This window comes from Myotis myotis, unplaced genomic scaffold (genome assembly GCF_014108235.1).
Source record: "Myotis myotis isolate mMyoMyo1 unplaced genomic scaffold, mMyoMyo1.p scaffold_m19_p_11, whole genome shotgun sequence".
In the NCBI taxonomy this organism is placed as follows: Eukaryota; Metazoa; Chordata; class Mammalia; order Chiroptera; family Vespertilionidae; genus Myotis; species Myotis myotis.
This window is the reverse complement of record NW_023416315.1, coordinates 7,458,721-7,582,352: the sequence shown is the minus strand read 5'-3', so window position 1 is coordinate 7,582,352 and position 123,632 is coordinate 7,458,721. Positions and strand designations below refer to the sequence as shown.

Here is a 123,632-nt window from a genome sequence, read left to right as displayed (position 1 = left end):
AGGGGTAGGTAGGAACAAATCATACAACATATAAAAACTAGAGGCCCGGTGCACGAAATTAATGCATGGGTAGGGTCCCTATGCCTGGCCTATGATCAGGGCTGATAGGGGCCTTCTGGCTGCCGTCCAGGGCTTTTTTAATTCCACACTTCCCCCTGGTGGTCAATAGGCATCATAGCGAGCAATCGAACTCTGGGTCTCCTGGTGGAACTCCCGAGGGGACAATTTGCACATTAGGCTTTTATATAGAGAGATATGTAAAGTCACTACAGTTAAAACACTGTGTACTGGTGTAATAGAATTGAAGACCAGATTAATGGAATGCAATAAGAGATATAAAAATGCCCTAACCTGTTTGGCTCAGTGGATAGAGCATCAGTCTGCAGACTCAAGGGTCCCAGGTTTAATTCCGGTCAAGGGCATGTATCTTGGTTGTGGGCACATCCCCAGTGGGGAGTGTGCAGGAGGCAGCTGATTGATGTTTCTCTCTCATCAATGTTTCTAACTCTATCCCTCTCCCTTCCTCTCTGTAAAAAATCAATAAAATATATTTTAAAAAAAGAGAGATATAAAAACAACCCCAGTGTATTAAAGAAATTTTGGTAATCCATATGACAGAATATTATGAATACATTTTTAAAAATAAAGAAACCTTTGCCCTAGCTGGTTTGGCTCAGTGGATAGAGCGTCGACCCTCGGACTGAATGGTGCCAGGTTCGATTCTGGTCAAGGGCACATACCTGGCCCAGTCCGAGGCATGTGTGAGAGGCAACCAATCGATGTCTCTCTCTCACATTGATGTTTTTCTCTGTCTCTTCCTCTTCCTTCTACTCCCTCTAAAAATCAATGGAAAAGTATCCTTGGGTGAGGAATAACAAAAATAAATAAATAAAAATAAAGAGACTTAATGTACTAATATGAACTGATTTTTCAATGTATATCATCCAGTACAAAAAAAAAGAAAAGTAAAGAAAAACAAGGTAGAAAACAGTGTATGGGTTATGTGTTTAAAAAGAAAAGAATATGCCAAAACCAGTTTGGCTCGGTGGATAGAGCGTCGGCCTGCGGACTGAGGGGTCCCAGGTTCGATTCCGGTCAAGGGCATGTACCTGGGTTGCGGGCACATCCCCAGTGGGAGATGTGCAGGAGGCGGCTGATCGATGTTTCTCTCTCATCGATGTTTCCAACTATCTCTCTTCCTTCCTCTCTGTAAAAAATCAATAAAATATATTTTTTTAAAAAAAAGAATTAACTTTAAAAAAAAAAGAAAAGAATATGCCCTGGCTGGTGTGGCTCAGTTGGTTGTAGCATCATCTGGTACTGAAAGGTCAAGCGGGTTCAATTCCTGGTCACAGCACATACCTAGGTTTCAGGTTCATCTGCTTGGGACAATGTTTCTCTCTCACATGGATGTTTCTCCCTCTCTCTCCCTTCCTCTCTCTGAAAAGCTATGCTGCCATCATGGCCCTTGATCCTGAGGTTAGGGAGCTGTGGTGGGGTTTCTGGAAATATCCATTCCAACCATGCCCACCATCCTTTTTCAGGGAAGATGCCTGCAGGGTAAGCTCAAGGTTCTACTGGGCCAGTTGTGACGCCAGAGCTCCCTCCCTCACCCCGGCCTCCAATGAGCCTCCAGCTTATCCCTGGACCACATGGTGCTGGAACTAGTCTGTTCAGACACCTAATAATCCCCTAAAGCTTGGGTGCTTCCATCTCCCCAGGGCGTGGACCAAGTCAGAAGCTCCAGGCCTGTTGGCGATGGCTCACAGGGCACCCTGGCTCTCAGGATACCAGCTTTCATCAAGGTTTCTCATCCTCTTTCGTAATGGCTCTTGGTCAGTAAACTGGTTAAATTTTTATCAATCACTTGAGGGGTCAAATCTAGAGTAGTGGCTCCCATGTCGGAGGGGACATTTTTAAATTATCTGGAAAACTATATGGTTGTCACAACTGGGAGCAGGGAGAGGGGTTCTATTGGCATCTGGTGAGTAGAGGTCAGGGTGCTGCCAAGCATCCTACATTTCACAGGACAGCGCCCCTCACCTCTCCCCCACCCCCACAAAGAATTATCCAGCCCAAGGCTGGGAAACCCTGTCTAGAGGGTTTCAGTAGCATAAGCACCCTTGGGAAACTTGAGTCCCAACTCTAATCCAGCAGGATCTGGAGTGGGCCCGGGAACCTGCATTTTCAAACAGTCCAGTTAATTCTAGTATAGGTGGACCATATTCTGATTCCTGGAACTGTGCCAGCCTGGTAGCCATCAGGAGCACTTATTAAAAGTCTGGGATAGCCCTAACCGGTTTGGCTCAGTGGTTAGAGCATCAGCCTGCGGACTCAAGGGCCCCAGGTTTGATTCCCGTCGAGGGCATGTGCCTTGGTTGTGGGCACATCCCCAGTAGGGAGTGTGCAGGAAGCAGCTGATCAATGTTTCTCTCTCATTGATGTTTCTAGCTCTCTGTCCCTCTCCTTTCCTCTCTGTTAAAAAAAAAAAATCAATAAAATATATATATTTTTAAAAAGTCTGGGATTCTTGCTCCATCCCTGGAGATTCTGTTGTAATGGACCTGGTCCGGCATTCTATGGGTTTGTTTGTTCTGAGTGATTCTTATGCAGATTTGTTAATACGCAGTGTGGACTGTTAGCGTAAACTGTGGTCACGTGCCCTCACTTTTCTGATGGTGGTTGTCAACTGACTTTCTTCCTGGAAACTCCGAGGTTTATAAACAAAGGTCACTTCCAGGTGATTATGAGAAGCAACCATAACCGCCCCCATGGATTTCACACACACACCCCCTCACATTCCCATTGTTATGAATGAACGATTCTCTTTCTGTTCAAAGCAACTCCCGTTCATCAAGGGCCTTGCTTCAGGGGCTTCATCAAGGCGGGTGATGCTGTGGCATGCAGTCATCTGTATGTGCCTCCCCTCTCACTGAGAATCCGGGCTGCTGGGTGTCCCTAGGACAGGTTGGAACTCGTCACATCTATCAGGATGCTGAGGAGGGAAAGGTCAGAGGGGATGGGTGGGAAGCCTGGCATCACGGCATCAAGTTGGAAAGGCACCTTAGCTCTTTGCCCTTTGTTTTCCCCAAGCAGTGGCTGGCACCTGGTAGGCATCAGTTGTGGTTGTTGTTGTTACATACCCTTGAAGGAAATTTCATCCAGGCTGTGGAATCATCCTCAGAACTGTCCCTGCTCCCGCTAACAGGTCATTAAAGCCCCAGAACCTGTAAAATCATGCTCCTCTGGGTGGCCAGGTATAAACTGGTCTCTGGAGGTTCCCATCCTGCGTTCAGGTGCTGCCCCCTGCTGGCCATCTGTGTGTCCTACCTCACAACCTGTCTTCTCCAGAGTCCACCATCCAGAGCAGGCTGGATTCATCCTCCTCTCCCACTGCCAACACGCTGGCCAGCTTAGCTACTAAGTAGACCTTTAGTCTGCCCACTCGTCCTTACCACCGCTCACCTGGGGCCCTGTCACCAGGCTCCTGCCCATTACGCACCCTGTAGAGATTATCCCAGAAATCAAATTGGGTCATATCCCTCCCTGTTTTTCTTTTGTGGCTTTGCATTGCCCTTTGGGTCCACCCAAGGTCCTCGGCCATGGTCAGGCCCTCAGCGGTCTGGTCCCTCCTCTATGCCCTCCCCACCCTAAATTTCTTGTGCTGGCTCTCACTGGTCTTGAAGTGCTAGTTCCTTCGCTTGCTGTTTCCCTGCCCCATGCAGGACGTGCTCACCCAGGCCAGGTGCAGAGCAGGCAGATTTGGGCCCTCAGGTATTTGGGAATGAGGCAGGCTACACTCCAGAAAGGTTGAGAACCTGCTTTATTGCACAGTCCAAGAATTGTTCACTCTGCAATCAGGGGCACAGATGAATGGTGGTCAAAGTTCCACTTGAGCAAGGCTTCCACTTTCTCCTCCTGCCAGGCCTGATCCTGGCAGAATCCAGACCAGCTGCACTTTCCTTCAGGTCTCAGGAAAATGTAGTTCTGTGTCCACATCCCAGAGCTGCAGCTCCAAGCCACTTTGAGCCCTCTTTCCTGTCCCCAACCTCACCCCCACCCTCTGAGGACATGGAAATCAGTTGGGCAGGGAAAGGGTGGCCAGCAAACTTGGCCTCAGCCAGGACTCTGCCACTGAACAGTGATTTCCCACCACTCCTGAGTCACTAGATACAGATGAGGTTTTCTGTACAACCCACACACAATCCCCCCACCCCAGGAGAGCCACAGGGGTCAGAACAGGAAGGGAGTTTGAAAGGGGCCTGTCGGATATCAAGGGGAGGCCCAGCCTGAGCTCTGAGCAACAGGCCAAGCCCAGACCAAGAAATCCAGGGAGACACCGCACACCCTCCCGCAGGTCCAAAAACAATGCCCACTATGTGGGAGGAAGGCCAATCTAATAAATAGTCAATAAATACATGAAATTGGCTTCTTCCTCCAGGGAGGCCATGCGGCAGAGAGGAGACCCTGATTAGCTGAGACTGGGGCAGATGTCTGGGATCTCAACCTCAGCTCTCCTGGGAGTGAGGGCATGGGCTGCGGGTCCCAGGATCTCATTGGTCTGCTACCTGCTCAGCCAGTCAGGGCCGATGCCCTCCATCCCTCACCATCCCAGCCAACCTCAGAAGCCCTCCGTGCTGCCCAAACCTTGCCTACACCTGTCTCTCTTCATCCTCCGCAGCTCAGGTGACCTAGGGGCTGCTGTGAGGGGCTCTGAAATCTGCCCTCACTGCAGCCGAATGAGTGGAGTCCAAACTGGGGGCAGGAGCTGCCTCGTTTCTGAGCCTCTGGGAGGGAGGGGTGCTTGTCCGCAGAGTGGGGGGCAGGTACAGGAGGAGAGTGGAACAAGGTATTCCGAGGAGGGACACTTTCTGAGCAGGCCACTTTACGTGACTTTACAACCATAAAGAATGCTAAACATACAAGTTTCAATCTGGACCCAAATTACCATGGTGTTTTGGGTGTGAATGATTTTCCATTACTTCAACACAGAGGGATCATGACACAGCTGTGGGGGTGGAACAAAGGGGTCTTCAGGGACAGTTGAGCCAAGGTTATCCGGAGAGCTGGGGTACCTGAAAAGCACATCACATGAGAGGGTCACCTCCTCGCTGTGGACACCCTCTCTCTACCACCCCCTCCTTGCCTCTGCCCCAGTCACTCAGCTTATCTCAGCTTCCTCTGTCCAGTTACTGCCTCGACGCTCCTGGGCCCCAGGCCGTCCTCTCTCAGGACAGGCTCTGCATCCCCGGCCCTGCCCTCTGAGCCCTCCGAGGAAGCACCTCGAGGACCTGGTTTGCTCTCCATCTGGTGCCCAGCACAGTGCCAGGCAGGCGGACAGTAGGTGCTCACCACTTTTTTTTGTCTAATAAATGAACATCTGAATCCAAACGTAAACGCTTAAAACGGTCCTGCCTGTTCTCTTCCTCCACCCCAGGTGCCCCCTACCCACTGCCCTGGCCCAGTACCTGGGCTGAAGCAGCAGCGGTCACTCCCACAGGAAGCGCACATACCAGATGGTCTCATTCTTCAGCTGTGGCCCAAACAGAGGGTTCAGCTGGGCCAGGATGGCGATGAGCCAGCTGCCAGGGACAGCACATTGAGGGTGAGCTGGGACACAGCAGGAACCTCCCAGATATGTCTCCTGCGAGGCTTGTGGTCACATGACCCACCCAAACACCAGCTGCAGGGTCTGTAAGGGGCCCACAGAGCCACCCACACTCCAGCTGGCAGGTCGGCTGGGTCTGGGGTTCGTGGGTTTTGGTTTAGGTTAGGTTTGATTTGATGTTCTGTAGATTTATTAGGTCTCTGAGTTGAGGCTGGACTCTGGGGTGAGGGAAGAGGTAAGACAGCCTCCTGGGCTCATCGGGAGTGATTCTAGCTGTGCCCCAATACATCCCTGGTGCGGGCCACTCCAGTCTGCACCTGGGAGCGGGACAGGGTTGTTCTGATGGGAGGCATGTCAGAATCACCCCCTTTCAGGAACAAGATGAAGGAACTACCCCAATATGAGGAAGCGGGGACCAGAATGCCCCACTCCCAGGCCCGATGAGGATACGACAGGGTCTGTCTCTCAGGCCAGAGCTTTCCAGCGACCACAGGCTGCACAGATGGGGTCGGGGGTGTCAGGCCCTATCATCATGACATCGTCTGCCCACAGAAGCAGGCCCCAAAGACCCTGGAGGTGCGTGACTTCGCATGCCTAAAATGCTGGTGCCAATGGGGCTCGGTCTGGTTTTGTAGGAAGGATCCAGCTCTTCCACCTCTGAATCCCCACGGCAGCCAATCACCTGCCTGCTGCCCAGGACACTGTCAGAAATGGCTACCCGCTTATCATTGGCGTTACCCCAAGTTTATGTTTTGTAAATATAATTCCTAGGCATGGCATTTGCTTAAGTTGCCCCACCTTTCTGCCCATGTGCATCTGATCTGCAGCCCAGGTTACCTTCCCTTATGCTGATGTGGTGTTTGCAAATACCCACACGCTGCCTATGTTCGGTCTCCCACCTTCCCAGTCACTATCCTCTGTCCTGGACTCTGAGCCTTCAAATCTCAGCCCCTCACAGGCCCTCCCTGGGAGAGATGGGGACATCTGTCCAGCCCTAAAAGACCAAGAAACAGCACAGAGAAAGGGCCTCAGAGATGCTCTGTCCAGGGAGAATTCTGGAAAACCATATGCCTCATGTATTTAAACTAACATCTGAAAGTCGTCATTATTTTTTTTAACAGGTTTTATTTTTTTTGTTAATAGGAAGTAGAAATATTAAACATTATATAAAGTGAAATTAGAATTGACTAATAGGAATAACTAGCTCATGATCTCATCAGACAAAACAGGTTTTAACTATGTAACAGGCACCAAGTCTGAAATCAATCAAGCAAAATTTTTTAAATGTGGGTATTAACCTATGCATTTGAAAAATTTGGCAATCCTAAGAAATATCCTAGTTACTTTGAAAAGAATCAGCTACCTTTTAAAGAATCAGCATTTTATCATGCTACTGTCCTACCTTGAACACCCAACTACACCAGTCTTAACCCAAAAAATAGTGTATGAGACCCGGGAAGATGGGAAGCCACAGAGGCCTCACTGGGCTTGACTGATAATGAGACAGGCCTCCCTAACACCAGAACGTGGACTTACTCCTCGGTTTGGCAGCCAGGATGATTTAAACACGAAGCAAGGAAACACAAAGGGACTGGAGGGGTGGGAGGGGCTATCATGAACAGCAGTTTTAGAAAGAGACCATCTAGGCCAGTGATGGCGAACCTGTGACACACGTGTCAGAGGTGACACGCGAACTCATTTTTTTGGCTGATTTTTCTTTGTTAAATGGCATTGAAATATATAAAATAAATATCAAAAATATAAATCTTTGTTTTACTATGGTTGCAAAGATCAAAAAATTTCTATATGTGACACGGCACCAGAGTTAAGTTAGGGTTTTTCAAAATGCTGACATGCCGAGCTCAAAAGGTTCACCATCACTGGTCTAGGCGCTGAGGACCTGGAAATTGATTCCCTTGAACTGTCCAGGTTCTCAAGTCCCTCTGATGCTCTTCGATGTACCCAGGGCCCCCTTCCAGGTTTGGAGACTGCATCTGGGGGCTCTAAGTGGCTGTATCACAACCCCCCAGGGACGTGCATTATAAGTTCGGGTTCCCAAGCGCAGACCTTGAGCGCTGTGATTGGGTGGGTCTCGGGTGCAGCCCTCAGAGCCGCATTTCACAGCCTCTCCAGGTGGTTCTGATGCCAAGTTGGGCATGAAAAGCACTGAGCTGGCCCAGCTCATTTCACACCTGAGAAAGCCGCAGCCCGTGGACACCACAAAGCTTGTCCGGGTGACCATTTAGACCCAGAACTGGAGTTCATGACTTCTAGCTTATTGCTCTCTGCCATTCCAAACCGCCTCCTTTCCTGTGTTTGACAGAGGGGAGGGGAGGAGGAGGGGAGGAGAAAGGCACTGGCTGATTTTGAGCTGGGAGAGAGGTACTTACAAGAGGTAACAGCAGACAGCAGTGGCTACCAGCATGGTGATGATCACTCTGCAATGGGAGAGGATGTCAGGTCAGGGCCAGGGATGGAGCCAGCGCCCTCAGAAGCCTGGCCAGGGCCAGGGAAAGAGCTCCTGGTGTCAGCCCCTTTCCCATTGGTCTTCCCCCTGTCACCTGCACACCGGAGGCTGAGTTCTTTTCAGATGGAAAATAAAAATGCTAAGTGTCACCTCATGGGGAGGCTGGCCTTGACCATATCAGAATCACCTTATGATTCCTTCCCTTCATCTCCCTTCTCTGTCACCCAATATGTCCCCATCTTAATGCAGCCATGTTGGGACTAGGCACTCACAGAGCTGCATTTGCAGCAACCCACTGTGGAGGAGTCTCTGGAATTCAAAATTCACTGGGCAAGGGGAAGGAAAACGTAAGACTAGAAGACAGGACAAGAAGCAAGGGAGCTGTGCACCATCTCCGAGGCAGACTGAGTGGCTACAAGAGCACAGGGGTGGCTGCGCTGTGTCCACTCAGACCACTGGAGACAGAAGCTCACAGGGCAGCAGGGGAGGCTTCTGTTAGAAGAAAGAACTCACCACGGTTTGCCCGAGAGGTGAGACACTAAGAAGCTGTGGTCCTCAGCCCTGCAGATCTTGAAAAACAGAGGCAACACCCGTGTCCAAAACTCCAGCCAGAGCTGAACTGAATCCAAACCAGACCCTATGACCTCTGACCGAAAGCACTTGAACTCTGCACCAGAGAAATTAGCACTGGATCCATTCTTTTAACATTACCAAGCACAGTCCTGTGCTGGGCCCTGGGGTCTACAGTGGCCAAGACGCCCACCTGGAGCATGAAGGATCTTGTCATCCAGGGGAGACAGTACCTTGTAACTGACAACAACATGAAGCAGAAACCGGCGAATGGTGTAACAGGCACAGAAATCTGCTCTGGGACCGCCACAGGCCAATGATACCGACCAAAACAGTCAATACATAATACCACTGCTGCATCGTTAGGAGTTTACACGGGTTATTTGGTGTGATCCTCACAGCAGCCTTAAAAGGCAGCCATCGCCCTGGGCGGGTGGCTTCACTGGTTGGAGCGTCCTCCCATACACCTCACGGTTGCCGGCTGGATTCCGGTCAGGGCACGTACCTAAGTTGCGGGTTCAATCCCCCATAGGGGCGGTAGGGGAGGCAATCAATCGATGTTTCTCTCTCGCATCATCATCATCATCATCTCTCTCTCTCTCTGTCTATGGAAATATGTCCTCGGGTAAGGATTTTTTTTTTAAAAAAGGCCTTCGCCCTAACTGGTTTGGCTCAGCGGATAGAGCATCGTCCTGCGGACTGAAGGGTCCCAGGTTCGATTCCGGTCAAGGGCATGTACCTTGGTTGCGGGCACATCCCCAGTGGGGAGTTTGCAGGAGGCAGCTTGATCGATGTTTCTCTCTCATCGATGTTTCTAACTCTCTATCCCTCTCCCTTCCTCTCTGTAAAAAATCAATAATATATATATATATATATATATATTTTTTTTTTTTTTTAAAAAGGCCATCATCATCATCATCATCATCCCCATTTTGCCTATGAAGAAAGGGAGGCTTGAGCGGTGACATTCCAAGGTCACAGCCAGTACGGTGTGAACAGTGGCGAGCCACAGCGGGACTGGCCAGAGGGGTGACCCTCGAGCATCTCCCGCGACAGTCGGCTCTCCGCCCTTCCCCGACCCTCTCCGCCCTCCCCCGGCTGCACGGGGCCGAGCGCAGACCCGGGAGGAGCGGGCGGGGGTCCCGGACCGCGGCGGGCGCACTCGCCCCTGGAGGGTCCGCGGGGAGGCTGGGCCCGCGCGTCCCTTACCCGCGGTTGGGTCCTTTGGGCACGAACCAGGGCCCGGCGATGCCGATGAGGCCCCAGAACGTGGTGAAGACGATGACCGGGAGGGCGAAGGAGTGGGCCGTCATGGCGGGGCGCGGGACGCCCGGACAGGGGTGCGGGGTCAGCGGCAGACGCTCCGGCGCGCGCGGGTCCTGGCCGCTGAGTGGGCGCCCGCGCATGCGCACCAGGCCCCGGCCGCCCGGGGAGCGCCCGGCAGCCCCACCTGCGCAGGCGCGCGCGCATCCTTGGGGAGAGGGTCCGGGCTATGGGCTGAGGGCGGGCTTTCTGTGCAGCCCGATCTACTTAGCTTCGATCAGCTTATTCAGTTCCCTAATTCTAAAAGAATTCATAGGGCACAGGCCTGTGTCGAAATGTTTTATTCAGGATAAAACACTGAGAATCAATCGTGGTTTTATAGACCTCATTTGCACATATTTGAAGGAGGACATTCCTGGGCCGTCATCCACCCCCCCCCCCCCCCCCCCCCCCCCCCGGACACACACACCTGAGTCCTTGGCTGGCAGACACCTGGATGCGGGAATTGGCCAATCTTCGCACTGTCCTGCCCACACTGAGCACGCCTGGGCTTGGGAGAGAAGCAAGAGTCCGGTAGTCTATGCTCCCCAATGTACCCCGCGGACAGGGCGGGGGGGGGGGGGGGCAAGGCTAAGAGTACAGGGCCTTTCTCGCTTCCATCCTACCAATTCACCCCCACAGTGCCTGGCCTAGGGCAGATTCCCGAACTGCACACAGAAACTTGTGTGAGTGGGCTCCATCTTGGCCGTGTAACACACTGCCCAAGGTCCTGCCCCAAGGGCAGGAAGAGACATTTCCACGGGTTCAAGGCAGAAAGTGAGAGCAGAATTCCTGGCACAAAGGCTAAGTGCTAAGGGTGGGGAGACAGGAAGGGAGAGTCAGAATCCTGGGAACCAGGGGTCAGCCATCTAGTGAGCCTTTCAGATACTAGTGTTGCAGGGGCTCTCAACACCTTTACGGAGGGGGGAGTGGGCAGACTGCTGGCTGAGGGTCAGACCACTTCAACTTGCAACAGAGCAGGGACCCCAGCTGGGGCCGGCAGCAAGGCCAGCAAGGAGCCTGAACAAGCAAGGCAGGGGCAAAGAAACCCTGCCCCTGCCCCCGCAGCGGTTAGGTAGGCAGGAGCGGACACACCATCTCCAGCCAGAGAAGCAGCCGAGGAGCCTGCTGAAGGAAGCTGCCCCGGAAGGAAAGTATTTTACTTTGGGGAAGAAGGGCAGATGGGCAAGAGCACGCAGGAAACTCACAGTGCGGGGGCCCTTCTGTGCCTGGAGTGGGCACACAAGTTCCGGAGGGACCTTACAGCCAGGCCCTGAGCCCCAGGCCTGGGGGTCTGAGCAAGCAGGTCTGGGTACATATTTCACAAGCACCCCAAGGAGTCCCAGGCTGAATCCCCAAAACAACGTTGGGAAGAATGGACTAGACCAGTGGTCAGCAAACTCATTAGTCAACAGAGCCAAATATCAACAGTACAACGACTGAAATTTCTTTTGAGAGCCAAATTTTTTAAACTCAAACTATATAGGTAGGTACATTGTTATTAACTTAATTAGGGTACTCCTAAGGCTTAGGAAGAGCCGCACTCAAGGGGCCAAAGAGCCACATGTGGCTCACGAGCTGCAGTTTGCCGACCACGGGACGAGACCATCATGCCGATGCCACATCTTAGGAGCACCTCTTCCCACAGTAAAGACATGGGTGACGGGACAGAGGATGACAACAAAGGCTGAAAGCAGCTGAGTCCCCTCTGTGCAGTCTGAGGGCTGTCTTGCAGGTAGGTGGATGCACTGTCATGTGCCAGTTCTGTGTCATGCTGGGAACCAGCAGGCACATGGACTCTCTGCTATTTAATGGAGGGGGAAACTGAGGCACAGCAAAGAGGAATGATTAATCATGGTTGAACAACTGCCTGTAGTAGAGCAGGGACCGGATCCCAGCCTCCTGAGGGCAACTCGGTCCAGTTTGCTGCTTAGGAAGGCACTCCAGAATGATGCAGGTCAAACACAAGGGCCGCAACTGTGGGACTGGATGGGACGCATGGGCTTGGCCCGCTCCAGGGAGATGCTTCTCTCGACTGGCCTGGAGGCGCAGAAGAAGCTCTCTGGCGCGCTCTGTGCAAAGGGCTTTGCTTGTCTCACCCTAAAGGACAGTCCTAGGAGGAGGTAGAGAGATTCTCTGATGAGTTTCCCATTTTGAAATCAGACTGTACCTGCTTGTTATAGAGCCAGGGTGATACCCCAGAGCCAGGCCAGCTGGTCATCCTCTGCCCCTCACCCAGTGTCTTCCCCAGGCCCCCAAGGCTGTGGACAGCCCCACTGGAATGCTCCCCAACGTTCCAGGGGGCTGGGGTGCTCCTTTAAGTTCCTACCCCCAGTAGTCTCTCCCACTTCAGAAAAATCCTCTTGCCACCAGCATATGGGGTGAAATCTTTCGCAATGGGATTATTTCCTGAAGCACCTTAAACATGAACTTGAGATAAGAGCCTCGGCATATGTCAGTGCTGCCCCTGCTCCATTTAGAGGTGAACAAGCTGTGCACCCCCGATGGCCCTGCCTCTCTGGCATGTGGGTGTAACTACCTTGTCACTGCCCACTTCCTGTGCTTAGAGTCCCTACCAAAGGCAGATTCCAGGGCACAGAGCCTGTCAGCATGACCACAAGGGGCAGGGTAGCGGTCTCCCAGGCAATCCTAAGATTCCTGCGCCTGCAGAGCCTGTATCAGGACAGCACAGGGGCCTCCTGACTGGCGTGGGGGTACAGGAGCCTGTCAGGAGGGTCCATGAGGCAGTCGTCAGGATCTCCACCCGTTCCCACAGGATGGATGGGCGGCTTCTGGGTCACGGCCTCCTCCACATGGCGCACTCCCATCTTCTCCGTCCTGGGCACCGCCGCTCAAGTGGGAGGAAAGAGAAGGCACCATCAGACTTGGGGAAAACACAGTACATGAGGATCCCCTTCCCACTGCCAACTGCACCCCAAGGTATATCCAGTGGAAAAATACGGTGGCAGCACAGACCGGAGACATGACTAGGGCTGCAAGCTGATCTATGCCCACGCTGGGACACAGGACCTCCCCTAGGGGCTGTTTGTCCCTTGAAGTCTGAAGATAGTTGGTTGCTACAACCAGGAGGGCACTACGGGTATCCAGTGGGTATGTAACAGGTAAAGGCGAAGGATGCTGCTGAAGACCCACAACCCACAGGACGGGCCCTCACAAAGATCTATTTGGCCTCAAATGTCAACAGTGCTGAGGCTGAGAAAGCCCGCTGGGAAGGCTTTATCATATAACATCTAGTAGGGTTCGCTATTTGCTTCAGATGTGCAAATCCCTGTGTCCCCAGGAGAACCACCTGCAGAAGGGCACAGCTGGGAGCATCTCTGTTTCCTCCCCCACAGGGGGGGGACATGACAACAAATGCTGGGATGAAGGACTCCCCTCCACCCAGCTACAGGTCAGGGCCACCCTACTTCCTACGGAGCCTCTGTCAACCCTGAGACCCAGTCCACTGCTGCCGACTACAGATGCAGAGGTGAGAAATGAGAGCAGAAGCCCTGGCTGGTGTTTCTCAGTGCTTAGAGCATCAGCCCATGCACAAAAGGGTCACGGGTTCAATTCCCGGTCAAGGGCATGTACGGGGTTCCAAGTTTGATCCAGCCAGGCGTGTGTGTGAGGAAACCAATGAATGTGCCTCTCTCACATTGATGTTTCTCACTCTTTCTATCCCCATCCCTCCCTTCCATTCTTTCTAAAATATCAGTGGGAAAAATATCCTCAGGTGAGAATTAACATACACTGAGAGAGACAGAGAGAGAGAGAGAGAGAGAAAGAGAGAGAGGGGGAGGGAGGGAGGGAGGGAGGAAGGGAGGGAGGGAGGAAGAAAGGAAGGAAGGAAGGAAGGAAGGAAGGAAGGAAGGAAGGAAGGAAGGAAGGAAGGAAGCAGGAGGCCAGTTGTAAGAGCCATCAAGAGACCAATCACAGCTCTTTCTCTGTTAAATAAACCATGAGGAGCCTAGGGAACCTCTGTAACTATCATGTTTACTCTGGTTTTCAGTGACCACCTGCAAAGAAAACAATTTCTTGCTTCGGACTTCCAGTAAGCTGCCTCCCATATAATGTAACATCCCCCTCAAGCCTTGTCCCTGGACCGGCCTCCAGGCCAGTAGGCAGTGCCCTCAGGACTGCCCCCCTGCCTGGACCACCCTCCCCACCTTCTTCACCAGCACCTTCTCCGCAACCTCTGACCTGCACTGACCTCCTCTCCAACCTTCCAACTCTGCATAGCCCATTCAGAATGTGATGTTGCTGCCCCAACTGGTCCAGCCATCTGGTTATTCCAAATAGTTGGCACTGCTTGCTGGTCACTGTTCTAAGCACTTGACATGTATTAATTCACTTTACTGATGAAAAACAAAGCACAGAGTGATTAACGTGCCCAAAGTCACACACTAGTTAGCGGGCCGGAAGTTCGTGCTCTCAGCACTGTATCTGTGCTTACAGTGAGTGCCGGTTGCCTCTCTAGCTGGATCATAAGCGCCTGGAGGGCAGGGGTCAGATCCCAGGCAGCCACTGGTTAGTGAATGGTGGGGCACACTACAGAAGCTCACCAATACCTCAGGCCAAGCCCCTTGTGATGGCTGATTTTATCAGATGCTCCTGCTCACACGGGACTGGGAAGATGAGATTCCCTTCCACCGTGTTTCCCCATCCCGGAACTCTACCATGTAGACTTACTTGCATCGGAATGGGGTGGCACCGGGGCACAGGCGTCGACGTGGCTGAAGCGCCGGCCCGAGGAGGTTAGGTACCAGTGCTGGATGGCGGGCTGCGGGTCATACTGGGTGACTGCCACACCATTCACTGCTGTCATCATGAGCATGTTGATCACCTCATTGGAGAGCTTGGTCCTCTCTTCGGTCCTGATCCGGTTCATGGCACTGAATCCACGCTCACAGCAGGAGGTGGAGACGGGCACACAGACCACCGCTGCCACCAGCCTGCTCAGCAAGGGGAAGCGGCAGGGCTGGGCCAGGGCGCTCTTACACAGCATGGAGAGCGGCAGGTTCCTGGCCGTGGCTTTCAGGCCCAGCCACTCCTCCAGGAGGGCTTGCTCGCTGTACCCTGGGGGCATTGAGAGCTCAAAGTACCTGGCAAGGGCAAGGATATCATCATTCCCAAAACTGGCCAGTTCAGTGCCACTTGGCCAGGTCATGGTGTCAAACACCTCCATGTTTTTGAGTTGTGGGGGACGGTGTGTGTCAAACCTCTGCTGGAGGTACTCAGTCCCCGTCAGGATCACTCTCTCCCTGTCTGCCTGGAAACGCTGCTCTGCCATCTCCATTCTGTCTAAGGAAATGCCATGCAGCTGCCCATCCTGGAAGCTGGCATTGAACTCTTCCTCTCTGGGCCCTGCCTGGTGACGGAGGGTCTCCAGAGCGACATAGGCCCGTCCCAGCGTGGAGTTCACCTCCGTAATCAACACCACTTCTTTCCGGCACACCTCCGACAACGGCCTGTAAATGCTCAGGAAGTCCAGCAGGAAGTGGCAGAACTTGATGAAATGGAAGTTCTTCATGAGCTTCAGCATGCCTTTGGCCCTGTGCCCAATCTGGCCCCCGGCCTCTGCCACACTCTGGAGGTGCCGAGCCAGGGCAGGCCAGCTCAAGATGAGCACGGTCAGTGTGCGCCTCCTACTGGCCACCCACTTGACTGCATTCAAGTCCTTGAGGCGGGTGATTTCCTGCTCCAGTGCCGCAGCGCCTTGCTGCAGCTCTGCCAGCCTTTTGTTCGAGGACTGGTAAAACTTGAAGACAGTTCGGATGTGCCGGTCACACTTCTTCACCAGATCAATGCCCCCACAGGCATCCACCACAGCCAGGGGCAGCCGGTGGGCCACACAATGGACAGGCAGCAGCTGGGGGATGACCTCCTGGAACTTTCCCACAAGGCCTCCTCTGTGGCCCAGCATGGTTGAGCCATCGGTTCCCAGACCCACGACCCAACCAGGCTTCCGGAAGGGGATGTCCAGCTCATCCAGTGCAGAGACAATGGTCTCGAAGTACCCATCCACTGTCTCACTGTAGAGCGGGGCCAGCGTGATGTAAGACTCTTTCACCTCCGTCCCCTTCAAGTAGCGGATGTAAATGCCCACACAGGCCTGGTCTGAGGAGGTGGTGGAGCTGTCCAACAGCACGCTCACGCAGGGGGAGTTCCGGACGTCCTCGAGGATCTCCTGCTTCAGAGTCTCAGAGATGTATTTGATGAACTGGGTGCACGCAGTGCGGTTCCGGTACTTGCTCAAAATCGTGGTCCCTGTGCTTTGGAGGAGCTGCAGGACCTTCTCAAAGTCATTCAGTGGCCTCGAGTGGTAGGCGATGGAGTAGGCCGCACTGAAGAAGTGCTCCATGTTGGCCATCAGGTCACTGGAGATCTCTGGGACTAGGGCAGCCTGAGGGGTGTCCTCCTTGATTTTAACAGTGTTGACGCAGAGCTTGTGTGCTTTGCTGACTTCATGGTATTTTAAAGTCTCCACTTTAAATGGCCCCGTGTAACCTTGGACTAACCGCGATGACCTGTCGTGGAGATTCGGTTTTTCTTTGCAAGCTGAGCAGAAGAGCTTGGTCTCTTCTGAGTCAATGACTAACCATGGGAACTGCCCAAACCACGACCTCTGAATGGAGCGGGGTCTGTAAGTCCTCTTGATTTTCCTAGGCCCATCTGCTTCCACGTCACAAAGGCTGGACCTGCAGTAGGAGGCACACGTCTCCACGGGAGGAGCTAGAAGCAACGCAGATTCCACAGCCGAGGCCTGCGTGTCTGCCTCTCCGGCAGCCACCATCTTCTTTTTCCCTTGGGAGCAAATCAAACTGCTTGATTTTGCTGCCCAGATCTCTGCAGTCTCCCATCAGCTAAGACCCCCAATGTAATACGTATCCTGATGCAAAGCAGAAAGGATGAATGTGGTCCACCTTTCTAGAGAGCATCACTGACTTCCCCATTATTATCTATGGAAGTCAAGAATTGTTTGCTAATCCCTGTGGGCTCTTTAGCCAGCTTCCCCCTCTCTATCCACACAGTGACCCAGGATCATGTGACATCAGCTACTAATAAGCTTAGTTGACCACCTTGGCCATAGATGCTACTGGATAAACAGGTGGCTTTAATCCTCTTCTGAGGCATCACAAAGAAATGAGGTTAAACATCCATAAGCCCTTATGAGCCTTTGAAAGAAGGGAGGCACAGAAGTATAAATAGGAGCACTAGCCAACAAGTTACTGCTGGAGATATGCAAAAAACTAACTCCCACAGGCCAGCAGTGCTAAAAACCAGAGGAGGAGAGAGAGAGAGAGGCTCACAGGCCTGTGGGCACATCGCTGATCAGAACCAGCACCTCCCACACCCCTCCTCCCATCAGCTCAACCACAGGTCCCTTTAGCACTTCTGCTCATCAGAGTTCCTTATTATTTCCATACTGTCCTGGTTTCCCAGTTTTCTACGCTCTGAGGTCAGGGTTAATTTCATATTCATCTCTGTCTACCCAGAGTCTGATATAGGGCCTGGTGCACAATAGGCTCAAGTTAAGTATGGCTGAACTAACTCTGTGTGACTTGCCACAGCTACCTGGGCCCTTGGGCGTGCCCTCCAGAACTCAGTAGATCGATACTCACCTGGAAAACGACCTTTCCCCCACTTCGTCCCCTTTGGATCCTTAGTCCAGGGTGCAGCTCTATGTTCCAGTTTTGATATCAAGTCTGGTTTGGTAGCCACAGGCCCTATTGCAAGGACAAAGAGTCATACTGATGTCACTGCTATGGACCATCAAGTCAAGTAGCCCGTGTGAAGCTATTTATGGTTCCTGAAATATTCAGGGATGCCTCTGGCTCTATCTCTTAATCGTCTATTCAGCCAGGGGCATGATGGATGCCCATTCATCTAGGGTGCCAATTTATTCTTAAAACCCAAGAGGTACCCAGAGTAGGGTGTATCCATTAGCCAGGATAAATAGCTTCCTTAGATCCATGGGCCACAGGCCAGCCAAATGCATCTAGAGTGGAAAGCATGAAAATAGGAAGAACCATGGGGGCTAAAGTAAAAAGAGAGAAGACAAGGATGATAAAGAAAGCCAGCCGAGAAGTGGAAGAGTGCCACCAACTACTGTCCCGTGCACTTGAAAGGCCCCTTAAAAATGTCCACCACCTGCCATGAAACCCGAAATCTGACTAGAAGAGGTTCATGTCTTTGGGTTAAGTACTGCCCTTTATTTAAAATGTGAATATCCCTCAAGGGTATACAAAGAACTCACTTTCTTGATTTAAAATAAAATCCATTAGTGTCCACTTAGATGGTTCTGTACGTGTCTATGTGAATGTGTGTATACACTTTCTTTGGAAGGACATACAGACAACTGATGACTGTGGGGCTACTGGGGAGGAGCAAAAGACGAGGTCACGGGGAGATTACTTTCACTAATCAACTTTTAGGTGATTGAATGTATGTATAAAGATCAAAATCAGAAAATAGAGCATGGATATAATACTACTATCTAATCCACAGTCCACAACTACGTTTCTTCAATTGTCTCGAAATGTCCTGTGTAGCTATCTATATGTCTATCTTTCCCAGGCCAGCAACTAATCCAGGATCATAAGCTACACTTAGTTGGCATGTATCTTGGGTCCCATTTGTCAGCCCTTCTTTGTCTTTAGTTATCAAGGCATTATTTTCTTTTTCTTTTTTCTTTTCACTGTGGTAAAATATATGTAACATAAAATTGACCATTTTAACTATTTTAAGTGTTCAGTGCAGAGATATTAAATGTATTCATAATGTTGTACAACCATCATCACCATCCATCTCCAGAACTCTTCATCTTATAAAACTGAAACTCTATACCACTAAATAATAACATCCCTATCTCCCAAACCAAGAACCCCGTACCCATCATTCTACTTTCTGTCTCTATGATTTTCACTACTCTAAGTACCTCAGCTACAGGTAATCAAGCAATATCCATCTTTTTGAGACTACCTTATTTCAACTAGCATAATGGTAATGTCCTTAGGGTTCAGCCACATTGTAGCAGACTACAGAATTTCCTTCCTTTTTAAGGCTAAAATAATATTCCACTGTATGGATAGACCACATTATGCTTATCTGTTCATCCGCTGACGGGAACTTAGGTTGCTTACATGTTTTAGCTATTGTGAATAACAGTGTTATGAACGTTGTTGCACAAATATTATCTTCAACAACCTGTTTTCAATCCCAAGTAGAAATGTTGTATCATGTGGTAATTCTATTTTTAATTGTTTTAGGAACTCCCCACTGTTTTCCACAATGACTGTACCACTTTACATCCCCACCAACAGTGCACAAGGGTTCTAATTTCTCCACATCCTCACCAACACTTGCGGTTGTTGTTTTTTTGGCTAGTAGCTATCCTGGTGGGTGTGAGGTGGTATCTCAATACAGTAGTTTTTATTTGCATTTCCCTAGTGATCAGTGATGTGGAGCATTTTTCATGTGCTTATTGGCCATTTGTATAACTTCTTTGGAGAAATGTCTATTCAAGTCCTGTGTTCATTTTTTTAAAATTAGGTTATTTGGCTTTTTGTTGCTGAGTTTTAAGAGCTATCTATATATTCTGGATATTAATTCCTTATGAGATGTATGACTTGCAAATATTTCCTCCCACTCTGAGTTACCTTTTTACTCTGTTGACAGTATCTCTCAATGCACAAAAATTTTAAATTTCATGAAGTCCAATTTGTCTACTTTTTCTTTTGTTACTTGTGCTTTGCCATCATATCCAAGAAATTACTGCCAAATACAATGTCATGAAGCATTTGTCCTGTGTTTTCTTCTGAGAGTTTCTTATGTCATACATTTAGGCCTTTGATACATTTTGACTTAATTTTTATATGGTTTAGATAAGGATTGAATTTCATTCTTTTGCATGTGGATGTCCATTTTTCCCAGGACCAACTGCTGAAAAGACTTTCCTTTCCCCATTGAATGATCTTGGCACCCTTGTCAAAAATCATCTGACCATATACATGAGGTTCTATTTCTTGGTTCTCTGTTCTATTCCATTGGTCTATCGTCTGTCTTTATGTCAGTACCACACCACGTTGAGTACTGTAGCTTTGTGGTAAGTTCTAAATTCAGGAAGCGTGAGTCCCTCAGCATTGTTCTACCATGTGGTCTGTCCTGGAAAATGTTCCACGTGTACGTAAGGATGTGTTTGCTGTTGTTGGGTAGAGTGCTCTGTATATATCTGTTAGACTAGCTGATTTATTGTGTTACATCCTCTATTTCCTAATTTATCTCTGTCTGGTTGTTCCATCCATTATTGTGAGAGGGGCACTAAAGTCTCCAACAATTACTGTAGAACTTTCTATTTCTTTCTTCAATTCTGTATTTTGTTTCATATATTTTGATAGTCTGTCATTAGGTACATAACAGTTTCTAATTGTTATATCTTCTTGCTGTGTTAAACTTTTTATTAACATATAATGTTATTCTTTGTCTTTGGCAATCTTTTTTAATTTAAAGTCTATATTGTCTGGTATTAGTAGAGCCATGCCTGCCTTTTTTTGATTACTATTTGTATGGAATTATCTTTATCCATCAGCTAACTTTCAATCTATTTGTGTCTTTGGATATAACGTGAATCTCTTATAGATGGCATATAGTTGGAATATGCATTTTCATCCATTCTACCAATCTCTGTCTTTTGATTGGAGAATTTGATCCACTTTTACTTTTAAAGTAATTACTGATAAGGAAGAACTTGCTTCTGTCATTTTGCTATTTGTTTTCTCTATGCCTTATAGTTATTTTGTCCCTTATTTCCAGGATTACCGTCTTCTTTTGTGTTGACTCTTTGTAGTAAAATGTTTAAATTCCTTTCCCATTTCCTTTTGTGTATATTTTATAACTATTTTCTTTTTGATTACTATGGGGGTTCCATTTAACATCCTAAAGTTGTAACATTCTAATTTGAATTTATACCAGCTTAACTTCAATAGCACACAAAAATGCTGTTCCTTTACAGCTTCGTCTCCTTTACCCCTATTGACTACTGATGTCACAAAATTACATCTATGTACACTGTATGCCCAAAACATAAACTAATGGTGATTTTTAAAGCATCAATTGCTGCTGGAATTCCTAAGTTATGCTCAGCAGCCTGTTCTGTAAGGCTTCTGTTATTATGTGCTAATAAAAAAAAAAAAGAAGTAAAAGCTTTATAACATGAAAAGTTGTCTTTCTGCTTTGATGCATGAGAACCTTGGGTGCTTGACAGAAAAAGACGAACAGGAAGCAGATGGAGGAGATAATATTCGGGGAAGGTAAGAAACACTAGGACCTGCATCATTCTCGTGCCTAGTCTAGCGGCACCTGGGCCACTTGGCCACCAACCCTTGCTGGCCCCTGGAAAGATAAGGCAGCCTGGCACAGACGAAGTGGAGGACACAATACACAATACTCTTTGTTGCCTCCATACCTTTGCTCACGCTGTCCCCTCCCGCTGTCATGTCTAGATGCCCTTCCACCTCCCTGTCCAGCTAGTTTTCAACTCAGTTAAAACAATTCATACTCGGTGAAGACTTTGCTGATCTCTCCCTCTGTTGCCCAGGAAAATTAAGTCACTCTCTTTGGCAGCCCTGGACACTTTTCCTGAACCTTTTTTTTTTTTAATCCTCACCCGAGGATATTTTTCCATTGATTTTTTGAGAGAGTGGAATGGAGAGGGAAAGACAGAGAGAAATACCGATGTGAGAGAAACGCATTGATTGGCTGCCTCCTTCCCACACCTGACCACAGGGCCGGGGCCAGGGAGAAGCCTGCAACCGAGGTACGTGCCCTTGACCGTGCCCTTCGGTCCGCAGGCCGACACTCTATTCACTGAGCCGAACCGGCCAGGGCATGAACCTCTTATGGAGCTTGTGTTATTTTAGTTTCTTATTAAAGTATCTGCCTCTCCCCAAAACCCGCCAGCCTCTCGAAAGCAGAGACCTTGCTCAGACCTTGGAAGCAGAACGAGTTCAGGTGCGGCAGACACATAGTGGGTACTCAATAAATGTCTGGTGGAGGACGGGTGATAGCTGGGTGCGGAGGTGATAAAGTACAGTATATCCCAAAGCAAGGCGAGATCTGAGGTGCGGAAGATAGACTCATTCTCTGCCTGTAAACACGGAAAGGGCAGAAATGGGAAGATGACCACAGCCACAGTGCCCTTGTGGGTTTCTCACATCAGATGATGGTGATGAACAAAGGTCTACATGAATCTTTACCCAGGGAGGCCAGCAGCTCATAATTCATCCGCATCACGTCTCTGTACAGCTCCTTCTGCGGCTGGTCTAGCACGCCCCACTCCTCCCGCGTGAAATACACGGCCACCTCCTCAAACACCACCGGGAGCTCCTGCAACAAAGAGCAGCCGTCACGCGGTGCGCCTCTTGCATCAGACACTGGCATGACACTTTCGGGTGCCTCTCAGGGCCTGCATTTCCTAGGAAGCTCGCCAAGAGGCCAGGTGTGCTCTGAGGAACTAATTTATCCTTCGACCTAAGCAAATTCATGAGGCCTGGAATTAGTGAATAAGAACCAAATAAGCCTCAGTGGGATCCCAGGGTCTCCTGGGAGGAAATATGAACACGCTGGAAGAATAGGGGTCTTGGTAGAGCCTTATGGCTGCACCCTGTCTCCTCCAGTCCTGAGGGGTGTCCTTACTCAGCCGTGACTACTAAGGTGACCTCTGCCTCTAGGAGCACCTGCTGGAATTTCCCACAGGGGTGGAAAGGAAGGAGTAAAAAGCAACTAAAGATGCGACTATGCTTACACAGGCTTTATTGCTATAGGAATTCAGATTATAAGAGGTTTGGCCTGTCTATTAGCTTCTAATCTAAAAACTAGAAGGAACATGAATGTGAAGAGAAATAAGTCTTGACACTTTTTTGGATTCTGGAAAAATTCGAGCTTACGAACTTTAGCTGCGCCCTTCCGATGTTAGATAAGAGGAACGTCTGAGCTGTGCTCCTTGGTATACTAGAGGGGGTGCTCAAACAGATTTGTAGCAAAATCCTATTTATAGGGAACAGTGAAAAATGGGGAGGGTTCTAGTTACTCAAAGATTCCAGTTTACAGTTTTCTCACAGGCCGACCTTCCAAAGAATTAGAAAATTACAAAATAAACCGAGAATTTGAGTCTTCTAGGACCCACGAGCGCTGCAGAGAGTGGGAGGAAAACACTGCGCTGGCGGCAAGGCCTGGGGGGAGGTCAACACCATGAGAGCCCTCGGACTCTGGACACGTCACTCCCAATGGTGCGTCCAACCAGGCTGCTCCCCCAGCCTCAGAGCAGCACTGAAATCACTACACGAAAGAACGTGTGTGAAGAGCCGTGGCAGTGTTTACAAGTGCTCCATGATTCCGCAGTCCAAGTTGAAAAGGAAATGTGAATTTGATGATTTACTAGTAAGCATGCTGCAGTTGTTCTGTGGTTGTTTTGGATTCTGGATAAAGATTACTATTCTGAGTCTAGGTGCTTCCCTGCTATCAGAAGTTAGAATGTTCTGTCCCACTAATTATGTTTTGTCATCTGCAGAAAGGAGATGATAATAATAGGGCTGTTGTCTTAAATAAATGAGAGTTCGTGGAGAGCACTTAAAACAATGCCTAAGACATGACAAGCATCTTAGCTCATGGTAACATTAGTAGCAGGTAAGCTCATATAATTTCTTCATCATCATCACACAATGTATGTTGTTCTCAGTATGGAATCCTCCCCTGGAGATGCAGCAACCATTATGAACATATTACCTGGCTGCAGGATTCAGCAGAGTCATTGCGCACAATGTTAGTGTTTGAGGAGCTGCTGACGTCACTGGCGGTTTCTTTATGCCTCACATGGGAAATGCAGTCTACATACAATGCAGGAAGTGCTCCATTCCCCGCAGGCTCCTTCCGTTCAGCTCGAGAGCTGGGCAGGAGCTGGGCCGTATCACCATAGGCTCCCAGAGGCACCGGGGGCTGCAGAATGGGATATTCTGGGCTGGCATCTCGGATGTTCCGGAAACGGGCTGCCCAGATGGGGTCCTGTGTTGCCAAAGCACTGATGCAGAACAGGTGAGCTTTGCTCTTGGCATGATATTTGAGAGTCTCCACCTTGAACGGTCCTGTGTAGCCTTCTATCAGTCGGGACCGTCTGTCTTTGGCGGAGGGGTGTTCTCGGCAAGCGGAGCAAAAGAGAGCCGTCTTCTCCTCATTCATGACCAGCCACGGGAACTGTGCAAACCAGGACTTCTGGATGGACCGGGGTTTCAAGGGCTTTTTGCATTTTCCTGCACAGCCTTCCTTGATGGTGCCACTTTCTGCTCTGAAATGGGAAAGACAGGCTTTCGTCTGAGGGGGGAGGTCCGGTCCAGCTTCTCTGGCTGGCCCATGCATGTCCACTTCCTCCAAGTAGCCCATCTTGTTTTTTCCTTTAGATAAAAGAGACAAAGGGAATTGCCTTCAAGTCCTAGAGTCAGAGCCACTGCCAATCATAGACACATCAACTACGAAAGCTGAAGATCACACACACCAAAGTGACAGCCTCTCCCCGCATTCTCTTCCTTCAGTCCCCCAGCTCCCAGGCCCACCTTACTGCCTCCAGGAGGAAATCAGGTGGGTTTAAGCAGACGTTTTTTGGTGTGTGTGTGTGTGTGTGTGTGTGTGTGTTTTTTAATTTAAAGGATAGACACATCTGGCCAAAAGGAGATTGGTGCAATTTGATCTCTGCAACCCGAGACAGTGGCACAATCTTCAGGACTTCAAATTTATTTATAGATAAGAAACTGAACTAATAGAACATAGGGTCAAAAAAGAGATTTGAAGCCAAATATAGCTGTATCTCAGACACAGTGCGGGTTCGGTTCCAGACCACCACAAGAAAGTGAATATCGCAATAAAGTGAGTCACAGAAATTTTTTTATTTCCTAGTGCATATAAAAGTTATGTTTATACTATACTGTAATCTATTAAATGTGCAATAGCATTATGTCTAAAAAATGTATGTACCTTAATTAAAGAATACTTTATTGCTTAAAAAAAGCCAATCATCGCCCAGCCGGCTTGGCTCAGTGGTTGAGCACTGACCTATGAACCGGCAGGTCACAGTTCGATTCCCGGTCAGGGCACATGCCCAGTTTGCGGGCTTGATCCCCAGTGTGGGGCGTGCATGAGGCAGCCGATCAATGATTCTCTCTCATCATTGATATTTCTCTCTCTCCCTCTCCCTTCTTCTCTGAAATAAATAAAAATAAAAATAAATAAAAAGCCAACCATCACCTGAGCCTGTTGGAAAAATGGCGCTAATAGATTTGCTTAATGCAGGACTGCTATAAGCCTTCAATTTATTTAAAAAAAGAAAAAAAAGCAGCATCTGTGAAGTGCAAGAGAGCAAGGTTTGCCTGTGCTGCGACTCCATACTCAGCAGGAGTCCCCTCCACAGTATTCTCTGACAGACAGGCATCAAGACAGCTTTGGTCCCAGAGTTTCCTTAAGCTGCTATCCATCTTTCTATAACTTCCACCTTGGGGGGCTGCTTCAGCCCCTCGAGAGAAACAAAGTCCATTCCTCTGTTACACCACAACCCTTCAAAGAGGTGGAAACCCTCATAACCTCACTAAGATTTTCCTTCTTCAAGTTTCTCTATTTGCTCCTTAGTTGAAATGCAGCTTAGACAACTCAAACTCCTCTGGAGACGTTTTTTTTTATGCATCGATGTAAGTTCTGATGCCCAGGGCCAAGAGCTTAAGAGACCAGCCTATAGAACTGCGCTAACCCAGGAGTACAAAACTCCGAATAAGAGTCAAGCATGGAAGAACAAAACGAATAGTATCAAGAAGTCTAGGGCTTGCCCTGACCGGTGTTGCTCAGTAGTTAGAGCGCCAGCCCAAGCACAAAGGGTCTTGCGTTCAGTTCCAGGTCAGGGGCACACACCTCGGTAGCAGGTTCAATCCCTGGCTTGGGTCGGGGCACACGCAGGAGGCAACCAAGTGATGTGTCTCTCTCACATCAATGTTTCTCTCTCTCCCCCTCCCACCCTCCCTTCCACTCTCTCTAAAAGTCAATAGAAAAAATATCCTCAAGTGAGGATTTAAAAAAAAAAAAAAAGAAGCCTAGGGCTCCTGTGGTCCGTCTGAGAAAGACCATGAGGGAGAGCAAACTTCTGTGACTCAATTCACAGAGGAACTTGTTCCCACCCCCTTTTCCTCCCTCAGGAGGGGCTGGGTTAACTCAGTCTCTTACACAGTAACAGGTTACCATATGGCCCGGCTCTGCTTGAACCAAGCCAATCCCTGGACAGGACAGGTTTATCCAAGGAGGGAAACATAGCTAAATCCTTAGAACTTAGTAAATGACTATTCATCCATCCATCCATCCATCCATCCATTATTCAGTGATTATCTATTGTGCAACTACCATGTGCCAGGCATTGTTCTTGGCACTGGGAATACAGTAGTAAAGAAGAGCAAGTCGCCCTAGCCGGTTTGGCTCAGTGGATAGAGCGTCGGCCTGCGGACTGAAGGGTCCCAGATTCGATTCCGGTCAAGGGCATGTACCTTGGTTGTGGGCACATCCCCAGTAGGGGGTGTGCAGGAGGCAGCTGATCGATGTTTCTCTCTCATCAATGTTTCTAACTCTCTATCCCTCTCCCTTCCTATCTGTAAAAAATCAATAAAACATATTTAAAAAAAAAAAATAAGAAGAGCAAGTCATGCCTTCATGGCATTTATGCCAGGGGACATGTGCATATTTTAGTTATGGTGAAGATGGGGTGGGGGTGGGGGAACATTCATGGGTAAGTTGGTAGAGAACAGGGAGAAGCAGAGGATGAGACGGGAGTCCTCTCTCCAGCTAAGCCCCTGACCCCGGTGCAGGTCCACACTCACCTGGGTAGTGGCTCAGGAGATGCCTCTGGCCCTGGACATTGCCTTGCCATGGTTCGGACCCTTGCTCAAACTCACAGAACAGCTCTGGGTTGGCAATAGTTGGTCCTGAGTCAGGAAGAGAGAGAGAGAAGCATGAGATCTTGGATCTAGATCACAACACTAAGGAAAGATCCGTCTGTGACATCCTCTCAGCATTGTAGGATAATTGGTTAAGGAGGCAAATATAAATCTCAATATTTTAGCATAATGGTTTAGAAATGCCGGTATCCATGAGGCCCCTAAAAGAAAGGGACCAGTGAAAGCAATGAGGGGCACAGCAAGGTATGAAAACTATTGGTTCAGAACAGAGGCTCAAACTCAAAGGCTGAGAAGGAGCAGAGCGATAACACAACTGAGAAAACTGTGGCCAACCGTGTACTGGGACAGCTGCTACTCCACTCCGGGAGGAGGCCACCAGGCGGGCGCAGGGCCGGCACTGCCTGATGATCCCATTTTTCAAGAGAAGCCAGAAATCCATAGTTTTATGTGAAAACTCACAATGGTTAAATACTGATAACTTATATAGTATTTTTTTAAGAAGCCAAACAAAAGTGTTGAAAGCAAAAAAATAAAATAATCTGCCGAAACCGGTTTGGCTCAGTGGATAGAGCGTCGGTTTGCGGACTGGGGGGTCCAGGTTCGATTCCAGTCAAGGGCATGTACCTGGGTTGCGTGCACATCCCCAGTGGGAGATGTGCAGGAGGCAGCTGATCAGTGTGTTTCTCTCTCATCGATGTTTCTAACTCTCTATCTCTCTCCCTTCCTCTCTGTAAAAAATCAATAGAATATATTAAAAATAAATAAATAAATAAATAAATAAATAAATAAATAAATAAAAATAAAATAAAATAATCTGCAAGCCTAATCTGGCCCATGAGCTACTACTTTGCCACTTCTGGTTTAGAAGAATTAGTGGTTTTCAAGTGTTTTAGCACAGGAAGAAGACCCAACCCAGCAACAATCCCCTACTCACAGAGAGCGAAGACTGTCATTCTCATAACTCTTAGACACAGACCAAGATGAAAAGAAGAAAGGACAGGCATGACAGATGGCCATCAAACTGAAATCAGAAAATAGTATCTATGCAAGCACACACCTGAAATACAACTGCCGCTGTCCATGGTACACAGAGTCTGCCCATAGAAGCAGAGAAAGGACATTCAGAAAATAGAAAGATAACACATGGGCACAAAATTTTAAGTTGTTTTATCTTATTCAACCTCTATGACAATCCTATGAAGAGGGAAGTCAAGGCTGAAAAAGGCCACACCAGTGTCATATGGTAGAGCTGGGACTGAGAACAGATTTCCACACTCCAGGTCTGACACGCTTTCTACCTCGTGTCCTGTGGGCAACAGAATTCACCTTGCAGTCCAACATAACACAGGTAGGAATTCCCATCTGGCAACTTGGGATATCCTGAGGCATCATGGCGTAGCCCAATTTTCCCCAATTCTCTTGGCCAATTTAAAGAAAGGGTAGTGAGTGATCATGACCAGGTAGAAAAGGTAAGTTAGGTAAGTGAGAAAAGGGACTGAGCAGATATAAACAGTAAAAAGATGCCTGGAAAAAAATGGTAGGATTCCATAAAATTCTCAAGTATGTCACAGTCGGATGCACTTGGGAATGCCAATCCAGACTCACTCAGGTGGGGGGAAGTGAAACCACACCCTGGGGTGCCACCAGCCTGTCAGAACCACAGATCTCCTTCTGCTGCTGACTCAGCAGCATCCATTCCTCCTGAAGCAAGTACAAATGATGTCATCAAATGTCACAGGAGCCTGAAAGGAAAAATTATACCAGCTAAGGACCAACTTCATCCTTAGATCAGTCTTTCATACCTGTGTTCATGATTACCTAAGGTCATCTCCTACTCTGGGAGTGTAACAGATTGAAGGAGGGGGCACTGTCAATCAACATACAAGACTACATCCCATGTCTCACCACCTGGTTTCAAATCACAATGTCAGTGAGGCTCAGTCCTCTAGGAAAGGCAATGCACTGAAACAAAAGAACCATAAAGAAGGCTGAATCGGGAATTCCATAATCCCTTCCCTGCCTGTTCTTCAAGGGCTTCCCACGGGAACCATTAGTTCTCAGCCTCAGCAACAACTCAGGGCATTCTATTTAAAAGTTTATTTATTTTTACTTATTGATTTGAGAGAGATGAGGAAGAGGAAGAGAGAGAGAGAGAGAGAGAGAGAGAGAGAGAGAGAGAGAGAGATCAATTTTGTTGTTCCAATTATTTATGCATTCATTGGTTGATTCTTATATGTACCCTGACCGGGAATTGAACCCACAACCTTAGCGTATCCGGATGATGCTCTAACCAACTGAGCTACCAGGGCCTCAGGGCACATTCTTTTGCAAAATCTTGAACAATGTAAGCTTCCCTGAGGAAGATGTACCTGAACCTAGAACTAGTTGAAAGTCAAGCAGAATTATGTCTGAATGAAGTTGATGATCAAGACAGGAAAAGCTTTGGAGCTGAGAACCACATCCCATCAGCTTATAAAGCAGCTCTGACCCACCAAGAAAAGGCGACAGGGAGTGCAGGCAATGATTTGGGGAATATAAAAGAGCAATAACTGCCCAGCCGGTGTTGCTCAGTGGTTGAGTGTTGACCTATGAACCAGGAGGTCATGGTGTGATTCCCAATCAGGGCGCATGCCCAGTTTGCGGGCTCGATCCCCAGTGGGGGCATGCCAGAGGCAGCTGATCAATGTTCCTCTCTCATCATTGATGTTTCTCTCGCTCTCTCTGAAATCAATAAAAATATTTTTAAAATTTTAAATAAAAGAAAGAGCAATAACTAGCTGATGTAAGAAAATGGAATCCTCACCCAGCAGTGGACAAAATGAGAAACAACTCAAATTATACCACTAATTCCTCAAAAGACTCAGGTTGAGGCAGCACTTCGAACCTCTGGCCTGGGAACAAAGGCAGTGAGGCCACAATTATAAGAATTTTAGGGAAATCTGTTTGCCAACAAATGCCTATTGAGAGTCCCCAACAAGACGCAGTAAGATGACAGAAGCTGACAAAGACCTCCCCTCCTACTACATGCTCAGAGCTTCTAGGTAGAATTTTGTTTTTCCACTGTGGAGTGGTGTTAACTAACAACTGGACTTCCAAAATTCTAAGGATAAACTCTAACAGGGCAGACAGAGACCAAAACAGGTTGGGGTAGGAGGTGAGGGGACAGGAGAGGAACTGAGGAAATGGAGGTGAGACATGGAGAAGAAAAATTTACCCCCCCCCAAAATATATATATATATATATTAATAAAAGAGAAAGATGCAAATTAACCATCACTCCACCACACCCACAAGCCATGCCCACAAGCCAATCAGGAGCCAGTATGCAAATTAACCCAACTAAGATGGCGGCGGCCACAGAGCTGGAGCAAGCAGAAGGCTTGCGTTGCCCCCAGTGATGGAGGAAGCCAGGCTTCCCACCTGCCCTGGCCGGCCCTGGGCTCCGCTCAAGGCTACAAAGTTTCAATTATAGAAGATAAATAAATCCCAGATACCTGCTTCCAGCCCACCAAAAGAAAAAAGAAAAAAAAAAAGGAGAGGCTGGGAGCTTGGGCCGCCGGAGGACGTGGCCAGCTTGAAAAACGGCCCTCAGCCCCTCACCCAGGCTGGCCACACCCCATGGGGTGAGGGTCCCCAGTGGGGGTCTTGACCAGCCTGTAAACAGCCATCAGCCCCTCACCCAGGCTGGCCAAGCACCCCAGTGGGGACCCCCACCCTGAAGGGGGTGTGATCAGCTGCATACAGCCATCATCTCCTCATCCAGGCTGGCCAGGTACCCAAGCAGGAACCCCACCCTGATCCGGGACACCCTTCAGGGCAAACCAGCCGGCCCCCACCCGTGCACCAGGCCTCTATCCTATATAGTAAAAGGGTAATATGCAAACTGACCCTAACAGCAGAAGGTCTGGGAATGACTGATCACTATGACACACACTGACCACCAGGGGGCAGATGCTCAATGCAGGAGCCGCCCTCTGGTGGTCAGGGCACTCTCACATGGGAGGAGCTCTGCTCAGCCACAAGCCAGGCTGATGGCTGCCAGTATAGCGGTGGTGGTGGGAGCCTCTCCCGCCTCCTCAGCAACGCTAAGGATGTCCGACTGCAGCTTAGGCCTGCTCCCCGCTGGCAAGTGGACATCCCCCGAGGGCTCCCGGGCTGCCAGAGGGATGTCTGACTGCCAGCTTAGGCCCGTTCCCCCGAGGAGGGCTCTAGTATATATATATCATTAATAGCCTCAGAGAGCTAAGATATCGCAGCCATCAGTTATAAAAGAAATAGTCAGAAAAGGAAGTAGTCAGATAAATTTGCTCTATTTATCCTTTTAAATTTTATACCATGAACATTTATCACCCAGTCAAAGAAATAAAAAAATAAAATTATCAACAAAAAATAATTTCCCACCCCCAAAGAAAAAGAGCATTTTGGGAAATAGCTTCCTTGGTCTAAGTCCTTCCATTGAGGTGACTCTGAGGGGGACATATTCATTTCCATTTATAACAAGTTCTAATAGGTTTGTTTAAAATTGCCTTGTAACTTTATACTCAAATTTCAAGCCCATGAAATACCTATTTTAACTTCAAAAGTAGAAGCATCTTGAGAAAAACAATACAGATAACTCTTATCAGTCACTATTGGATTGTATATTTAAAAAATAATTTGAGTATTTTTCTTACGAGTCAATACATGTTCACTGCAGAAAGTTTAAAAATAAGCAGAAAACGTGTTTTAAGGCCACCCACAATCATCTTGGAGCTCTAGCAATCCTGTCAAACCCACAGAACTCTAACTTCAAGCATTTTCCCCCACCTTTCCGCCCAAAGCCTGAAGCAAGCGCATGGAATTATGATTTTGAGCAATGCTCAGACTCTCCATTCAGTAGCTAGAAGCTGGAAACAGAAGTCGGCAAGAAATATGCCAGATGCTTTCTTTTTCTTTCAGCCCCTCCTTGGGAACGGAGCTGGGCAGGTGCGAGCCCCGACCCTGCCTCTGGGGGAGCCCACCCCTTGGCTCCCACTGGCGTTTCATCCCAGGCTGGGCCTCTTGGAAACGACGCACGTCTCCATCATGACACTGAGCGGGTCGCCCCCGCCCCCCGTCCCCCGCCCTCCCACATCCACCGAGCGGCCCTGGGCGGGGTGGTTTGGCCGGAGGACCAGGGGCTCGAGCCGCGGTGTCCGCAGATCCCGGCGCAATGCGCCCGGAGGCAGCCGCCAGTGGCGTCAGAAGAGGCGGCGGGCGAGCAGGCGAGTCCTCCCCTGCAAGGCTGGCTCACCGGCGGGGACTCCGCCCGGGACTCACGGGAGGGGCGGGGCGGCTCTCGGGCCCTTCCAGGCCTACCTTCCCCGACTCCCTGGGTTCCATGGCCCTGCTTTCGGCGGCCCGTGCGGACCCCGCCACCGCCTCCTGGCGCCTCCTGCCCCGCGGCCACCCAGGGCACAGGGCCCTCCGAGGACGGGGGCGCTCTCCCACGGCTGGGGGGCGGCAGCGCCCCGGGACCCTAGCGGCTCGTAGATGGGGCCACAGTCGTGCTGAGGGAACCACTTTACGGCAGCTGCTTAGTCCAAGGCGGCGGGGCTCCCGGGATGCGGGGTCCTGATTGGACGCCGAGGAGCTCGCTCTCTGCCCTTCCCGCCTTCCTCCTGCAGATTGGTTACCAGGTAACGTCTCCAAGACGCTCTCTCAAATCCTGCCGTCAGGGCAGGGCACTCGGATTGGGCCATGACAGTTCCTGTTCTTTCACCTGTTTCCCTCGCACTTGTAGGGCCAATGTCAACCTTGAAGGTCCCAGACTTTAGTCAAGGAGGGCAATGCTTTTTCTGACATTCATTCAAAAAACATCGCTGGTTGCTTACCAGGCACTGTGCAAGGTTTGGGAATACATACTTGAATAAAACAAAACTCACAGTCTACTAGGGAAACAGACTACAAACATAATTACAAAATAAAGAGACAAGTGCAATGAAAAAGGCAAGCTGAAGGCCCTGGCAAAGCCCTTTGTCACCTTAGAGCAGTGATGGAGAACCTTTTGAGCTCCGCGTGTCAAAATTTTGAAAAACCCTAACTTAACTCTGGTGCCGTGTCACATATAGAAATATTCATAATTTTTTTTTTATATTTGCAACAATAGTAAAAAAAAATTTATATTTTTCATATTTATTTTATATATTTAAATGCCATTTAACAAAGAAAAATCAACCAAAAATATGTATAAAATGAACAAAAACAGAAAAACAATGTACATTTAGGAAAAGTAATAATAAAAACAATGATAATCAAATGGTATAAAAACTAGAAATTAGTGACTTTTTTGGTGCTGAAGTTTGTCTACTAATTCTTCGATTGCAGGTTCATACTTGGTGCACTTCAAGGCCAAGCAAGCGCCACTAACTTCATCTGTTAACCGGTTTCTTTTGTTCGTTTTAATATTATTTAATGCTGAGAACAAAGTCTCACAAAAATATGTTGATGAAAAAATTGTTAGCAAAGCCAGCGCTAGATTTTTTATGTCGCTAAAAGTGTCAGGTACTCTGTTCCAAGCACTCAAAATTTCTTGTTTGTAGTTGCACTCTTCTTCATTATTCAAACGATTTCGTTCCAGATTTTCAAGTTTCGATCTTAAGTCGACAAACACATGAGTCCAAATGCTACCTTGAAAATCTGCAAGTTGCATCTCTAAATCGTCAATTTGCATCCATTGGAAATCCTTTAATTCCAAAGTACAGTAAACAACGACATCCGGATACTTAATTATTTTAATGGTCTGTTCTAGGCTTCTAAATTGGTCGAATCTTTCACTGAACTGTTGAAATAACGAGTTTACTATATTCTGGTACATAAGTATGGACTCCATTCCACTCGTTGTAGTGGCCTTCTCGAAATACTTTTTTTTTTTTAAATATATTTTATTGATTTTTTTACAGAGAGGAAGGGAGAGAGATAGAGAGTTAGAAACATCGATGAGAGAAACATTGATCAGCTGCCTCCTGCACATCCCCCACTGGGGATGTGCCCGCAACCCAGGCACATGCCCTTGACCGGAATCAAACCTGGGACCTTTCAGTCCGCAGGCCGACGCTCTATCCACTGAGCCAAACCGGTTTCGGCTCGAAATACTTTTTTATCCGAGGAAAATACTTATAAGTTTCAGTTTCAATATCTCGCTTGAAAATTTTAAGTTTACTTTCAAAAGATTTGATGTATCCAAACACAACGTCAATACTTTTGCCAAAACCTTGTTATTTTAAGTTCAGTTCATTCATATGAACAGAGAGATCTGTAAAAAACATCAAATTGCTGACCCACTTATGATCATTGATCTGAGGAAAGTTTGCCAGGTCCTTATTCTCAATAAATACCGTAATTTCTTCAAAGCACTCCACAAATCGCTCAAGTACTTTACCTTGACTCAGCTATCTCACATTATTGAACATCAGTAGTCCACTGTAGGTTGAATCAACTTCCTGTAAAAGTGCAGAAAATTCTCGCTTGTGAAGGGGTCGAGAAGCTATAAAATTCACAATTTTTGTTACAACTGACATTAAATCATTCAATTCTGAGAATCCTGATTTGGCACACAACACCTCCTGATGGATAATGCAATGAAAAGGTACAAGTGGATGTCTAATAGCTTCCATAAACAATTTCAGGAATCCCACATTTTTCCCCACCATATTTGGTGCCCCATCTGTCGTGACTGACACAATTTTAGAGATATTAATGTTTAGGTCACTGAATGTTTTTATAACAACCTTACATATTTCGTTTCCTGATGTACTTTTTGGCACTGATTCTAACTCTATCAACTCTTCTCTCATTGTGAGACCATCAGAATATCTAGCAATAATGGCCAACCGAGCATTTGATGTGACATCAGTAGTTTCATCAAGAGAAATCAAAAAATATTTACAGCTATTTAAGTCTTTTTTTAATTGATGTTGTACATTTTTGTTAAGATCTATTATTCTGTCTTTGATAGTATTTCAACTGAGTGGTAACTCAGAAATTCTTTTAATAATATCATCTTTATTTTTCATATCGTGAAATAGAGCTGGTGCACATCTTAGAAATGTTTCCTTAATAAATTCTCCGTCACTGAGGGCTTTTCCATGCTGAGCTATGGAGTGAGCAATACAGTAACTTGCTGATGTTAAATTTGTAGAGCATCTTACAAATTTAATGATGGAATTTGATTGACTTTTATAGAGGTGTAGCTGCCTAGAACTGTATTCCTTCCTTTCATCGATACTTTTTTTCAAGAGCTGACAATGATTAGTTTCAAAATGTCTCTTTACATTCCACGTTCTGCTTACTACCATTTCATTACACAGTATGCACAATGATCTGTTGTTTCTGTTGACAATCCTGTACATCTCGGTCCATATGTCTTGAAAGGGTCGGCTACTGCTACTTCCACTTCCTTTATCATTCAGTCTTGCTTTTTTTTATTTTTTTGATTCTCCTTCACAAGGCTGCACATATTTCAGTTTCTTATTAATTTTGACTGCTTTTTAATCAATGATTCATATAGAAAAGCAATATTTTTCTATACTACCAACAACCCTCTTAGTATTAAAATGTGACCATGTACTGGGACACTTATAAAAGCAGTTATGTAAGCTTATAAAATCATAGGATGATATTCATTCTCCATTTCATCAGTGAGACGAGAGTTGGTAAAGGACAATGTGCCCATTGGATTTGGGGTTTAAAATGAACATAAATGAATAATCACAGAAGACTGATCTTTTCCTAGAATTTATACTTCTTTCTCTCTCCATAATCCTTCTGCCCATCATGATTAAAAATCTGAAGATCATGCAAGTTTTATTGTTCTGTCCTCAAATAATTTTGAATTTGTTTCACTTTCACATTTCTTACTCCTTATATTAAAAAATTAATATAAAAGTTGTTCCTCTACAGCAGCGTTTCTTAACCTGTGGGTCGTGACCCCTTTGGTGGTTGAACGACCCTTTCACAGGGGTCGCCTAACACCATCCTGCATATCAGATATTTACATTATGATTCATAACAGTAGCAACATTACAGTTATGAAGTAGCAACAAAAATAATTTTATGGTTGGGTCACAACATGAGGAACTGTATTTAGGGCTAGAAGGTTGAGAACCGCTGCTCTACAGTATTAAATGGGCCAGCCTGTATGTTTAGAGATGGAAAATTTCTGGAAATTCCCTTGCTTACTTTCACTCCCAATGTCTCCCACAATGTAGCTTCTTTGCTTATAGCATATTTTAAATGATATAATTTTTAAACAGTTAAGCAATGCAATAGTTATGAACAAATTATGTAATCTTAGTTGGGAACCCTAGGATGCAAAGCGATACAGAGTTTTTTAAAACTGTTACTGGGTCTCCTGCACAATGAATTAAACAACTGGGGTTCGCTGTAGATACAGAGTTCTAAAATGCCCTACCCTTAGTTTTTTTTTAAATGTTCAATTACATTTTAATTTTAGCAATTCCAATTGTGAAAAATATCAAGTCAGATGGAAGAAAATGGTAACATATTCTACATACAGGGAATAATATAGTTTCTCACAGTTCTGAGCCAACGCCAAGAATTTTGTAATATAGAAATGATAGCAACATCTTGAAAATTTTCTACAGTATTTTTATTAGCATCAAAACAGTTCTACTGAATCATAGAAATTAAACTTGGTCACAGGAAGCTTACTCTTTTTCTCAGCTTTACTTAGATTAGAATGCAGGTTCTTAAATGTCAAGGCCAACAGTGGACCATATCAACTGCTAAGGTTGTTTAAACTAAGGGAGGTGCAACTATAATGATAAACTTTACAGCCAGTTACTGTAGTGATCTCATATTCTATTTGAAGCAGGCACCTATCTTTAGTTTACTTCCAAACTGCCCTGGATAAGACTTGATAAATCGGTTAGTCTTTCCATTATGCACTTTAAATTGGCATAGGGTGAGATTCAATGCTTGTTAAAAAATTGAAGTAGTACAACAGCAAGGAAATTAAAAACTCTAGTGACAACTGCTCCCATATATTTTGTGCTGACCTCAGTACTAAACCCAGAAACAAGATGGACTGAAAATAATGTTGTTGCTGTTTTTTCTTTCCTTCTTTTTAATGTTGTTGTCTTAATAGCAGGATTAGAATAAGCATTTTATATGGGTCCCTGTAAACTTCCTTTTTGTCAAGGATATTCTGCTTCAGGCCTTACGTCGCTTCCGAATTCCTATAGACAATATTTAAGTAGGAAGAAAAACAAAAGCATAGAACGAAGCAAAAGAGAAATACTGGGCAAGCATTTAAATACTGAATACACAGACAGAACAGCACCAATATGTCATCCAATATTTAAGAAGAAAGGCTAGAGAGACCCTAGGCCAGCGAATCCAAGGAAAGGAAGTGAAGGAATGAACGGAAAGCACGTTAAAAAGGAAGTAAAGTTGAGGAACGATGTGGGGAGGGGCGGAGAATTGAAGGAGGAAGAAGAGAAGGAATCGGAGGAGGAAGCAGGTGGCTAGGGGGGACAGGTGTGCCCGGAGGTCACTGCAGGCCCCGCCCCCGGCCCCGCCCCTCCCCTGCGGCCCCGCCCCTCCCCGCCGGCGGCGGCTGCGTCGGCTGACGGCCCGGAAGAGCGGAGGCTGCTGAGCGCGGCGCGGCGGCGGCCGGGGGGCGGGGCGGAGCTGCGGGAGCCTCGGCCTCTCCAGGCCCCCGGCGCGGCCTCATGCGGCGCCCCGGCTGACCCCCGAAATCCACGGATCGCCGGCCGCCCGGGGACCGCCGGTCACCCGGCCGCCGCCCGTGGCGGTTGAAGTCGTGGTCGTGCGCGCCCGCGGCGGCTGCCCATGGAGAAGGCCGGGCGGGGCTGCGATGGCGCCCCGCGGGGGCCCGTTCTGCACATCGTGGTGGTCGGCTTTCACCACAAGAAGGGCTGCCAGGTGAGGAGGGCCCCGCTCGCCCCCGACCCGCCCGCGGCCGCCCGGGCGTCCTCCCGCCGGCTGCGCCCCTCCCCTCCGCCCCTTCCTCCCGCCGGCAGCGCCCTCGGTCCTTCTGGCCTCTGCGATCGTCTCCTCTCTGCAGACCCCCTCTCGCCCCACCTGCCGCCGGCCCCACGCTCCCTCTCTCTCCCGCCCCTGGACATGCATTGCGTCGAGCAGCGGAGGCGCTGTGTGTTGGGGCGTTGGGGTGGGTAGGTGTTCAGGCTCTTTGGTGGAGCGGGAGGAAGGAAGGGAAGGTCCGCCCCCCCCCCCCCCCCCCCCCCCCCCCGTCCATCTCTGTCTCCGTGGACTTTCTCGGTGCCCACCCAGGGCGGGAGCCCGCAGGAGGAGTCAGCACCCGGGCCGCGTGTGGACGGGTGGAGCTCGGCGGGCTGCCGCACGGGTGCCGCGGGTCGGTGGCAGCACCTGCCGCGGTGACACCGTCCACTTCCTTTGTTTATCTTGGGAGCCCGGGACGCGGGCGGCCGGGGAGGTGGGCTGACCCCGCCCCGCCTTCCCATTGGGCCTCGGTTTTGCTATTTGATCTCGTCCAGCTCCTGCCTTTAGGTGCGCGGCTGACCGCCCCAGCTCAAGCGCGAGGGAAGACGGGTGTTTACCGAGCGAAGCCATGTGCAAATACAAAGTCATTTTTAAGCTGCTTCACTGAATGGTAAAGGGAACAATGGCACCTGTGCATTGAAGGCGAGGGGACAAAATAGGAACAGGGTTAGAGAATGAGCCCACACACTGGAAGGCAGTGATGTCACAGCGTGCTAGCGAACGGGAAATTGAAATGTTTAAAATATCGAAAATGCTCATTGCTGCCACTAAGTAATGGAGCATTTTCCTTCTTGTATGTCACAGGAATATAACATTTTAGAAGATGTCTATGGGCAGAATTTAAGTTCGTTAGGATGATAACAGAAAAAAAATGATGGAGGAAGTGAGAAGATGGTTGTGTTTGTGTTGTAAAGACTGCTTGCTATTCCTTATCTGTTCCTCGGGTGGAAATGGCATTGGAAGAGACCACAGAGGAGTGGTGTTATTCGGTGCCATATCTGAAACATTCCAAGCAGCCGTAGATTATAAGGTTTTAAAATGTGACCCTATATTTACAGGTGAGAGAACAGATATTTGAGTTTGCATCATGGCGTGCAAGCAAAGTGTTCATCACCATTAGATCTTTAAAGTTCACAGCTTTCATCTTGTCCCTGTATAACTTCCTTTGGATATGGGTGCAGTAACTGAAGCTTGCAGGCAGTAAAATGATCTCGCAGAGATCGCACTGCTGGACAGCCCAGGAGTCAGACTTACAATCGCTCTGGCACGTCCTGTGTTCATTCTGCAGAACCATGTGGCGTTTAGGTGTCTTTCCAGGTAAAGTAAGAAGTGGCAGCCCCACTTCAGAACCAAACAGTTTTAAAGACAAAAAAGAAGGAACTATTGGTAGGAGATACAATGAGATCTTTTCATTTTTGCTGTCATCTAAAGTCGAGATTAGTTACTATGTTGTATATCTGTTTTATGGGCAAAAGGAATATACTTTTTATTTCCAGAGAGGAAAAATTACTTTATTTTTAATATATTTTTATTGATTTCTGAGAGGAAGGGAGAGGGAGAGAGAGAAATCATTGATCGGCTATCTCCTGTTCAACCCACTGGGGGGATCGAGCCCACATCCTAGGCATGTGCCCTGACCTGGAATCATCCTGGTTCATAGGTTGCCGCTCAACCACTGATCCACACTGGCTGGGCTTACTTTACTTTAGAAAACAAAATGTAGTGCTGCTTCTGCTTGGAGATTAAAGACAACTGTACAACAGATTGTGAGATGAAAGAGGCCCTTTGGGCTGCAGTAGCACCCTGGCGTTTCCCTGGATGTGTCTGGTTTGGGGTTTCAGCACTGAGTTTTAGAATGGTGACTGGTTCTGTAAAATGAACACTATGCTGGGAGTCAGGGCGTCCTGGCCTCATAGCTCCCCGACCTCCAGCAAATCCAAATTGCTGATTTTTTTCTGTACCTTATTTCTTCCTGAGAAGTTTAGACCTGGCGGGAATCCTTAGAGATCATCTACTCCATCCCTCTTAAATTTACACATGAGTAAACTGAAACCCAGAAAGGTTAGTTGACTTAAGCGTACTTGCAGCTAATTTGGTGCTATCAGGAAAACCAGAGCTGGACAATAGTTAAAGCGGTAAAACCAGATTTTATTCAGAAAAGCTGTTGCCGGAGGGAAAAAGAGATCTCAGTACAGAACTAGGCTCGATTCTGAATATAACAGGGAAAAGTGGGAGTTTATAGGCAAGGAGCAGAGTGGGGGTCGATGAATGGGAATTGACTACATCAGCGGTGAAGGGGGGGTCTCTGGCTAAACCAAACAGGATTCTTGCTAAAATCAGACAGTGCAGAGACAAAATCAGTATGTCAGGTGTTTCAGAGCGTCTAAGTGTGTAAGATTTCCCTCGGGATGTACTCACCGACTACCTTCTTCATTTTAAGACGCTCCTTCCAGGTGAGGGGCACTGAGTGCGCGGTCATGGACCTGTGACTCTGACCTCAGATCCGGTTAGATAGCGGAGGGCCTTCCCATGTTCCAGATGCCGCAGGTCATGCTCATCACCAGTTCTTTCCGTGCACTGAGATTATTCATAGCGAAAATTCCCAAACTGGGTGTCATTTCCCGTTTTTAGATCCAAGGGAACCAAAGTAAAACCTTTGTGTAAAGAAATGGCTTGCAGCAGTCTGCAGGGCTAATTAAGCGCGATAACTTTCCATTAAATCTCCGTAGGCCCTTCTGTTAAAAAGCTGCTCCAGAGCGACTGCCATGATGCAGGAGTGAGGTCCGCTCACGTGGACCACAAGGTGAAGCTCTCTTCCAGTATAGCTGTGCTGAGGACCCCCAAGCGAGGCATGTAGACAGATGTCCCGTCATCTTATCTCCAATTTTTTCACCTTTGAGGCCTTCAGATATATTTTAATGAAATATATTTTAATGAAAAATTCCTCCATTTAAATTAAAATGAACATCTAATAACTTTTATCACTTGGCCATTTTTTTTTTCACGTTTATTGGGATAATTTGTGGGAGTGAATTCTTTCATAGATAATATTAATTTCTAGTGATGATAATTCTAGTTGATGGCTATACTTCACATTTAGAACACTTTTTTAAGTAAGTGAAAGTACTACCCAGACATCTAAAATAGTTTTGAGATATTTATCTATTCCAATTCTTTTTCTGAAATTTTTAAAAAACTTAGTATTTAGCAAAGGACCCTTCTTCCTTAAAAACTCATCTGAAATTAGTCTTTGACACAATATTATTTATGGCTCCTCCTCTGTATAGTTTGCTTGTTATACATTATGTGTTCCAGAGTTTTATTTGTCCTTTATTTGCTTTTGGGCACTAAATAATATAAACTATTTGTCAGATTAGTGTATTTTTTAGCAAAATAATATAATCGAATGTATATCAATTAAACCTTTTGGTTCTTTCATAGTTTGGAACTTTTTTAAAAGCACCCAAATTAATAGGGAATAGCTATTTTCCAAAGTGATGTCTGAAAAGTTGGAATTATTACTTGATTTTTGACCGCTGTTCTGATTTTGTTCTGTTGATGGTTTTGTATACATGGCTAGACGTTTTAATTCTTGAATAAACTGGTTTTATCAGATTGTACTTTTTCAAAAAGTAGAATTATGAAAATACTAGAACTCATGTTTACACTATTTCCAACGGTGAGTAAAGCAAGTAGAATGAGGGAGAGAACAATATGTTTTCCTGTTGCTCTGAGTGGTCCCATCCTGGGAACATCTCCTTGGGTAACAGGATGTTGTGTTGCAAATTCAGGGATGGGTTGTGGAGATTCGGGGCGTGTGTGTGTGTGTGTGTGTGTGTGTGTGTGTGTGTGTGTGATGTTAGGGTGATATTGGCAAGCTCTGACCAATTCAGGTTTTGGTGACAGATGGCTGGCTGACGTATGGAGTTTTGGCACCTGCTGCTGATGGAATCCTGTGGTGACAATGATGAAACACTAAGGCGTATCCTTCGTGATTCTTGTTGGAATAAGTAGGCCTTTGGAACAGGAAGAACAAACTTTGGAGAGTTAGAGGTTAGGGAAGAATAAGTCCAGAGATGGTTTCGCTACTCAGAGAACTTGTGAAACAATACTGCCTCGCCCCCCTCCTCCCCAGCACTTTTATTTCTTGAACTTTAATATTTTGGCAGAGGTTTCTTCCTGATGTTCACCATCCTTTCCATCTGCTGCGATGATGAACACGCCTGGCTTTGGAGGGCTGCGGTATTAACATGTAGAGAGTGGAATAGTTGTCATTTAGGCCTCGGCATCGCAGCTAAGCAGCGTGGGTGTCAACCTGAATAATGGAAATTTAGAAATAGCCGGAGGATGCTTTTGTCCTCTTATAATCCTCCCCAGTAGCTGGAAAGCGCCTACATTTCTTTCTTTGGCTTAAGTCTTCATCTCCAGTGAGATGCTTATGCATCACGGATAACTCTTTCATATTATTGTGACTCAGACCCTTTGCTGATCTCAGCCTTTGCTAGAAGATAAGGGAGGGCTGCAGAAGGCTGGTCTAGGGATGGGCACCACAAGAGGGAGACAGAGATGGACAGGGAAGAGAGTGGGGAGGATCTTTGATTCCTTCCTCCTGTTCTACCAAAGAACCTAAACATCTATTGACCCCAACACACCGATACAGCTCCTCTGCTGTTATAAAAATTGATATTTTTAAAAAAATTTCAAGTCATATTCCAGTTGTTTTTAAAAAGTAACATTTCTTATCGTAAGTAATATATATTCACTGTAAATAGAAAAGTGAGAAAATATAGAGAAGAAAGAAAGAAAACTAGCACTTAAAGTCCTGGAGAAATCTGCTCTTCACAGCTTGGTGAATATCCTTCCCACTTTGTTGGGGTTTGCTTCTGAGAGCACCTTGTCAAAGCGGGGCAGTGGGCAAGGAGGGGCTGAGGGCAGAAGCAGCGACAGGAGAGTGTCCAGGCGGGGCTGCTCTGGCTCTAGCAATGGAATGGGCTGTCACTCACTGGAGAGTCAGAGAACGGGGGGCCTGGGACAGGCTCAGGGGCTTAACCTGGGACAAGCTGTCACTGCCCATTGCTCCCCTGTTTGCCAGTCTCGTGGGGCCCCTTAGAGTTTAGGAGATACACACCTGTGGGGAAAAAGAGGGGAGGGGTAAAGGGTGGGCATGCTCCCAGGAGGGAGAGCACACTCCAGTTATTTTTTATGAATAGGCATAATTTTTTCCAAAAAATATACTATACGATAATGAAGTGTTATGATTTGCCTTTTTATGTAACAATATACCATTAATATCTTTTCCTATTAAGAAATACTGAATTACAACATTATAATATTTTTGTTTTTAAATATATTTTTATTGATTTTTTTATTTTTATTTTTTTGGAGAGAGAGGAAGGGAGAGAGAAACATCAAGAGAAACATTGTTTGCCTTCCTCCTGCACGCCCCCTACAGGGGATCGAATCCAGCCTGCAACCTGGGCATGTGCCCTAACTGGGAATTGAACTAGTGACCCCAACTGAGCCACACTGGCCAGGCTGAATTATAACATTTTAAAATAGCTAACGAGTATTTTGTTCTGCCCTCCTCTCCAAAAGTCTCATTGAAATAACAAAAATAATTAGAAGCTCAGAGAAAATGCTAATAAGCCTGGGGATGCCAGCACCTGGGGGCACATATTAAAAACTTTGTTCTTGCCCTGGCTGGTTTGGCTCAGGGGATAGAGCGTCAACCTGTGGACTGAAGGGTCCCAGGTTTGATTCCGGTCGAGAACTCATGCCTGGGTTTCTGGCTTAGTCCCCAGTGGGAGACGTGTAGGAGGCAGCCGATTAATGAATCTCTTTCATCGTTGATGTTTCTATCTCCCTCTCCCTCTCCCTTCCTCTCTCTGAAATCAATACAAATATATATTTAAAAAAACTTGGTTCTTTCTGTGAGACACAGTGTTGAAGAGACTTCATTGAACTTTCATTGGTCAATTCTCAATCTTAAAAAATAATAATAAATCTGAAATGTTGCTTAATGCCTCCTCACACCCCACCAGCCCGCCATCAAAACCATAAACTTGAGCCCTAACCGGTTTGGCTCAGTGGATAGAGCGTCGGCCTGCAGACTGAAGGGTCCCAGGTTCGATTCCGGTCAAGGGCGTGTACCTTGGTTGCGGGCACAACCCTGGTGGGGTGTGTGCAGGAGGCAGCTGATCGATGTATCTTTCTCATCGATGTTTCTAACTATCCCTCTCCCTTCCTCTCTGTAAAAAATCAATAAAATATAATTTAAAAACAAACAAACAAAAAACCATAAACTTGAAGGTCTAAGTATTGGGAACAAGGGAGCCAATGGATGCGAAGCAAACCTAGATCTTGGCTCACTTCTCAGGCTCCTTTGTTGGACGTCCTCCTCCACTCTGTTCCATAGGATGTTGGGTTTCCTCAGGGCTCCATGGCGGCAGTTACCACCTGTCTGATGGCAGCTCCCAGATGTACATCTCAGCCCACTCACTGCCACCACCACCCTCCTGTGCACATTAAGATGCGGCAGCCTGTTAAATCAGAAAGGGAGAGGCGTGCAAGTCCTTCTTTTACTCCTTGTTTCTTCCTTCCCTCCCCCTCCCCCTTCCCCTCTATCTCATAGGTCTGCTGATGATGTCACATGACGTCAGCAAGTGTGGCTTACCCTTACTCCTGTTTTTCAGCGTCTAAAGGCATTTCTGCCTTTCAAGATAAAATTCTCCCTTTGATCAACAACCTTTGGCTAACAACTTTCCTCTCCATTTCAGGTGGAATTCTCTTACCCGCCCCTGATTCCAGGAGATGGACACGACAGCCCCACCATACCTGAGGAATGGAAGTACCTGCCCTTCTTGGCCTTACCAGATGGCGCACACAACTACCAGGAAGGTACGTGAACAGGCGGTGGGGCAGTTGGTGTCATTTTTTTAATTTGACAAGACGTCTTAGATGCTAAGTACTTTGTAAATGAAATGCCTTTGGCCCTAGCCAGTTGGGCTCCGTGGATAGAGCATCGACCCACAGACTGAAGGGTCTCGGATTCCATTCCAGTCAAGGGCACGTACCTCCGCTGCAGGCTTGATCCCTGGTCTGCCCCAGTCACCCCTGTCAGGACACATTTGGGAGGCAACCAATCAGTGTGTCTATGTGTCTCTCTCACATTGATGTTTCTCTCTCTCTCCCCTCCCTTCCACTCTCTCTAAAAAGCAATGAAAAATATCCTTAGGCGAGGATTAACAAACAAATAAATACATGAATGAATGAGAGGACAGTTGATTGTGCTTAATTATAAAATGTTTAAAATCTGGTTGGAGCTGACTCCTCATGCTCTAAAGCATGGTTCTCAACCTGTGGGTCGCGACCCCTTTGGGGGTCGAACAACCCTTTCACAGGGGTCACCTAAGACCATCGGAAAACACATATGTAATGACATATTGTTTTTGTGATTAATCACTGTGCTTTAATTATGTTCAATTTGTAACAATGAAAATACATCCTGCATATCAGATATTTACATGACGATTCATAACAGTAGCAAAATTACAGATATGAAGTAGCAACGGAAATAATTTTATGGTTGGGGGTCACCACAATATGAGGAACTGTATTAAAGGGTCGCGGCATTGGGAAGGCTGAGAACCACTGCTCTAAAGGATCCAGAGGATCTCCAGCTGAGCGCCAGGCTTGCATTGTAACGGTTGGTGAACCTTGGCTTCTCTTGCCAGGAACCTGGCCAAAGTAAGTGATTAGCCAGATTAGGACGTTCACTGCTGGTAGCACTTCCTGCATTTATACTTCACACTCCTCTCAGGCAAACGTAAGGCCTCACCTGCACCAGCAGACTGACTGGGGCTCTGCCTGCAAACTTACAAGGTCGTGCCCCAGTGCCCACCCGGAAACATCCGGCACTGCGTCTCCACCCCGGGGCCACTGTCATCCCAGCGCCCTGCCTGAGAGCCGGCCTGTACGTGCAGACCAGCAGCACCCCATAGAGCACGGCTGTGAGGTCAGCACTGCTTCCTGCCGCCCGTAAGGAGTGCGTTGGCAGGCTCCGTGAAGAACGACATTTTATCATGTACGAGAGGCTCTACCAAAAGACTAGGTTGAACTTGGTTGGGTTACCTGTTTAATTTTTGGTAAAATGGAGCAAATGTTACTATGCAGGTTAATAAACTTTAAATATCGAATTTTAACCTTGCAGATGTTTTTATCCCAATTTTTTGACTTATGAACACTTTTAAACATACAGAAAAGTTGAAAGACTAGTATAGTGAATATTCCACAGTGTTCTTTGTATTTGTGTTTGTGTACAGTTTTGCCTGTACTATTTGAAAGTCGGTTGTAAATATCATGACACCTTAGCTCTTATTACTTCAGCATGCATTTCCAAGAATAAGGTCATTCCCAGGATAATCAATATCAGTATCACAGCCAAGAGATGTGTCAGTAAGTCCATAATGCCACCTAATACCCGGGCTGTGTTCAGATTTCCCCAGTCGTCCAGGAGTTTCTGGCCAAGAATCATGCATTGCTTTTAGTCTCTCAGTTCTCTATTTTGTTTTAATCTGGAAGAATCCTGTATAGATCAAGTATTTTCTGAGATAAGTGATCGTCGTCCCAGTGAGACCTGTTCTGATTCAGCCTGCTGTGCTCTGGTGATGGGTGTGTACCGTAAGGCCGTGAGAGGGGTTCTCACAGCCAGTGGTAGTGGTGCTGGGAGGAAGTGCGCACGGGTTCCTGTTTGTAATGACTGCATTTTAACAACTTCAGTGTCATTATTCACTCATAAGGGTAATCACTTTAGTATCTACTTTTTTCTGTGTATCTCTTAGATACTGTGTTTTTTCACTTGCCACCCAGAAATGGAAATGGAGCCACCGTATATGGTATCTCTTGCTATCGGCAGATTGAAGCCAAGGTACGACAGTTATAGTGAACAACAAAAAGAACCTTGAAAATTCTTTCTTAGCTATTGCCCACCTAAAATGTAAAATTTGGGGACATGCATACGTGGGACCTGTGATATTGTTTTTAAATTTTTATAAGCGGTTTGTAGCTGTTTGCCCAATAGTAACAATTTATTCACATAAATGTCTTTGTGAGTTGATATGGGTGATTATAGTTATATTTGTATCGTGTAATATTTTGCACATTGTTTTCAGATAGTGATACCAAACTTAGTCATTTGTCTGCAAAATACTGTATTTAAATTTCATAATGTCCTTGAACTTCCTATTTCTAGTGTTTGGTGTATAACTTAGAGAAATGGAGTGGTAATGGGTGTCTTTTGTTTTTTGTTTTTTTTAAGCAGCATTTTAGAAGTAGTAGAAAGTACTTAGAGTAGCTCCAAACTACTTGCCCGTTATCTTAATTATCTATGGCTAAGATTGTGATCATTCTTAAACTACTTGCCAGCTTAATAGCTCTAATTAATAAATTCACATGCATCACAGTGGGCAGCTTCCCCTTTTATGGTTTGCTTCTGAGCAGCCTGGGGTTTTGCGGGAGGGGATTCTGTATGGTAGCTTTGTGCATTTGATTTCTTCACAGACTGTTACCCTTACACGCTTTTCTATGAGATGAATTGAGCTACTGTCCTTTCTTGGGAGCCCGTTCCTTTACTCCCTCTACTCCCCTACAGTTTCATCAGCAGTTCCCATGCTCTGCGTAACCTTGAGGTGGCAATTCATACTGCCTGTCTCCCTCCCCCGGGTCTGACCCACTCCCGAGTATATTGGGGCTGCCCTTTCCTCCAAGTTTTTCTAGCCTCTTCTGATGACCAGACAGATAAGCCAGATATCAGAGGGGCCCAGAGCCTAAGAAAAGGACTTGAATTCCCTTTGAAGGAATGGGATCTGATGAATGAATCCAAGCAAGGTAGAGAGGGAGAAACAGATTGAGGGAAGGCTCCACTCCTGGCTTCATGCGACCACTAGTCCTCAGCCAGTGGAAGGCAGGGAAGCTCCTTGGTCCTCAGGACAGATCCCGGGAGCTGCCAGGCAGTGAATAGGGAGGGAAGTCATTCTCACTTCCCTCACAGCCTCGCCTGCGGCTGATCTCAACAGGTTGTTTTCTGCGAGCGGAGAGCAGGAGAGAGCTCGCAGGGTCATCCTCGGGATCCTGGAGGCATGTGTCCCCGGCTCAGAGCTGGCTGCAATACCCCCCTCCAGAACAGACTCCCGGTGCCGAGGACAGCCACCTTCACGAAGCTGTTTTGTCGTCTCTTAAACTATCTCCTCACCAGAAACAGTGGCTTCGAAAGGGCAGCCCATTTTACAACCAGAACAAGGATGGTTGATTTGCATTGAGTGTGGCAACTTGTACATAAAGTATTCTCCATCAGACTGTAAATTCCGTCATAAATACAGACTGTCTCTCACTGTTCCCTTCGCCTGCCGTATTCCAGCATGTAGTGCCCTGGCCGACGAACACTTATTCATCCAATGAACATTTTCTGAGATTCTCAGTAAATGCTTTTTGAATGTAATTAACCAAATGCAAGAAATGTTTTTTCTATCTACTTGCTATTTTTATGTTGAAGAATGGTTATTTTTAAGTATTTCTAATAATGACTATTTGTAATAGGCGTTGAAAGTCCGGCATGCAGATGTCACCAGAGAGACCGTGCAGAAAAGCGTCTGTGTTCTAAGCAAGCTGGTAAGAGACCAGATCGCTCCCTGTTAACGTGTTTGTTAAACTCTCATGACAGAGTCCCACTCGAGGATCAGCACTGTTAGTCTAAGGACAGCTCCAGACAATATATTCAGATTCTCCAGTGGCTCAATATTTAGGCTCTCGCGGCTCCTCTTTCTCTTTGCCCTTCAGCAGTTTCATGCTCATGTGCCCTCCGCCCAGAGAAGGAGATCTCATAGATAGGCTGTGGGGCAGGAGGTGGCACTTGATCGAAATGTACATTTCATTTATACATTTTTGTTTTGTTCCCAAGACTTTGAGTAAATAACATTTTACTAACATTCAAAGTACTATAATCATATTCAGATTTTATTGACGATACTAGAAGTGCATGACTCTTTTATGATGAAATTGTAGCCTTAACCTGCTCTTTAAAAACTGAAAATGTTTGAGGAAGGGAAGTGCATAATGAAATGCACTATAACAGTGCTTTAAATTGCTTCTTCTGTGTACAAGTTGATCAGATGCAAGTGTATCATCATTTTAACTTTATTTTTTTAAAGGAATATATAACATTTACTCTTTTATATCTCTTTTCATTAAATCACGGAAAAAAGTGTGATGTTCCACTTTTATTACTAATGGAATAATAACACCTTTACCAATAACACCAGATACGTAAGCCTACATGTAATATATAATACCCAAACTTCCTTTGTGGGGAAAATCCAGATCTCTATCATGTTAATTACCTTAGATCTATATGATTACTGAATACAGACAGTCCTCGGGTTACATCGGACTAGATGTATGTCGTTTCGTTGTTGTGTCGCCATCTCCCATTTATTTATTAAAAAAAAAAGTTCCGTCATTTCGACGTATGTACATATGTGCTTTATGTTTTTTATTATTTATTTACCACAAGTAAAGGTCAGGAATTATTATCTTTCTTTTAAATTTTTTTTTGCTGTTTCTTCATTACTGCTGTGTATGTGCTCCATGTGAGTGACGTAGGTGCTTATATAGGTGGTTTCCGACTTACGGTGAAAATCGCGTTACGTGGCGCCGTAGGAATGGATCTCCGACGTAACCCAAGGACCTACTGTATAGATGTTTCTGCCATTAACCTAAACCAAAGATGAGAATATTTTAGTAGCTTAGTCACCAAATGTGTGTAGATTCTGTTCAATTATTTCTCCTGCAACTATCCAATTTCTTATACCCACAGACAATTTAAATGTAGTTTGTTTAATATAAGTTGAGTTTTGCAAGAGATAATTTATCTTGGTTTTTATTACTAAGTTTAAAAACAAAGAAAATATCTGAATAATAATAATTTAATACTTACTGGCCTTAACAATAAGATTTTGAGGATCAGAATATTTCTTCCAAGACAGTAATTTTAAGTATAGGGCAAGAATAGTCAAGAAAAGGAATGATTATAAATATCAGGAAAGTGGTAGATTGCTAACCTGATCCGTGTACAGTTTCTAGAAGGGTGGCCTGAAATATAGACATCAGTGAAATCCTTTTTTTATATTGGGTCAGATGACCAACGAAAAGAAAGCGTAGGAGTACGAGGTATTAAAGCAAATGCAAGGTGCTGAAAAGCTTACTCAGTAATCATTCTTCAAAGAACAGTTATAATGAAAATAAATGTCACTTATCTAGTGCCTATGTGTCAGGTATTAATTCTATATCAGACACTTTTTAGATATAATTGTCATTTTAGATATAATCCTCATACCAACTGTGAGATATAAATATTTACTGTTCTCATTTTACAAATAACGATACATTTCAGAGAAAGCGATGTCTCTCATAGACATATAACTACTAAGTGGTAAAATGGGCTGAAAACCCGTCCTGCCTGTCTCTCAACAGGCATGGGGAGCGGGGAGAGCCAGCTCACACTGAGGGGGTGGGTGGTTCATAGTGCATGGATTAAAATATGCTGACTTTATATGCAGATGGTAATAATGATATAGTAGCAGGAATACTGGGAGTAGTGGGGGAACTATTCCAGTATTACCTGTCTTAATTAATTAAAAAAATATGCAGCATTGGCCTCTGCATTCTAAAAAGGACACAGGAATCAGAAAACATCTAGAAAAGAAGATTAAGAGTAAAAGGATGGAAATGGTAAGAGAGGGTCTTCAATAGGAGAACTAAGGAATAACTTTGTCCAAGTACATAGAAAAATGTCATGATAGAGGGACACAGACTAGAGGTAAGCCTCCACAGAGGACAGAAAACGGAAGTGTAATTGTGGGTGTTCAGCTAGCTGTAAGAACTGCTGCTTCCAGGATGGCTAAATGTCTCCACAAGCCAGCAGAACCGTGTGCAGAATTAGCTATGATTCAAATTATGAGAATAATAGCTAACATCTACGTCCTTTTGGTGCCCAATACTCTACTAATTGCTTCCCCCTGGTTGGTTGATTCTGAAAGCAGCTCCTTAAGGTGGTGTCTTTTCAGATACCCTTGTTCGCAGCAGCAAGCAGGTATGCAGGGGTGACGTGCCCAGTTATGCGGGTGAGTGACGGGGAGACCCAGGAGGTTGGTGCCCACACTCAACCTCTGCCCTCTGTGTGGGTCCGGCACCTTCAGCACAGCCAGGCAGCGAGCAGGAGTGAGGTCAGGGCTCTCAGTCGTGAATAATAGGACCCTGACGTTGAGAGTTACTAACTTCCTTCTTCCTGTTCTCTTCAAGTTGAAAGGCTGTGGGGTGTTTGTTTTTAACTCTTATCATACTAATGGCAGTTTTCTTTGTTTTTTTCTTTAAGCCTCTCTATGGCTTGCTCCAAGCAAAACTTCAGCTCATTACACATGCATATTTTGAAGAGAAGGATTTTTCCCAAATTTCCATTCTAAAGGTAAATTTGTACTCCTCTGCAGATGTGTTTGGCTGAAGACAGATGGATAAATCGAGTAAATCCTGTCAGTAATATTGTGAAAGATAATCACGTATTACCTTAAGAAAGACATTCTTCTTTGAAAATACTATTGAAGGGATAGAGATCGGCCCAAAATGTACAGTTCATACTTATTACATGCAATCAAACTGCCTTTTATTAGGAAATAATGCAAATGACTGCAACTGACATAAATGTTTCTATTAATAAAAGCCCTTTTGCTATGGCATTGCTTCTCCAAATCTGCTTGTCTTATTAATACCCTGCTCAGGATGCTTATGTATCTGGCTTCTGGCTCCTAACCCCCATTGCAGAACCCTGGAAAACTCCATGACTGTTTCATTGAAATGGAGAGCATGTTTTCCTCAAGGCTGCCATGAGTAGGTAGAACATGGGTCTCTCATGGATTCTAGTGAGGGTAGGACAGTTAGGTATTTATCAGGGAAGTAGGGCAATTTATCCAGGAGTCCTTAGCACCATGTGAATGAATCAAGGTCTAAAATGTAGAGGCAGGGATGGAAAGAACAAGGCACGTCTTCAGAGAGACCTTGATTGTTTCTAAATTTCGGGCCTGTCCCTAGCCAGTTTGGCTCTGTGGATAGAGCATTGGTCTGCGGACTGAAGGGTCCGGGTTTGATTGCGGTCAAGGGCATATTCCCGGGTTGCAGGCTCAATCCTCAGTAGGGGGCATGCCGGAGGCAGCTGATCAGTGATTCTCTGTCATCATTGATGTTTCTATCTCTCTCCCGCTTCCTTACTCTCTGAAATCAATAAAAATATATTTAAAAATAAAAAGAAATGTATTTAGGGCCTGGCAAAACAAACGGCCTCAACTAAAGAACCAGTTTCTTCCTGATCAACGTAGTTCTAATTCAGTGCCCAAAATGTCTAAACGGAATCTGTGTTTTGTAGGAACTCTATGAACATATGAACAGCTCCTTGGGAGGAACGTCATTGGAGGGGTCCCAAGTGTATCTTGGTGAGTAGCTTTTGACAAGTGGGAAGAAGCGCCCGCACTTCTTTTCGTTTGGGGCACCGAGTTAGTTGCATGTGAAACTTCATGATCAGAATTACATTTCCGTATGGCTCTAAACTCTTCAACGTTTGATGCTGCTGCTTCCTTACACATCTTCTTAGCCAGTATTTATATTGGCAAAGGTTATAACGGGATTTTTTTTTTTTACTTTTTTAAAATTGTTGACACTATTTCAGCTGTCCCCATTTTCCCCACCTTTCCCCACCTCACCCAGCCCCCACCCCCCTTCCCTCTGGCCATCGCCACACTGTTGTCTGTGTCCAGGGGCTATGCATATATGCTCTTTGGCTAATCCCTTCACCTTCTTTCATCCAGTCCCTCATTCCCCCTCCCCTCTGCCAGCTGTCAGTCTGTTCCATGTATCCATGCCTCTGGATCTATTTTATTTATCAGTTTATTTTGTTCATTAGTATAACATACCTGTACCAATATTCGCAACTATTATTGTTTAAAGAAATGTCTGCTTTTCAGAATAACAATGGAAGTTTTTTCCTTTTCCTTACATTACTGCTGACCAGGTCAATTCCATGGTGTAACAGAGAGGGAGGGCAAGAGAGAGATCTGCTTAGCACTTTTCTATTTTAAGGTTTTCCAAGTTGGGGGTTTGTGTAATTTGCACTATTTGACAACCCAGAATCTGCCTTGGTGTCCATGGTACTTAGTGGGCACTCAGTAAATATCCTTTTCATGATTAAAACAAAAGTGATTTATGCCCACTCAATTCCTATTTCAGCATGAAGTCGCCAAACAGGTAGTTCAGTTTTGTAATCCTGTGCTGCAAAAGCTGGTAACAAAATTCCCATTCCGAGAACATATTTCTCTCTAAATCATTTTCTCTTGTCCTCTGACAAATGATCAGAGAAGACTGTGACTCAGAAATAAGAGCCTATGGAGTGTAGTGAGCAAAAAAGTACGTTTAAATGATTGATTCCACCTTAGTACCAGCTTCATGCTCTCTAAGCCTGTGTCATTTGTAAGATGTTTGTTTGTAGAATGGGAGAAAGTGTTAGAGCTACACTGTCCATAGCAGTGGCCACTAGTGACGTGACTATTTACATTTAACTTCTTTTTTTTTTTTTTAATTGATTTGAGAGAGACAGTGCGAGAGAGAAACATTGATTTGTTGTTCCAATTATTTATGTATTCATTGGTTGGTTCTTGTATGTGCCCTGACTGGGGATCCTACCTGAGCATCCGGCCAGGGCATGACTAGTATTGACATTTATATTAGACTTAATACAAATTAAATAAAATTAAAGGTTAGGTTGTCAGTCCCACTTGGCACATTTCAAGGGCTCCGTGGCCACTGGATTGGGCAACCCAGATTTAGGATACTGCCCTCACTGCAGACAGTTCTACCTTTTCTTTTCTTTTTTCTTTTTTTTAAAATATATTTTATTGATGTTTTACAGAGAGGAAGGGAGAGGGATAGAGAGTTAGAAACATCAACGAGAGCCGAAACAGGTTTGGCTCAGTGGATGGAGCGTCGGCCTGCGGACTGAAGGGTCCCAGGTTCGATTCCGGTCAAGGGCATGTACCTGGGTTGCGGGCACATCCCCGGTGGGGGATGTGCAGGAGGCGGCTGGTCGATGTTTCTCTCTCATCGATGTTTCTGACTCTCTATCTCTCTCCCTTCCTCTCTGTAAAAAATCAATAAAATATATTTAAAAAAAAAAAAAAAAGAAAAAAGAAACATCAACGAGAGAGAAACATCGATCAGCTGCCTCCTGCACATCCCCCACCGGGGATGTGCCCGCAACCCAGGTACATGCCCTTGACTGGAATTGAACCTGGGACCCTTCAGTCCACAGGCCAACGCTCTATCCACTGAGCCAAACCGGTTAGGACAGTTCTACCTTTTCATCATTGCAGTGCTGTGTTTGACTATTAGTAATGTGATAAATTCTGAGTACATGTATTCGTGATCAAATACTGTATAATATTTTAATACTTGCATATTCCTACTTTCTTTTTTTCCTTGATTTACCTTTGAGGAGAAAAAAAAAGCTTTTTTGACAAAAACAGCAGGGTGTAGTTACAGGTTCCTTTTCTGTTAACTTTGTAGGTCTGTCTCCTCGGGATCTTGTGCTTCATTTTCGACACAAGGTATGTATTTAACTTCTGTCCTAAAAGTGTGCACATTTAACTGGGCAGATCCCCTGTGCTACACGGTCAAATGCAGATTGTGGCATAGCCACGTCTCAGCTCTTCTAAGACATCGCTCGTGATGACACAGAGCCAAAAGTGCTGGTAGTGCTTGTATGAGAGAAATTTCTAACTGTATACAAATACTGTCAGTGATACAGGATAGAGTACTCTTTTCCATTGTCTTTGTAATTTCAGGTACCACGAAGTTAGAGTGGGAAGACACATGTTTTAATCTTGCAGAATATTTTATTTGTTGCCTTACGAGTGAAACATTTTCCAGTAGAATATCTATATGTATTACTTCTGATCTTAGTACTGAAGCATGTGTTGACTAGGGCCTACACACGTTGATCATTTAACAAGCATTTACTGGGTATCTGTTGGGTGAATGCTCTGGACATATCTATAATAATAAAAAGGTAATATGCTTATTAGACCAGATGTCTTCCGGACATCATTCCAGATGTCCTTCCTGATGAAGCCGGGGTCCCGGGTGCCTGCTGGTGGCCGGAGGAGGGAAGCCTGTGTCGGGTGCCAGGTGTCAGAGGGAAGCTGGTGCTGGCAGCTGGAGGAAAGGAAGGCCTACTCTTTTTTTTTTTTTGAAATATATTTTATTGACTTTTTACAGAGAGGAAGGGAGAGGAATAGAGAGTTAGAAACATCGATGAGAGAGAAACATCCATCAGCTGCCTCCTGCACACCCCCCACTGGGGATGTGCCTGCAACCAAGGTATATGCCTTTGACTGGAATCGAGCCTGAGACCCTAAGAAGACCTACTCTTGCACAAATTTTTGTGTATCGGGCCTCTAGTTCAGAAATAAATGAGTAGTTCCCACCCTTTTAGGAGCTTGCAATATTTCAAGCAAAAATGGCACAACTCCTTCCAAAAACACAATTTGTTAGAGATTTAAGTGGTTTTCACACTTTTTAGAGGACAGCGATAATATTTAATTTCTTAGTATAAATTCATGATTTTCAATGTAATTTTTAAAGCACTGTAATTATTTTAATATTATTAATTAAATGATATATGATATCTTTGTAGACAGGAAAAGGCAAATAAATAATAGGCTTGCATTCCTTATGTTAATGCAGCATTTCTATTTTTGTTTAGGTCTTAATTCTGTTTAAATTAATTCTTCTTGAAAAAAAGGTGAGATTTGGTGGGATGGAATACTTAACATTTATTGACATTTCTTAAATACTATATACAATTAAAACTAATAATAAAGTATAAACTAATGTTTTTGCCTATCAAATTATGATGAGCTGAAGCCTACATTCTTTTTAATTTAATTTAATTTTATTTATTTATTCATTTATTTTGTTTCTTTCTTTTTTCCTTTGAAGCCCATATTCCTGTTCACTGCCATAGAAGCATAAGTTCATGTGCTCTTTTTTGAGGAGACAGTGTTACGGAATTCAGTTCTGCTCTCAGTTCTCTGGGGTTTATATCCAGATGGGGTATCGCTGGATGCTATGGTAGTTCCATTTTCAATATGAAGACCCACCACACTGTTACCCATAACAGCTGCACCTCTTACCTTCTTACCAACAGAGCGCAAAGGTTCCAGTTTCTCCACATCTTCATCAACACTTGTCATTTTCTGGGTTTGGATAGTAACCATCCTAGTAGGTGAGGCAGGACCTCCCGGTTTTGAGTTGCATTCCCAAATGGTCAGTGAGATGGAGCACCTGTTCGGGTGCTTGTCAGCCATTTGTATATTTTTCTTGGAGAAATGTCCGTTCAAGTCCATAGCCTCTTTTTTAATCAGGTTGTTTATTTTTTTGTTGTCGAGTTACAGGTTTCAGACTTTTTTATTGCAACCCTAATAAAAATGTTTTACATGGCAACCTCGAGCACACAGGGATATATGTATCTGAAACAAAAGTTTTGCAAAATAATACTTAGCCTAGTTACATGCAATGGCATTTATGATAAGATAAACGTTATCTAATGTGGCAACTCACCCCTGCATTCTTTATAGCAATTTAATAGAATGAGGACATCCTTTTTAATGCAAGATTTGCTTTCTTGCTTGCAAGCTACTCCTCAAAGAAGACCAGTGTGTAAGGAGAACACAATTGTGGGTGCTATGCTTTGTGAGATAGCACTTTAGTGTCACTAAATGATGTAATTGTTTAAAAGAGAAAAAACTCACCTAAGCAAATCTTTGCTTGTTTTTTTTTCAACTAATTTAATTATTACCAGTGTTTCAATGCAATCACTAACTGAATCCTGTTTCAGATTTTTTTCTCAATTTTTATTCTAAAAAACGTCAAGCCTACAGAAAAGTTGATAGAATAATAACATAGTGAACACTTTTACACTCTTCCTCTGTATCTACCAGTTGTTAACATTTTGTCACTTTTGCATTATTGCTTTATATATGTTCGTTAACTCCCAAATCATAATAATTTTAAAGTCATTTGTAGATATCATGATACTTTATCCCTGAATACTTGAGGATATATCTCTTAAGAATTAAGGGTATATACCTACATAACCAAAATATCATTTTTAGGTTTAAGAAATTTAACATTAATACAATCAATGATACCTAATATCGAAGTCCATTTTTAAATTTCCACATATGTCATAATAATGTCCTATAAACTGGTTTTTTAAAAAATATATTTTATTGATTTTTTACAGAGAGGAAGGGAGAGGAATAGAGAGTTAGAAACATCGATGAGAGAGAAACATCAATCAGCTGCCTCCTGCACACCCCCCACTGGGGATGTGCCCGCAACCAAGGTACATGCCCTGGACTGGAATCGAACCTGGGACCCTTCAGTCCGCAGGCCGACGCTCTATCCGCTAAGCCAAACCGGTCAGGGCTGTTTTTTTTTTTTTAAATCTGAGGACCAAAGTGGTGGTGTGTCTTCAGGGTGCCACTTCAAGGGGCCCATAACTGTACTATTTAAATCTTTATTGTTGAAAGTATTACATATGTTCCCTTTTTTCCCCATTGGCCCCTTCTAGCCCACCCCAGGCCTTCACCACACTATTGTCTGTGTCCATGGGTTATGCATACGTGCATACAAGGCCTTCGGTTGATCTCTTCCCACCTACCTCCTGTACTATTATTTTTGATGTGAAGTTTAATTGTTTGAGTAAGGTGGTGGTTGCCAGATTTCTTCATAGTCAGGTACTTGGTTTTCCCTTCACAATTAATAGATTACCTATGGGATGATGAATTTGAATCTCTGTGAATATCCTGTTGTCCAGCAACCCTTCCCAATAGTTTTAATGTCCACTGGTAATTTTTACCTGGTGATTTTCTAATTCTGTCATTAATTAGCTGTTAATCTTCTATAACGAAGAGTTTTGTCCTCTCTCCCTCTTTTTTTTTTTTTAAGTATCATTGTGGACTCTGATGTTCTAATTTGATTGTCATTGAATCCATTTCAGGTTCTCTTTTATATTTCTCCAGTGAATAAATTGGTGGGTGCCCTGATGACTGTGTTATCCCTTTTTCCAGGTAAGAGGGTAGCAGTATCTATTCTTTCTGTTGTTTGGCTTGTGCTGGAACTTTCAGTGGTAAAAGTGTTGAAGGATAAACTCATCAGGGTTAATATGACATTTTTGTTTTGGCAGTAGTTTTTTTTGTGTTGTCTGACATTTTCATTGGAATGTATGCAGGCGTAGCTTTTAACATCTTTATAGGAGAGTTCTGCTGCTTAGAATAGAATACACAACTCTTACTTTCTTCCTCCTCATTATAAACTAAGCTGTCCTCCCATCGTTTATGTCCTAGGCATGATCGAACATGGTCTCAGGGACTGTTCTCAGTACAAGCCTCGAAAGAGTATGTCTGAGGACGCTGGGCTTCAGGAAAACACCCCCCCTGCAGATGACTTTGTGTCTGTGTCTGCTCCTAACATTGCATATACCAACTCGGAGACTGTCCAGAAAATGCCGACAGGAAACCACGGTGGAGATGCTGCCATCACAACGGAAGAACCTTTGTTCCCAGTAGAAGACAGCAGCAAAGGGCAGGGACTCGGTGAGACCAGTCCGTATTTGAAACCTCCTTCTCGTCCATCTCCAGAGTCTTCAGAAAGTGACTGGGAGACCTTGGATCCTAGTGTCTTAGAGGAACCCACCTTGAAAGAAAGGGACCAGGTGGGGTCAGAACAGACAAACTCCTTTCCCAGGGAGTCGGTGCCCTCAGACAGTGCTCCGATTACTGTACAGCCTCAAGCCAATATGGGCCAGGTGGTCCTGCTCCCAGGGCTCATTTCCGGTTTGGAAGAGGACCAGTACGGCATGCCCCTGGCCATCTTCACCAAGGTAAAGTGTAATGTCCTTAAAGACTGACAGCGTCCTTTCAGAATTTAGCTTTTCGTGTTGCACGCATTTTCAGATCTGAAAATTTTCCTTGAAAACTAAAACACATACCAAATGTGTACTGTGGTGGCATCTGTGACTATAGTTGAAAGACTATAGGGAATTAATTCAGGCGGTTTAGACTGGAAAGAATTTGGAATCTTAGTAAATATGAGGTCAGCCATCACTGAGTGGGGTCTGCTTTTAATCATTCAGGTTTATCTGTGAAAAAAAGGTGAATGGAGAAACTCTAGACATCTTTTTAAAAAATATTTTTATTGATTTCAGAGAGGGAGAGAGAGAGAAACATCAATGATGAGAGAGAATCATTGATCGGCTGCCTCCTACACCCCCCTACTGGGGATTGAGCCCGCAACCCAGGTATGTGCCCTTGATCGGAACCCTTCAGTTTGTAGGCCGATGCTCTATCACTGAGCTAAACCAGCTAGGGCTAGACCAGCCGTGGGCAAACTACGGCCCGTGGGCCGGATCCGGACCGTTTGAAATGAATAAAACTATTGAAATAAAAGACCGTACCCTTTTATGTAATGATGTTTACTTTGAATTTATATTAGTTCACACAAACACTCCATCCATGCTTTTGTTCCGGCCCTCCGGTCCAGTTTAAGAACCCATTGTGGCCCTCGAGTCAAAAAGTTTGCCCACCCCTGGGCTAGACAGTCTTGATTACACTTAATGAATATATATCAAATACTACAATTCCAAAAGCTGTAACCTTATGAGGAAAAACTGCATAGATGGCTAACTTAAACATTAGTACACCTCACAGATTTAGTGTTTTGGTTAACTTGCCCATAAAATTAGGTTTTATCTTTTTATGAAAAACCATTCAAAATGTATTTGTAATTTTTTATTTATTATTTCTTTTTGCAATTTTTTAAATGACTTAAACATGACATAGGGATTAATAAGAAAAGAACAAACCAACTTATAGGCACAGACGACAGTATGGTGATTACCAGAAGGAAAGGGGGTGGGGGGAAGTAGAAGAGAGTAAAAGGGGGATAAATGGTGATGGAAGGAGACGAGACTTTGAACACACAAGTCTATAGATGATGTATTATATAGAGTTGTGCACTTGAAGCCTATGCCATTTTATTAACCAATGTCACCCAAATAAATCCAAAAAAATTATTTTAAAGTGAAACTTTATATATATAAAAGCCTAAGTGACCAAATGACCGTTAGACTGTTAGCTATGATGTGCACTGACCACCAGGGGGCAGATGCCCAACGCACAGGCATGGAAACATGGAAGAGACTGATGAATCTCAGAGGGAAGGGGGGAAAGGGGGAAGATATTAACCAAAGATCTTATATGCATACTAGAGGCCTGGTGCATGAAATTCGTGCACAGGTAGGGTCCCTAGGCCAGGCCAGCTATCAGGGCCAATTGGGGCCTTCCGGGTACCGGCCAGAGCAATCCTTCCCCGGCTGCTGGCCAGGGCCTTCCTTCATTCTGCGCCACCCCCTGGTGGTCAGCACACATCATAGCAAGCGATTGAACTCCTGGTCTCCCGGTCGAACTCCTGAGAGGGCACTTTGCATATTAGGCTTTTATATACATAGACTAGAGGCCCAGTGCACTGATTCGTGCACTGCTGGGGTCCCTTGGCCTGACCTATGGGGATCAGGCCGAAACCAGCAGTCCAACATCCCCCAAGGGGTCCTGGATTGCCAGGCAGAGGGACCCCATCAGTGCACGAATCCGTGCACTGGGCCTCTAATATAATAATAGTAATAATAATAAGACTGTCTACGCTCTTCCACATCAATTTTAGGATCAACTTAAGTTCCTCCTCATCCAGGTTGGCATTTGGATAGGGATTACCTTTAAATACTAGGTGAATCTTGGGGAGAATGGGCAGCCCTGCAATAAAGAGGCTCTTGGTTGGTGAACGTGCTTATCCTCCCTGACCAGAGGCCAGATGAGGAGTGGCCGTTGGCCCTGATCAGTTGTAGCCCTTTCCAGGCGCAGGAGGGAGGGAAGGCGCACTGCGTTTCTGCTGCTCTTAGCAGATCAGCTCCCAGTGGTTCTACCAGGTCTGCCAAGCTCAGCGGGTGTGTTCGGTGGGGGGCGGGGATGGGGGTTTGACTTGTTTTTTAATTATGGTAAAAAACATGACATTTACCTCTCTACCATTTTTAGTGTGCGGTTCGGTATGTTAAATTATATTCACACTGTTATGCTATAGATCTCTAGAGCTTTGTCATCTTGCAAAACTGAAAGTCTATACCCACTAAGCACCAACTCCCCCGTTCTATCCTCACCCCAGCCCCTGGCAACCCCCCTCCTTTCTGTTTCTATGAATTTGACTACTTTAAATACCTTATGAGTGGAATCATAGCGAATTTACCTTTTTGTGACTGCATCCTTTTAAGGCTGAGTCATATTGCATTGTAAGTACACATCACATTTTATTTATCCACCATCCTTCGGTGGACATTTGGGTTGCTTTCATGCTTTGGCTTTGTGAATAATGCTGCTGTGAACTTGGGTATGTAAGCAACTTTTCATTTTTCTTTTTACCATTATATACGGCAGCTCCAAATGGAAGCTAAAGTACCCTAGGAAAATGGAAGACCGGGATGGGCTTGGGTATAGAGGCTGCTTTATGTGAAAGGACGCAAGTTCTTGCTGCCACTGTGTGTTAAAGGCTGTTAACAGGTTTAGGCTCATTTGATCATCGTGTTTTTTTTAAAAAGTAATGATAGCAAAATGTGAAAGCTATTTTCAACTAGTGTTTTAAATAATCTTATAAATATGTAATACTTTTACATGGTTCAATATTCAGATGGTTCCACCGCATCTGTAATAAGTCTCCCTGTCATTCCATCATCCCCTGCTACTTACCTGCCCACTCCACTGGCAGCCACATCATCAGTGCCTTCTGTTTCCTTCTAGGGGTATGTCATGCGTAAACAAATGCAGAGATCTTTTTCCTTCCCTTTTTACACAAATAGGAGCAGACTATCCCTATTTTTATGCCCCTTATTTATTTATTTTTTTTTTACAAACTATTCATTGGAGATGAACTTTGTTGCTCCTAATCGTTGCAGGGTGTGTTTCATGGCACAGATGAATGTTTATTCAGTTCCCTGTTCATGAATAGTGAGGGTTCCAGTCTTTTGTTGTAATAAACAATGATGCAATAACGAACTTTCTTACAAATCTCACACATGAGCAGGTGTATCTGTAGAGTAAATTACAAGAAGTGTAATGCTGGGTCAAAGAGTATGAATATGTATTTTTTGGTGGTGGGGGGGTTTGTTCTTTTTTTTCTTATTTACTTTCAATATGTATTTTTAAGGGATGTATTTTTCCCCATTCTTAAAAAGCTTTGAACTATGGATTTTTTAAAAACATACTTTTGAGTTTTCATGATTTTAGAGACTTAGCCAAGATTCCATTGTTGAGATAGACTTTTCTGTTCTTACAGCATAAATTATGAATGTAATACTATGAGCAATTAAATTCTCTTATTACTGTTTTGCGGTATAAATCTCTTGTAAGAATTGGCCGTTCTGAGGGTGCCTTTAGCAAGGATTCTCAGTGCTAGTTGGGGGAGTGAGTATTCTGTTTGAAAGTCCACTCACTACTGTAATATTTATGTTTAGCAACAGGGAGCTGGGGGCGAGGGGAGTCTTGTTTTCAAATACCTATCACACGAAGTGGAGCGTGAACCCCGAGCCCTGGCCAGCCCTCTGGACTGTTCCTGCAGGAGGAGCGGGGTCCTTTCAGCCTTCAGTCACGAGAGGGCGTGGGTACAAGCCCCGTGCTGAGTATCTCTACTGCATAGACGTGGATTTCCTTTTGCTGCTCTTAGTTAGCATTTTATCAGGTAGAGGAAGAGATTGTCAAGACTAAGAATAAAACCAGGTTACTAGACCCATATTCCGACTTTTGGAAGTCTCCTCTCCCACCACCACCTGTGAGGTCCAAGGCGCACCCTAGCTGCGGTGCAGAACATGCAGCAGCAAAAGGCATAGAGAGCGCCTGCTCTCATCTTGTGACGTAAACAACACAGCATCCAGGGAACAGGTCTGTGTTTTTAGAAAAGTGAGGAGAAGTTTAAAAATAATTAAGTAAAACTGTCACAGAACTTGAGATTGAAAACAAGTCCAGGGTTTCCGCAAGCCCGCCTCCCTGGCTTCATCCACAAATCGTGCCACCTGTTGACAACCCAGCTCCATGTCGAATCTTTCGGCAGAAATCCCATGTCCTCGTCCAGAGCGTCAGTCCAGTGTTAACACCCTCACTGCCAGGAGATAGCTGCTTTTTGCACACTTACCTGCCTGCTGTGGTTTGGCAATTCAACTGTAACTAACTTTCAGGGCAGTGAAATTTTCACATACAATTCCAATGGAAATTAATTAAATACCCAAGTACTGCCACGTGTCATTTTGGCTTTCAGCATGTAGGAGCAAATATCTTGAAATATTTTTGCATAATTTTTCACAAGAGGGAAGACACTAAAACAGGATGATGAGTGCTGCGTACTGCTCATGCTCATGCATCAGAGACTGTGCAGAGGCAGGGGTAAATGGTACTAGGCGAGCTAACGGCTTTCTGCCGAACAACAGACTTGTGAATGGGCTTCATATTTCAGTTCCTAGGTGAAAAAGTCCGGCTTGTTAGTTACTGTGGAGGCTTTTAAGTTGAACCGAGAACAAAGTGATCGAAGGGAGACAGCCTTCCTGTCAGATGGCCTTGCCGAGGTCAACCGTCTGTGCAGTCTGTGCAGTCACAGCCGGAGGGTGCCGGGAACATGGCTGCACGGAGCCCAGGGTGGGCTGCGTTCGGGGCGGCGAGGCGTGGGAGAACACCGGCAGCGTCTTTTCCTCCCCTCGGCTCCCTGGGCTTGCAGGGGAGGCGATGCTTCCGGGCTCTTCTGATGCTGTGTTACTCTTGTGATCCTCAGGGTTACCTGTGTCTGCCTTACATGGCCTTGCAGCAGCACCACCTTCTCTCGGATGTCACCGTGCGGGGGTTTGTGGCTGGAGCTACTAACATCCTTTTCCGACAACAGAAGCACCTCAGTGATGCCATCGTGGAAGTAGGTGTCTGTCTGAGTGTCCTCGGCGCTGCTGAGCCCTGGGGTCCTTTCTGATTCGGAATGAGGAGGGCAGAGTCCTAACTAGTAACGGTGCTAGCTGCTCCCTGCGCCGGGCATTCTGAGCGCCTCAGGCATACTAACTGATCTAACTCGCATGACCACCCACATGGTACATCCTGTTACTGTTATACCTGTGGGAGCAAAGGGCCAGAGAGATCAAACAGCAAGCATAGTGGGGGAGCCAGGACCCCAAACCCCGGCAGCCTGGTCCTACTACAGTCTTACAATTAAAATGTGCTTATTGTTTAAATGATGTAAATACTTCTAGCCTGTGTAATATGCTTCTGAGGTCAAGAGCAAGGAGCTAGAGATTACTGTTGGACATCTTATCAGTATAGAAGTTAAATCATTTGTTCAACTTTACAGTTGAAGTAATTTAAATGGGGGAGGGGGGGGGAGATTAAGCCATCTTAAGGTTTTTAGAAAGTACCGAAACATGCTTCCTGGGAAGATGCTTATAACATATAAACGAAGAACTGGAGTGCAAAGCTTTAGGTGTTACGAGTGTGAGGAAGAAAAACACACACAGACCTTCAAGGATACAGGTGGGAGCACCACGGAGCTGTGGAGGCAGCGTTGGTAACATTCAGTTCCTGAAGTTGGTTGATAAAAATATTCCAGAGTATCTGTGCACTCAAAGAAAAAAATTAGAAATTCTCCTTAATTGCACTCATTTCTGATTGTGCAATAAAAGTGACTCACATTCCCCAAACAGTACAATCAACATGAATTCCTTTTATAATTCAAAATTAAATACTTATGCATGTGTTTTCTGAAAATAGAAAGCGAGTGCTTGTTAAGTATAGAAAGAAACATGCTCTTTCTTAGATTCACCTTTTGAGAATGCTGTTACTTGTATTTTTTATTGCCGGCTCCAACTTCCCAGTGGTTGCTTTTTTTTTTTTTTTTTTAACATATTTTGTATTGATTTCAGAGAGGAAGGGAGAGAGGGAAACATCAATGATGAGAGAGAATCACTGATCAGCTGCCTCCTGCACGCCCCACACTGGGGATCGAGCCTCCAACCCCGGCCTGTGCCCGGACCAGGAATCCCACCGGGACCTCCTGCTGCATAGGTGATGCTCAACCACTGGGCCACCCCAGCCGGGCCAGTGGTCGCTTGGGAACCGCGTGAGAGCCGCGCTGACTTGTGCCTGGGTGCCCTGCAGGTGGAGGAGGCGCTGATCCAGGTCCAGGACCCCGAGCTGAGGAGGCTGCTCAGCCCCACCACGGCCGACCTCAGGTTCGCCGACTACCTGGTGAAGCACGTGACCGAGAACCGCGACGACGTCTTCCTGGACGGCACGGGCTGGGAGGGCGGCGACGAGTGGATCCGAGCGCAGTTCGCGGTCTACATCCACGCGCTGCTGGCCGCCACGCTGCAGCTAGGTGAGGGCGCCGCTTCCCCGTGGGCACATCCTGACGCCTCGGTTATGTGCGAAATGCAATGCCATTGCAGCAAAGGGGCAGGGAAACACCGGCTCACTCCTGTGTAAAACCGACCTCATTCCCCACAGGGAAGAGAAAAAGGCATAGAAAGACCGCGCGGAGCCCGGGCAGTGAGCTCTCTGCCGTGGGCACCCGTAGATGGTCGGTAGATTTTGTTGTCGTTGTTCAAAGTGTGGAGCTTTTGTCCCCCACCCCCCCACCCCACCCCCGCCCCCAATTATCTCTACCACTGCTTTTGTTTTTCACTGTGAAACACACACCATCTAAAATGTACCAGCTTAACCATGCCTGAGTGTATTCTACGGTGGCACTGAGGACATTCACATCGTCACCTCAGCGAGTTTTTACCAAATCAGCCACCCGCCAGCACCGCCGCCGCCGCCGCCGCCGCCTAAGCTCGCTCCTCGCAGAGTGTGCGGCGTTTCCCCCAGGCTCCCGCCTGTCCTTCACTGGGAAGGACGCTTCGGGGCAAGTTCTTACTTGTTAGCGGATGTTTTTAAACGTCCGCCTCTTCTACAAACGCAGCAGCTGAGACGCCCAAATCCAGGCCTGTAACCCAGGATCACGCAGGAATCTAGTCAGAAAGCCCCAGTCCCCACCAGCCATTTACCTTTGAAAACATTTGCCCAGGGAGCTGCAAGAACTGACTGATAGGAGCCAGCTACCTTTTTTATGGGGGGGGGGGGGGCACATTTCATATGTGCAGGGGTCTGTGTTGCGCTCTGTACACCTACCAACCCACGCCTTCCTCAGGCAGTCCTGGGGCACACACCTTGTCATCCTCACTTTACAGAAAGGTGATTTCAGCAGCTCGCTCCCCCCCGGCCAGAGGCTGAGCTGGTATGTAAAGCCTCGCCGCCCGGCTCGGCTCCGTGCTGCTGAAGGACATTCAGCCCAATGCCCTGCTTGGGGAATATGTTCTTAAAAGAACTTCCCCCGCCGCACATGGAACTGTGTGTACCTTTCTCTTCCTTCCCCAGCAACAAACATCACCTTTCACCTTCAAAGCAAGCAACTTGCAATTAAATATGAAGCAATGGCCATTGGAGTCTGTTCTCCAACCCTTTTCTATCCTTCCAAGTAGAAGAAATGCCCGCATTGAAACTCTCCCACGATACTGATAAAGCCTAAAAGTTTTAAACATTAAATACGAAAATCCCCTTGTTGTGTTAAGTATCTTGACAGCAAAATGCATGGAAACTCTGGAGTGAGTTTCACCAAATAGCGAGACAGAGTCCAAAGGAGAGAAAATAGTGGCTAAAAGAACCAATTCGTGCGTTCATTGTCATTTTTTCTTAGGAACAGTGACTTTGTGCCCAGATAAAAGATGCCCTACTTGCCTCCTCCCTATGTAAACATCAGAACATTGTCTCAGTGTCCGGCCTGCCGTTTGTTTAATAAATAACACTGTGCCTCCTGACCTTGGGAAGGAGAACGGGATCTTGGCGTTGTAAGGAGCCTTGGACGGTCTCTGGGCCCGCCCCCTTCTTTTCCAGTTAGGGAAATGGCATTCTCCGTGGCTAAGTGACTTGCTAAAGACCACACAGCCTCTAACGGGACGTTTGGTGCTAGACCTGATTTCCTGAGATCTGGTAGACTCCCCCAGAGAGCAGGGGGGCAGAGGGGGTGAAACTGGGCCTTTACCCTTTCTGGTTGTTCATCTTCACACCCCTGACCGGCTACAGTGCCGCTCAGCTTTCACACATTCACTTGACAGATAATGAAAAGGTGCTTGCGGACTACGGGACGGCCTTCGTGATGGCGTGGAAGAACACTCACAACTACAGGGTCTGGAACAGCAACCGGCACCCAGCACTCGCGGAAATAAATCCGAAGTAAGCACAGCCTCCAAGACCCATAGGTAGAGCACAAAGCGATTCATTTATTGCCCAGTACACAGGAGCCCTGTCCTACGCTGGCCAGTTTTGCTCATTGGTTGCAGCGTTGGCCCAAGCACCGAAGGGTTCAATTTCTGGTCATGGGCATGTATCTTGGTTGCAGGCTCCGTTCCTGGCCCCAGTCTGGGCGCATGCAGGAGACAATCAATCGATGTGTCTCTCTCTCACATTGATGTTTCTCTCTGTCTCTCCCTCTCCTCCCTCCCTTTCCACACATTCCCCGACCGGGGATGGGGGAGGGGGGGGATCCTGCAAACCAGGTACAAACCCTTGACTAGGAATTGAACCCTGGACCCTTTGGTCCAAGGGCCGATGCTCCAACCACTGAGCAAAACCAGCCAGGGCTACCACCATGTTATTTGGGAGCGAGGGTCAACTTAGCCAGACTGGGGGTATGATGACGTCCGCGGTGCTAAAAGGACATTCCCTCTCACACAGAAAATCCAGATGTTTATGTCACAGGAACTTGAGGAGCAACTGCACGAATGAGGTGGTGGGGCAGGGTTGTGGGGAGCATGTCTGTTCAACTTTATATCCTTTATCAACAGAAGTGACCAGGTTCAGCACTGATTTGGGTCAATGTAGTCATCGTACTGAGCCAGAGCAGAAACCTATATTGCCTTTTGAATGTGATGAAAACAGAGAATTAAAAGGCAAAACCATGTTAATAGCATTAAATGGAAGGGCTAAGAGTTCAGTCTTCTCCCTCACTGACCACCAGGTCTGTATTCTAAAGAGTGAGGAAGAGAAACAGATGTGAGCTTGTCTGCCAGGGCATTGCTGTGACAGTGCTGGTGGGGTGGGGTCTCCCGAGTCCTCAGCCAGCCTGTGGCCGGCCCTTCCCCTGGGGCACCCTTAACCTGATGAGTCTTTTGCCAGTCGCACATCTGCTCTAGTGGCCCTCACCCTGCACCAGCATGGCAGGTTTTATCACAAGACCATAGAGGCTTAGCTGGAATAGGTTTTTAAAGATTGTAAAACAGTCCTTTTTAAAATGTGTAAATAAATCGAGTTTATTTAGATTGAAGAGAAAACAGAAGAAGGACCTGAAATATGCATGTAGGGAAATTATGCAGATATGACAGTCAGCAGAGTTTCAACATGTTCCCCAAATTCAACTGTAAGATCTGAGTTCTGTGAAAGCCTGTCCTCAGCCCCCAGATCAGAGAAGGCAGTCCTCTGACTTCCCCTAATAAGCACCAGGCATGGTTCATCCTAAAATATCGCTTCCCAAGACTGTCCAGAATGATTGAGTCATCTCTCAATGTTTTCAATCTGTGGTTCAGGAATTCAGAAAAAAAGAGAACTTACTAATGTGCTTCATATGGACAATAAAGAAATTTGCCATTTGAAAAGCCAAAAATGGCCTTTTGATGTTTCTATACTTTGCTGTGGATTTCACTAGGGTCACTTGTGTTAGACATTGACAGAGAGGCTCCTGAGTAGGAGATAAGAATTTGGATACTTATTGACGCTTTTTATAGGGATCTTTGGTTATGTTGCCTGATTATTTATATATACACTTTTTGCCTTTTGTATATTTTTAAGACCTGTATTTTGAGCTGCTTTTCTAACAGAAAGTACAGATTTTACTGGTCTGTCTACATCTTTGTCTGACCAAAGGCACATGTTTATAAGATGGCCAGAATCAAGGAGCAGTCCATGGCCCTGGCCTAAGTCACTGACTCCACCCTGACTGTCCTGGGCAGCTCTTTAAAAAAATATATCTATATATATAAAAGCCTAAGCCACCAAACAACCAATCGACCGGTCGCTATGACGCTCACTGACCCCCAGGGGACAGACACTCAATGCACAGGATCGGGCTCCCTCCTATCTGGATCGGGCCTGTGGGGATCAGGCCAAAACCAGCTATTCAGCATCCCCTGAGGGGTCCTGGATTGCAAGAGGGCACAGGCCAGGCCAAGGGACCCCACTGGTGCATGAATTTGTGCACCGGGTCTCTAGTCTATATATATTTATTGATTTCAGAGAGGAAGGAGAGAGGGAGAGAGAGAGAGAAACATCAGTGAGGAGAGAGAATCATTGATTGGCTGCCTCCTGCATGTCCCCTACTGGGGATCAATCCTGTAACCTGGGCATGTGCCCTTGACCGGAATCGAACCTGGGACCCTTCAGTCCGCAGGCCGATGCTATATCCACCAAGCCAAACCGGCTAAGGCTGTTGGGAGCTTTTTAAAAAATGTTAATGCTTGGGCCCTACCCCAACCAAATAAATCAACATCACTAACACAACCCTCCCACCCCCAGCCTAGAAAAAACACCTATTTCATGTGGGAGGAAATAAGCTCAGAGGGGCTCCCCTAACTGCAGGCGGGGAGCTGGGGTCCAAGCCCCATGGATGCTACGCTCAGAGGCCTCCCCTGCGAGGCTTACTGATGCCCCCTGGGTAACTCTGCTTTGTGGCTCTCCTGGTGGAACACTCAGGGTCTGAACGGGAGCTTTGTTTTGCAGCCACCCTTTCCAAGGCCAGTACTCGGTGTCCGACATGAAGCTACGATTCTCACAGTGAGTATTTCGAGAAAAATACCAGGACGGTTCTGCCGTCTGAGTCTGCCATGTGTGTCGTGGCTAATTGGGAGTTGTTTCTCTGCACTGGATAGACGTGGGCTTCAGATAGTAACCAAACAAGCCTAGCAGCCTGCGGCTCAGCACTGTGTGCGTCTCAGAGCGAAAACACTGCTGTTTCCCGGAGACGGGTGTGAACGAGCGCGGGGTCTGCCGTTTTTATCCTGAAGGAACTGCGGCAAATCCTGTCGGGAGAGTTGGTCATGCCTCTGCATGTTTTTTTAGTATTTTACTAAAAATTCACATGCTTCATTACATTAATTGATGGATAACAGATAATAATTTAGCTTCCTTTCTCAGTTATCCTCATTTGGGGGATGGTGATAGAGGGATGTGTGTGTGAGAGAGGAGCTTTACTTAAGTTGTATTTAACACTTCTTTCCTTCACTCAGTTCTGTTCAAAACAGTGAACGCGGCAAAAAAATTGGAAACGTCATGGTCACCACCAGCCGGAATGTTGTCCAGACTGGAAAAGCTGTTGGTAAGGCACACCTTTTTCCAGGAACAGATTAGAATGATAACTCATCTCCTCTGTGCTCTCATATGTTGTTGATAAAGATGTAAACTTGTAGAGGTCTGTGTATCACATAATACAAATGATTCCCATAGTCAAATACAGGGGTTCGTTTGTTGTTGGTTTTTTTAATTTTTGTCTTATTTGTTTAAAAACATGTCCTGGCACCAGATAGTATCAGAGTTAAGCACATTTTGCCACATCTGATGGGAGTGACAGGTTTTCTGATGAGTTCACTGTCCTGCTACCAGGACTCAAGCTTCGGTGGAGTTTTCCCCCAGATCTGCCCATCGTCCTTTATAAATAGTAGAGAGGGGCCATCACTATAGACCTTATAAAAATTAAAGGACTTTTGTGAATAACTTTATGCCAATTTTTTGACAACTTAGATGAAATAATACAAATTCTTTTGAAAGACTCAATTGAAATAGTCTTATCGATCAGTGACTCAATAAGAAATAGAAAACCTGGTCCTACCCAGTTTGGCTCAGTGGATAGAACGTCAGCCTGGGGACTGAAGGGTCCCGGGTTCGATTCCAATCAAGGGCACATGCCCTGGTTGCAGGTTCCATCCATGATTCTCTCTCATTATTGATATTTCTATCTTTCTCTCCCTCTCCCTTCTCTGAAATTAATAAAAATATACTTAAAAAAGAAAATCTGAATAGCCCTATTACCTATTAAATAAATGGAATTAAATATTAAAAAACCTTGCTGCAAGGTTTTTAATTTAATTCAGGCCCAGATGGCTTTACCTACAAGTCTTCTCAAACATTTAAGGAATTATATTGACTTTATACAAACTCTTTTGAAAAGTGGTGGATGAGGCAATGCTCCCTGACTCATCCAGTGAGGCCAGCACCCCTGCTACCAAAGCCAGACGAGGCGTGTGCTGAACACACACTTCTGCTCCCAGCACTTTTTACGTAAAAGTTTTGAAGATTGTTTCATGTCCATTCTAAAGAAGTTTCTTGTCCCTTCTTTTCTGTATTTCTACCTTTTTATTTTTTTTATAATTTCAAACTTAAGGAAGTGGTACAACTCTGTACAAGGAACTCCTAATTATCTCAGATTCACCAATTATTTACATTTGCTGAGTCACATCCATATGTAAAAATAGGGCCCATCTCCTTACTTAGCTCCTGAGAGGGGTTGACTAACCCTCATTGAACACAGTTCAGGAGCCCCAGACCTGGATGATCCCTGTGCAGGATCCTCATAGCTCTAACGTCTGAACACCTACTCGTCTTAGAAGACAAACAAGGAGCCCTGGCTGGTCTGGCTCAGTTGGTTGAGCGTTGCACATGCCCGGGTTGTGGGCTCAGTCCCCAGTAGGGGGTGTGCAGGAAGCAGCTGATCAATGGTTCTCTCTCACTGATGTCTCTCTCTCTCTCTCTCAAATCAATAAAAACATATTTTTTAAAAAAATAAAAGAAGACAAACATGGAGCACAAAGCCCTCTCACTAGGTTCATTTTGTTACAAGGGAATGGAATTAGATATATTAGCATTTTCTTCCATACAACATTATGCATTTGACTTATTTTTCATTCTCATTTTTTAGTAGAAAAATTCTACTTCAACATAGGTTTATGAGTCAGTTGTCAATTTTTTTTTTTAATATATTTTATTGATTTTTTTACAGAGAGGAAGGGAGAGAGAGATAGAGAGTTAGAAACATCGATGGGAGAGAAACATCGATCAGCCGCCTCCTGCACATCTCCCACCGGGGATGTGCCCGCAACCCAGGCACATGCCCCTGACCGGAATCGAACCCGGGACCCCTCAGTTCGCAGGCCGACGCTCCATCCACTGAGCCAAACCGGCCTCGGCCAGTTGTCAATTTTTAGTGATGCTGCAGCTGATGTGTAAATTCTAAGGTCAGTTCTCCTCGTCCGCTCCCCCATCTCCAAGAATAGTGGGAGTATGTGCTGCAACTTAATAATTTCACTTGAGCGTCAACTTCTGAGATAATGTTCTTTAAAACAAAACAGGCCTAAGGCAGCCTGGGCTCTGGATGTCCTCATTGAACGCAATGTCTTTTTTGATGACAAGCAAACTTCCTACAGCGCGCCCCCCCCCCGCCCCTTCCTGTGTATGTGGTTATCAGTGATCAGCTTGGATTTAGGGGACAGAGAGCAGGTGGGGCTATTTCAGCTCTCAGTGTTGTCCTGACGCACAACCAATGCTGAGAACCACCGGCCACGCACAGCGGGTTCTAAGGAGAGAGTTTGCTGGGTGCCTTCACAATGCTTAGAAGCTGGTAGGCTCTCCCACCCAGAAATTGTCCTGTCTCCTATTCGACAAGCGTGGAAAGGGATTGTTTTGAAACTAGACATTTAAATGGCATTTTAGTAATCGTTAACATATTGATGCGTTACCGTAGATAACATTTATTCATCAGCATTGGTCCTTCTTTCACTGCCTCTTAACAAAAATGAAGGCGTTTTTCCTTTTGTTTCTCCCTCCTTTCCTTCCAGGCCAGTCCGTGGGAGGAGCTCTTTCCAGCGCAAAGACAGCCATGTCCTCCTGGCTTTCCACCTTCACCAGTTCCACCCCCCACAGCCTCCCGGAGCCGCCCAGCGGGAAGCCTTGAGCAGGCCCAGAGGCGGCTGAGTTTAAAGGGTCCCCAGGCTGTTCTCCATCAGCCACAGGTCCACAGCCGGGGACCGACATGTCGAACTGTTTACATGGATGGTCGGACGGTCGCCTTCTGTCTGAATGAATGTCACAGGATGCTGGAAAGATTCAGTCACAACCACAGCAGGGATGGCTCTCCAGGTTGGGGTTTGAATTGACTACTTTTATTTCAGTCTGAGCCTGATCAAAACACGCCGTGTCCCTTCCAATGGTATTCCCAGTTCTGACCGCGCACACTTGTTTACTTTAGGAAAGTTTTTACGTATGTAAATTTTGTTGTTTCGATATTTGAATAGCTGGATGATCATTGTAATTTATTAGTGTTAAAATTGTTGTAATAGTATTTTAATTTCTCTAAAGTTGGCCCTAAAATATGCTTATAAAGTTAAGGGTCCATACTACCCAGCCCTTGGTTATTGTTTTTGCTGAGTTCTCTGATGATTTTCTTTTTTTGGTTGTTTGGTTTTCTACCTACAAAGTATCAATTCGCTTCCTCCCGGAAACGTGACAGTCACAGGCGTGGGTTCTGAGGACGCTTGTTTGCTTCCCGTGTAATGTGTTCTTTCCCGGCCCTGACCCTGGCTCTGAGGCCCACGGATGTCACTGTGCTTCTCCGCCTCTTCCGATCGTCCAAGCAGTTGTGCAGAGAAACAGAGTGAGGGCTCCCGCGGTGTCGGAGCAGTTGAACACGAATCTGTATTTAGGGCAAGACTCTAGAAAACCTAGGTATTCCTTCTGTCGACTCTAGTCACGTTGTAACCTCTTACAAGCATTTTTAATCCAAGGTTTGTGCCTTCTATTTCTTCTTTCGAACAGTTTTCCATGGGGTGTTTACAGACCTGATGTTTTTTCCTTAGTCTTAGAAGAATTATTCTTCGTAAGCTTTTCCAGGCGCTTGGCTTTCCTACTTCCCTGGTGGAAAATCCTGTAATCAATCCCATCTAAAAGAATTTTTAAAAGGAAAGCAGGATGATCTGTAAATAGTAAATAGAAATCTCATCTTAGCTCACATTTAGGAAAGCACGAAGCAGGACAAGAAAGCCACAGCCGTGACATCAGTCCTGCTTCGTAGAGGACACCTGGTTTCATGTCAGACATGCACGTGTGTGCTGTGTGCCGCAGAGCTTCACCCACCTGGACCTCGTGTCTGCCGTGCTCAGCTCTCGTTTGCTTTCCACAGGGACATGGGATGGGTGTTCTCAGGGAGAACGTACAGGGGACAGACCGCTTTCTCAGTAACAAAGGGTACTTGGAGAATACATAGAGAGCATAATCTACATGTGATATGAAGAGTATTGGGAAAGGTAGGGGCCTAATTAAGGATGGCACTCAGTTATGTCTGACTTACCCCTTAGGAAATGTTTATGTCATGTAAGTCCTTCTAAGGCATGTGAAATAGTCATAGGACATAATCTGGATGTTCCTAAATTTTCCAGTTTGTGTTTCAACACAAGTTCAGCAAATCTAAAAACATACTTCCATTTGACGTGGGGTGATGAGCATACAGTGCAACATACAGGTGATGTATTATAGAATTGTACCCTTGAAACCTATAGAATTTTATTAACCAATGTCACCCCAATAAATGCAATAAAAAATTAAAGTGTTTCATTAAAAAAGTCAGTGATGATAAATTAAAGGGCTTATTGTGAAAACTCCATTAATTCCACTTCTGCCAGGAAAGTTTACCTTCTCAGGAAATAGTACTTGAAGAGAAGTAAAACCAACAAACCATTCAGAGGTACTTTAATCAGCGTTGCGCTGAGACTACGAAGAATCCCTCCTCACATCACATCTCGTTTCACAAGGCCGCGTCATGGGTTGGAGAGACAGGGTATTGTGCAGGCTTGTTCCCTCTCAGCGGCCGGAAACCCACAGGGAGGAGCCGGGCAGCCGAGGACTCATCCTCACTTTGTATGGTTTGTGTGATTGGGGTCAATTCCCATCTCTCACCCTTCAAAAGCAGCCAATCGCCTTTGGACTCGCACGTACCACATGTTCCCCATTTAACATCCACCTTCAATGAACTTTCTATTAATGTTTCCAGTGAAGAGTTCAAAGTGGTCCTTTAACTAGCTTTCAGCATTTCAACATGAGATGAATATTGCAGAAGATAGAACTGTGGTCGTAGAAATGGTCAAAAGACCGTCCTCTTCCCTTCAGGTTCTGGGGGGCGTGGGGTTTCCAGGGAGCGGAGGCTGTAGGGGTTGTGGGCAGGGGCCCCGGGACAGCCAGCAGGGCTGACGGCAGGAAGCCTGGCCGCTCGTCCAGCGCTCGGGGCTTGGGTTGCAGGCTCCAGCCCAGAAGCGGTAAGCTCCCTTCAGGCACGGGCTCTGTGAGCCGTAGGAGCCGACACCGGGCCAGCTTTCGGACATGTCGCTGGGAAGGGTGTGTGTGTGGGTTGGCCGTGCTTGCTCTAGTCCTTTTGTGTCTTAAGAACCGAGTATTTGTAAGGAGGCCTGAGGGAACTCGGTCAGCCAGGCCTTTGCCAGGTGTGCCATTACACAGGCTCCGTCTGTAGCTTGGTGGTGGCCTCACTGTTCGTCTAGGTGACTTCAAAGTGGTGTTCGGGAAGAGTCCCTGCATACTTTGATTCCTACGAGGCACTGTAATGACAGTGACGTAGGCAAGGAAAGTAAGAGTTAAAGCGACTGTGTCTTGGACTAGGTGAACAGGGAAAGTTGCACGTAAGGCTTAGAGTTACTTGGCATTTGCATTTGGTCCTTATAACCGGTATGAATTGTCTGTTTCCAAATCCATTAATGATCTATCAGCCCCCAAGCCTTAAAACAATCCCCATCTCCTTTTTTTGCTTTAAGAAACATGGCAGCTGTCCAGCTGGTGTGGCTCACTGGTTGAGCGTAGACCTGTAAACCAGGAGGTCAGTGTTGGATTCCAGTCAGGGCACATGCCCAGGTTGCCAGCTAGATCCCCAGGAGGGGGCGTGCAAGAGGCAGCCAATCAGTGAGTCTCTCATCACTGATGTTTCTCTCCCTTTCTCTCTGAAATCAGTTAAAATATATTTTAAAAACGAAACGTGGCAGCAATATCCGTGGGCAGCAAACCAGACTGTGTGGCGTGATTTCCACAACCTTACCTTGCTTCCCGAGTTCTATAATAAGCATTGAACTTTTTTTGGAGAATAATTTCGTTTGGAAAGGCAAGGAGAAAAGCAAATTAGGAAGAGAGAGAGGAGAAGTGAGAAGTCTTGCAAGGCTGGGAAGCAAGGTACTAAAAAATCTGAATGGAAGTATTTTGAGAGCAGTGTTTCCTTCGCTAAAGGTCATAAGAATTCTTTTACAGAGACGTTAACATCTTAATCTGCTGGTGACAAGTTTAAAGGGAAGCTGTAACGTTATCTTCCTGGCAGGCAGGTTTTGTGTTTATTTTGTGTTTTGTGGAAGTTACAGCCAGTGGTCCTGCTCCCTCCCTCCCGGGTGATGCGTTGGGGGGGCCCTCAGCTCTGTACGAGGCCAGGCCAATGGACGGATCCCCAACCTCATGTATCGCTTCCGCAGTTTGGGAAAGTAGCCTGTGCAGACGGCAGCGGCTAAATGGCGCCTGTCATTTAGGGGGGATTTGGTCGGGACTTGGAATGGCATCCACATCCCAGCGTTTGCATGCCCTGCTGCTTGGGCCAGGGGCGGCGCGGCGTGCGTGCCTTTCCCCCGGTTCTGTGGCAGCCTTTCCGCGTGACAGAGACGCCAGCCTGGTTTCTAGAAGGTGATGGTCATGCCCTGGAGTGCAAGGAGCCACTAGCAGGTTTCTCATCGCAAGTCGTTGAACTTCACGAACATTGCGATGGTCTTTTCATCATTTCCAACATTCCATACAGAGTTGTCCAGGACAAGGAAAAGGAATGTCGATTTTTGTTCTTTCCATGTAAATAACTTTGTGCAGGTGACTTCCTGCTTTCATATGGAGAAGAAACGAGGTCCCTTGTATTGTAACTCCAAAATTAAAAGATTGTGCACGTATAAGGGGTTGAATATATTTTGTAAAACTAATGCATTTGTATTTCTGTGCTGTTTTAAAGTTTACCTTTTTACTTATATTAATTAAAGATATAGAAACTATATATTTAAATCATGTAAATGGGACACAATTTAGGGGGTTTTCCAATCTTATTTTTCATTAGCTTCTCACACACACGGTATGCTGCTCAAACTTTGTGTGTGTGTGTGTGTGTGTGTGTGTGTGTGTGTGTGTGTGACATGAACATTTGAACATTTCAGTCAGGTACTGAGCCAGAGAAGGTAATTGAAGTTTTTAGAAAGCTTCTGTGCTTAGAACATACTTTGTTTGCTTGAAACATGAATGACGTAGAGCTGGAAAAATAGGATCAAGACTTAACTGTTTCAGGGCACTCGGTCATGGGCTCCTACAGGTAGGAAGCTTTTGATTAATAAGTTAGTAAAGGGCAGGTGCTCACAAAAATAGTTTCAAGATTTGAGAGTCCAGGCTTCCCACAAACCCTTTCTAGGGAAGTTTAGCTTAGAAATCTTAGAAAGTTTTCCAAGGAGGTTTAGCTGTGGCACGTGTTTGATCCAAAAGGTAGTTTCTCTCTTTGCTCTAGTAAGATTTATCATTTGTAGCAGTTCTTTGTTTCTATTGTCATTTATTTAAAAAAGAAATGTTAAAATTATAAATTGCATCTAATCATACTGAATTGTAAAACTCCTACTGTATCTTTATTTTAAAGAAAAATGAGAATAAAATTATCCAATTTGTCCTGCATACAGTCGTACTTGACCTGTCTTTCGAGAAGTCCCCTTCCCGTGGGTGGTGGGGGCGGCTCTGGCCTGCTTCCCCATTGGGCAGCAGCGCCAGCTTCCGAAGGAAGCAGCCTACGGAATGGCCCAGAGGACTCGAGGCTGACCCCAACCCCTGTGCACATTTCTCAGGTGTACACATGGGACTATGTACATCTTAGATCTTTTTAGTTCATGCCAACTTGCTGTTCAAAGTGGTGCTACCATTGTGCCCTCCCACCAGCATGGCATCAGAAAGCCATTGCTCCACATGGTCCCCAATGCCTTGGTATCACCAGGAATTTAAATTTGGGCTGATCAGGTGTGGGTGAAGTACTGTTTCATTGTGAGTTTCAATTTGTATCTCCTGGAGCAGCGGTCACCAACTGGTGGCCCATGAGGTCCAAAAGGTTGGCGACCGCTGGCCTGGAGTACTAACGAGGTTGAGTACTTTGTTTATTTACTGACCATTTTATGAAATGCCTATTGAAGTCTTTTACCTATTTTTCTATTGGGTTGTTTATTTGCTTCAGTTTTTATTTTATGAGTATGTATATATATTTTTTTCTGGATACTATTTCTTTGTTAATTATGTGTGTTCTAAATATCTCACTCTGTGACATCTTCATTCATTTTTTTTTAAAAATGTTCCCAGTAGGCTGAATGCTATGGTACCAACATAGCAGAAAAAAAAAAAAACCTATTGGGGAAATGTTCTGTGGTCATGTCCATGGCAAATGAGAAACTACATTCTAAAAGCCTTGGTAATGACCATACATCTTCATTCTTGATGGTGTCTTTTGATGAGTAGAGTTCTTGATGTAGTCAAAGTTATCTTTCCTCTTATGGTGAGAAGGAACTTTTCTCTACCTCACAGTCATGAGAATATTCTCTATAATCTTCTGGAAGTTTCTCAGTTGGCCCTTCACATTTAGGATTTTATCCACCTGGAATTTCTGTTTTAGAATGGTATAGAATAGAGGTCAAGTTTCTACTGCCCGCCCATCTTCCATCCCTGCTCCACAATATGGCTAGAAAGTTTGGGCACTTCCTACAAAGACATTTTAATACCAAAATATGGGAAGAGCCTAGGGTCAGGGTAAAGGAGGATCCTTTTAATCAAACAATGAACTGATTTGTACCAGTTTTACTTTTCTCATTTTGTTTCAGGGCCTGTGCAAAGCATTGCCTCAGCACCAGTTCATGGAGATGGACGAAGGAACCTTGTGTTTTTTACTCTGAAGGGCTGACATTCCCCAAGTCTAACAATCACACAAATGCCCAGTGTCCTAGACCTGTCCTAAAACCCTGAGGACTTTAACATCGTGCCACAGGCTCACGCTGGCCTCACACACCCAGGATTTTCACATCTTTGGCTACTTGCCCTGGGAGGTCACTCTTAAGACGAACCCAAGTCCCTCATACTGCATTTTAAGTCCTTCCTCTCCCAGTCAGGTTCTTGGTGCCTACTGTGTACACGCGTAGTAGGCACCCCACACACAGTTCCTGGTGCTTGCTGTTCAGCAGGAGACAGTTACCACCCCAGGTGAAGAGGGCCAGGTCAAGGCTAAGCCAGGGTGTGTTCAACCACATCATGGTCAACTTCTTGACAGAGACGAGTAGATGACTCTTTCCTGGGAGCCTACGCTGAGACCAGAGTCTAGGCGATAGTGTCGGGGTGAAGGGGGGTGAGAAAGAGTTTGTAAGATAGGAAGGCCTTTCGGAGAGCAGCATGGGCAGGGACTGGGGAGCAGCGGGTGTTCTTTGGGAGTGTTCTGTGATGTGCCCGGAATGTAAATGGCAAGGAAGGATGGGCAAGACATGAGGCTGGAAAATAAGGCCACGTCAGGATGGAGGGTCCCTGCCGGCCTGGCCAGGGGTCATGGACTTGATCTGAAAGGCCAGAGAAGCCTTTGGAGGGCTTCCCGCAGGTAAGTGGCCGTCGGGGTGCTGCGTTTTAGGAAGTTCATTCTGGGTTGGGCATCACTGCGTCTGCGTGGCCCTAAGCTGTAAATTCAGTGATGTCTCCAAACCCAACAAGCCGCCCCTTTCCCTTCCTCCAGGGCCCAGTCACAGGTCTCCACGACTTTAAGTCGCACTGGTCTCCAATGAAACTTGGCCCTCAGTCCAAAACCAGCTACCATGAGAACGTGTTTTCCTTGGCTTTCGCCAGAGGTTAGGTTAGGGGGCTGGTCAATGAGAAGCAACTGTGATGCGATTGTGGGCGATGCCGGAAGAGGCCTTGGCTGGAGGACACTTGATCATCTAACTTACTCTTCCTGGCAAAGTGGAGACCCAGAAGACCGTGCCACCGGGCTGAGTTGATTTGCTTAGACTTGGGTAAAACTCACTTTTTTCTTCTTTTTTTAAAATATATTTTATTGATATTTTACAGAGAGGAAGGGAGAGGGATAGTTAGAAACATCGATCAGCTGCCTCCTGCACACCCCACACTGGGGATGTGCCCGTAACCAAGGTATATGCCCTTGACCGAAATCGAACCTGGGACCCTTCAGTCCGAAGGCTGACGCTCTATCCACTGAGCCAAACTGGTCAGGGCAAAACTCACTTTTTCTTCATGTAGTTTACAGGCAGGAAGGCCGTTGCTGTATATTTGAGAAGTCCACTGGCAGCTGACATCTGGGTTTTCATTTATATTTCACCTAATCCATGGGATTTTTAATTTTTTTTTTCTGATAAACTTTACCCGAGGAGCCCGGTGTCATTGGCTCTGGGGAATGGCGAGGTCCAAGTAGGCCAGTGGAGAATTTGAACAGTAGCCTTTCCGGCTGCCCCTCCTGGCTGTGCCCTAGAAAACAAGTCACTCGGCAGCACTTCCTAGAAACCGCGGAGACAGGAGTGACACTGTCCCATCCTCGGTGGCAGCGATCCTGAATCACCTCTTTGTACAAGACCATCCCATGGACACCGAGCCCTCAGTAGGTCATTCACTGCCCCGAACGCCCTCCAAATGGAAATTCCCAGGTAAAGTTTTAACAGGTGAAGATAAAGGAGTATTTGTTGTTGTTAATCTTCTCCAGAGGATATTTTCCCATTGATTTTTAGAGAGAAGGGAGGGGGAGAGACAGAGAGAGAGAAACATCATTGTGAGACACACACCGATTGGTTGCATCCCACATGCGCTTGGAACAAGGCGGGGATCAAGCCTCCAACCAAGGTACGTGCCCTTGACCGGAATTAAAGGGGAGAAAAGGGAAGTTTTATGTAACTGGGAGACAAAGGGTCACAACCCACAGGTGGAACAAAGGAGAGTGAAGAGAATGGTGTGAGTTCCTGGGCGTCAGAGTGGGGGCACGAGACATGAATGATAGACTAGGATATACAAAGGAAGTGTAGCTTACTTATTCTGCATACTCAAACTGGCGTTGCATCTGACACATGCTTAACTCTGAATACGCACTTGCTATTACCATTATTTTTCATTCTTTATATTAACAACGGAATCAAACGAATTTCTAGCAGATGTGTAGGCTATGGAGGATCACAATACAATGAACACTTCCCACCCTACTCAGGACGGTGCCCCTCATCCTCTGAGTTAGGGAAGGGACAGGAAGAGGAGACAAGACACGCAGAGAACACACATTGGACTCCTCCTCGGGCTCCTAGTCCACTCACGACCTCAGTTCCCCTCGTTTACTAGGACATTTCTGTGTCCGGAGAACCCCAAAAGATGAAGGCAAAATGTAGTCCTAGACCTTGGGCAGGTCAAATAAAAGAACTCTCTGAGCCAGTGTTCTGAATTAAATAAGGAAGGCAGATTAGAGGTTTCCAAAGGCCCTCTTTGATGGGAAACTGCTCAAATCAAATCCTGTCCCAGATGAGTACGTCGTCTCTGATGGAAGAGAAACCGCCTTCCCCCCACCTGACCACTGATGGCTCCTTCCTCGTTTAGACCTCTGGGACAGGCTCACCTGCACTGTATCAGCTCCCACACTCTGACCGGCGCTCTTTCTTGAGTGTTTGAATGTTGAGCTAACACTTGTTTCACTGCTTCAAGAGAGAGATGCATTTCTAAGAAGCATGGTCAATAAAGCAGGAGTGGACATTTTTATGGCCCTTAATCGTAATCAGGAGAGCTTCCTGATTCCATCCAAAAGGAGGAAAAGCTCTGTGCATGGAGTTCTCTGTCATGGCATTTTTATTATACTAAATACTGAAAAACTGGGGCCAACCAACAGACAAGGGCTAGTCCTGAGACTCGGGCGCAACACTAGTAAGTATGATGCTCACTGCAGTGTTAGGCAGATACTGTAACAATCACGGAGAAAACGGGGGCCATGTTGGAAGAGGGAAACGCACATCTACAAAGGAGTCCACCTTGCCCCCCTGCATTTCTTCTTCCTCCTTCCTCTTTGTTTCTCCCACGTTGCTCTGAGGACATGGGAAAATGAGTTGGTTTGTGAGGCTAATGACACTGGTGATTTCCTTCTGCTTCTATTGCTGTGATGGGGAGGGGACAGAATCAAAACAAGAGAGGCAGAGAAGACATTGCATGTGAGTAAGAGCCTCTTGGGCCTGGAGCTGGGCCGGTGCCTTTCTCTCCCCGTGGCTTTGAATATATTTCCATCACCACCCTTGTGTGCTGGGGTAACAGTGTGGCTTTGAGCTGTGAGGTCAGGGAGGCTGGCACCCGGCAGGTAATTGACTAATCCTGTGACATGAACAAAACCTTCCTTTCCAACGCAAGGCTCCGTGCCTGTGGCTTTCCAAGGAGCACGGTGAGAATGACGTAGTCCCACAGCGAAAGAAAGCAGTGCTTTCAACTATTTGTTTTACAAAGTGCGAGGTGACGCTGTAAAAGGATATTTAGTACCAGAAGAAGTAGGCCAAGGGTAAGAAAAACTCCCATGCCCAGGAGAGTCCAGCTGACCAAATTAAGTCCGATCCAGAATAAACAGTTCTCATGTGGAAATCGGGCAGTTTCAGAAAGTGCTGTCCAAGGGCAGAATGGCCCATGATGCTGACCTGCATCATTATGTAACCCGCTAGGAGAGAGGGGAGTGCCACCCCACCGGGGCGTAGGGAAAAGCAAATGTGAGAAAACAGCAGTTCTCAGGCCTCCAAGAAGACTTTGTTCCTGAAGAAAAACCAGGCTCATGTGCCCTTTCCCATGAACTTGGCCAGCCTCAATCGGTCCTCCCTGCACCCCCAGCATCCAAGGCCTAAAACAGGGTTTCTATTATCAAATCCCTCCAATAGAAATAACTTTCAAATAGTTGTGCGAGGAGCACTGCACTTGAAGGAATTCGTTTGAAATGAAACTATTTAGTTAGCTGTTACGAACAGGTCAAGACCATTCCATACTCATCTAAGATTCAGGTTTTGCCTGAATATAAAATAAGACAAAGGAATTTAGAATTGCCAGGAGTGGCAGAAGTACTAAGATAACAGATCTAAGATGGATGGTTAATGGGGGTGGGGGGGAAGAAGGTGACTAATGAAACTTCTAATGAGAATAAAGAATGTTAGATTGGGTTTGACTTTTTATCACCAACCATGCTACAGTATAGGGGGGTGCAGCCCTACATAAGTCCTTACTCTCAAACACATCGATCACTGTGTAGAAAAGCACTCAGGCCAGTCAGAATGCTCAATAAATGGTTGGGGTCAATTAACACCCAGGTGCAAGGTTCTAGGGAAGTGAGAAGGGACTCTTCAGCACAGGGTGGTTATCAGGGAAGCTTCATTTAAAAACTACCTTAGTGGGGGGAAAGTAAAGGGGGGAAAATTAAGACTACCTTACACAGATCTTGGGTAGTACAGATAGTCCCAGGCATGTTTAGAATGTGGAAAGACCATTCTGAGTAGAGCAAGAAGCAAAGGCAGGAAAGTATAGCAAAAACCTAATTCAAGGTAAGGTTTATGGGTAAACAATGTAAGACTATGCTGTAAAGGTAACTTAAAGTCAAATCTTGAGGGCTTTAAATGTGTTAAAAGAATTTGAACTTCACTCTCCACCATGTGAGGACACGATGAGGTGGCGGCCACTGCAAGCCAGGAAGGGTTCACCAGAAACCAATCCTTTCGGACTTTGGTTTGGAACTTGTAGCTCCCAGAAGTTTCTGGAGGCTGGGGAGTCCGAGATCAAGATGCTGGCAGCGCTGCTTCCTGGCGAGATGAAGCATCCAGAGAAAGAACACCATGTGAACATGCAGATGGTCTTCTACAAGCCAGGAGAGGGGCCTGAACAGCTGCTTCTCTCACAGCCCTCAGAGGAAACCAATCCTGCCAGCACCTCGATTTCAGATTTCTAGCCTCCAGAGCTGCTTGTAATACTTTCTCACATGAAACACAGACGGCATTTGTCCATGGAAGGATGCTGTTATGATCCAAGGATTCTTCCATCAAATGAGTTTGCTGGAAACTTATTCCCAATGTTTCTCTCATTTCCTTTTCCCTTTACAATTTTTAGGGCAAAGGTCCCATTTTTCTACCAATTTCCCTGCTTCCTTTTATGGTGTCTACAGGAAATGTGAAAAGTCATTAGGATCAAAGAGGTACATCTCTTACTTTTCACCCTATATAATAAAAGCCTAATATGCAAATTGTCCCCTCAACCGGGAATTCAACCAGTTTGACCAGGGAGCGGGGCTGGCAGCAGGGGGCTAGGGCAGCCGTGGGCAAACTACGGCCCGCGGGCCAGATCCGGCCAGTTTGAAATGAATAAAACTAAAAAAAAAAAAAAAAAGACCATACCCTTTTATGTAATGATGTTTACTTTGAATTTATATTAGTTCACACACACACTCCATCCATGCTTTTGTTCCGGCCCTCCGGTCCAGTTTAAGAACCCATTGTGGCCCTCGAGTCAAAAAGTTTGCCCACCTCTGGGCTAGGGGAAGTGGAGGCGCCTCTGGCGGGCAGCCACTAGGGACCCTGTCCATGCATGATTTTTGTGCACTGGGCCTCTAGTTCTTTTATAAATCAGTCCGTTATAGTGCTAGTCTAGACCGAAGCCACAATTTCTGATAATCTATGATGAAATTCTGCAGAATAATTTGCCTCAAATAGTAAATGTGTTTACTTATTAAATGGAACTTTCAACATTAAAATCAGTTTTACACATAGACATCTAAAAAAAGACTTTTACTTTGTGTTTATCAATCGGTTGAAATTTCTTAAATACAATGTTTTAAAAAATGTAAAAAGCACAAGAAATTGGACTTCATTCAGTAGAGGGAGGCAGTTCAAGTCTGGAAACATGACCAAGGATGTTAGGAAGACTGATAACCTAAAATCAAATCCTTATACAGGCACACCTTGTTTTATCGCGTTTCACAGGTTACAATTTTACAAATTGAAGGTAAGCCCTCCGCCAGCAAAAGGCTTTATTGTGGTGGTCTGGAACTGGGCCTGCAGAATCTCCAAGGCATGCCTGCATTTAAAGCCTAAACCAATGTCTCTCATGCACTGCAAAAAGAAACACCTGTGTGACAGTGCTCATAGATACTGTGGCTAGGTCCACCCCCCAGACTAGAGTTCATTTTGTTAGGAATGAGGCTCAGGCACCACCCCCAGGTTTAAAAGCACCTCAGATGATCCTAACATGCAACTAGGGTTGAAAGGCATTGCTTTTTATCTGTAGTTTATGTTGATACAGTAAGGCTCCTATCACAATTTTTTATATATACTCAAAATTCTGAAGAAACCACATTAACAAGGTAAAATGACCCAGTAAAATTAAAACTAAAAGCACACCATTAAACAATTCCCATCACAAAAGAAAAACAAATACTGAATATATACAACTTATTTAATAAATTAATGTCATTCGAAATACAGTGCCAGAACATTATGCAGTTGAACATGCTAGTAATGTTTGTCGTGAAGCACCTGTGCTCATGTTAGATGGGCAGCGCCGCTACTGCTAGTGGTTCCTGGACGAATGCCAGAGCAGCACTCGTTACCTGCTCGTCCGCACAGCCAGTGCAGAGAATTCCTGAACAGTTCACCCTTCTAATCCTACCCACACACAACAGGTTAAAAACACACACCCTGACGGCTAACGGGTATCTACACAATCACTCTACAGTAATGCTTGTTATTAAATTAAGATGTAATGACCTGGTTGACCCACTCTGAATCTTTAAGATGGAGAAATACAACAGCAGCAGGTAGTTATACGCATGAGCCAATGTTAATGTAATACAGAAAGTGGAGGCATTTACTGATGAATGCTCCACCCAGACCCGCACAATGAGGGACTAGCAAATTTCATTGCAAGCCCAGCAACTTAAGTCCATACCTGGTAAATGACCAGCTGATTGGAAGACCTGTATTCTAGAGACAAGTATAAGTTAGTGGAAAGAGAAAGAGAGTACATGCACCTAATAGTATAGTTAGACTGGTCCTGCAGTCCTAGCTCTCCCTGTGTAATACCATAAAATGGAAGATCTTCCTCAACTATAGTACAGGATCGAGACGTTTCTATTCCAACATGGACGTTAGTGTTAAGTGCAGCTGAACTAATTACACCAAAAAACTGTATTCCAGGACTTCAGAACAGAAGCACAGGAACGAAATACATATGCTAAAATAACCTCAGCACAATTTGTGATATACCACACTAGGAACAGGAAACTAGTTTAATAAGTGAACTTTTTGAACTGTACATACACAGGGCTAACAATGTTAGATAATCCAGATTCTATGCTCTCATGATACACATAAAATTATTACAATTATTGGATAATCTATTTCATATTATGGAAGCATATCTTTCTGCAAGACTCACTGATATATATTATACTGATGCAAATATTAAGTAGGGCATAAAAATAAAATTTATCAAAGATAGATTTTTATGTACTCATATTAGTCCTTTCATAGCCTCTCTTATTTAGCAAAGAAAATGACAAAGCACATAAATCAGGCGTGCACCTCCTGAACTCCCAACTATACAGGTGGTAGTGCAACCATTACTCAATCCAGTTCAAACTCCTCTGTCCCATCCGGTAGAAAAAGATAGGTTGGTGGTTTCCACGGAGATTCTTCCAGGCAGGATGGATAAAGTTTCCCCACAGTGCATCGGAATTCTCTCCCTAGGTCCCACAGTACACGTTCAGATATATGCTGCCGCAGAGACCACCGGTCGAGTTCCAGATCATACTGGTAAGTGACATATTTAGCTCTTTCATTTAAGTGAGTTTCTCGCATAAACACACACAGAGAATTTGAGATCACAACAGCTCGAACGCAGGGATCTGAGTACCTCTTAGCAGGGATGTTGGCTGCCATTTTCCATTCATTTTTATTCACATCATAAATTTCCACAGTTACTGAAGACCCATCTACAGTGCTGGAAGGGAATCTTAAACCAGAATTGGTAGCAATGTGTAACCCTCCAATATAGAAAATTTTATCACCAAAAGCTGCAGCTGAAGCAAAAGACCTGCTAGTCTGTCTCATGGCCATTTCTACCCACGAGTCAGACCTTGGAAAGTAACAGTACATGAGGTTCAGCGTCATCACGTAGATACAGTCATGAACCACAACTGCTGCGCTCCACTGCCAAGCACAAGGTAACGGGCTCACCATTGTCCACTCATCCTTCTCAGTGTCATATCTTTCTACGGTCCTCCGATTAAGTTCCCCACCTACACTATCTCCTCCAATTGCATAAATATAGCCTTCACAGCAAACCAAGGATGGCTTTACTCGGACAAAAAGCATCGGCGTCTTTGGAAACCAGGTATTTTGCTGTGCATCAAACCAATAAAAGCAATTCACAGTCCTGAAGGCAGTCTGAAGTTTGCTTGTCTTACTATGATTTGTTTTTGTGTTTTTCAAAGGAATCTGACCACCTGCTATATAGATGTCATTATCAGGAGTTACAACGGTCCCAACTTTATGCAAATCAGCTGGTGGGCTGCAGAGCTTGTAAACTTTTTCTGCTTGGGGACTGTAACAGACAGAAGAGTAAAGACTACAAGAATTTTCTGAAGAGGCTTCAATGAAAATCATCATCTCCTCTTTAGTCATCCCAAGTCTTGGTTTGAAAAACTTGGGCATGGATTTATACAGACCTTGAACCACTACAGACTTATCATTGGGTGGCAGACCTTGAAACCAAGCTCGCTGTGTTACTTCTGAAAGTGCATCGATTCTGATTTGGCTGAGAACTGAAGACAAATACTGGGATCGTGCTTCTGTGTTGTACTCTAGCCACAGCATAGCAGCTTCGCGAACTGTCTCCTCCTTTTCTACATTTAAGTTGTCACTACTGAGAATGTCTATCAGGAGGTCATGGGACAGCTGCATGAATGCTTCCTGGTGACACACAACAGTGAACTTGTGCTCCACCATTCTTTTAGCACTTTGTTTCAATTCCTCACAACTGAACAGATCAGCAAAGCTCAACAATCGCACACAATTCTCTGCATTTATTTTTTTAATTAAATATTCCCGACAACGTTGCAACACATCTTCTACCTAAAAGAAAAGAAAACAAGTTGATAAAGGCAGAACAGACACGTTTTATTTTGTGTAGATACTGGTATACTAATCAGATCCCTATATTGTAGTTTTTATTTTTAGATACTTATTTTTGGTTAAGAGATGTTTTCTGTAATAATAAAATTAGAAGACTGTACATATAGCTTTGCATTTTTCCCACCTGTCCAGTGGCCTACTTAACTGCCCTAATTTAGGAGCCAGTAGTATGACATTAAACAGGCTCTTAAAAAACGAAAGGAAAACGTTAGGAAATTCACGTGTAAGTTAAAAATGTGTAATTGAGAAAACCAAATGAAAACGATGGAAGTAAATCATAGTACAGAAAATGAACATTGTTGAGAAGCTGGAATCTGGTTTTATCAATATGGACAAGATAGTCAAATAAAACCAGTAAACCATGTATAACTAAAAATAGTTATATATGCCTTTCTTATCTAGAGAGCTAAGACAACCAAAGGAATAACAAATACATTTCTGTATAGTTATAAATTATCTTTATTTAATTATTTCCTTATTTTTATAGAGCATGGGAGAAAGGGAAGGGAGGGGGGGAGAGAGAGATAGAAACATTGATGTGAGAGAGACACACTGATTCGTTGCCTCAGGACCAAACCTGCAACCAAAGTCCATGCTCTTGACCGGGGAATTAAACCCTTCAGTGCAGGGGCCGACACTCTCATCACTGAACCAAACCGGCCAGGGCTAAATTATCTACATTTAGATGACCTAACCTAGCCACTCTAAGTTTTCTAGGTTTGTTTTTTCTTAAGAAGGAAATGTAGATCTCAGATGAATCAGAAGTGTTAACCTACTATACTTATTCAACATCACAGAGGTTAAAAAGTAAAGAAAAAACCACAGTGGTTAACTAGAAGCAATTTATGGAGAGAAGTTGGGTTGCTTGGATTCAAAACTTGCACCCTATTAGTCAAGTAGCTACTTCTCTAAGTATCAAATGTATAAAATGGGGAAATCTCTACAAATAATTATTGTAAGAATTAGATAGAACCTATATAGAGCATATAGTACAGTACCTGGCACATAAACATTAACCACAAAGCCCTGGCTTGGCAGCTCAACTGGTTAGAGCATCATTCCGATATGCCAAGGTTGCGGGTTCGATCCCGTATTAGGGCACATACAAGAAGCATCCAATGAATGCACCAACAAATGGAACAAAATCGATGTTTCTCTTAAAACAATAAAAGTATTTTTAAAAAAGAAACCAGTTAATGTAAACAGAAGAAACTGCTTACCTGCAGGAAGCAAGCTGTTTCATAAAGCTGTTCTACAGTGCTGTCATTTATTGTCAAATTACCCGTGTACGCGTAAGTAATTATTATCTGTAAGGTGGCTGCATCCACATTCCTCAGGTGTACATGTGTCTGTTTGCTTTCACTTAGCCCACTCATGAACATGGCCCTACAGCAGAGAGAAAAAACAAATCTTTGCTTTTAGTGTAAAACAAACGTAGAGCTAAAAAGAGAAGCTAAACAACATGGGATGTTTATTTAGCAGTGGTTCTCAACCTTCTGGCCCTTTAAATACAGTTCCTCATGTTGTGACCCAACCATAAAATTATTTTCGTTGCTACTTCATAACTGTAATGTTGCTGTTATGAATCATAATGTAAATATCTGATATGCAGGATGGTCTTAGGCGACCCCTGTGAAAGGGTCGCTCGACCACCAAAGAGGTCGCGACCCACAGGTTGAGAACCGCTGATTTAGGGCATTTGCTGATGAACAACTTCTTGGGAAAACTTTTGAGTGAGACAACACGAAAGTACAATCCAGTGCCAAAGTTATACAAACTTCTATTCTACCACGCCATTCTGAGTGACAACGCCAATATTCATTTATAGGCAAACCTTGTTTTATTTCACTTTGGCATACCATACCACTCTTTGCAGATACTGTGGTGTGTTTTGTTTTTTTTTTTTTACAAATTGAAGGTAAGACCCAGCAAAGAGATTACAATTCATTGAAGGCTCACCTAACAGTATTTTTCAGAAAGGTTATTTTTTAATTAAAATATGTACTTTTTTTTTTAGACATAATGCTATTGCACACTACTACACTACAGTATGAAGTTTTATATGCACTGGGAAACCAAAAAATCATGTGACTTGCTTTATTATGCTATTTGCTTTGCTGTGGTGGTCTGGAACTGAATCCACAGTATCTCCGAGGTCTGTCATGGGACACTATTGGGCAATAAAAAGGAACTAAGTATTGATATGTATCATAACACAGATGAACCTCAGAAACATTATACTCAGCGAAAGGAGCCAGATACAAAAGCCACATGGTATCTGAGTGCATATATATGAAATGTCCAAATACGTAGACAGACAAAAAGGAGACTAGTAAAAAGTTAAGAATCTATCATTTTAAAATTTAAACAATGCTTAAAGAATTCCTAATAAAAGCTATGATTCTGCATTTGAAATGACAAACTAATCAAGGTTAAAGTACTTACCTGAAATAAGAGCTACATGTGGCAAGAACCATCTTATGACAAGGGAACTCAGTGCCCTCAACAATTAACACTATGTCAGTAAACAACTGCTGTTCATAAAACAGTTTTAACTGTTCCAACAAGGACACTGCATACTCAGTATTGATCTGCCTCTCGTCTTGAGTGGACATGACTGTATTCCATTAATATCTCCTGGAGCAAATTAGAAAAGTCAGTCTTACTGATGGAAGGTCAAGTGAATGTTTCAGAAATAAAGAAAGGAGAAATCCCGCCTGCTGTGATCTGCAGCATTCAGAACCAAGACTGACACTGTCACTAATGAGCAGTTTCTTGTTAGAGACGGAAAGGCACTCCTAGGTCATCCTGTGTTAACTAGGCTCTTCAGTTTGTCAGCACAGTCTACAGGCATCGGTCTCAGCTTGGCAATGGCTGTGCAGGCTGAGTGTGAAAGACAGAGGCAGGCTTCGTGGCAACATCCTCTATTCTGTGGATCGTCTGGAGTAACTAAAAAGAAAAAAAGTTCAGTTACAGTATTTAGGCCAGTACACTTTATATTACCATAAAAATGAAACATGAGGAAAGGAATGTTTTTTAAAAGTCTATCACATTTAAAATTAAAAATAGACTGAAGAAAATTAACATCTGTAATTTTACCTTCAATACAAAATATAAACATTCTAGAAAACAAGAGGCAATAATAAGTATACATTTTTAAAGTTTTTAAAAAAGAATTTGGAAGAAAAAAAAAAGAATTTGAATCACAAAGCCAGATCTTCTAGTTATTTGTTTAGTGGCAATACATGACCATAACTTAAGAGAAAAAAATACCCTTTTTCTCAGAGATTCTCATTTTGGGGATATACTTTAAACACATTCATAAAAACTTTGTATTTAATTTACATTATTAAACTATATGATAGACTCAACTTATTTGCAAGACATAAACTACATTTTTTAAGCCTGCAGTTCAATTCTACAAGGGAAGTTTATGTAATATTAATCTTCATACAGTGCTTCCTTCCTATAAATCTTTTTAAAATTAATTTTATTCCTTCAATTTTTTATAAGAGCACACAATTTTACTGGGGGGAAAACCAAAAACACGATAAAATAGATGTTTTCTTAAACGAAAGACTCCATATTATATAAGTAAATCAATGTGTAAATTTAATACAAATCCTATCTAAATCCTATTTGCGGAGGATTCATCTGGAAGAATGCACAAGAAAGGAGGGCAATTTTGTCCTCATGACTTATTTCAAATTAGGAAGAGTGGCTTATTTCAACAATGTTGGAATCAATGGCTATCCACAAAAACCCACATTTTAACCACATTATACACCATTTATAAAAAGAAAACTCCCACTGAATTAAAATTTAACTTTAATTAGACCGGATAGACCAGACGTCTTCTGGACATCCTTCCTAAGCCAGGCCTGGCGGAAGCCGCCCATGTCCTGGGTGCCTGCGGCTGGGCCAGAGGCAGGGAAGCAACCCGCGGTCCCCGGTGCCTGCGGCCAGGCTGGGGAGAGGGAAGCCGCCTGTGGTCCTGGGTGCCTGCAGGATCTGGCCTAAACTGGCAGTCGGACATTCCCTGAGGGGTGCCGGATTGCAAGAGGGTGCAGGCCGGGCTGAGGAGACCACCCCCATGCATGAATTTCATGCACCGGGCCTCTAGTATAATAAAAGCCCAACATGCTAAGTGTCCGACCACATTCAACTGTTCAACCAGTCGCTATGACATGCACTGACCACCAGGGGACAGACGCTCTGACCGGTAGATTAGCTTGCTGCTGGGGTCTGGCTGATCGGGACTGGGCTAGACCTGCCCTGGAGCCAACCTCCTGCGGTCCTTCTCCAGCCTCTAAAATATTTCTTCTAATTAATTTCCTTTCAACGTGCACAAATCTGTGCCCTGGGCCTCTTTCTTGAAATAATATTTATTACTGCAGTATTACAAAGAAATTACAAATAAGGAAAAGAGAGGAAACCCACACAGAAAGCTAGTAATAGCTAATTTAGAACTAATTAGATGACTCTTAGTTCCCATAATCAGAAAGTCAAGTGGCTGACACAACACCTAAAATATGAGCATGGTTGGATCCACTAACACTCATGAAATACCATTCATGTGTCAAAGAGATCACATTGTACTTCCTGCCCAACTATATATACTATTACAGAAACTGCTAACTTGGTGTAAATTCCCAGCCAAGTTAACTATGGAAGTAACTCAAACAGATGCAAAGGTAGAATGTGACTTTGGGTCAGTTAAGTAATGACTTTGCTATTCCAGATCTGGGAGTTGCACTATAAATCTAAGTTCTACTATTTACTACAAACTCTAAGGCCAATAAAACCTAAAATCACTGGCTATTTTCACATATTAATACAGCAAAGCCTAGTGTTAGTGAGAATGTGGAAAATGAGCTTTCTTATAGAGGACTAAGTTGGTACATACCTACAAGGCCTTATTCAAAACTCTTGGGGATAGATATGCTCTGGAATTTAGAATTTTCAGATTTTATAGAGTAATGTGGTGCATGTATCATGTATTACAAGGCTCTCTCAAAGAGTATGGGGCAGCACCCCATAATCAAACATTACTATCCTTACTGCAGGAAACAGGAACAGTGTGAAAAATAATACTATATATAGCCTCATGTTACTTCAGGTCAGGTTTCATAGGCAAAGCTTTATTAAAACTTGGTTTTAAGAGCTTTCTGAATTTCGGAATTGCAAGTGAAATATTACATAAGTATAATATTTTGCATTATAAATGCTTAATACTCAATTCTATCTCTAGGAATTTATCTTACAGAAATGCATGCATTAATAAACTGAAAGTTCTAACACTAGCTGCAGGGCCCAAAATCATCTCCATCCACATTTAAACCAGGTGGTAGGAACTGGCCGCCAAGGCCAGGATGGATTTGTACTGCCAGCCCCCGGAATTCCTTGCAGGCTAGCTATACAGGCTCACTCCAGTAATTTCTTTAACCTCCTGCTATGACCTGATTTTTTTTGCAATGACATTTTTGGGTCGCATTTAATTTATGTTTAGATTTTTTTTAAAATTACATATGAAACTATTAAAATAATTGAAGACTGCTTTTAGAGCATCAGTTCGCCAACTTTATGTAATCCTCATTATCACTGATTTATACACCGCTACTTCCGTAATTTAGGGTCAATTTCATCCTAAGATAATTTTTATTCAGTATACCTTAATATTAAAATAGACAGAAAAAAGCAAATCATTTAGATGTCACATTAGGTAAATAAAGGTTTACTTAATGTGATATCTAAATGACTTACTGGGAACATAGACTTCAAAATGTATTAACTAAAAAATGTGAAAAGTTAAGTTTAAGATGACCAACCAACAGCCTTCAAATGCCTGTAACATGAACATTTTCTATAACAAGATTCCTTCTTTCCTAAAAAACAACAGAAATTGATAGCCTAAATCAGCGGTTCTCAAACTGTGGGTCGCGACCCCTTTGGGAGTCGAACAACCCTTTCACAGGGGTCACCTAAGACCATCGGAAAACACATATATAATTACATATTGTTTTTGTGATTAATCACTATGCTTTAACTACGTTCAATTTGTAACAATGAAATTGGGGGTCACCGCAACACGAGGAACTGTATTAAAGGGTCGCGGCATTAGGAAGGTTGAGAACCACTGGCCTAAATGCTCTAAAACATTTCACAGTTTGTACTATATTACTTAACTATTAATGATCTGACACATTATACAAATTTTCCTTTTAATAAATATACTGTCATATCACTGAATTATATTAAAATTCGCTTCAAAATAAGTGCTACATCCTATTATCTGTAGACGTTAGCATCTTCAAAGTAATTTTCAGGTATCAAGGAAATTGTTTACTTAATCTTCTATTATAAATTAATGGCTACTGAAATCTATCTTTATAAATGTTTATTGAGTTCTCTAGTAAGTGTTGGTCATTGAACTATAAGTAAGCAGGCTGAGTGGCCAACCACTACAGTGCCAACACACCAAGTGCATTTATTCTTAGTATAGACTACAGCCAAAACCATGACTGTCCCTTAAAAAAGGGTGTTTTAAAATAAAACTAGACAAACTAAATAGCCAAAAGAAGTGAACAGGTAAATAATAAGCAAGCCAAGTTGGGTATAAGAAACATTTATCTTGAAATCTAGCTATTTTGATCTTTCATTTCCAAACTTTTGACAGATAAGAAAGTTTATTCTTTACCATAAGACAAATTGTATGAGCAAAGGAGGTAGCTGGCACCTGGCCCCACTGCTAACAGTGGTTCACACTGCAGAGGAAGGAAAAATTTATTGAACACCTATTGAATTTATTAATATATGCAAATGATTATCTAATTTAAAAAAAACTTTCAAAAGGAGTACTATTCTGTTCTCATTACAAAGACAAAGTATTTTAGGCTTTGTAAGCCACAAAGTATCTGTCCCAAATACTTAACTCTGTTATTATAGCCTGCAAAAAGCAATAGACAATATTTAAACAAATGGACATGATTATTTCACTAAAACTTTATCTACGGGCTGTAGGCCACATATACCAATCTCTGCTGTCAGACTGTTTCTTGATTAAATATTAAAAATCAGTGACAAGAGTTATCTGGATATCCTGTCCATTCCTTAGGTTTGTTCCTATTGTCTGAACTGCCCCCTCAAATGGTGTGATACATGCTCATACATATTATATTAAATACATCCTTGTATTTTTATTTTCATTTTCAGCATTGCCAAGGTACTATGGGAAATTAAAGTAACAAAAAGTAGAAAAAATAAAATTACTTAAAAGCAAAAAAAACTGTTTTTCTTATGTTTTCCCTTCAGATTGCAAAAACAAGGAAAAAGCCACAAAACTTAAGTGCCTCAAAGTTGAATATAATTCTTTAACCTGTATATAGTTCACTTTTCTTTTCAACTGAAATATTTTAACATCTCACACCTAATCACACAACTGCTTTCCCCACCTACTATATGTTAAATACTTTTTGTATTTAGTATGAATAAGATATCCCTTTTTTAAAACCTCTAATAAAGGGTTTTAAAATGTCAACTAGAGTAAGAATAAGAAATAAGAAATAGGAGTCATACAAACATAATATAATGAAATTCAGGAACTAATAAAGTATAATGTACTTTGACATAAAATTTAGGTTCTAATATACTTTGTCTAAGCTTCCAAGGTTCTAATGAGTGAATTTCACTACACAAAATAATTTCAAACCAAACATTCTGTTATTAAATGATCATTAGGATTAAATCAGTCAGCAATCCATAGTAATATATAATTCTACTTAAAAACCTGAAACACCTCTTAGGGAAAATTACTGCAGCTGGTTTTTCTCCCTTAAATAATCATAACTGAGCTGTGTATGTTAAAAGAAAGGAAGGATAAAAAAATGAGAAGGGTGCAAACGAGGACTGCACAGAAATTACAAGGCAGGGACAACAAACACAGTGATAGAGAGAAGGGCCCACAATGGGCTACAGGCCATCACCTGTACAGAAGCACCTCCAAGTTGTGTATTACTAACCTAGGTGGTGCTGCATCTTCCATTGCTACCACTGTCAACCCGGAAGACTGAAAACTTCTATTGGAAAGAATCCAAGGCTTTCTGGATGTTAAATATTGCCAAAAAATTAAGAGCAAAAACTGTGAAGCCAAATTACATGAGTTGAAAGCCCAATTGGCAACTTATTGGTTGTGTGACCTTTTTAAAGTTATTTACTTTCTGTGATGTAAAATGAGGGATAAAAATAAGCTCTTCTCAATGAATTAAGGATTAAATGAGTTTTATAAAGAGGCTGGAGGAGTGACTGACACACAGCACTACTATATAAATATATACAATTGGGTTTTGTTTTGTTTTTATGCATCACTGGTGAAGCTTTTTGTAGCCTTTTCCCAACTCCTGAATCTCCACACCAGTACCAGGTTTAGGGGTCCCAATTACAGGGTCTTGGCACTTAAACACAGTTCTCATTTCACCCTGGGTGAACGGTATTTTAGATAAGAGAAGTTCGCTCAAAGTTTTTAGGGAGTATTTTTGATGGTACAAATGAAACAAACTAATTCAACAAAGACTAATCCTGAGAAGGCTGGTGCCAGTACAGAAAAAGGAAATGAGGGCCAGGGAGGCACCAGTCATAAAACAAGCCTTTCCTCACTTCAATGAGGAGACAGGCCTCTCTTGAGGGAGAACAAAAGACTGGTGCCAGAAATAGTTTGCTTTCAAGTTATCAAAACAACCCTCACAGTTGAGAATGCTCGGAAGACTTAGTCTTTGAATTGTCAACCACTACACAGAGTTTTTTGGAGCTGTGACGAACACCAATTAAGAAACAAACACACTTACCAAGTTTGATAAATTTCAGTACAGTGTCCCCTACTCTAATCAAATTCAGAGCTTAGGTCTATTCCCATGTTCCTCCTTTCCAACCACACTGGAAAGACTACATGGCTCCATCAAGTAAACTATGCTCAGAACTCCTAAGTAAATTCAGGCCACAAGTTGAATAAATTATACTTTTAAAAAATTAAACAAGAACATAAAGGAGGCGCCATCTATGACACAATAATTATGGGTGGTAGGTCTTTTTATTTTTGATATTACTTTTTTCCTCTCAGTTCTGCATGGTGACTAAAGAAAGCTTTAGCTAAATTTCGCTAAAGCGAAACTGACCCTAACTTTTTTAGTGGGATTTCATTTTCCACCAAATCAATGATCTTTTCAATCACAATAGCAGAAGAAAGTATTTCCCAGCTATACAAACATACTCATGAGGTCATTAGGGGCATAGCCACTTAATGATTACAACTGATGTTTCTCAGTTTCTTTAAAAAATAAAGGGCAAACTGAGGAATAGAATGTTCTGCCTACCATGGAAGCTACTGCATGCAACCACGTGTCAGAGGTGTGGGTATAGAGAAAGGGAAAAAAATTTACAGCACCTCTCATAAAATGATTATGTTTTCTCCAAATCTCTTTTAATAATCCCTTCTTCCAACACCAAAGGAATCTAGGTACTGCAAATACCTGGCAAGGGAACCAGGAGTAACCTTCACATACTTTTAAAAGTTATTTGAAATCAATCTGTCAGTTCAAATATTGAGTTATTCAAATATTAGTTGCTCTATTCAAATGCCACAAAACTGAAAATGATAAGACTGAGATATAATAAAGGACTTTGGCATTTTCATTCATGTACTTTATGAATGACAGCAGGATCAATCTTTTTTTCCTGGTCTTAGCAATGCGGGCAAGGAGAAAAACAACTCTTTTCTAAATGTGTGAAATAAAGCTGCATTCCAGTTTCCAGGAACTGACCATCCACCTTAAACACATGCATTGTTCAATGTTTGGATGGTATGAAACACCTCATTATTTCCATTAACCGAGAGAAAGAAAACCTATGGAAGAGTGTAGACTTAAGTCCTATGACACCTTTACTCCCACCTGTAAATAACTAATGCTCACATTTTGTGCTAATGCTTCCGATGAGAGCCAAAGGGTAGAAGAGTTACATCATGCACAACTCTTCCTACAGAACTGTGCGGAGGAAACAGCAGCGTGTGTGCAAGTGTGGGCTCTGACGCATGCCCCACAGCGCGGCGCGAGTCCTGGCGTACGGACCAGCGACCACCTCTGGAGGACCTCAGGGCCCCACCGAAAAGGCCTTCAAAAAGCACTAGACCAACAAAAGGTCAAAGTGAAGAAGCCAGCTTCACACTAGGTAGCAGGCGGATGGAAAGAAAAACAAAATTCCACATCATCGAGACTGGACAAGGATGGCCCGGTTTTACTTTTCAATGGACTTTTTAGGTCAGAGACAAAGTCCTGAAACAACGTCAGGGGGGGAAAAAAGCCCTTACGAAAGGTTACCTAAAACACGATCACCACTCAGAGGAAAGAAACACACAAACCGGCACCCTGCTAATTAGGAGGAAAGGCACTTTTGGTGAGACCCCGCCGAGGAGGGGGTTGTATTTCCGGATACCAGGGCGCTCGGGAGCCAAACAGACGGACGGACGGACAGACAGAGTCCTCCTGTACAGGCAGCACGTGACCCGCCCTGCAGCCTGCGCTCCTCCGCGGCCCAGTGATGCAGCCACTTCCCACCCGCAGACCCTGCACGCGCCGCGTTTCCCTCCGGATTGTTGCTGTTCCACTCGGAGGGGCCACCGCGGCGGCGGACAATTCCAGAGACCTGCGCCCCCGGGGCGTACGTTCCTCCCCTTGGGCCAGCTATAAAGGCCCCTTGGACTGCTCAGCCAGCAAATACAAAGAAACGAACTCGAAACAACTACTCATCCACGAGTGGGTCGCCTTCCACTCCACGGTTTCTCAATCCAGCGCGAGAGGGCGGTCGGTGGTCGAGTTCCAGCGAGTTACCCATTTCGGCCTAAAGTAAACACGTACACGACTCCCCGTCTCAAAGGGCAGCGCCTGCTTTCTCCCTGAACAATCGCTAGCGGCTCACAAGGGGACCTCTGTTCGTCCGGGCGGCTGGTGGCCACCGCCGCCGCCCCGAGCACGGACGCCCGCACGGCGGGTCTGGCCCTCCCCCGGCCCGCCGCCCGGGAGCTCGTCGCCGGCGCCCAGGGAAGCGGCTTTCTTTCGGCGAAAAGCCGCGAGGGCCGGGCCGGAAACGCCCCCGCAGCCGCGCCCGCGCCCCGGCCCCGGCCCCGCCGCAGAGGGGCCGCCTCGGGGAGCGGAGGGCGGCGTCGGCCCCTCGCCCCTCCCCCGCCGCGGCGGAAACGTCTCGGGTTTGAAAGATGCCGCCGCCGCCGCCCCCCGCCCGCCCAGCCACAAAGGGCCAACCCCGTCCCGCCACAGCCCTCCGCCCCCGGTCCCGCCAGAGGCCGCGGCGGGCCCCCGCCCGCCCCCCTCTCCTGGCGCCGGCGACGCCTGCTCACCCGCGTCCCTCGGTCGCGACAGCAGGGATCCGGGGTGGCCGGCGGCTCCGGAGTCCCCGGGCCCCTAGGGCGCGGCGGGGCGGGGGCGTGGCCCTCCGGCGGCCGGGGTCTGGCCTGCGCCTCCCGCCGAGGAAGGCTGGGGCCGCCGCCGCCTCTGCCTTCGGCTCCCTCCCGCGGCCTCGCTCGGTCGGCCCGTGCTGCGCGGACACCCGCGTCCTCTGCGGCCGCCGCCGCGCGCTCCTGGGGCCCGACCGCCGCCAGGCTCCTCCCCCGGGAGCCGCGCCGCCCGCCCGCGCCGCCTCGTCAGCCGGGGCCGCCAGACGCCCGGCCCGCCGCCCCGCCCCGCCCCTGCGGCGCTCTCACCCTTGGCGGCCCCCGTCGCCGCCCGGGAACGCGCGGGCCGGGCCGCGGGCCAGCCTCGCCGGGGTTTCCTCCTCGCAGCGCGCGCGCCAGCAGCTCAGGCGGCCGTTTCGCAGTTTCCCGGGTTCCCGAGCCCCCCGCCCCCGGCTCCCCCTCCCGTCCCCGGGCTGGATCCTACCGGAAAGCCAAAACAACCCGCTCCGCGCAGGCGCGAAGAGGGAAGCGGAAGCAGCAGGAAGGGCGGGGGCGGCGCGCGGCGCCGGGGAAGCGCCGGGAAGGGGTTTCCCGGGAAAGGTCAGCGGAGGGCGCGTGCGCGGAGGGTTGGCGGCCCCCGCCCCCGGGCGCACGGGGCTGGTTCGACTGGGGTTCCGGCGGCGGGCGTCTGGCGGTTACGCGCGTGGAAGGAGAGGCCCGAGGGTCTTGCTGCTGGGAAATCCGGGGAGCGAGGCGGCGGAGTGTACGCCGTGGGCCGTTTTCAGCCGTTGACTTGTGGGAACTTGCAGGGTGGGTCGGGACCGAGAACCAGACTCCACCAGACCCGGGGACCATGGGGGAGGCGGGCGGCTGTTTAGCGGGCTTTGTCCCTTCAGCCCCTTCTCGCCAAACACGCCCTCCACTGCCCAGAGCGCGTTCGTGTTCCCGGTGTCCTCCAGATCGGCTTCGTGTCCCGGTCTCAAACCAAAGGTACCGGTACCAGTCCGCGCAGCCGGAGAGGGAACCGTCGGGGTGCGGGGGTGGGGGGTGGGGGGGGCTGTCTGCGTGCGAAGCTTCCAGACCAGTGGTTCTCAACCTTCCTAATGCCGTGACCCTTTAATACAGTTCCTCATGTTGCGGTGACCCCCAATGTCATTGTTACAAATTAAACATAAGTAAAGCATAGTGATTAATCACAAAAACAGTATGTAATTATATATGTGTTTTCCGATGGTCTTAGGCGACCCCTGTGAAAGGGTCGTTGGATTCCCAAAGGGGTCGCGATCCACAGGTTGAGGACCGCTGTTCCAGATGGTTTTGTGCCGCAATGCGCACCGCTACCTGCCCCGCTCCCCGTCCCCAGCAAGTTCCAAGGAGCGCCTTCAGCTCTGCCATGCAAAGCCCAGCCTTAGTAGCAGCCGAAGGCTGTGGCCCGCGCTGGTTTGATGAACTTGGCACAGTTTGTTCTCGCGTTTGATGCAAGTTATTTATGGATCCGACATTGTCAGAAATGCCCACACAGCCCCGCCTACGTTCGTAGCTTCACTCCTGGCACAAGCCCTATCTGCAGAACCTACACGACTCATTATCCGCTGAAAGCACACGCGTAGATTCCTGAAGAGCCTCCTCCTGCAGGGTAGGCTGCTAGATCAACGGGATGCACACCAAGATGTGAGTATTTGGGACACTACTGATAAAGGATTGTCCAGTAGGATTTAGAAACTACATTCATTCAACAAGTCTTCATTGAGTGTCCAATATGCTGTCACTCTGCTTAGTCTGATGAAATGTTTAAGTGTTTTAATATTAAACAACAGAGAAGCCATGCAAAATATTCAGTCACTTAACAAATATTTGAGAACCTGCTTTGTGCCAGACTAGACCCTGGAGATTCAAAGTCTAAATAGGATGGTGGGCCTGGCCAGCCTCATTCAGTGGTTGAGCCTCGACCTATGAACCAGGAGGTCAGGGTTTGATTCCTGGTCTGGGCACGTTGCCAGGGCTGCGGGCTCCATCCTCAGTGTGGGGCGTGCAGGAGGCAGCCAATCAATGATTCTCTCACATCATTGATGTTTCTGTCTCTCCTTCTCTCTTCCTCTCTGAAATCAATAAAAATATATTTAAAAATAAACAGGAAGGTGAAAAACAAACAAACCAAGAATACCTATGGTAAGAGTGTGTTTCATCCTGTAGAAGAGCCATTTAAGATTTTTAAGAATATCTTGATAAGATTTTAGAAATTCTGAAGCATGGTGGATTTCTGACTGGAAGCTGGGATACTAGTTAGGAGACTGTTAAAATAGTCCAGGCAGGGGATGAGAGAGCCTAAACCAGCCGTGGGCAAACTACGGCCTGCGGGCCGGATCCGGCCAGTTTGAAATGAATAAAACTAAAAAAAAAAAAAAAAAAAGACCATACCCTTTTATGTAATGATGTTTACTTTGAATTTATATTAGTTCACACAAACACTCCATCCATGCTTTTGTTCCGGCCCTCCGGTCCAGTGTAAGAACCCATTGTGGCCCTCAAGTCAAAAAGTTTGCCCACCCCTGGTAAACTCGTTTAGTGAAGATTGTGAAGGATGGATCTGAAACTAGTTCGATATAATACACAAGAGGATGAGGGGAAATAGAGTGATTACATTGTAAGATCAGTAAAGCTAACTGTGAAGATTAAAGAGACAGAGGACTACAAAGGTGTCTTTTAATAACTACAGTTAGAAATGCATTTGGCCGCAAGTAAAAAATACTCCATTGCAATGGCTTAAACCAGGGGTCCTCAAACTTTTTAAACGGGGCCAGTTCACTGTCCCTCAGACCGTTGGAGGGCCAGACTATAGTTTAAAAAAAACTATGAACAAATTCCTATGCACACTGCACATATCTTATTTTGAAGTAAAAAAACAAAACGGGAACAAATACAATATTTGTATTTGCATGTGGCCCGCGGGCTGTAGTTTGAGGACCCCTGGCTTAAACAAATGAAGGTCTGTTTGGTCATGTAACCAGTCTGCAGGTAGGCAGTTACTCTTTTTGATTCAACAGCTTAAGAACAGAACCACAATTTCTGGGATTCTCTTGACATTTCCCTCATGGTTGCAAGATGGTTGTATCAGTTTTAGCTTTCACACTGGAAGATGGAGAAAGGGATGGCTTCAGCCACCTATATTTTTTTTCAGGAAGATAAAAAATATTTTTAATATTAATTTTAACTAGTTTTAGATAATCTTATGCAAATTGCTCTAGGGAACAGAAAAAGATGGCAAGCTATTTAATTGATTATATGAGGTCAACTGATTATATGAACCCTGTGCCGCACCAGCATGGCCAAGAGTGAACCTGAATGGGGGCGGCTGAAAGGCTTAGAAAAGACAGACAAGAGAATGAAAGCCGGGTCTCGGTGGGACGCTGCTTCTCTGAGACAGCGACCAACGCTTGTGTCTTTATTTTATAGCAGATGCCAGGAGGCAAAGTAAGGGTGTGATCAAGATGTTTACCACATTCTCGTGGGTTTCAATCCTACTCAACTACATGCACCTGAACTCTATCAAGCCGACATCACTCAGGCACGTGGGGCCACGTGTTCGGACCATAGGTTCAAGCTTACAACTACAGCTGTTGGCTATAATTGTGCTGGGAGGGCTCTGCCCTCCAAGCCAGGACTTGCACGTGACCACGAGAGGCCTGTGCCCTCTCATTAGTCCAAGGCTTGAACCTGTCCAAACACTAGCCGCTCTCCACAGAACCCAAGAAAAGACCACATGGATACTGAAAATTATAAAGCAATTCCATTTATAGTCTCAGATTCCAAAATTCTAAATGAAATACCAGCAAATGGAACCCTGCAATGTATATTAAAGCATATCAAGCCTGAGTTGGGTGTATCCCAAGAATATAAGGATTGTCTAATGAGAAAAATCTATTAAGGAATCTGCTTTATTATAAGGTGAAGATGAAAAAAAATATAGTTGTTGAGTTTTAACAAATGGTTTTCCTGCACCTACATGACCTGGCGCAAGAGCCTCCTTGCCCCAGCTGTCATGCCTCCGTGGTTGAGCATGAGCCCAAGAGGTCATGGTTCGATTCCCATTCGGGGCACATGCCCGGGTTGCTGGCTCGGCCCCCAGTAGGGGGCGTGCGGGAGGCAGCTGATCAATGATTCTCATTACTGATGTTTCTATCTTTCCCTCTCCCTTTACGACAGTGGTTTTCAACCTTGGCTGCACATTAGAATCACCTGGGAATCTTTGTAAAATCCTAATTTCTGGACCTCATCCTCCGGAAATTGTTTCTTTGTTACTAATGTTGTGGCCCCACCCCATAACAAAGAAACAGAATTTCCGGAGGATGAAGCCCAGAAATCAGGATTTTACAAAGATTCCCAGGTGATTCTAATGTGCAGCCAAGGTTGAGAACCACTGCTCTACGAAATCAATAAAAAAATATATTTTTATTAAAAGATCCTCCTTAAATCGTGTGCACTAGGTGCTGTACCTCGCCGTATACCTAGGAAGAGGAATGACGTCAGGAGCTGACCAAATGGAGAAAAAGTAATGGGGGTCTTCTACATGCGCAGCGAAGAGCTAGCAGAGTGGGTTGTGGTCAGAGAATGGAAATTTGAAGTGTGCAATTTCAGAGTTGGAGCCGTCGTAAATTATAGCAAGGTCCACCAGGTGGCCATGGTAGCGGTTGGCTGAAGGGCTCTGGGAGTGAAGGTCTTTGGTGCTGAGGAAGGAAAAGATCCAAAAAGGTGGGGTTTCGGATGAGTCGCTGCCTCCTTCATATTGTAGTCATTTACGGGACTCCAGGCCTTCAATGAATGTGCCAGAGTGTCCAGCAAGGTGAGAGAGAGAAACATCACAAGATGCTGTGTTCATAATCTTATAATGTTTTTCTTAAAGAGACTCCTCTAAGTTTTCTAATATTCAGTCCCCGTAAAACTTGGATCTGCCACCAGCTAGTGGCCATGCCCCAGCCCTGAAGTGCATGGAGAGGGGGAGCATGAAGACCTCCTTGTGAGGGCAGCTGTCCTTGGGAGAGTCCTCGGGAGGGAGCACGGTTCAAGGACTATTCAGTGACTAGGCCGAGGGATCTGGTGGCTCCTGTGTAGCCAAACAGGGCTGCTGGGTGGGACAGCCGAGGGGGTTGGTAGGTAGATCACCAGGGAGCAGGTGTGGAATGAGAATGCCTCTGAAGTACCCGCGGCCTGTGTTTGGGGCCGGGGGCAGTGCTGGAAGCTGTCAAGGGTGAAACCGAATGGTGTACCTGGTCTGTAGATTCCAACTGACCTCTTTTTTCTTGTAATATGTTTTTTATTGATTTCAGAGAGGAAGGAAGGGGGAGAGAGAGAGAGAAAAACACCAATGATGAAAGAGAACCATTGATTGGCTGCCTCCAGCGCGCACACACACACACACACACACACACACACACCACTGGGAATTGAGCCCACAACCCAGGCATGTGCCCTTGACCAGAATTGAATCCGGGACCCTTCAGTCCACAGGCCAACGCTCTATCCACTGAGCCAAACTGGCTAGGGCTCCAACTGACCTCTTCCGTAAGGAGGTTTTGTGCGGCCTTTGTGCGGCATTTTGTGTGGGGGGGTATCTGAGGTTAGATGGTGGCTGCTATTTTGGTGGTAAGGTCCAGTTAGTGAACTATGTGTTCTCTGCTCAGAATTCCAAATGGGTATTATCACCATCATCTCTATTTTAAGATGAGGACACCAGATTACTTAACCAAGTAATCTGCCCATAGACGTGAAGTTCAGTCCTGCTGGTTGGAAGGGGAGTGGGCTGAGATCTTTGAACTCTCAGGCCCAGGGCCTTTTCTGTGCTTGGGTGGTCAGTGTCACCCTCGTTCTGACAATTTGACAGTCCGTGTCTCTCGTTAAAAAAGACTGATTTCGACTTCCCACAAGTGTAAAGACAGTCTATGTTTTCACACCTTGAGCCTCATCTTTACCATGTTGGTCAAGTAATAAAGGATGCTCAGCCTCCCTGGCGGCCCTTCATTCATTTTCACTCCACAGATATTTGAATCCCTACAATGGGACTAGTACAATTGTAGCTCTAAGGAATCAACAGGGAAGAAAGACATAATTATAATTCCCTAGGGAGCCTATATTTTGCAAGGAGATGCCATTTATAACTATCACTTTGGAGGGGGGTGTAATAAGTCTGACAATACCTAGGGTTAAAGAGGAAGTGGGGTGACATTCATAATGTGCTGCCATTGATGTGGCCTGGGGATCTGCCAGTCCGAACAGAGACCTACGCTAGTGCTGAAGGGTTTGAGGCCCCACTGTTCTACTCATTGCCCCTTCATCTGCTGAATCCTGGGATGTCCAGGGAGGAACTGGGGGCCATTCGTCAGCCACTCCATGGTGTGCCATACCGGTGCATATTGTCTGAATGTTGTGACTGGCTGCGGGGGACAAAATGACTGTCATGTTTTCTTCCTGGGTTTCAGAAATGGAAGTTTGTATTTTCCATGGTCAGTGGTGCTCAATGAATATCTGGCTTCTTCGTATCTCAGTCCCCATTGCCCACTGCACTTAACCACAAGCCTATATTCTCTATGTGTTATCATCAGGCACAGTTCCGGCACTACAGTGGTTATGGGGGAAATGAAAACGATAGAGACTCAAACTGAACTTCAACAGGCTGCGAACTTGAGTGAAAAACAAGACTTACACTTAGAACAGCGGTTCTCAACCTGTGGGTAGCGACCTCTTTGGCGGTCGAACGACCCTTTCACATGGGTCGCCTAAGACCATCCCGCATATCAGATATTTACATTACGATTCATAACAGTAGCAACATTACAGTTATGAAGTAGCAACGAAAATAATTTTATGGTTGGGTCACAACATGAGGAACTGTATTTAAAGGGCCAGAAGGTTGAGAACCACTGACTTAGAAGGCAGTAGCCATGACATAGGTCGGTGACCAGCATCTCCTCCAGCTACTAATATTGACATAGGAACTGACAACATTCCTGCAGAAGCAGATGGGCTTTATCTTCTGTTGCCCAGAAGAGGGAGCTACATGGTAAGAGCTCTTGAAATGAGGTTCTGTATGGAAATGCACCTCAAAGAAACTCTGCATTCGGGAAAGAGAAAATGAGGGCGGAAGAGGGCAAAGGATCCCATGTACAGTAATACGGTTCTGGGAAGCTTTAAAAAACAAACAGACTGTGTTTGTATGACCTGGTTTATGGTAAAGCCATGCCAGACGACGTGGTGCAGCCCCATGGGAACTGAAGCAAAGTCAAGACCTCCAGCTTTAGCCCAAAGATGAAAAAGATATTGGTAATGATTCTCTGTGTACGGTATCTTGAGTCTGTTATACAACTGGTTTAAGGGAATGTACTATTCCATTGTTACTTCATAGGAAACCAATTTCTGAGTTCCAGCTACAAGAACAGCTAAATATTGCAAGGGCATGATATTCAGCTTAGAACATTGATACCTCTCTTGATTTGAACTAATAAAGCTGTGGTACCAACAACCACATTAAGGAAGTGTCACATTATAAAGCCTTTGGAATAAGTTGTAAAACAGTTAATAAACTGAATTGCATATGGTTGTGTGAATCTGACACATTTTCTTCCCTTCCCCAAGTGGCCACATCACTGAACACCACCAATAGGGTTGGGTCATTTGCATGTACTTCTACCATGTATCCTATTTTATAATCTCCAGGGACCTTTAGATAAGGAGAACATGATGGTGGAGTTGAGGACAGAAGAAATAGATGAAGACATCTCCATGAACAGGTCCTTCCCTGAGGACAGAGACTATGCCTCGCTCATTTTTATAGATGGAGTGACCAGGCACATTGTAGGTCCCTGATAATAACACTGATAGGTGTGCCCAAGGGTTGGTTCTTATACCACATAGTCTTCCAACCAGTGTACACTCCTAGAGACAAAGGAAGATGAAGCAAACAAAAGTATATTCAGAACCTGGGACCTGGATGGTCAATTTGTGGAACCAATCTTCTCCCAATAAATCTTACAGGTTAAGTCTGATGAGGTGCCAAAATGTTCGTGTGACTTACATGGAAGTCTGCCCCAGAGTTGTTTGAAAGAACAGGACAGGTGTAGGAGAGCATGGGGTGCCTTGCAGAAGGGCTCTTTGGGTGATAATATGGACAGTATGGCAATACACACAGATGGGTCCACCAGTGTTGCCTCTAAGTTACCCTGTGGTGAAAACGTCCTCTATTTTTAACTCCCTGTGGTAACCAAGTACCTCTCAGGATGCTGTAAGTAGATGGTACAAAGTGATAGCAATGCATTTTTTTCAGATGAGCTGCAAAAAGGCAAACAAAGGTACTGTTTTTGAGATTGGTCTGAATGAGGTCTATGACTTCTCCTAACCCCTACTTCAGGATTCGGTGTAGATCCTCCAGGTAAACACCTTTGACCCATATCGCCACCCAAGCTGGACTATGTGACTCTCCTGTGTATTCCAGTATCACCTGTGTTTTCACTTTCATAGCCCATTTCAGGGCATAACGCATGAAGTTTGCAACAGTCTCAATCTCTCCCAGGAGACCACATATTCCTCAGAGCAGTGCCCACTGTCGTATCTCCATGGAATAGTTAATATAGAGCCTGATACATAGGCACTCAAGCAAGTATTTCTGAATGCTTTGTGTCTGTTCAGTGGTCGGCAAACTCATTAGTCAACAGAGCCAAATATCAACAGTACAACGATTGAAATTTCTTTTGAGAGCCAAATTTTTAAAACTTAAACTATATAGGTAGGTACGTTGTTATTAATCAGGGTATTCCTAAGGCAGTGATGGCGAACCTATGACTCATGTCAGAGGTGACACGCGAACTCATTTTTTTGGTTGATTTTTCTTTGTTAAATGGCATTTAAATATATAAAATAAATATCAAAAATATAATCTTTGTTTTACTATGGTTGCAAATATCAAAAAATTTCTATATGTGACAGGGCACCAGAGTTAAGTTAGGGTTTTTCAAAATGCTGACACTCCGAGCTCAAAAGGTTCGCCATCACTGTCCTAAGGCTTAGGAAGAGCCACACTCAAGGGGCCAAAGAGCCGCATGTGGCTCTCGAGCTGCAGTTTGCCCACCACGGGGGTGAACAGATTTCGCCCTGTGGTCGCTGGTCCCACCATTCCAAGCCCAACAGAACACAACTGAGGTGGAAAGGCTGAGAAAGGGATGCCCTGGCTAGAGTAACTGAAAAATAGGGAAGACTTGAGTCCAGTTGACCCAACTTCCCTGCTTTCATGAGAACCGGGAAGGGATTCTACTGCTCTAACACCCCACCAGGAATTCCAACAACCTAATTCATTCCCCTATAAATTCCTGTAAGAGATTAGTGTGTTACTATGAGTTGAATCTCATTGCCTTTCGGACATGTGTGAAGTAGGAGTTTGAAGCTTTGTGGGTGAACTAACTTAAGGCACTTAAACGGCCACACTGGGGAAGATGTTGGGCCCTAGGAGGTGGGGAAGATGCTGATGCCAGTATATGGAAGAGGAAGCACAGAAAGAGAAAGGCAGTGCCATTGCACACTTCCCTACTGTGGTCCTTCCCGGAGTCTTCCCTTTATCCTGGAGGCTAGATGAAAAGCCAAGCATACATTTGGAAATCGAGTCCAAAATGTAAGGTAACTCCCAACAACTATCCCAGTTTGAGAATTACTGACATGCTGCTTCCAGATTGTAAGAGAGCATGTTTAACATAAATGGCATACCATCGGAATAAAGAAAATTCCTGGCAGGAGAATTTCCTGCTGCATGCTGAGCTAGGATGCTCAGGGTAAGTGCAAGGCATGGCTGCATTAACTGGCCTTAGGGTTTTCAGAAAGAACATTCCAATCGGGGCCAATTGTGTCGCTGAGATAAACTTTCAAAGGCCAGGTCTAGGAGCAGTTACTGGAGAGAGCTGGGGAAGGGGCCTGTCTCGGTTACTCTTTGTACTAAAGGATTCGGGAATCCGACCCCCAGGGGAGTAGTGAGTTCCAGGGACCCTGAGTGATGACAGCAGCAACTGAAGCTGGAGAGGGAGGGACACTTGTCCCTGAGCGAGATATGGCTCCTCCTTGGCTCATCAAAGAACAGACGCCCTCCCCTAGCTGCAGGCACCAGCCCAGACTGCAGAGCTGCCTCAGCTGCACACAGTCAAAAGTAAAAGTTCCCAGGAGGGCTGTGCTTAGCCAACAGGACGACAGTGAATTTTGGGATGTGGGTGCTTGACCCCGTATAGTCATCCCTAAATCCTTATAATTTTTCTGAATCAGTTGTTCTGGGCATAATCATAATCATGGGGTGATGGCAATAAGATCTAAGCAAGTTAAGTACATGATTTTTTACTGTTATTACAGGACACCCAATTACTCCTCCCCACCCCCCCAAAAAAAACTCAACCCATCGTGCCAGGGTTTATGAACACAGGCTTTTGTGAGCAGCAAGGCCCAACATACTTTTTACACTGTTGAATGAAAAAATGAAAAATGAAAACAAATGTGGATGATATGCTAGCATTTATGTTAAAAAACAAACAAAACCCACATTTGCTTAAGATTCATAATTAAACCTTATGTACCTTTGAAATTTGGAACACATGCATGTATTATTCAGAAATAAAAAATACATTTGAAAAATAAATAATGAGCTTTTATTATCTTCAACAACAGACAAGAGTGGAGCCTGAAGCCTGGGAACTGAGCAGCCTCGCTGTGGAGGTGGCAGCCTGAGGAGTGTCCTCAGAGGCTCTACTGCGGCCACCCCGACTTCCTAGGAATCGCAGGCCACAGTGACCAGCAGGAGGAGGGCTGGGAGGGCCCGTCCTGCCGACGTCAGCGCCGTCCAGAGCTGGCACCTGGGGAGACACAGTCCCTCTCGGGGGTCACAGCTTCACTGGAAGGTAGGTGAGACGTCACTCGTGTGTGTGACCCCAGATGTGCTCCTTGGTGTCCCCCCTCCGACTCCAGGACCCTGTTCTCGGCCACAGTGTGTGATTCTGAGACGAGAACGCGGGACAAGCCGAGCGGCTGTCAGTCCGAGTCCGAGCTCTCACTTGACTTGGAAGACTTATGCTTTCGCTTCTTCTTCCTTTTCTTTTCTTTCTTCTTTTTCTTATGCTTTTCTTTCTTCTTCCTTTTCTTGTGTCTCTCCTTACATTCCGAGGAGCTGGAGCTGCTGCTATCGTCATCTGAGGTGGAATCCTCCAGCAGTTGCTTTAACTGTTGTATCCTAGACAGAGAAGACTGGTCAAAGAACCAGAAACCGTAACAACATCGTCGAAGAATGTTTTTAAATATAAGATTAGCAGTGAGGATAAAAGAAAGTCACAGATAATCACCTCATTCAGTGCAGTACTTACTTTTTATTTTTGCATGTTGCCCATTCCTGTCCACATCCATGCCTATTCTACAGGACTATTTACCTCCATGCCTACCTACCTGTGCACAACCGTTCTGTATCCTTTTCATTGTCCTAAATATTTCCACGTTTCCTTTTTACATTTCTATTATTATTTTTTGACAGTATGTTTATTAAAGCTGGGGACAGTGAAACAAGGACGGGACTAGGATGGAAGTAACAGGAGAGCTTAAGCGGGGCTGCTTCGCTCACTAGGAAGTCAGAGAAAGGGGGCATTGGGGACCTTTTCATCAGGGGGTTAGCCAGGGATGCGCTGTCACTCCCCACTGCTCCCCTGGTTGCAAGTCTCATGGGGTCCCTTAGAGTTTAGGAGATAATATTCACTTGAAAAGGCGATTTGAGTGCGCATGCCCCAAGGAGGTGTGCCTGCATATTTTTAGATATTTCTATAGTCCCTCCTATTGTAACTTCTAACAGATACAGCCTTTCCTAAATCATCCCCCCACTGCTCAAGTTCATACTAGGTAATCTACCCCCTCAACAATTATAACTCAAGACCACAAATCTGAAAAAATAAAAACCTCCTGTTTTTTCACTGTCCTTATTCATGTTGAACAATAGCTCAGATCCCTTAAGACATTGGAGAAGATAAACTAAATCATATGAAAGAGAACCAATCATACAATAGAATGAGGGTTGCCAACATCAACCATTGATGGTTTCAGCGGACTGGGCCACGCCCACTGCATTAAGCTAACCCAAGTGGAGCAGGCTGCCCTGCTCATTCCTGGACACCGGCCTTTTCAGTGAGTCCCTGACCTCCAAGGGCTGCGCAGTGAAAGCACCACATTTGTTACACTGCTCCTCTAATGGGAATCATTGTTTCCAACGTAATACCACTTAAAACTCCAAGAGGGTCTTGTTATCATCAGGACAACCTCACCTCATATCCTTTTCATGTCTCTTATTCTCTCGGATGATGTCATACATGGGATCTTCATGTGCCTTGAGGGTTAGAGAAAGTTAAGCTTGGGTAAGACTTCATGAACCATTAATTAAATAAATATTAAATCTCTGTTACTAAAACCAGTTATTTTTTCCAGTTTGGTAATTCTTTAGCATGTTCTAGTTCTTCCTGAGGGTCGCCATCACTGACTGCTAACTCACTGATGCTGGGACAAGGATTTTCCACTTAGAAAAACACAGGATTGAAAATAAAATAATTTCTTAAACAGAAAAAAGATTTAAAAATATAGGACTGAAAAATATATATAGCATATAATTTAAGTATCTTTTATAAGTAAATAAACTGGCAGAATCACAAACTACTATACAAGGTAGAGGTAATTCTCTTTGGTCTATGTGTATAGATGACTAAGAGATAAGTTTTTAAAAAAGTGAATTATAATAGATGATATATAAGAATGAAGCATTTATAGATACACAAAAATATATGCTTTTTTAGTCATGGAACCAAGTCTGGAAGTATACAGAAGTACAGATAATTTAAAATGACTTGAATTACTTAAAAATAAGAATAAGTATGAGAAATATTATGGTATGTGAATTACCTCAATTAAAAAAAAGAAGAAATATTTACTGTAGAAATTTTCGGGTTATAAAAAAAAAATTTTAAAAATCTATTACCTCACTACCTAAGGGGTAATTACTACTAACATTAGTCTCTTTCCTTCAATCATTATTCATAATTTATGGAAAACTATAATCATTTTATATACACAACTCTACTGCTTTCACTTCCTGTCTTGAACATTTTCCTTGACATTACACATTCTTCTAAAATATAATTACTAACATCTAAATAATTTTCGTTACAGTATTTTATGTTGATATGTTGGATTATTAGGTTGTTTCCTACTTTTCTTTAGTTTTTTCAATCATATAAAGTTATCCTGATACATACATAAACAGCTATGTATATAGTGATGTTCTCTTATGTCCTTAAGGTAAACTCTTAGAAGTGGGTTTTCTGAGTAAAAAAAAAAAAAAGAATATGTTTAAAGTTTTTGAGGTTTATCATCACTTTATGTTCTGTAGTATCTATAAAAGTGTACACTCTGCCCTGGACAAATAGCTCAGTTGGTTAGTGGAACAACAAATCGATGTTTCTCTCTTCCCATTCCTCTCTCTCTCTCTCTCAAATCAATTTTAAAAAATTGACATTCTACCTAGAAGAGGAATGATTGATCAAAAATGTATTTAAGATTATTATAAAATTAAAACACATTTTAAAAAATATTTTTATTGACTTTAGAGAAAGAGGAAGGGAGAGAGAAATATTAATAGACTGCCTCCTGTATGCCCCCTACTGGGGATTGAGCCCACAACCTAGGCATGTGCCCTAATCGGGAATTGAACAGGTGACCTCTTGGTGCATGGGCCGACACTAAACTGAGCTACACTGGCTGGGCTAAAACACAACATTTTACATGTCTAAAAAACTTTGGCCCTGGCCAGTGTGGCTCAGTTGGTTGGAGCGTCATCCTGTGCACCAAAGGGTCGTGGGTCTGATCCCAGTCAGGGCGTGTAAGGGAGGCAACCAATTGATGTTTTTCTCTCTCTCCCTCTCTTTCTAGAATCAATAAAAAAACACATCCTCGGCTGAAGATTAATAATAATTAAAAAAGACTGAATAAATAACAGTGTCTACTTCATAAAAAGAAGCACTATTCCCAACATATAAGCAAGTGCCACTTTAATAAGAAGTTAGTTTTTTGTTAATAAACTTATCACACAAATGTAACTTAACAGAGATGTAGTTAACATCAGATACTTTGGCCAAAATGCTTCAGGGAATGTATTTTATATGAACTCCAATTCACCAATTACTGGACATGTACTATTTCTAATAAATGTAAATTCACATGGTGGGGTTCTACTTACTACTCTGAACTGTTCTAACTTTTGGTTGCCTTTGATAAAGAAAGGGCATTCTTTGTCGCCCGTTCGGTGACCATACCGTTTACAGCGCCAACCTAAAAACAAAGAGAAAGGGGATATATTTCTGTAAGATAACACAGTTTCATTTAATGAAGATAATCAGTAGATCACATTAAGGTTTTTCTTCATTAGACTCCAATCAAAAAGCATATGCAATCAGTGAATGAACGATTAAGAGTCTAGAAAATTGACAACACGTGAGTGAGACTGCTGGCCATGCATAGCAGTAGGCCCACTCCCGAAATACTGACACACACTTGAATTTCAAAAAACTTACTGGTGATTTGTAGACATATTAAAGTTTAAAAACCACTGTTCTAGGTAACACTACAACCAATAAAAAAGAATGAAGGTATGTATAGTTTACATGTCTGGAACAAGTTCAAGTTTTGTGGGAGCTGGAGGCAGTGCGCGCTTTAGGGAAAAAAAAAAAACATCTTGCCTTGGCAAATTTTACAAAATCGTATGACCATATCAACATATCGATGGGATCCCTGCAGGCCCTTGAAAGGCACCATTGAGGTTCCCTGAAGCTTAAACTTCAATTACTTCTTGGTAGAACTAGCTCTGGTCCCAACCCAAACACACTTACTTTCCAAGTCAATGCAAATATCTATAAAATGGTAAGTGAAATGCAACTCACAACCTCATCAAACAGAGTACATAGTAATTTTCAAACTTAAAAAACTTCAAAAAAAACTCTAGGCCCTGGCAGGATAGTTCAGTTGGTCAGAGCACCATCCAAAGACACTACGGTTGCAGATTCAGTTCCTGCTCAGAGCACATACAAGAAGCAACCAATGAATGCATAAATAAGTTGAACAATTAAATCAATGTTTCTCTCTCTCTCAAATCAATTAAAAAGAAAAAAAGTTGTAGACTTCTGGGTACCGATGTCAGACCGAACACATTCATCTGCTTTCATTCCCTTCCTAAAAAGTCATCTAAATGACAATGAAGAAAATTCTTTTCAGAAGTGAGAACCCAGGAAGTATGTCAAGAATGGCCAAGTGACAACCTCTATAAATTTGTTCTTCCATAAAAGCACTGACAGGAGTTGCAAATTTGCCCAAATCAACTTCTGTGCAACCCTGGGAATGAACCAAAGGCCTACCACGACCTGAGGAGCATTAATTCAACAAAAAGCAGTGGACCTTGGCTAAGGCCAGCAGGATTTCTGGCATTTTAACTGGACCCTCTCGCCCCTTCTGTAAGTCCTGAAAGCAAGCAGCCTACATCGCCAGCGGCTGTGAAAAGCAGCAGCCTTGCACCCACTGAAGTGGGAGCCTGGGACTTTGAAACCCTTATCAACCCCTACCCTCAGTTGAAAATCCACATGTATCTTCTGACTCCCCCAAAACTTAAAATTGCCTACTGTTGCCCTAGCTCAGGGGTCCTCAAACTTTTTAAGCAGGGGGCCAGTTCACTGTCCCTCAGACCGTTGGAGGGCCGGACTATAGTTTAAAAAAAAACTATGAACAAATTCCTATGTACACTGCACATATCTTATTTTGAAGTAAAAAAACAAAACGGAACAAATACAATATTTGTATTTGCATGTGGCCCGCGGGCCATAGTTTGAGGACCCCTGCCCTAGCTGGTTTGGCTCAGTGGACAGAGCATCGGCCTGCGGACTGAAGGGTCCCAGGTTTGATTCAGATCAAGGGCACACGCCAGGGTTTTGGGCTTGATCCCCAGTAGGGGGCGTGCAGGAGGCAGCCAATCAATGATTCCCTCTCATCATTGATGTTTCTATCTCTCTCCCTTCCTCTCTGAAACCAATAAAAAAATTTTTAAAAAATAGCCTACTGTTCACTGGAAGCCTTACTGATAACACATATTTTGTATGCTCTATGTATTATGTACTGAATTCTTACAATAAGAAGAATCGGTGACTAGAGAAAAGAAAACGTTATTAAGAAAATCATAAGAGAAAATACATTTATAATACTTACTGGAAAAAAAATCTGTGTATAAGTGGACCCACGTAGTTCAAACCTATAATACGGTTCCACATACTACTCTGAACTGTTCTAAATTTTGTTTTGTTAGTCCTCACCTGAGGATATTTTTCCATTGACTTTTAAAGAGAGTGGAAGAGAGAGGGAAAGACAGAGAGAAATATCGATGTGAGAGAAACACATCGATTGGTTGCCTCCTGCACATGCCCCGACCAGGGCCCGGGCAGGGGAGGAGCCTGCAACCAAGGTACATTCCCTTGACTGGAATCGAACCCAGGACCCTGTGGTCTGCAGGCCCACACTCTATCCACTGAGCCAGACTGGCTAGGGCTGAACTGTTACGGCCAAAGGTGATCCTGAGTGGGGGGCGTGAAAAGATTGAGAAAAGACAGACAAGAGAATGAAAACTGGGTCTCGGTGGGACGCTGCTCCCTGATGAGGAGACAGCACCCACAAGCCGTGTCTTCATTTTATAGCAGATGCCACGAGGCAAAGTAGGGGCGTGATCACGTTGTTTACAGCATTCTCGTGAGTTCCAACCTCACTCAACTACATGCACCTGGGGCCACGTGTTCGGACCATAGGTTCAAGCTCACAACCACAGCTGTTGGCTATGATTGTGCTGGGAGGGCCCTGCCCTCCGGCTGGGACTTGCACGTGGCAGTGAGAGGACCCTGTCCTTTCGTTAGTCCGAGGCTTGCACCTGTCCAAACACTGTAGCCGCGCCCCTCACTGAACTTTTCTAAATTTTTAAAAAATTGTGGTAAAAATACAGGCAGACCAGGAGATATTATGGGTTCGGTTCCAGACCATAACAGTAAAGTGAATCGTAATGTTTTTGCTAGTGGAGCATCTTGCCTTCAGTCAGTAAATGACCAACATTTGTGAAACGCAATAAAGCAAGCGCAATAAAGTGAGGCTGGCCCATATACATAACATTCACCATCTCACTCTCCCGCTACATGACTTTTCCTTTGTAAAACTGAAACTATATTCTCATTAAACAACAACTCCCCATTCCCTTGTGAACCGTGGTGTCACCTGCGTGTGCTCGGGAGTACCGGATGCGCTTGCACACTCACACTGCATAACTTTGACCTCCTTCCCCAGGGGCATCCAAAGCCCTTTGGTTGGCGCGTGAGCCAGGAATTCCCTGGCATGCTCATTGCCTGGCACGTCTGGTATACAGTCTTCCGGCTTAGTCTCATCCTCCTGAAAAGGGAAACAGCGAGTAAACAATATGGCCAGAAAGCGCCGGACCCTCTCCACCTGCCTCAGAGCACAGCGTGGCCTGGCTTTCTCAGGGGGGAGCTCCCAAGGTCGTCATGAGTCACCTCTCAAGAACCGGGGACACCACTGAGACCGGACAGAAAAAGTGGACGTGAATGTGCCGGAAGAACTACATCACAAAAACGAAGTGGCTGTTCTTGGAGCGGATAGAAATCTGTCCTTCATACAGAAGTGATCTGCAAGCTCGAAATTCTAATGTATATCAGATTCTAAGATCAAGAAAAAGGTTTCACCTCGCCCTGGCTGGGTAGCTCAGTTGTTAGGGTGTCGTCCTGATATGCCAAGATTACAGGTTCGATCCCCAGTCAGGGCACATACCAGAATCAACCATGGATATCTCAGTAAGTGGAACAACAAATCGATGTTTCTCTCCCCCACCTCTAAAATCAGTAACTTTTTTTTAAAAATGGGAAAACTCTTTGTGGAATGACACAGCATAAGAATTAAGCAAGGCCACCCGGAATAATAAAATGGCATGCTGCTTGTTAACCTTGCGAGCCACTGCCATGTTTTCTAGTCACACGCATGCTCTATCTCTGCTATGCATTTCACTACTGAATAGCTACAGTTATACTTAAGGAGCTTCCTCCACCCCTGTTTCCATGAATGTTACATTTATGATAGAAAAATTTTAAATTCTTTTTTATTTCTATTTTTAAAATTTTTTATTTTTGTACAGATGCCCCCCCGTTTCCCTCCATTTTTTAAAAAATATATATCTTTGCCCTGACCGGTTTGGCTCAGTGGATAAAGCGTCAGCCTGCGGACTCAGGGGTCCTGGGTTCGATTCCGGTCAAGGGCATGTGCCTTGGTTGCGGGCACATCCCCAGTGGGGAGTGTGCAGGAGGCAGCTGATCGATGTTTCTAACTCTCTATCCCTCTCCCTTCCTCTCTGTAAAAAAATCAATAAAATATATTAATATATATATATATATATATATATATATATATATCTTTTTTCTAATTTCAGAGAGGAAGGGAAAAGGAGAGAGAGATAGAAACACCAACGATGAGAGAAAATCATTGATCGGCTGCCTCCTGCACACCCCACACTGGGGATCAAGCCCGAAAGCCAGGCATGTGCCCTGACTGGGAATCGAACCGTGACCTCCTGGTTCATAAGCTGATGCTCAACCACGGAGCCATGCTGGCCTGGCTTACATCTTTTTTAAAAATTGAAAGTTTAAATCTTTAAACAGAAAAGGTTGCTTTGGCTTTTCCCCACTCCTCTAAGCCTCGCTCCCCCAGAGAAACAGACACTGGCCAGGGGGCTGGAGGAGGGGCTCCTGCAGGGGACTCAGGCTGGGGGAGCCTCAGGTCTCCCCAGAGTCTCCCATTCTCTGAGCTGATGACAGTCGAGAAACCAGTGCCAGATGAGAGTCAGCACCAGGGCAGCAGAGATGGAGGGAGAGAGAAGGGGCGATGGCTGAGGGACTCGCGTGGGCCTGCCTGGGGTTCTTAGGGAACAGACACCCGGCTGAGTAAATTGCCACAAAGGCACAGGCTTGTGACAGAGCCCGAAGTGTCTGACCGGCACCTGCAGGAAGAAACAGGGTGATCACAAAGGGAGTCTGCGCACTGAGTGACTTAGGCCGAAGAGAAGAGCCCCAAGGACAAACTTCACACTGACCTTGATAAGCCCAGGAGGAGGTTTTTCATAACTAGAAAGAAAAAAGAAAACAAACCCATCATCAACCACGTTAACAGGAACATAACGAGCAAAAAGCAACTGCAGGCTAAACTAAAAAGGGTGTTTTTAACAAAAACCTAGAAGTACGTTACGTCTAAAACAGTTAATAGAACATGCCCGGCACTCGAGATCACATATAAACAAACAGATGCTCTCCCACATCCCGCTGAGATGCAGAACTTAATTCACTGACACTGTAACTCACTTGCCGTCTTAGCACAATGCTTTTCTTTTTGGAAGAAGGGAAAGCAAGAGATTACAGGGAAAATGTGAGTTCATTATGGTTCCAAACTGTCATTATCGTTGTCAGCTTGTTCACCCAGCATCGCTACACCTACTCAACGAGGAACAGGCTCAGGGAGGGGGCTGAGTGACCTGTTCTGAGGGGCTGGGGTCAGCACAGGGGAGAGCAAAGCTGGCGGGAAGGGCCTGCTGGAGGGAAGGAGGGAAGGTGACCTGTCCCAGAGGTTCCCCCTTCCATGTCCCTGAACGTCCCAATTCGAGATCCTCCCACCGCCTCTGCCAGAGTGAGCCCAAGCCGCTGCCTCCGGCCCCTCAGCTCTCTGCCCACCCTCTCTGCCCGCAAGGACCCCACTGGATTCCGGGTGCAGGACCCCTGCATGATGCCTGGACCACCGGCAGCTGGATGGTACATGCCAAATGCCAGAGCTTTTCTAGTGCACAGAGGAGGAGCTGCCCCACGAATATCACATAGAGAAGAGCTGGGCGTGAATGGACTGAGCCGCTGAGGTGTGGTACAGTGCTTCCCAAAGCAAATGCTCAAACTATTTTCTAACACAAAGTGGTGGCAGGTCCTAGCCGCAACTTCCTTAGCAACAGCACTGGAACCTGCACAAACTGGGACAATGATACAGTTCACCTGCAACCATTCATGAGAAACACGAATGGTACGCCTTATGCATAGACCGAAGGGAGTCTGTAGTACAGACTACAAATCCGACAATAATACATCCTTTCAGCCACAGGAGTTGCACAACCAACAACATATGGCCAATCGAACTGAAATCCAAACTCCTGAAAAATATGCAACTGTTGTTGCCAAAGTGAAAAGAAGTGTGATGGAACCACACATTGGAAATCTGCGACTGGCCATGGCGTTGCCTCAAAAGTCCATTTCACCACTGTTTTCACAGTTTAAAGGACAGTAGTTGATGGTGTTTCCTACGGCTAAACAATCCATGATTTTAACATATTAAAAAAAAAATTCTCCAAGTTTAAAGTCACATTTAACTCCGAAACAGACCAGATTTGGAAATGGGACTATGTTAATGTATGGTTGGCTTCTGACAGTCAAGAATCTACATGTGTCTTTGCAGTTAATTCTTTTTTAAAAAAATATATATATATTTTTATTGATTTTCCACAGAGAGGAAGAGAGAGAGATAGAGAGTTAGAAACATCGATGAGAGAGAAACATCCTTCAGCTGCCTCCTGCACATCCCCCACTGGGGAAGTGCCCACAACCCAGGTACATGCCCTTGACCGGAATCGAACCTGGGACCTCTCAGTCCACAGGCCGACGCTCTATCCACTGAGCCAAACCGGTTTCGGCTGTTAATTCTTAATATTAAAAAAAAATTGGGGTAATGTCGGGATAAGGACACATTTGTAATAACTTAATCAATAAAAAATTAAATAAAAGTAAATAAAAAGCGAAAAAAAAAGTTGGTGGAGGCCCATCCTTTTGTACCATCTGAGAATCCATTCAGGCTGTAATAACTTGCTCTGTGTAGTCAGAAGACTGATCTTCCCAATGGTGTATGGGGCGAGGAACCTTTGATTGGGCAGACACAGAGCACCACACCGAGGGCCCGAGGGCCAGGGCGGTGGGTGCCAGCCCAGCAAGGCCCTGTCCTGCAGCCACTGTCCTCCTGAGGCGACATTCCGCTCCAGGGCCACACTGAGAACATAGCAAACATGTCATGCAGAGCAGGCCAGGCTCCAGCAAAGCCATGCGCTTTGTGTCAAAGCTGCCAGGCGGGTCATTATAGAGCTGCGTGGCCCTTTGAAGGCTTTTCCTTACATGACTGGCTGAGCGCCCTGAAACAGAACAATTTATTAACTAACTCCGCGAACACCAACCTTTAAGAATTAAAGCTAATCCCAGAACGGCAGGATGACAGGACCGAGCTGGCAGGTCATCAATCCACCCTCCCACCCGATGGTTCTCCTTTTCCACCCGCCCTCCTCCCAGCGGCTCCCTGGACCCTCCTCCGCGCGGCCCGGGTCGCCTGCACGGATGTGAGCCTCCCGTCCTAGCTCCTCCTGTAGAGCTGGAATCGGCCTCTGGGTGGCCCCCACCCCCCAATCCTGGTAGAATCCTCAGGCCCAGAGGGCGGGTCTGCACTCTCCTCCACTGACAGCCCCTCCCCGTCCGCAGGGACAAGCCCCTCGCCCCAAGTTTACTCTCTTCCCACTAGCGCCGCAGGGCTAGGAACCCGAGGAAAAGATGTGCCCAGGTTCACAGTGGCCTCTGACCCGAACACCGCGAAAGGGCAGACAGCAGCGCGCGCTTCCCGCGCATTCATTCATTCATTCATTCATTCATTCATTCATTCATTCATTCATTCATCCCCGGATCCAGATGCGCGCCACGAGCCCCGGCCAAACTCCGACGGCGCGGCGCGCGGCCGACCGGGGCTCCCGCGCGGGGCAGCGCCCCCCTCCCTCCCCCCGCCCCCCGCGGGAGCGCCGGAGCCTGGGGGCCGGGCCGCGCTCCCTCCCAGCCGGGCGGCCCCCGGGCGCCGGGCCCCGACCCCGCTCCCGCCCGGGACCCGTCACGGCAGCCGGGCCGCCTGCCCGCTCCCGGGTCTCCGAGGACCCCGCCTCCCGCGCCCACGCGGCGCCCCGTCCCCGCAGGAGCCGGGGCGGCGGGGACTCACAAGGACTCCAGGTGCTTGAGCTGCTGCAGCTGCTGCGCGTCGTGTCGCCGCCGCTTCTGCTCCCGGCGGCGCTGCAGCTCCTGCTCCGGCGGCTCCCGCGGCCGCCGCGCGCCCCCGGCCCCCGGGTCGCCGCGCCCCGGCCGGGACGACATCGCGGCCCGCGCGGCTCAGGCGGCGGCGAAGACGGCACTTCCTCCGCGCCCCGCCCGTCCGGTCCCGCAGCGCCCCCTCCCGCCGCCGCCCCGAGGCCGCCGCTGAGCCCGGTGTCTCCGCCGAGGCCGCCGGTGCCCGCCTCCCCGCGGCGCGGCCCTGGGTCCTCGCTCGGAGCGCCGCAGCCTGGCCGGTTGGTGCCGGAGGTCGGAGCGCGCCCCCTGGCGGCGTCCGAGGGCTGAGGTGCCGGCGGTTGGGAGCCCTTCCCTGCCCCCCCCCCTCCCCCCATGTGCGATCCCTGGTTAAAACAGTGTATATTGAATTTAGACAGGCTTTGGGAGCTGAAAATAAAATCTAATACATATTGAGTGCTTTTATGTACTGGTCTTTGAGCCAAGCCCTTAAGAAGATATGATTTAATCTTTACAAACTTAAGCTCTGTTATGAGCTTTATGTATTACACTAATTTTGTAGACAGGAGGAGTCCCAGAGAGTTAAGTGACATGCTCAAGGATGCAGAACTAGTAAATGGTGGATGCAAAAGTGTTAGGTGCTTAACTAGATTGTACTTTAAAAGTGTTATCTGATACATGAAGTTATAGTAACTTTCATGAAATGGGATAAACTACAAAGGAAGTAAAAATAATAGTAGAGGGGAGTGTTCACTTCGGCAGCACATATACTAAAATTGGAACGATATAGAGAAGGTTAGCATGGTCCCTGCGCAAGGATGACATGCAAACTCATGAAGCATTCCATATTAAAAAAAAATAGTATAGAGGATATTTCCCTCAAACATGGCATTTAATATAATCAGTCCCTAAAATACCTGGGGAGCTCTTTCCTATTTATTACAGGAAGTCCAAATAAACACACAAAAGACTATGAACAGACATACAATGTGTGTGTGTGTGTGTGTGTGTGTGTATCTCAGAACTTGGAAATCAGGTTCCCCTTTGAGAGGGAAAAATCGGTGTATGAACCAATCCAGTTGTAGATACAAGTGACCTGGGCCAACAGTTCCTCCTCTCCCGGGAAGACTTTGTTGCCGGTCAAGATATGCCCCTAAAGTACAAGAAAAGAAACAAAAAGAAGATGCCAAACATTATAGCAAGCAAACAAGCTGAAAACTTTCAGATATACTTTTATGCAAAACCAGTGAAGTTGTTCTTCTCACACTTGCAATCGAAAGAGTCTTGATCAATAAAACTCTATAGTATCACACTTTATAAAAAAAAAAAAGAGTCTTGACTGATTCAAATATTTGCTTAACTCAATGATTTGATCTCTCAAGAAGAAGACTCAGGGATTGAGAGTTCCATTTGAGCAAGC

General features: G+C 45.4%; 5 protein-coding genes, 1 non-coding gene and 1 pseudogene across 29 annotated transcripts; 2 read left to right on the top strand and 5 right to left on the bottom strand.

Annotated features, from left to right (window-relative positions):
• Positions 1–3,806: 3,806 nt before the first annotated feature.
• On the bottom strand, positions 3,807–10,072 carry ATP6V0E2 (ATPase H+ transporting V0 subunit e2). The gene is made up of 4 exons (XM_036327399.1): positions 9,855–10,072; positions 7,999–8,046; positions 5,469–5,582; positions 3,807–5,075 (listed from the first exon to the last, which is right to left on the bottom strand). The coding sequence occupies exons 1-3, from the start codon at positions 10,049–10,051 to the stop codon at positions 5,489–5,491; spliced, it is 339 nt and encodes a 112-aa protein (XP_036183292.1). The 5' UTR covers positions 10,052–10,072; the 3' UTR covers positions 3,807–5,075; positions 5,469–5,488.
• Positions 10,073–10,383: 311 nt separating this feature from the next.
• On the bottom strand, positions 10,384–32,452 carry ZNF862 (zinc finger protein 862). Of its 3 annotated transcripts, XM_036327398.1 has the most exons (8): positions 32,263–32,452; positions 28,532–28,668; positions 26,849–26,953; positions 23,733–24,394; positions 22,205–22,334; positions 17,573–17,677; positions 14,640–16,754; positions 10,384–12,798 (listed from the first exon to the last, which is right to left on the bottom strand). In XM_036327398.1, exons 4-8 carry the CDS (start codon positions 24,381–24,383, stop codon positions 12,626–12,628), a joined length of 3,174 nt encoding a protein of 1,057 aa, XP_036183291.1. In that variant the 5' UTR covers positions 24,384–24,394; positions 26,849–26,953; positions 28,532–28,668; positions 32,263–32,452; the 3' UTR covers positions 10,384–12,625. The 3 variants fall into 3 exon arrangements, with proteins under 3 accessions (XP_036183291.1, XP_036183290.1, XP_036183289.1); XM_036327397.1 differs by lacking the exon at positions 28,532–28,668; XM_036327396.1 differs by lacking the exons at positions 28,532–28,668; positions 32,263–32,452 and adding an exon at positions 27,984–28,501.
• A 5,084-nt stretch (positions 32,453–37,536) lies between these two features.
• AVL9 (AVL9 cell migration associated) lies at positions 37,537–77,987 on the top strand. Of its 14 annotated transcripts, XM_036327381.1 has the most exons (17): positions 37,537–37,851; positions 44,727–44,847; positions 46,791–46,876; positions 48,544–48,615; positions 51,069–51,125; positions 51,377–51,466; positions 52,418–52,484; positions 54,607–54,647; positions 55,805–55,843; positions 58,106–58,175; positions 58,452–58,987; positions 63,967–64,101; positions 65,331–65,550; positions 67,328–67,445; positions 69,984–70,037; positions 70,490–70,578; positions 73,091–77,987. In XM_036327381.1, the coding sequence occupies exons 1-17, from the start codon at positions 37,759–37,761 to the stop codon at positions 73,204–73,206; spliced, it is 2,004 nt and encodes a 667-aa protein (XP_036183274.1). In that variant the 5' UTR covers positions 37,537–37,758; the 3' UTR covers positions 73,207–77,987. The 14 variants fall into 14 exon arrangements, 13 of the variants coding, with proteins under 13 accessions (XP_036183274.1, XP_036183276.1, XP_036183275.1 ...); XR_004970779.1 differs by lacking the exon at positions 73,091–77,987 and having other exon boundaries at positions 67,328–67,471; positions 70,490–70,570; XM_036327383.1 differs by lacking the exon at positions 51,069–51,125.
• Positions 77,988–78,644: 657 nt separating this feature from the next.
• On the bottom strand, positions 78,645–78,775 carry LOC118666686 (annotated as a pseudogene).
• Positions 78,776–85,760: 6,985 nt separating this feature from the next.
• KBTBD2 (kelch repeat and BTB domain containing 2) lies at positions 85,761–100,479 on the bottom strand. 8 transcript variants are annotated; one of them, XM_036327377.1, is made up of 4 exons: positions 100,456–100,479; positions 90,962–91,465; positions 89,737–89,902; positions 85,761–88,456 (listed from the first exon to the last, which is right to left on the bottom strand). In XM_036327377.1, the coding sequence occupies exons 2-4, from the start codon at positions 91,129–91,131 to the stop codon at positions 86,948–86,950; spliced, it is 1,845 nt and encodes a 614-aa protein (XP_036183270.1). In that variant the 5' UTR covers positions 91,132–91,465; positions 100,456–100,479; the 3' UTR covers positions 85,761–86,947. The 8 variants fall into 8 exon arrangements, with proteins under 8 accessions (XP_036183270.1, XP_036183264.1, XP_036183263.1 ...); XM_036327371.1 differs by lacking the exon at positions 100,456–100,479 and adding an exon at positions 100,281–100,419; XM_036327370.1 differs by lacking the exon at positions 100,456–100,479 and adding an exon at positions 99,918–100,174.
• A 10,136-nt stretch (positions 100,480–110,615) lies between these two features.
• On the bottom strand, positions 110,616–122,380 carry LOC118665945 (retinitis pigmentosa 9 protein). Of its 2 annotated transcripts, XM_036327379.1 has the most exons (6): positions 122,151–122,377; positions 119,188–119,218; positions 117,350–117,479; positions 114,250–114,341; positions 112,289–112,350; positions 110,616–111,216 (listed from the first exon to the last, which is right to left on the bottom strand). In XM_036327379.1, exons 1-6 carry the CDS (start codon positions 122,300–122,302, stop codon positions 111,018–111,020), a joined length of 666 nt encoding a protein of 221 aa, XP_036183272.1. In that variant the 5' UTR covers positions 122,303–122,377; the 3' UTR covers positions 110,616–111,017. The 2 variants fall into 2 exon arrangements, with proteins under 2 accessions (XP_036183272.1, XP_036183273.1); XM_036327380.1 differs by lacking the exons at positions 114,250–114,341; positions 119,188–119,218 and having other exon boundaries at positions 122,151–122,380.
• Positions 122,381–122,958: 578 nt separating this feature from the next.
• Positions 122,959–123,065, top strand: LOC118666642. The gene has a single exon (XR_004971001.1). It is a non-coding gene; the product is annotated as a U6 spliceosomal RNA (small nuclear RNA).
• Positions 123,066–123,632: the final 567 nt, after the last annotated feature.

Coding starts and splice junctions, on each gene's coding strand:
- ATP6V0E2 (XM_036327399.1), bottom strand. CDS start 10,051: ATGCGCGGGCGCCCACTCAGCGGCCAGGACCCGCGCGCGCCGGAGCGT. Junction 8,047..9,854: donor CCCAAAGGACCCAACCGCGG/GTAAGGGACGCG, acceptor CTCCCATTGCAG/AGTGATCATCACCATGCTGG. Junction 5,583..7,998: donor GCTGTCTGCTGTTACCTCTT/GTAAGTACCTCT, acceptor TGTCCCTGGCAG/CTGGCTCATCGCCATCCTGG.
- ZNF862 (XM_036327396.1), bottom strand. CDS start 28,047: ATGTCCTTTCTCTGCTTCTATGGGCAGACTCTGTGTACCATGGACAGC. Junction 26,954..27,983: donor CAGCGGCAGTTGTATTTCAG/GTGTGTGCTTGC, acceptor TTCCTGACTCAG/GACCAACTATTGCCAACCCA. Junction 22,335..23,732: donor CTGCTGAATCCTGCAGCCAG/GTAATATGTTCA, acceptor TCTTTGTTGCAG/GAGCTCCCGGTGGTGTTTGA.
- AVL9 (XM_036327381.1), top strand. CDS start 37,759: ATGGAGAAGGCCGGGCGGGGCTGCGATGGCGCCCCGCGGGGGCCCGTT. Junction 37,852..44,726: donor ACCACAAGAAGGGCTGCCAG/GTGAGGAGGGCC, acceptor TCTCCATTTCAG/GTGGAATTCTCTTACCCGCC. Junction 58,988..63,966: donor CCCTGGCCATCTTCACCAAG/GTAAAGTGTAAT, acceptor TGTGATCCTCAG/GGTTACCTGTGTCTGCCTTA.
- KBTBD2 (XM_036327377.1), bottom strand. CDS start 91,131: ATGTCCACTCAAGACGAGAGGCAGATCAATACTGAGTATGCAGTGTCC. Junction 89,903..90,961: donor ACATGTAGCTCTTATTTCAG/GTAAGTACTTTA, acceptor TCTCTGCTGTAG/GGCCATGTTCATGAGTGGGC. Junction 88,457..89,736: donor AAACAGCTTGCTTCCTGCAG/GTAAGCAGTTTC, acceptor CTTTTCTTTTAG/GTAGAAGATGTGTTGCAACG.
- LOC118665945 (XM_036327379.1), bottom strand. CDS start 122,302: ATGTCGTCCCGGCCGGGGCGCGGCGACCCGGGGGCCGGGGGCGCGCGG. Junction 117,480..119,187: donor CTCCTCCTGGGCTTATCAAG/GTCAGTGTGAAG, acceptor TTCCCTTTTCAG/GAGGATGAGACTAAGCCGGA. Junction 114,342..117,349: donor GGAGGTCAAAGTTATGCAGT/GTGAGTGTGCAA, acceptor CTTTGTTTTTAG/GTTGGCGCTGTAAACGGTAT.